Source organism: Sapajus apella, unplaced genomic scaffold, assembly GCF_009761245.1.
Source record: "Sapajus apella isolate SASKATOON/1434 unplaced genomic scaffold, GSC_monkey_1.0 scaffold52, whole genome shotgun sequence".
Taxonomy (NCBI): domain Eukaryota; kingdom Metazoa; phylum Chordata; class Mammalia; order Primates; family Cebidae; genus Sapajus; species Sapajus apella.
Genome location: NW_022436992.1, coordinates 4,774,675 through 4,918,853, shown reverse-complemented (window position 1 = coordinate 4,918,853; position 144,179 = coordinate 4,774,675). Strand labels below are relative to the sequence as shown.

At 38.4% G+C, this 144,179-nt stretch overlaps 4 protein-coding genes across 6 annotated transcripts; 2 read left to right on the top strand and 2 right to left on the bottom strand.

Annotated features, from left to right (window-relative positions):
* Positions 1-59,671: 59,671 nt before the first annotated feature.
* LOC116526844 (regenerating islet-derived protein 3-alpha-like) lies at positions 59,672-62,418 on the top strand. Its single transcript, XM_032243482.1, has 5 exons — positions 59,672-60,094; positions 60,638-60,756; positions 60,960-61,097; positions 61,722-61,848; positions 62,127-62,418. The coding sequence occupies exons 1-5, from the start codon at positions 60,019-60,021 to the stop codon at positions 62,192-62,194; spliced, it is 528 nt and encodes a 175-aa protein (XP_032099373.1). The 5' UTR covers positions 59,672-60,018; the 3' UTR covers positions 62,195-62,418.
* Positions 62,419-72,919: 10,501 nt separating this feature from the next.
* On the top strand, positions 72,920-133,812 carry LOC116526842 (lithostathine-1-beta). Of its 2 annotated transcripts, none has more exons than XM_032243478.1 (6): positions 72,920-75,204; positions 80,088-80,195; positions 131,939-132,057; positions 132,365-132,502; positions 133,233-133,344; positions 133,552-133,812. In XM_032243478.1, exons 2-6 carry the CDS (start codon positions 80,132-80,134, stop codon positions 133,617-133,619), a joined length of 501 nt encoding a protein of 166 aa, XP_032099369.1. In that variant the 5' UTR covers positions 72,920-75,204; positions 80,088-80,131; the 3' UTR covers positions 133,620-133,812. The 2 variants fall into 2 exon arrangements, with proteins under 2 accessions (XP_032099369.1, XP_032099370.1); XM_032243479.1 differs by lacking the exons at positions 72,920-75,204; positions 80,088-80,195 and adding exons at positions 130,783-130,920; positions 131,214-131,323.
* LOC116526841 (lithostathine-1-alpha) lies at positions 93,703-97,678 on the bottom strand. Of its 2 annotated transcripts, none has more exons than XM_032243476.1 (6): positions 96,590-97,678; positions 96,185-96,310; positions 95,409-95,527; positions 94,966-95,103; positions 94,150-94,261; positions 93,703-93,955 (listed from the first exon to the last, which is right to left on the bottom strand). In XM_032243476.1, the coding sequence occupies exons 2-6, from the start codon at positions 96,246-96,248 to the stop codon at positions 93,888-93,890; spliced, it is 501 nt and encodes a 166-aa protein (XP_032099367.1). In that variant the 5' UTR covers positions 96,249-96,310; positions 96,590-97,678; the 3' UTR covers positions 93,703-93,887. The 2 variants fall into 2 exon arrangements, with proteins under 2 accessions (XP_032099367.1, XP_032099368.1); XM_032243477.1 differs by having other exon boundaries at positions 96,185-96,254; positions 96,598-97,677.
* LOC116526843 (lithostathine-1-alpha-like) lies at positions 114,645-117,830 on the bottom strand. The gene is made up of 7 exons (XM_032243481.1): positions 117,717-117,830; positions 117,504-117,577; positions 117,092-117,201; positions 116,343-116,461; positions 115,909-116,046; positions 115,093-115,204; positions 114,645-114,883 (listed from the first exon to the last, which is right to left on the bottom strand). The coding sequence occupies exons 3-7, from the start codon at positions 117,153-117,155 to the stop codon at positions 114,816-114,818; spliced, it is 501 nt and encodes a 166-aa protein (XP_032099372.1). The 5' UTR covers positions 117,156-117,201; positions 117,504-117,577; positions 117,717-117,830; the 3' UTR covers positions 114,645-114,815.
* Positions 133,813-144,179: the final 10,367 nt, after the last annotated feature.

Below are 144,179 nucleotides of genomic sequence, written 5' to 3'. Positions count from 1 at the left end.
TCACCACCCACCACAGAGCACTATTGCCAACTGCATTAAAACTCAAAAGAGCCATGCAGCAGAGTAAGAGCCTATCTGCCAGCTAACATTGTTAAGCACCACCTACTGGTGCAGCCCAAAATATAACACTAAAGTATTTTGCCAGTATACAGTGCTGGTGAAAACTAAGGCATATATCCGCCCACAAATAAATATTTTGTATAGGATCCTGACCCTCTGAAAACACCCAGAAACAAAGCCAACTGAGTATAGTTAATCCACCTCACAGTTAGAAGATTGTCAGCTCTTCCATATGAGAAAGAATCAAAGCAAGAATTCTGGAAACTCCAAAAGCCAGTGTGCTCCTTTACCTGCAAACAGACATACTAGCCCCTCAGAAATGGTACTTAGCTAGATTGAGATGACTGAAGTGATGGATAGAGAATTTAGAATCTGGATGGAAAGGAAGTTCAATGGAATCAAGGAGAAAGTTTAAACACAATCCAAGGAATCCAGTAAAACAATCCAGGAGCTGAAAGATAAAATCGCCATTTTAAGAAATAAAGAACCAATCTGAACTTCTGGAGTTGAAAAATATAATTCAAGAATTCCACAATGCAATTGAAAGCATTAACAGAAGAATTAAGCTGAAGAAAGAATCTCAGATCTTAACGACTGGCTCTTCAAATAAGCTCTCTCACACAAAAATAAAGAAAAAAAGAGTCTAACAGAATGAACAAAACCTTCAATAAATATAGGATCATGGAAAAAAGTTAAATCTACAACTTATTGGCATTCCTGAAAGAGAAAGAGTAAGCAACTAGGAAACCGTATTAAAGATACTGTTCATGAAAATTTCCCTAAACTTGTTAGAGAGGAGAACATACAAATTCAAAAAATATAGAAAACCCCTGCAAGATACTACAAAAGATGAGAATCCCCAAGGCACATAGTCATCAAATTCACCAAGGTAAAGACAAAAGAAAAAAATCTTAAAGGCAGCTAGAGAGAAAGGTCGGGTAATCTACAAAGAATGCCCCCAAAACCAGCAGCAGATCTCTCAGGAGAAACTCTACGATTCAGAAGATAGTGGGGGCCCCTTTACAACATTCTTAGAGAATTTCAACCAATAATATCATGCCTCATCAAACCAAGCTTCATAAGTGAAAGAGAAATAAAATCCTTCTCAGAGAAGTAAGCAGTTAGGGATTTGTTATTACCAGACCACTCTTACAAGAGGTCCTGAAAGGAGCACTAACCAAAAACACTAAAACCTGCTACCTCAAAAATACACTCAAGTACATAGCCCGCCAACAATAAACAGCAACTACACAATCAAGACTACAAAACCAAGTTAGCTAATAACATGATGACAGGATCAAAACAGTGTATGTGAACACTAACCCTGAATGTAATCTAAGCACCCAACTTAAAAGACACAGAATGGCAAGCTAGATTAAAAAAGACACGATCCAACAGCCTACTGTTTTAATGAGATGCATCTCACATATAATGACACTCAGAGGCTCAAATAAAAGAATAGAGAATAATGTACCAAGCAAAAGGAAAACAAAAAAGGGCATTATTCTTATATCATAAAATAGTTTTTAAACCAACAACAATTAGAAGAATGGCTGTACCTAATGACAAAGGATTCATTTCAATAAGAAAATTTAACTATCTTAAACATGTATGTACTCAACAAAGGAGCAAACAGATTCATAAAACAAGGTTTTCTTGAGTTAAAAAGAGACTTAGAGAGACACACAATAATAATGGGGGACTTTGACACCACACTAATAGCATTAGACAGATTATTGAGGCAGGAAACTAAAAAAAAAAAAAAAAATTCTGGACTTAAACTCAATACTTGACCAATGTGACCTAATAGATATCTAAAGAGTAATTCACTCAACAAGTATGGTATATATATTTTTGCCATTCATACACAGAATATATTCTAAGATCTGTCATATGCTCAGACATGAAGCAAGTCTCAGGAAATTTTAATATGTTGAATGCATGTGAAGTGTGCTCTTGGAACACAGTGCAGTAAAGATAGAAATCACAATAAGAAAATCTCTCAAAACTACATAAAACATGGCAATTAAACAACTCGTTTCTGAATAACTTTTGGGTGATCAATGAAATTAAGACAGAACTTTTAAAAAATCATTTGAAATTAATGAATATAAAGACACACCTTACCAAAACATTTGGGAAGCAGCTAAAACAATCTTGAAAGGAAAGTTAATAGTGCTGAACACCTTTATCAAGAGGTTAGAAAGTTCTAAAATTAACTACCTAACAGCATAATTGGAGAAACTAAAAAACAAACTAACAAAAAACAATCCAACCTCAAAGCTAGTAGAAAATAAAAAACTAATATCAGAGAACAACTAAAAGAAATTGAGACCCAGAAGTCCACATGAATTATCAATGAAACCAAGAGTTGGTTATTAAAAGAATAAACAAGCTTGGTGAATGGTTAGCTGGATTAACAAAGAAAAAAAGAGAGAGAGAGAGAGAAGATCCAAATAAGTGCAATCAGAAATGACAAAGACAACATTACAACAAATTCCATGCAAATACAAAATATCCTCAGAGGTTATTTACGAATACCTCTATGCACAAAAATAAAAAATCTAGAGAAAATGTGTAAATTCCTAGAAACATACAACCTCCCAAGACTGAATCAGAAAGCAAGTGAAAACCTGAACAGATCCATAACAAGTCTGGAAATTGAATCAGTAATAAAAATCTTACCAACCAAAAATAACCCTAAAGTAGATGGATTTATAGTCAAATTCTACCAGATGTACAAAAAAGAACTGATACCAATCCTAGTGAAACTATTCCAAAAAGTTGAGAAGAAGGGGTTTCTCCCTAATTCATTCTGTGAAGCCAACATCATCCTGATAGCAAAACATGGCAGAGACACAATGAAAAAAGAAAATTCAGGCCAATATCCCTGATGAACATAGGTACTACACAGCCTGAAACCAGAAGCACATGAAAAGGTTAATTCACTGTGGTCAAATAGGCTTTGTTTCTGGAATACAAGGTTAGTTCAACACACACAAATAAATAAATGATATTCACCACATAAACAGAATCAGAGACAAACACCATATGATCACCTCGATAGATGCAAGGAAAACCTTACATAAAATCAATCACCCTTCATAATAAAAATCCTAAATACATTAGGCATTGAAGAAATATACCTCAAAATAATAAGAGCCACCTATGACAAACCCACTGCCAGCATCATACTGAGTAAGCAAAAACTGGAACCATTCCCTTTGAGAACTAGAACAAGACAAGGGTGTCTACTCTCACTACTCCTATTCAACACAGTACTGGAAGGCTTACCCAGGGCAATCAGTCAGGTAAAAGAAATAATAGGCATCCAACTAAGAGAATAAGAAGTTAGCATGTCTTTCTTTGCTGACAATATGATTCTATACCTAGAAAACTCTAAAGATACCACCCAAAGGCTCCTGAAACTAATAAGCAAATTTGATTAAGTTTTAGGATACAAAATCAATGTACAAAAAGCAGTAGAATTTCTATATACCAATAACATTCTAGCTGAGAATAAATCAAAGACACAATCTCATTTATAACAATCACAAAGGAAATGAAATACCTAGGAGTCCATCTAACCAAGAAGGTAAAAGACCTTTTCAAGGAGAACTACAAAACATTGCTGAAATAAACTAGAGATGACATAAATAAATGGAAAAATATTTCATGCTCATGGATTGGAAGGATTAATAGAGTTAAAATGGCCATACTGCCCAAAGCAATTTACATATTCAATGGTATTCTTTAAAAATACCAACACCTCACAGAACCAGAGAAATCTATTCTAGAATTTATTTGAACCGGAAAAAAAAATAGAAAAAGAAAAAGAAAAGCCTGTGTGTTAGTCTGTTTTCACACTGCTGAGAAAGACTTCCCCAAGACGGACTGGACAATTTGCAAAAGAAAGAGTTTTAATTGGACTTACAGTTCTAGGTGGCTGGGGAAGTTCCCATAATCATGGTGGAGGCAAAAGGCACTTCTTACATGGCAGTGGCAAGAGAGAATGAGGAAGAGGCAAAAGCAGAAAACGCAGATAAACCCATCAGATCTCATCAGACTTATTTGCTATCACAGGGTTAGCACAGGAAAGACCAGTCCCCATGATTCAATTACATCCCACTGGGTCCCTCCCACAGCAGTTGAGAATTCTGGGTGGTACAATTCAAGTTGAGATTTGAGTGGCGGCACAGCCAAACCATATCATTCCACCCTGGCCCCTCCCAAATCTCATGTTCTCACATTTCAAGACTAATCATGCCTTCCCAATAGTCTTAATTCATCTCCGCATTAATTCAAAAGTCCACAGTCCATCTCATCTGAGACAATACAAGTCCCTTCTGCCTATAAGCCTGTAAAATTGAAAGCCAGTTAGTTACTTCCTAGCTAGTATGGGGGTACAGGCATTGGGAAAATACAGCCATTCCAAATTGGAGAAATTAGTCAAAACGAAAGGGCTATAGGCCCCATGCAAGTCTAAAATCCAATAGAGCAGTCAAATCTTAAAGTTCCAAAATGATCTCCTTTGATTCCATGTCTTGCATCCAGGTCACATTGATGCAAGAGGTGGGTTCCCATAGTCTTGGGCAGCTCTGCCCCTGTGGCTTTGCAGGGCACAGCCTCCCTCCTGGCTGCTTTCATGGGCTGGGATTGAGTGTCTGTGGTTTTCTAGGCACACGGTGCAAGATGTCAGCAGATGTACCATTCTGGGATCTGGAGGATGGTGGCCCTCTTCTCATAGCTCCACTAGATGGTGCCCCAGTATGGACTCTGTGTGAGGGCTTCAACCCCACATTTCCCTTCAGCACTGCCCTAGCAGAGATTCTCCATGAGGGCTCCACCCCTGCAGCAAACTTCTGCCTGGGCAATCCAGGTGTTTCCATACATTTTTTGAAATCTAGGTGGAGGTTCCCAAACCTCAATTCTTGACTTCTGTGCACCCACATGCTCTACACCACATAGAAGCTTCCAAGGCTTGAGCTTCCATCCTCTGAAACCATGGTCCAAGTTGTATCTTGTCTTCTTTTAGTCATGACTGGAATGGCTAGGACATAAGACACCAAGTCCCTAGGCTACACACAACACTGAGACCCTAAGCCTGGCCTATGAAACAATTTCTTCCTCCTATGCCTCTGGGCCTATGATGAGAAGAGCTGCCATGGCGAAGATTTCTGACATTCCCAGGAGACATTTTCTCCCTTGCATTGGGAATTAACATTCAGCTCCTCATTACTTATGCAAATTTCTGCAGCCAGATTAAATTTCTCACGGTAAATGGGATTTTTATTTTTATTGCGTTTTTGGGCTACAAATTTTCGAAACTCATGCTCTGTTTCTCTTACAAAACTGAATGCCTTTAACAGCACACAAGTCACATCTTGAAGGCTTTCCTGCTTAGAAATTTGTTCTGCCAAATACCCTAGATCATCTCTTTGGAGTTTAAAATTCTACAGATCCCTAGGCGAGGGGCAAAATGCCACTAGTCTCTTTACTAAAACATAACAAGAGTCACCTTTGCTCCAGTTCCAAACAAGTTCCTCACCGCCATCTGACACCACCTAAGGCTGGACTTTATTGTCCATATTGCTATCAGCATTTTGGGCAAAGCCATTCAACAAGTCTCTAGGAAGTTCCAAACTTTCCCACATTTTCCTTTCTTATTCTGAGCCCTCTAAACTGTTACCAGTTCCAAAGTCACTTCTGCATTTTAGGGTATCTTTTCAGCAACTCCCCACTCTACTGGAACTAATTTACTGTATTAATTTGTTTACACGTTTTCATGACAAAGACATACTCAAGACTGGGCAATTTACAAAGAAAGAGGTTTAATTGAACTTACAGTTCCATGTGGCTGGAGAAGGTCTCACAATCATGGTAGAGGGTGAAAGGCACTTCTTACATGATGGCAGCAAGAGAGAATGAGGAGGAAGCAAAAGTGGAAACCCCTGATAATCCCATCAGATGTCATGAGACATATTCACTATCATGAGAATAGCATGAGAAAGACCTGCCTTCATGATTCAGTTAACTCCCACTGGGTCCCTTCCACAACATGTGGGATTTCTGGAAGATATAATCCAAGTTGAGATTTGGGTGGACTAGCCAAAGCAATTCCAAGCAAAAAGAAAAAAGCCAGAGGCATCACATTGCCCAACTTCAAATTATACTATAAGTTTACGGTACTCAAAAGAGTATGGTACAGGTACAAAAAAGGACACATAGACCAATGGAACAGAATAGAGAGCCCAGAAATAAACACACAACTACAAACATTTGACCTTTGAGAAAGTTAACAAAAATAAGCAATGGGAAAGGGATTCTTTATTCCACAAATAGTTCAAAGATAACTGGCTAGCCATATGCAGAAGAATAAAACTGGACTCTTACATGTTACCATGTATGAAAATTAACTCAAGATGGATGAAAAAATTTAAATGTAAGACCTTAAACTATAAAAAATACTAGAAGAAAACCTAGGAAAGACCCTTCTTTACATTTGTTTTGTCAAAGAATTTATGGCTAAGTCCTCAAAAGCAATTGTAACAAAAATAAAAATTGATAAGTGGGACTTAATTCAACTAAAGAGCTTCTGCCCTGCAAAAGAAACAATCAACAAAGAAAACAGACAGCATGCAGAATGGGAGAAAATATTTGTAAACTATGCATCTGACAAAAGTCTAATATCCAGAATCTACAACAAACTTAAGCAAAAATAAATAATCCAAATAAAATAATGAGCAAAAGGATATAAACTGACACTTTTCAAAAGAAGATACACAAGTGGCCAACAAACATATAAAAAAATGCTCAGCATCACTAGTCAACAGACAAATGCAAATAAAAACCACAATGTGATAGCATCTTACACCAGCCAGAAAGGCAATTATTAAAAAGTCAAAAACAATACATATTGGCAAGGCTGTGGAGAAAAGGGAATGTATTTACACTGTTGGTGGGAATACAAACTAGTTGAACCATTGTGGAAATCAGCTTGGAGATTTCTCAAAGAACTTAAAAGAGAACTACCATTCAATCCAGCAATTCCACTACTAGGATATACCAAAGGAAAACAATTCATCCTGTCATAAAGACCCATGCACCCATATGTTCACTGTGGTACTATTCACAATAGCAAGGACGTGGACTCAAACTAAGTGCCCATCAACAGTGGACTGAATAAATAAAATGTGGTTCATATAAACAATGGAATACAATGCAGCAATAAAAAAGAACAAAATCATGCCCTTTGCAGCATCATGGATGGAGTTGGAGGCCATTAGCCTAAACACTAACTCAAAAATAGAACACGAAATACTGCATGTTCTCACGTATAAGTGGGAGTTAAACATTGAATGTATGTGATTGTAATTATAGGAACAACAGATACTAGGGATCACTAGACAGGGGAGAGTTGGGGAGGGCTGTGGGTTGAAGAATCACTTGATGGGTACTTGCTTATGGCCTGGATGATGAGATCTTTGAGACCCCAAACCTCACTGTCATGTAATTCACCCATGTAGCAAATCTGTGTGTGTACCCTTTAATCTATATAAAAATTGAAATTAAAAAAAATGATTATGACTCACTGAAGACTCAGATGATTATTAGCATTTTTAGGAATAGAGTGTTTTTAATTAAAATATGTACTATTTTAGACATAAAAATGCTATTTCACACTTACTAAACTATGATATAGTGTAAACATATCTTTTATATGCACTGGGAAACCAAACATTGTGTGATTTACTGTGATATATGTTTTATTGTGGTTGTCTGGAACGAAACCCTAATATCTCTGAGGTATGCTTGTAACATTGTTTATTTTATTTTTTATCTGGAGGGCTTTCATGCATATTATCATTTAATTCTCACTAACATTGTAAGTACTAGTTAGAATAGAAATGAAAATCTCATTGCATAGATAATGGTACACATGTTCCAAAAATTTGAAGGCTTGCCAATTCTGCGCAGACATCAAATGATGGAATAAATGTAAATGTATTACTTCTGCCTTCTAGTCCTACCCCCAGTTTCCTTGCATACATTGCCCCATGATGTTTGTATGCCCAAATTAAAACTTGTTTGCCCTGTCTGGAGAAATCTGGAGAAGTTACCTTTCCTTTTATTCAATCCCTGTCAAGAGCATACACTTAGATTCAGGGAAAATGCAACTGATTATTATATTTACTCTGAGGTATGAAGGGCTCAAGGGACTGCTGAATGTATTAACCCTCCCAGGTATATTTTCATTTTTAACATAGAACTTTTCAGCAAGTCCAGGCAGGGCAGTGTGCTAAAAGCTGGAGGCTTGATATATTTTTTTTTTTTTGAAGAAATTTGTCCCAGAGTCCCTGAGAGCTCTCCATCTGAGCAGCTGAATGGTTTTGCAACTACTGTACTCAAACAAAGTTCACAGCAGTGCCTTGGGATACAAATTCATGTTACATGAGAGCTTGTTGCTAAGATGAAGTTACCTGTATCTCAGAAACATTCCCACGAGCTCTGACATTATAATCATATGGCCCTAGAATCCCCTTGTGCAATATTTCATATTTTCACATTCAATCTTCTTTCATGTGTGGATTTTGAACACATTTCAGCCTAATAATAGGGCAATTTAGATTTTTTCATTTACTTTATGGTAAGAGCCCAAAGAATAAGTGGGCTATTGTTTTTAGAAAGGGAAATAATAAAAAAAATATTGATTAAGCCACATTTAACGATATTTTAAAAATCAGCAAATTCTGGCACCTGAACACAATATCTGTCATGCTCACTGTATCTGCTCAAATATCTGATACTTTTAATACCTGTGATCTAGAAACAACAGAGCGAGACATCAGGTGAAATTGGCAAAAGAGGGTAACACAAATAACAGACATTAACTGAGCACTAATTATGAGCCAGGGACTGTGTTAAGCACTTTACATACATGACCTTGTGCACTACTCTCAAAATCTCTATGAGGTAGGTTCTATTGCTATTCAATTTTATAGATGTGAAAGTCAAGGTTTAGAGACTCTAATTAACTTGCTTAAGAGTCAGATCATGTAAATTCAGTTGTGACTGACTGACAGTGAAGTTTATTTTTCATGACTATATCTTGCAAACTTTCAAAGAAAAATAGCTTGCAAGTTGATGGAGATGAAGTTTCAGGCTCATTTCTAAAGAATAAAGGTGAAATTAGACTCTTCTGAGAATGCTGCCTCCACATGTGTACAGAGCTATCCAGAGTGCTTCCAAGTCCAAAATAAGAGAAAACATGTGTAAGACTTTGCCATTCAGTTGATTTCTCACGTGGGGCAAGTCCTCTACTAGTAGACAGAGATGTTGGTTTAAATTGTGTGGTATAAGATTAAAAGTGAAACATTAATTTTAAAGAGGTGGCAAAACAAAACAAAAAAACAGCCAAACAAACAAATGTTGGCAAGGGATCTAATGGTGTTTTTATATTCCATATTAAAGGTTTATTCAATAAAGTCTTACCAAATGTTCCAAAAATCTGCACATAGGTTTGCAGGAGCATGTTCATTGCTTGTTCATACTTCCTGCTTGTTCTGAGTTTAGTATCTCATTCTGGTTATTTTCCCAGTGGAAAACAATCTCATTCCTCACTTTGTTCTACAGCTCAAATATTACTTATTTACCAAACCCCAGCTTAAAGATGTCCCTAGTAAGTGACTTTGGTAATGGACAACTTTATTCAAATCTTTCAGTACCTTGAGTCAGGTTTAATCACATGGGCTTTATATTTAATTGTCTCCTATTGTAAATGTTAAGAACATAGACTCCTAAAAGACAGAGGCCATTTTTCTTTTTCTCTCACCTTTCATACATTTCCTAGTAATTCTACACATAAGAGTAAACACTCAAGCATATTTTTAGAAGTTATTTATGGATGGGTCTAAATGTAAAAACAGTGATAAGATTCATTCAAACAAGAGCTGACAATTAGGTTACTTAAAATCCCAGATACTACTGCATACACACCTTAGGCTAAAATTAAAATGACTGACAATACAAAAGGTTAGCAAGGATGTGGAGCAACTGAAACTAGAACATAGTGTCAGTGGAATTGCGAAATAGTTAAAATGATGCAAATGTTTTATAAAAATTTTTGACATTTTAAAACTAAAAATGCATCTACTTTGTGACCTAGCAGTTCCACTACTAGATATTTACTCAACGGAAATAAAAATATATTCCCACAAAAAGACTTGTGGCTGAATGCTTATAACAGTTTTATTCATAATAGTCAAAAACCAGAAACACGTTGGTTATTCACCACATATAATAGATAACAAACTAGAGTATATTTGTAGATTGCCCTGTTTAAACTATTTAAATACACAGCCACGTGGATGTGACTTGAAAACCTTATGTGACTGAATGGAGCCTTACACAAAAAGCTTAATATATGAGTCCATATATATAAAGCCTGAGAACAGGCAAACTTAATTTATGGTGAAAAAGTAATTACAATAATGACTGGCTCTGGGAGATGATGGTAGAGAGCTACTGAAAAAGTATATGAGGACACCTCTTGAATTGACAGTAATATTCTATATCTTGACAAGGATTCGGCTTGCACAGGTGTATATGTTTGTGTGAACTCACTGAATGATATTCAAACCATGCATGCATGCATGTCTTTGCATGTAAGTTTTACATAAAATAATAAACAAATATTGAACTTTAGTTAATAAGATGCATAGTAAAATATTTGTGTATAGGTCTCCAACTTACATTGAAATTTATCAAAAACTAAGATGGATTGATGAATAATAGAGTGATGCATAGATGTATAGATCATTGATGAGACAGAGTAAACTGTTAATTGTGGTGTCCGGGTGATTGAATGTTTATGGTAAAATTCTGTCTGTTTTCAATATGATTAAAATGTCAGTGATAAAGTGTTGAAAATAATGTTAATGCACACATATACAGACATCTCGGTGATTCATTGGTTTGGTAGAATTAGCAGAATCATTTTGATCTTACTCATTAATGGGAAAGGAATAACTAAATATTGGAGACTGTTCTGGCAATCAATAGACATAACTCTTTATGCACCAACAGATATATTCACACAAATACATATACATATATTTATGCTTCTACATCTTAAAAGCTATCAGAAATTTGAAGAGAAATTGATAGAAGCACAGTTATCATTGAATACTTTGGCAAAACTCTCAGATCAGAAGTACACAACCGAAGAACATTTTTATCTCAACTTATTCCTGATTTCAAAGTCAGTCCCCTTCTTCTGTCTTCACTTCAGAATTGTGCTCCTGTAATTCATGGGCCACTTAAATTGGAATCATTTGGAATATTAACTAAATCTGCAGATTGCAAGAAGCACTCTACTACTCTTTAAGGGGTCGAGTCCAGTAATCTGTTGTCCGAGCAATTCTGCTGTCTTGAAGCTTAGACATTTATTGTGGTAAATAAGGAGATATATTTTTCTATGCTTATGCATTAGGGATTTTGGTTGAGAAGCAGTGCCACCAACTGTCAGCTTAGGTCATTCACCAGACAATAATGTTGCATTCATATCTGTGCAGGTATGGGAAAATAGGGGATGGAAATAGAAAGGAGAGAAACAATTGGTGGATATAGGGGCAATTAGCAGAAAGATTTCTATCCTTGGAGTGCTGTCTTATTGGTGGTGACTGATAACGTGTGCCTACCGAATATAAACTGAGGAGAGAAACTGAACTATGCTCAGTAACTACTTGGTCTAACAAGGAAAACATGGCCTCTACGCTGCTAAAGATCAATTCTAGAGAAGGAAGGTTTCACAATGTACCCTAAGGTAATTCATAAACTGAACAGGGAAAAAGAACTATCTTAGTCCCTCCAGGATGTTATAACAAAGTAACATAGACTGGGTGGCTTATAAACAACAGAAATTTCTCACAGTTTCAGAGGCTAGAATTTTGAGATCAGGGTGACAGCATGGTTGGATTCTGGTAAGGACTCTTTTCTGGGTTGCATGTAGACTGCCAACTGCTTGTTGTGACTTAACATAGTAGATAGTGAGAGGGCTCTCTAGGGCCTCTTGTTCTATTTGTTTATTTATTTGTTTATTTATTTTAGAGATTGGATCTCACTCTGTTGGCCTGGCTGGAGTACAGTGGCACAAACATAGCTCACTGCGACCTCAAACTCCTGGGCTCAAGTTGTCCTCTTTCCTCAGACTCCTGAGTAGCTAGGACTATAGATGTGCTCGACCGCTTTCACCATACCTGGTTAATTTTTTTAAAAAACTTTGTACAGACAGGGTACCTCTATGTTTCCAAGGCTGGCTTCAAACCTTGGACTCAAGCAGTCCTTTCGCCTCATCCTTCCCAAGGCCTGGGATTACAGATGAGAGCCACTGTGTTTGGCCTGGGACCTCTTTCATAAGGGCACTAATGCTATTCATGAGAGCTCCACCCTTCTGACCTAATCACCTCCCCAAAGCCCCACCTCCTAATGCCATCACATTGGGAATTAAGATGTCAACCTATTAATTACAGGGGGAACGCAAATATTCAATCCATAAGAAGGGCAGAGAGAGAGAGAAAATAAAGGAAGACAGGAAGAAAAGAAAGCAGGAGGAGGAAGGAGGGAGGGAGAAAGGAACCCTTGAAACTGATGTGAATGCTCCAAGTAGAAGTATGTGCAAGCATTGCTCTATATAGTATTTTCCTGATTAAATTCTCAGGTCCCCACCTGAGCTATTAACAGAAGCTCCAGCAACTGTGGAAAGTTGGATGAGGTCATCTAGCTCCTGCTCCTCACTGCCACGTGGCACCACTGTTGATATCGACACTGACCCTGCCCCACACAGCAGCAGCCCGGAGTGCCCTGCTTAGAGTGCCTATCTGAACCAGATTTCTACACCGTCTTTGAAAAAGGATGAATTCAGTCTCTCAGACAAGGGTCCCAAACTGGCCACTTGTGTGCCAAATCTGACTCTCAGAAATGGTTTATTTGACAACACACATTTCACAGCTAACATTACTGTCTCTCTATTACACTCAGTCTCATAGAAGCCTTTCTATCGCCTGCCTGGTGGCTCCAGGCGTTTGTGTTATAATCCTGGTCCTGGTGCTGGGTATGATCAAAGAAGCAGCATGTTTGACTCCCAAATATGGGGCTCTCTGAACTTGGCATTTTCAGGTGACATACACAGGCAGCTCTGAGAACCCTCTTCTGGAATGGGGCACCATTTCCAACTCTTCCCAGGGATCCATGCCATGGGTGGGACAGATTTTCATTTAATCTCTTGACACAGAAGGGGACTGATTAAATCCTTTTTCTTTCTTGAATAATAGTACAAGTAGTACTGTTATTACACAGCCTATAGCCTCTACACTTCTAAGAGTAGTTATCTTCAATGAGCACAAGTGTCCTCAGGTACCCTCCTGGGCTGGTGGTAGAGAGATTCCCATGTTCAATGAATGACTCAAATCAAAGTGAATTTCCTGGCACCTTTTCTTACTGGAGAAGATTACCTGTGACTGAGTTGCCTGCAAGCCATTTAGATACAAACTTTTACCTCTAATACCAAGTCTTAGAGGTATACAGTAATAGATCTAATAAATTTATTCTTAGACTTACTGTTTCATGGGCTACTGAGTCTTTGCTACTGGAGACAATATAGACTTGTCAGGTTTTTTTTTTTTTTTTTTTTTTTTTTTTTAATTGCCAAACTAGCACATTAAAAAGATCTCCTAAGGCTATCATTTTATGAGGATGAATATAAACACTTATGGGATGAATATCACTGTAATAAACTGTTAAGTACAACTGCAAGTATACCCTTAGGGTGAATTCCGACAATTAGAAATCTGTATTTTTGCCAGCTGCAGTGGCTCATGCCTGTAATCCCAGGACTTTGGGAAGTCAAGGTGGGAGGATTGCTTGAGGCCAGAAGTTTGAGACAAGTCTCAGAAACATAGCAAGACCCCATCTCTACAAAACAAAACAAACAAAACAAAACAAAACAAAACAAAAATAATCTAGGAAGGCGTGGGGGTGCAGGTCTGTTTCAGCTACGCGGCTGAGGCAGGAAGATCACCAGAGCCCAGGAGCTCGAGGCCGCAGCAGTGGGCAATGATTGTGCCACTGCATTCCAGGCTGGACAACACAGTGAGACCTGTGTCTGAAAAAAAGTAAAAAAAGAAAAAGATAAAAGAAAACTTGAGATGTGACTATTACTGCCATAATACTGTTGTTGAATTTTTCCCTTTAGTTTGTAGCTAACTGGCTTTCTAACAATTTTACAAGATAGTGGTTTTTGAGCTAGAAGTCACTACTGAGTTAATAAAGTCTCTGAACACACTGAAGCAGCATTTTGAGAAACATCAGTTCAATCTCAATGTTTATTGCTTGTTTATTTCTCAGAATTTATTATTATCACCTAATCGATGGTCCCTTCCGATTGGGACAGATGAGTAATGTGTGCACAGTTGTACAAAGATAAATACATACCTGTTTACCTTTTTTACAGCTCTCAGGTGAAGCATATTTTGTGAAATAGCTAAAAATGTGGCTAAGGTCATGCTAGACTATAATGTATTGATTTCTATAAGTGTGAATACTTTTTCTCAGCCCCCCAGTTTCTATGAGGAGAGGTTTTCCCTAGACAATCTGGCCAGCCTTTCAGTTTTTCTACTGAAGTAGAATACCTTGTCATGTAGAGAATGTACAATGCCCACTTGCTCATTGTAAACAATCTTGTATCACCCTCCCTGCCTCCTCCATGTGCCCTTTCTCACTGGGGCCAGCTGCCCACAACATGTACCCCTGTGACCTCCCTCTGTGTCCTGTAATTCTGGAAAGCCTGAGGCTTTCCAGAGCTGCTTGTGAGGTGATAGAAAAGTCTACTTCTGGGATTTAATATTAGAATTTCTATCATTACTGCACCACAAAGCCACACTTGTAAACAGTTCTGCCGGTGATAAAGTGGGTGTTTTTGTCTTTATCTGCTTTCCACCATTACCAATCTCTTAATTAGTTCCAAACTTAGTTGCAATAAGAGATCTTAATTCTCCCACCCTTTAAATCACTCAGAACTCATATATTCAGTATATATTTACATGTATATATATATATTATATTATACATATTATACACACACACACACACACACACACACACACAGAGAGAGAGAGAGAGGAGAGAGAGAGAGAGAGAGAGAGAGAGAGAGAGAGAGAGAGAGAGAGAGCGGGCCAAATTTGAGAATTGTGGGTTAGATTTGAGGGAAGGGCTGATTAAGAGTTGAATGTTGAATCAGTCGGGGAAAATGCCAAATATACTCGAATTTACAACATTAACTCTAACAAAAATGCAGAGTGGATCTGCAGAATGGGCAATATGAATAGACGTGTGAAAATGAATAGGAAATCTCCCAGGAGGATACGAGGTTCAGCAGCACTTTAAAGCAAACAACACTTTCGAATAGAAGAACAAAGGAAGAAGGGGTGAATTTCAGGTGCCAAAAGGTCTTAGAGATTTTTACTATTCACGAAAGAGTCACCAAAAGGATGACTCTATCCCAAACGGCAAAGACAACGCACTTCTAGCGTTAGCTCAGGCACTCACTGTCCCTCCTCTGAAAATTCATTTGCCCTGTTCCCTGGGTGTGTTTTAGCAATTTCAATCTTTAAACTTCCAGATACTTTACATAAACTACCAATTGAGCTTTTACGATCCACGAACATCATGGTTTTACCATTTAGTATGCTTATAGTTGTAAATAACACTGGTTTCAATTTTCGAGGCCATATTCTAATAGGCCACAAGATGGCGGTATTCCTGCATACAAGCAGCTCCTTAAAGTGACCTGACCCCCGCAAGCTTACATTAACAAATAGTCATTAGCCACATATGGCTATTTAAATTTATTAAACTGAGGTAAAATAAAAAGAATTAATTCTTCATTTGCTCCAGCCACATATCAAGAACTCAATAGCCACAGGACGGCAGTGGCTGCTCTATAGGGCAGTGCAAAATAAAACATTTCCATCTTCACAGTTTTCTATTAAATTTTAAATTCGATTGTTTTCCCATTAAAAAGAGGAGGAAGCTTAAGAAATTGCTGATTCTTCCTATAATTTGTAACATTGAACAAATGGAAACATTTAAATGTTCAGCAACAGAATATTGGTCATGTAAATTGTGATATAAATGATACAATGAAATATTACATAGCCATTAAGAATAATGTTTTCTTAGAATGTGAAGGATGCTTATGGCACAATTTTAGGGACAAAATAAGAGGAAGTAAATGTGTTTACATAAATACATATATGAAATATATTATTCAAAATGTGGCAGTTTTGTACTATACATACATACACATACCCTTGCATAATCAGAAAGAAAGAGATCATAATATTGTCAAGGGTTAACTCTTGGTGGTGAAATTATGGAGGATTTTATTTTCCTTTTAGAACTTTCCTTTGTTTTCCATTTTTCTTCCAAGATCAGAAAAAATGTATCAATCAAAAATTGCCATTAAAAAGAGTATAAAAGTTTTTGAACTTCAGCAAAAGTTACATAAGCTCTGGAAGATTCTGGTAATACACTTCTTGAAAAACCTTAAAGCAGAACACTCAGAATTATGCATAATTATTCTCACCAACGCAGTTTCCAAGATCCATGATTTGTACCATGTTGCTCTGGCCTGCGAGGGTGGTCTCTGATCCCCGCTGTAGTTTAATACCTGAACCCAGTGCTCCATTCTCCATGCAAACAGTAGGAAGCAAATTGGCAACACATTTTATATTGTCAGAACCGTCCTAGATGAGAGTCCCTATTGCTACTCCTTAACTCACATTCTTTTTTCATTGGCACTTACAGAAATGAAGGAGGCTGTGTGTAGGGTCTCACACTTATAATCCCAGCACTTTGAGAGGCTGAGGCAGGAAGATTGCTTGAGTCCAGGAGTCCAATACCAGCCTGGGCAACATAGCAAGATCCTGCCTCTAAAAAAAAAAACCAAATACACACACACAAAAAAAGTTCGTGAAGAATCTGGTGCCTGGCTTAGGAAAGGAAGCTCAGTCTCTACTAGACCTCCATGCTTCTGTCTCTCCACTTCCTGCCTCTGGGCAGGGTGATGGAAGCCGTAGACACAGCAGGCGCCTGCTCTGTTGGAGCAGGTGGGCTTGGTTGAGATCTGAGCCTTACCAGTTTCTAGCCTTATGCTTTATGTTCTGTACGCGTCAGTTTTTTAAATCTCTAAAGTGGAGGAAGCATGGGAGGCTTTTGTAGGATGGCAATACTTTAAGTAAATTGCCTGAATCATGGAAGAAATCGGTTTTTATTTTATAATGTAGATGTTCATTCAATTAACAACCTCTTTTTTCCTCCTTTCATCAAATATTTTAAGCATGTGCTCCGTACCTTCTATCTGGTGCCACATGCTGGAGTTAAAGAAGTGAACAACAATGTGTGCCCTCAAGAAGTTTAGTGTCTAGACCTGGGAGAGAAAAAACAGGAACCGGGTAGATGGGATGTTAGAATGAGGCTTTGTGTTTATCTGGCTAAGAGTAGGCTATGTTTTCAATTTGTGTTGCTGCAGGTGTCATAGGCTTTGATTTCCTCTAGAATCATTGTTTTAGTTCCCCCTGTTGTTTTTGGAATACCCTCAAAACCCCTTCTTAAAGATAGTCTGTGTTTTTCAGCTCTCAGTTGTAATACATTCATAGTACAGTAGGCTGAAGAGGTTCACACCTAGAGGCAATGGTACAATTACTGGTGGGAAATAAATGGTTCTCTTTACTAAAATGACAGAGGTAAGATTTAAACATCCACTTAAAATCATGGATGCCTCCTCAAAAAGATCAACTCTGAAGAGTATTCAAAAGAAACGTAACACCTAGAAACTGATTAATATGCTCTTAGTTTTGAATTCCATCTTTGATTTTGTATTTGAGAAGTTTAAGGTAGACAGGAAGTGGAAGCGGAGCCTCTGATAATCGTAGGGAGAAGCGATTGAAGAGATGGAGCTACAGTACTTCATTTTTCCCCCCCTCAGGCAGGAGAAGGAGGACTTTAGAGACACTGGGATTTGTATTGGAGGGAAGAAAATTTGGGGCAAGTTGCATCATCTCTTGGGAATACAGGGTTGGGAGACACATGGGAATCTCTGGGAGCGTCTAGGAGAAACACCACATGTCTTCACTTGCTCCAGGTGATGGGAACGGGTGGTCAGCGGCAGTAGGAGGTGTCTGGAGGGGGAACTTGGTGAAGGGCTCCCGGCTACCAACTAACCAGCTATAGCAGACACTCTGCAAGAGAGATCAGAGGGGATGTGAAGGCCTTCCCCTACTGCTACAGAAACAAAGTATCCCCTCCTCCCATGCATGCAACACCAACACAAAACAAACTAAAGACGGGACTCAATTGATAAACCTAAACTAAGATGAATAGTGGGGCTAAATGTTTTTCTCCTCTTCTCCTCACCTCTCCCTTACACACTGTGTGTGAGTGTGTTTGTGTGTGTGCTGTGGGGCGGGTGAGGGGCCACTCAAGAGGAAACAGATCATTACAGGTAGAAATAAATAAATGAATTCTATTTCCTCTGTACATTTAAATGAAATGAATATCTTTGCAATTCTTATATGTACTTTTTTAAAATCATATAAGCTCTATCTAATTTTTTTTCATTTATTTAAGCTGTTCCCTCAAGTCTCTGTCTTTTTAAGAAAAGGATCTCTTACCATTTGGAAATACTTTTAAATATGATTTGGGCACCTAATGGATGTGCAACATTGTGCTAGATGTTGACAAACCCTGACGTGGGTTTCTAGCCTGGAGTGGAGGCTTGACTTAACTTCTGCTTAAGCACACACACACACACACACACACACACACACACACACACACACGAGATAGCTTTACTGTAATCTCAAATTGGGCACCTCGTGTGTGTTTTCTGGTAGAAACAGCGGAGGGTCATAATTTCTGTCATTAATTTCCAATACCCTCACCCCAGCCTCCCCTCCCTCCCTGCCCCTACCACAGACTAGCAAGAAAACTGTTGATCAGCATAAGAGAGATTTTAACCTTCTGTAGCTATGGAGGGCATTTTAATAGAATCATCAGTGTCCCAACAGGAGAGTGTAGGGAAGGATATTTACGGGATTTTTAGGCCTGAGCTGGGTGACTTTAAGTCAAGTCCAGCATGAAAGGAAACTGATGTAGTTGGGCAACTTGTGATATGAGTAGCTTTGGGTTGGTGAGCTGGTGAGACTCTTCAAGGACCCTTAAGGAGTAGTATTTCAGTCTGGATACATAAGCTCTTGTAATTGGCTCACAGTCTCATCTTCCAGGTGCATGCATTTTCTGGTGCATCCATTAACAACAAACACGGGAAAGTATTTCTGGTCCCAGTGTTGTTTAAGAGTGGATCATTGGTTTCTGTTCTCATTAGTGTTAAAAGACAGGTTTCAGAAAAATGTAAAATCATGACTCACACTGATATAAAAGTAAACACATGTTAAAAGATTGGTTTTTACTCATTTAGTGAGAGAACCAAGTAGATGTTATAACCAGTTCAAATGAGAAAAAGAAAAAGAACAAATATATATGGAGTAAAGAAAGTAAATTGTATGCGGAGATAAAAAAACTATTTTTTCCACCAGAGAGAGAGCAGTCAATCAAAACTCTACTGGACAGGACAAAATGTGCCTGTCTATCCAGAGCCCAAAAATAGCTTAAAGACAATAAAAAGCTAGAATCTTGTAACCGAAGGATGGGCCAAATATACACAATGTAAATTGTTCTATAGAAACAGAGATTTTCTATATTGGTATGCTTTTTTTAAAAAATTATTTTTTCTGTAGTTTTAATTTTGTTTTTTATTTGTGGAGACAGGGTTTGGCTCCTGTTGCCCAGGCTGGTCTTGAACTCCTGGACTCCCTTACACACTTACAAAATACCCGCTAACACAAAAAGCTATCTTCCTGCCTCTGCCTCCCAAAGTGCTGGGATTACAAGCGTGAGCCGCCAGGCCTAGCCTACATGAGTATCTTTTAAGGTTGCTCATGACCTACATTTATTATCATGGAGCCACTGCGTGTCCTTCACATCCATATGGGTATTCTTATGGAATATTTTGATGAAGATATTCTACCACATCTCTCTGATTTACCCAGCTAGTCTCTGTTGAAGAAGGAAATGAGAGTAATATAAAATTATTCATTCCTGATGAACCCGTACTTGCATTCTGTGCAGTCGTAAGTTAAATTTTAATTAATTTATAGTCACAACCTAGGTTTCAATGGCAAATCATGACAACTTAACGCCCAGCTGTACTGAGGAGGATAAATGAAGAGGGCCCTGAATGGGAACCAAAATACCCACTAACACAAAAAGCCTCAAAGAAGATGTGTAGCTTAACTGACAGCCAAGATTCAGCTCAAAGAATAAAAGAATTATCCACTTAGAAGAGTAATTACAACAAACTTACCTCAAGTCACACAGCCAGTTAGCCACAGAGCCTAGTATCCTAGCCCAATTCGAAGTACATATGCTTTCCAGTTATTTCTTACATTCTTTTTTCTCTCTTTTGTTTCCAGCCAGATATCCTCCATACTAACAGGAATATAGACTTAGCTGAAAGAAAAATTGTTCTACTGATTAGATCAGTCAGCTTCTGGCAAACATGTCCTTTCCCACCTAGGTGAGATGCACTTCATTCCCAGCCATGAGCCCATTGTTAGAGAATCTTAACATATGTTTCAAACATCTAAATATTACTCATTTGCATCAGTTGTAGAGCCATTTTCTTTACCCCTTATCAATACTAAATGCACAGGATAATTAAGGAAATGATCTTATTCAGGCTATTGCAATTGGAGAAACGCTCATTCGTGATGGACATTTTAAAGAAAAGGAAAGTGGCCTGGAGATTACAGAGGGAGGAGACCAACGGAGCCATCTGCATCATCTAAGTCTCTGGGAATCGGGAGGGAGGATGCAGACTGGTCTTATCTTGAAATATATGAGGGCAGAGTAGACCTTGGTGGCTAGCTGTTTCCCGGAACACAGAAGGCTGGCGGATTTTTAAACTATCCAACTGACTCTGAGCCCACATGGCTCGGGTAAATTTTGACACTATTACCACTCAAATCTTTCTCTCTACTACAAATTCCAAAGGAAAATCTTGCAAAACAAGGTAGTCCTTTGGTGTCCTGCTGGAGATACCACGGTCCTAATGTTTTCCTCAGCCTCTTCTGGTGGACTCTTCCATCATCAGTGAGTCATCAGAGTGGGAAAAAGCCAGCAAGTTTTACAAACAAAGAGAGATTTTTCTGTCTCAGATTGGATCCGTTTCTTGACTGACCATACCAGGTTTGCAGGGAGCCACTTCTCTCTAAAAAGCCCCAAAGCGCCACTTGCTCTTCATGGCCCATGACAGAAACTTTCTTCACACACATTCATACATAGTGCTCTGCCTTTTGTTCCATTTGATTCTAGAAATCTGTGATTTTTGTGTGTTAGGATGATAATCTAAGTAATGGTAATTTGGGCTGAAGAATTAAATGAGGGCCAGCTGTGGTTGCAACTTTTCAGAAACTCTCATATTCCCATTGTTTTCAATGTCATGAGAAATGTTCTTGTAATTTCTTGAAGGTAGAAGGTCATTAGGGGTTTACCTCTGGCTCTCCTTTACCTTAGGGGTAGCTTTTTGGGGTTAAAGAGGTGATGGTCTCCTATTGGACTACCTGGGTGAAACCTGGGCTTTGAATTGAGTGTTCTGCCTTCATGAATTCTATAGTCACATTCAAAGAAATGTCCAGAATTAATACTCAGTTTTGCCTGTGATGCAAATATTCTCAGGACAAAAGTGGCTGTAGTGCTCGGATTCTAGATTTCACTTAGATTTTGTCATAATAATTTCTTACCATTTTGTCATTGGTTTGATGCTTTAGAGATGTATTTTTAATAGACTATCTGGCAGTTTTAGTTGTTTTCCAGCAAACAGTTTGTCCAAACAATGTATTTTGCCACATTACCAGAAACAGAACCACCACTGGGCCTTCCAAGGGAGGAGATATGATACTGTCACCTACACTCAGGGTATTTTTGGTTACTAAGAAGAGAAAAACACAACTCATATTAGCTTACACAATAACTGACCAAGCAGCCAAAAGATACAGGGATTAGAGTGGCCTTCAGGAGTAGTTTGATCAGGGATCTACCTTTATCCTCTATGATTTTCTTGATTCTGCTCTTTTTAGTGTGTTGGCATCATTATCCAGTTGGCTTTATGAGATGAATTCTAAGAGACTGGTACTGTGTCTTCCTCACTCAGTTATGGGGAAAGAATGGCTGCTTCCAACAAACGTTGAAACTTATCACTATGTCTGAAGAATTAAATAATTATAGCTAGCTTAGTTCATTTAAGTTCCTCCTGAAGCTGGGGATGTATCATTGTCACTCGTATTGTAGTTGCTACACAAAGAAGATGAGTAAATGAAAATTCAGGAGACAATCAAAATGGTGAGAAAGGAGAGGAGAAGAATCAGAAGGCTTAGAAGATCCAAATGTGAGAGAAGAGAGTCAGATAATCAAAAAGGTGCATAAGAAGCAGCACACTGGGACTGACAAAGGTTGACCTTTCGATTTTGCTGAGGACTGGCCCTATTTGTCTTCATGTGAATATGAAAAAGTTATTACATTTAAATATATTGGTCCTATAGCTTCAAATCAGAGATTTCTGCTTCTTTGTATATTTAAAGCTACTGGTCAAGTTCTTTTATTCTTAAATTCAAACATTATATAAAGAAACTTTTTTTTTCCCTTAATTTCCAAACTCAGACTCAGAACTGGGCACTCTTTGTGTCCTAACACAGATCTAGGCACTTTCTGGGTGAGGAACCCAGTGGCTGAGTGCTTTGTTTTAGCAATGTCTATAAAGTACACAGTCATCTGGTAAATGAATGAACAGAGAAGCTAGAAAGCATTGACACAGCAGACTTGCCACTCTTATTGCTATTTTTACAATTTAATGACTTTTAAAGAGGAGACTTAAAACTTTCTACCAGTTTTTCAGCTTCTTAGGAAGGCAGGAACCTACAGCTTTGAAGCCTAGTGGGAAAAAACAAGAAAGAGCTAGACATTCAAAACCTGTGCAGAGAATATATTGAGTGATCTCAGACAAATTACTTCCTCTCCCTGAACCAGTTTCCATCTTCAAATGATTCATGTGTCTTTATTTCAAAAATTAGATCATTGGCTTTTCAGGTTGCATAGAATCGTATGAGGAAAAAGATGTTTATAGGTAAGTACGCCTCTTTCATTGACCCTTTCCCGCTAGAAGCTTCATGAAGCAATGAGGAAAATATGGTTTTACCATCAATGAAGATTGCCCGGGACAAAAGAGGACCTATGCTTTGTGAACACCTGGGTTTCATCATCACTTCAGACTCTCCTGTTGAAAAGTAAATTACTGTAATGAGCTCTTATACATACAGTGAAGCTGAAGAAATGGCAACAGCAGGCTAGTTAACTAGACAATCCTCTGTTCCTTAACAATCTTGTTTATGTCTATACTCTGAGGTTTTCAGGGCCCAAACATTTCATTGCCTCTCAAAGGGGATGCTCTAACTATCTATTGCTGAGTAAAAACTACTGCAAACTTAATAGCATAAAAGAACAGTAGCTGTTTACGATTGTTATCTTTCACAGTTTTGGGTGTTGACCATGCTTAGTTGGACAGTTCTTGCCACAGGTGTGAGTCATTTTGAAGCCTTTTCTCTCATGTCCTGGGAAGATTTAAATATCTGGAGGTTAGAACAGCTGGGATGGGATACCTAAAGAATCTCTCCATGTGGTCTCTCCAGCATGGTATCTTCAGGGTAGCTTATTTTTTGTCTGGAAGCTCCAGTCTGCCACAGTATGTGTCCCAAGAGAGTGCCACAGAAAAGCCATATACCCTTCTATGACCCAGCATCATACAATTCAGCAGTGCTGCTTCCATTGCATCCTATCATTTAGAAGAATTGAGCCACTGAATGCCATATTCAAGAGAGAAAAACTAAACTCCACGTTTTGATGTCTCTGCCTCTAATGTGAAATGTTTCTGCCATTCTGAAATTTATGTGCTGGACACCTAATCCTCAGTGCAGCAGGGTTGGGAGGCAGTGCCTGATGCAGGGTATTAAGGCAATGAGAGCTCTGCCCTTAACGGTCGACTAGCGCCATTACAAAAAGGGCATGTGGAGGTGGGTTTCCTCTCTTCTGCAGCATTTCTTTTCTCCAGAGGATGCCACAATCAAGGCACCATCTTGGAAGTAGGTTGTAACCCTCACCGAATAACTGAACCTGCTGGTGCCTTGATTTTGGACATCCCGGCCTCCAAAACTATGAGACATGCATTTCTATTTTTTTAAATAAATTACCTAGTTTCAGGCATTCTGTTATAGCAACACAAAGAGAACTAACACAACTGGAATGTCAAAGAATTGTGTACATATTTAAAAATCTCTACAAAGACTCATTTCATCATGGGAAATTCATTTCTTCAACTCTAGTGGGATTTTACAGAGTCTTACAGCCAAAGTAGAATACTTGCGAGTAGTATAAAGAGCTTCATTTATGATCAGTTCCTTAAATAACTAGAAATTGGCATACAAATCCATAAAAATTAAGGATTGAGAACATTAGGAGTAGAAAAAATATCTCTGCAAAGGGGGAGAGGACTTACCAGAGCATAACAAAGGAAATAAGTGTCTGGTTAAGAAACAGCTGCCCAAAGGCAAAATAAACCACAGGTCACCAAGGCATTTCTGAGCTGCAGCTTCTGTTGTGCCACCCACCAGCCTTCAATGTGACTTTGGTTGACAGGCCACTTTACCTCTGTGACCTTGGTGTCCTCATTGTAAAGTGTAACATTGAACTAAATAATTTCAAAGGCGCCTTATGGTTCTGATATTCTGCAATCTCAGTATTATTACTTTAAATGCTGAAACATTTTCTTAATAAGGAAGAAATTAAATGTTTTAACTCTTGGCTATTCATATCATCTGTTCCAACATTTATTGGGTTGAGATGAATCACTGAGGATGAAAGACATCATAGCTAAGGATGTCAGCAGAGGCGACAGCCACTTCTACCTTGGTTGACCATGGGAAGCGACAGCTGGCATATTTTATGCAATTCAGATGAGAAAGAAAAGAACAAATGACACCTTTGGGCCTTCATTGGAAAAAAGTAGTCTAAAAGCCTCAACTGCTCTCCTTGATGCTCAGATACTGCCTACCTGTTAATGAAGGCAAAAATGTCATTAAGAACAGTAGTTAGTGATTTGACTAAGAAAAGGAGGATTTCAAGACCTGTTAACCTTTTTTGTCCCTTAAGAATTTTTGGATATGTCGTATACAAAAAAAAAAAAAAAAAATTGCACTTTATTTAAAAACTATGCATTGTCTATCATACACCCTTCTGGGCCGTGGGTTCCAGGGGGCCTGTTTATTTTCTTTGAGCTATTTTGCACTTCTTTTTCAACTGCAGGTAACTGACGGATGTGCAGACTCTGTCTTGTCCGGCAGCATTTCCATTGGCTTCCCTCCCCACTGTGGAAAAAGTCTTTTTGCTTCCATTTGTAATTTGATTTCTTGACTCTACATGTTTGTGCTGTTTGACATTTACTTTCAACCAGTTCCCTTATACGAATTAAATAAAATCATTAACGTATGTTTCATTCATATGAGTCATGATTTTGCTATTTTCTGAACATTATTTTTAATGAAGGTGGATCTGAATTTAGTTTAAAATAATAATCGGAGAGAGATTTAAATATGTCTTTATTAGAAATGAACAGCATTTTGGAGATTTGGGGACTGTCAACTTTCAAAGAGGAGAAAACATCCAACCCCAGATCTGTGGGAAGCAGTAGGAGAGTCTAACCAATGCGGTTACCCGTGGGATGGGGGAGAAAGGAGAAGTCAGGGAGGTGGCAGGGAAGGCGAGAGAAGAGAGCAGTAGTGAGGAAGATGCCAGAGGAAAAAGACAAGATGTCAATTGAGAACCCTTATGTGGAAGAAAGGAGTTAAAGAACTTTAAATCCATTCAGATCTACTGCTAAACTACATTGATCTTTGTTTACTATGCTTCAGAACCCTCTTCTTTCATCTCAAAGCTTTGTTAAAAGCAACTGCACGCACAGCTTTGCATTTGTGACCCTTTGGGCCATGAAATATGGAGTCGTTATCTTTCAAGTCTAGAGCCATGTGGGAACAGTGGCTGGGCTGTGGCAGAGAGACGCAGATTGAAGTAAAGACAAAACAAACCAACACAGGACCATAAGCCCTCTCACCTCCAAAATTTATAAAACATTGAGGGAACTTCACCTAGTACAAGGGATGGATTATTGAGCTCTCTCTTCTCCCACACAATTAAAGAAAATGGTGACAGAAGGATTGAAGATGTGTTGATGTCAAGGGAGCTGAAATTTAGGTTACAGGGAAAAGGAAGTTAGTTTCTGATATGCTACACTCACACTGTTTTCCTTCTACCGACAATTAAAAAGTGCAGCTGCTTGTAGTTCTAGGTATTTGGGAGGCTGATGTGGGAGGATCCCTTGAACTCAAGAATCCAAGGAGGCTACAGTGAGCTGTGATCACACCACTTCACTTCAGCCTGGGTGACACAGTTAGACAGAGTTAGACCCTGTCTCAAAAAAAAAGCATGTGAAAATTATGTTTTTTTTGAAATCTGAGAATATTGTGAAAAGAAAATAAATCTTGAGACTCCAAAATCATCAAGCTAAAGAAGAAAATCAAGCTGGCAACCGTTTGAGGCAAACCTGCTTCCCATTCAGCCATCCCTCTGAGGCTCACCTGAGACAAATACATATCTTACTGCTCTGCTCTATCATTTATGCAAAAATGCAGATTCACTTAGCTGGACTAAATTGTGTATTCAGTGGAAAGTAAGAGCAATAGCCATTTCCCCATGCTGTAATTCCATAGCTAAGTTTCTGCCATCATTTTTTTTTTTTTTCTTTACCACACCAGCCTGGGTTTGGTTTCTAAGTCAAGCCCTTTCAGGTTTGATACTTATTACTTCTGAAATATCAGCAATTTGTCTTAGCTAAAATATGATAATGAGATTTAAAAAGATTTTCTTTCAAGGAGCTCAATGGATTAGCTTAATGCAAAGCTAACATCCAAGATGTGTGTGTGTGTGTGTGTGTGTGTGTGTGCGCGCCTGTGTGTGTTTGTATTAAAGGCCTTCATGTTTTGTTTTTGTTTTTGTTTTTCTTCTGGGACCTTGACTTTTTAAACAAAAGTTTGTTTTTTTGTTTTTTTTTCTCAGTTGAATGAATTCTGTTTCCTTCATTTACTTCTGATTTTCTCCTTTCTCTTGTCACCCTCTGCTGCATAACGGACCCTAAATAAGTTATAGTAGCCTGCATTTCCTTAAAGAAAATTGAGAAGGTGCCAGACTCCCTTTTGCTGAGAAAGCTCTGTTTTTCCTTATGGAACATCAAGAGTGTAAAGAGTCAATTTCGTTTCAGATCTTAAGCTGCTTGCTTTTGTATTGTGTTATCTGATGTTTTGGCCAAAATAGCAAAAGAAAGATATTTTCTTCATCTGATACATGGCATCTACAAAAACCAAACTATAACTCAAAAAACATAGCAAAATTATAATAAATGCTATAAGGTTGAATAAGTTATAAATTTAGTTATTTGCAGGTTAATCAATGGAGGTTTATTGGTCTTACAGAACAAAAATTCTGGGAGCCTTGATTCAGTGGCTCAGAAAAGTTAGGACTTGTGCTTCTGTGATTCTTGTAAAAGGATAAGATCACATAATAGTTAGATACACAGATTCTGCCATCAAACAACTTTAGTTTGAATCCTAACTTCACTATTTCTTAGCCATCTGACTTTGCACAAGCCACTTCACTCTGTCTTTCTGTTGGTAAAATAATGGAAATAGTACCTATCCTCACAAGGATTGCAATGACTGAAAGGGCCAATATATGAAAAGCACCTAGAGCAACATTTTACACATAGTGAATGTTGTATAAGCAGTAGCTGTTGCTAGGGGTTGACTGTGTTCCCCTTACATTCATATGTTGAACCTCTAACCCCCAATATGTGATCCTATTTGAAAATGAGGCCTTTGGAGGTAATTAGGTTTAGATAATGTCATGAGGGTAGGGCCTTCATGATGGGATTAGTGCTCTCATGAGAAGAGACCAGAGAGCAGGCTCAATCTCTCTCTCCCTCTCTCTCTCCCTCCCTCTCATTCTGTATGCCTCAATTGAGTTATTATCCCATTAAATTAAAGAAAGTGGTGACAGAAGCATTGAAGATGTGCGGATATCAAGGTAGCTGCAATTTAGGTTACAGGGAAAACGGAGTCAGGTTTCCAATGTGGTACATCACACCATCTTTCTTTTAAGAACAACTAAAACGTGTACAATCGCCTGTAGTCCCAGCTACTCAGGAGGCTGAGGAAGGAGGATCACTGGAACTCAGGAGTCCAAGTTCTATAAGCGAGGAACAGGACCCTCACCAAAAACTGAATCAGCTGGCACCTTGATGTCGGACTACCCAGACTCCAGAACTGTGAGAAGTAAATCTCTGTTGTTTAAGTCACCTAGTGGTATTTTGCTAGAGGAGTACAAAATGACTGACACAACTATTATTCATATATTTTTTTATGCTGTTCAGTCCAAGGTCACAAGATGACTGCTGAATTCTAGTAATTATACTATATTCCAGATACAAAAAGGGAGAAAAGAACCAAAAAAAAAAGGGTTATGTCAGTTGTTAATTACTGTTTTTTTAATAAGAAAAGCAAATGCTTTCCTAGAAGTTGCACATTAAAAAAACAAAACAAAACAAAAAACACTTCTTTAGATTTTTTTTGGGCAAAATTGAAGCTGATGCTAAAACAATTACTGGTTATGTGAATGTTGGTTATCATTTTACTTCTGTGGGGGCAAAAATAGAGAACTTTGCATTAACCTAAACAAGCAAAGGTTCTGTTAGCAGAGAGGGCTGGTGTAGGAAAAGAACACAGAGCATGCAGATAGCAATGTCTGCAACACATGTTGCAGTCTATCTTTACCCTGTAGGGAAAAATTTTTGCTTCACTGGAAAGCTTTGAACTCCCTTCCTAGTTATCTGCTTCTGATGCTGTGGGAGCTATTTTACAACTTTGTAAATTGCAGATAACTGATAATGATGCAGAATAACTCGTCTATAGAATTCTGTATATTGGCAGATTTTATTACTGAGAAAGTCAGTTTCCTTCTATTTGCATACTCACTGCAATGTTCATGAAACAAAAATGTGTCTGTTCTTTACATTCACCTCTGCACTGATTGTAACATCTTACCAGTTTCCTCATGAATGAGTTAAATGAAAACCTTTAACACATTAATCTTTTTATATCTCTGTAAGCCATTATTTTACTTTTTTCTTAAAATTTTATTGTAACAGCCAGAAAACTATAAATTTATCAAATGAATAGTTGGTTTGTTTACTTGTTTTTATTTTTACTTTCAGGTACCAACACTGTGCCTAAATATTAGTAGCTCAGCTAATATTTGATAAATGGATAAATGAGTAGCATCAGTTAGCCAAAAAGCAAAAGAGCTGTATGGCAGAATTACTGTTTATGAAAATCCTATATTTGATGAGAATATCTCTTAAGTATATACAATTCTTTTGCTCCTTTTGGTTTGTAACCTGCAATTAATATCCTACTGTGTAAACTTCTTCAGAGAAAGCCACTATTCAAATAACTAATGCAGGTTTATGATCTGGGATACATTTTCTTTGTGATTTTAGTTTATAAAATAACTTTTGAATTAGATTCCCAGAGGAAAGTTAATATAGTGTCTAGAGAAAATACAATTTCATGTTGAATATGTTATTTAGATTAACTTTCTTTTTATTGTAAAAGCAATACATGCTTATTTTAACCAAATATTCAAAAGCGTACAAAGGAAAATGTATTATTACTGTTATCAAGTTAGTAAGATTTAGGTTATCAGGGTTAAAAATTTGGTGTATATCCTTCTACATCTTTTTCTAGAAAATGGATCTAAGAATTGTATGAACATTTTTGCACCCTCATTTTCTTAGCTGCGTAGTTTACATCAGGTTTGTTAACAAACCGGAATCCCAATCTCCATGTGTATAAAAAGATGATAAAAATGTACCTGACAAGGATCATGTAAGTGAAACCCACAGCACAGAGTCTAGGTAATCATGGATGATCAATAAAAACAAATAGTAACATCAAACAGAGGATGAAACTCAAATTTCTCAAGGACTGTAAACAGCCCTTTCCTTTGAATCTCTTTAGATTTTTAGTTATCAATTAACATTATAAAAATATGCTAGGCAGATTGAATATACAAATGGATAATGTTCACACCACTCATTATGGTAGAACTCTGACCCACAACCTCAGCAGCAACAAGCATGAAAGCTAAATGACTACCTCTGCAGCAATTGGCCCAATGAAGTTAGGACTTGGTCAATGACTGACAGCTCCCCTTTATGTTGTCCCAGCTTCCAGTTGAGGACCAACTGGAGAAAGCCAAATACTCTTCAAACTAATCACATAAGATGCTACACCTTTTGTTAGCACCCTCCAGCTTCCCCTTACAACTGCTGTTCACTCTAAAGCTTTTCCTTCATGCCTTTGAGTCTCTGCCAAATATAAGTGATGGTGGCTGACTTTCTTGCTATAGCAAGCTCTGAATCTGTTTGTTCTAATTTGGGTGCTCTTTATTCCCACAGAGTGCATATCTCTGGATTTGAGAGCACAGGAAAAAGAGATAATATTGTAATTTTCACCACTTTGCATGTTTCAAGCTTTGAAGAAGTGATCACAAAAGTTTTTCCTAAGGGCTGCCTTCCATCACAGAGGAATAAGATAAACAGATCCAGAGAAAAGCAGGCGAGCTTTGCAAGGATATGAGAAAGAATCTGAAAAAAGAGGGATGCTGATGGCACCATTTCACTCTTTTGCTCTACAAATATAAATCAGAACCACGAGAGATGCTGAGAAGAGATAAAGAAGTATGCATCCTTAAACAATAATCCTGCAAAACAAAACAGCTGATCACACAAATTGTTGACCCTAAGCAACCTTAACAAGAAAACTTTTCAGGTCTTCCCTGAGGTAGTGGAATGTCAACCACCCCCCAGTGCAACAAATTTACTTTGCAGCAGAGTGAAGTAAGTTGGCATATACAGCAGAACATTTTGAAATATTTTAGAGAAACCTCAACAAAGCTCTTAATGTTTAGTGTTAGTCAGTGCTTTACTCATGGACTGAACTAGAATAGTTATTAAGTACTAGGCATTCCTGGGCAATTGTACAAAATAGATACTGTTCAAAGATAATTTTAAGAAAAAGGTAAAATAACACTGTCATATTGACTGAACACATAATAAAGATTTTATTTGATTCACATAATGAGAGGGCACTAGTCAGAAGTTATAGCTGGTTTGAACCAAAAGGTAAAACAACAATGATTTGTATGGGTAAAAGAGATCTCAACATGACTTGCAAATGGAGCAATACTGATTTTTTTCAATGGCAGGTTGAGGGTGAGTGAGGAAGTCAAAAGTCACTACTTGACAGGAGAATATTTGAGCACCACAAATTCTAACATATCAGTTAAAAGGGCCTAAGAGGAATGCATTTCAAACTCTAGATACTTAAAACTGAGTTGAGACTGGGCACAGTGGCTCAGGACTTTGGGAGGCCAAGCAGGGGGGAATCACAAGGTCAGGAGTTCATAACCAGCCTGGCCAACATGGTGAAACCCTGTCTCTACAAAAATTCAAAAACCCAGGCATAGGGGCTCATGCCTGTAATTCCAGCTACTCAGGAGGCTGTAATCCTAGCTACTCAGGAGGCTGAGACAGGAGAATTGCTTGAACCCTGGAGGTGGAGGTTTCATTGAGCTGAGATCGCACCATTGCACTCCAGCCTGGGTGACAGAGTGAGACTGTGTCTCAAAAAGAACCAAAAACCAAAACTGAGTTAATCCCCCTACTTTCCACCCTGCCTCTGCATTTCTGTCCCCAAGTTTATTATTTACTTTTATATTTCAGGGTCTAGAGCTTTCATTCAGTGATATGTATTGATTCAGCTACGTATGCTGGGCCTTGCTTTGTGACAGGAGGATTCTGAGATGACAAAACTTGCTCCTTTTTCAGATAATATGACACATCAGTCTGTCTGTCACTCGGGTATATGTGTCAAAAGCAGTAGATGGAAGGAATAAATGTATTAAGGTCCCCCGGCTGGGAAAGCACTGCAGAGTCCTGCTGGTATTATAATGTCTGGTTTTCAATTTTCTTCTGATTCAGTGAGTGTAACAGTGTTAGTGTCCTGGTCTGAAGCAAGCAGCAAATACAGTTCTTTTGGTTAGCAGGACAAAACTGAGGATGGTCAGGATGATCTGGTGGGAGGGTACGGTTGTAAAAGCATCCTTGCTGTTAAAGCTTAATCAGCTGAAGGTCACCAGAGACAAGCTGTAGGTTGGACAAAATCAGATTTAATGATTCAGTGCAGTGAGAAAGGACATCCCCCCGGAAGGATATGTTGCTGCTACCCAAAATAAAGAAGGGAATTATCTTTTATAAGGTTTGGGTTCCTGATAAAGTATTCTGAAGAGGGTCTCATTTCTGCATTAGGTGCTATTTCTGAGGTAGTAGAGGGAGCAATTAACTAAGGATTAATTGCTTCCATGATGTTAGAGAGCCTAGCAACTGGCTATCTCCAGAAATAGAAAGAGCAGAAGGTCTAGAGGCATATTGGTAAGCAAGCAGTAGTCACTCAAAAGTGGGGTCATTTTGGCATTAAAAACTTCTCAGAAGTACACTGTGAATGTTTCAAAGAAAGCACCTGAATGCTAATGCATGCCAACTCAGAGTTCCTTCTCAGTGGTGGCAATTCCAAATGGCTATGTTAGCTTTATTCCCCAGGCAGGGCTTGAAAAATCCAAAACTACAAAGAGAGCTTTCACAAAGTATTGCTTGAGGTTGTTGAGTTGCAGAAAAAGAACCATTTTGTCTGAGAAACTGTGAAAGAAAAAAGCAACATTTCAGATTTCACTGCCAAGCGTAATCCTCTGGTGTCTCTGAAATGATTGTGTTTTTATAAGTAAATTGGACATTTTTGTTAACCACTCAAATTTCTCTGAAGATGGAGAGTAGAGGCAGCCCGGGGATCCAGTGACAGCTGGAGGAGATGGAGGTCACATATACAAGGCAAAGAGTTTTACCTTTGCCACATCTTGAGATTTAGTGACCTGGAAGTTTGGACACCTGTCCTGGAGGTTAGCAATGGACTCAGAGATGCCACTAGCATCATATTACTGTGGCTACAAGTTGGCTCTGGGAACTAAAGGTTTACAATAAAGTGTCCTAAAACCTATTTGCTGACCTCCACTGCATGTAGGGAATTGGGTGTGTCTAACCAGAGAAAGACCAATAGCCTGGGACAGACCCTTTCGATCTGGGTCCTCAGGAACGAGCAAAACCCATATTAATCTAAGGTAGCCTGAAATGGAATGACATAAGATGACATTCTCAAGTCTCTTCCAGTCAACTGACTCCTTAAGAGATGAAGGCCTTGACCTAGAGGCACCTTCTTGCAGTCCCTTTGAAGACCCTGCTGGATACTCATATCTCACCTTTTTTAACCACCCTAGCTTACCCTCCATCAATAGTTTTATTCACAGCAGCTCAAAGACCCTCTCAGTATTCTTGCAGCTGTGCTTAGAAATATCAGCTAAATAAACACTAGATATGTCAAGCTATGTTTTGAAATTAGGATTGTGAAAGATGGAAATTTTCATAATAATTATGTTCATGTCTCAATATATAACATCCAAATCCAGCATGAAGAACAGTATATCTGATATATATATATATATATATATATATGCACACACACACACACACACACACATACACACACCAGGTATATATATTGTTATATACATAAAAACAATACCCATAAAGTTACTATAGTACGTATAAAAGTAGCAAAATATTTCCAATGAAGTTATCATGATGATAAAAATGGCAACAGCATGCACTATGTGAAAAGCATTGCCCTAAACAATTTGCATGTATTAACCCATTTAATCCTCAAAACTACTCTGTGAAGTAGGTACCATTATTATCCCTCATAGCAAATGAGGAAACTGAGGTATAGAATATAATTTCCATCAGTAAATAAAATGTCTTTTAATGAAGACAAAGATTTTTACCTATAGGCCATATCTCATGCTTAGTATAGTATAAAGCCCTATTGCTTTTAGAGTGAAATCTATTTGTTTCTTGAAGCTACCTTTGTCCAGTCACTTCCCTCAAAGGCTACTAGAGATGTCCTATTTGAAATGGGAATCCTAAAATGGAAGGTAAAGAACAATTTCAGTCATACATGACTTAATACTATACATTCTAAGACAAGTGTGGTTAGGTGATTTTATCATTGTTTGAACATCATAGAGTGTGGTCACACAATCCTAGATGGCACAGGTTACTACATGCCTAGGCTACATGATATAGCCTACTGTTCCTAGGGCACATGCTGTAGAATATGTTATTGTGCTGAATACTGTAGGTAACTGTTACATAATGATAAATATTTGTGTATCAGAATGCTGCTAAACACAGAAAAGGTACAGTAAAAAATACAGTAGTATAATCTTATAGGAACACAGTCATATATGTGGTCTGTTGTTGACCAAAACTTTATAAGGCACGTGACTGTATAAAAGCATAATTTAGCAAGAAACTGGAAAAAACACTAAAATTTCCCCCCAAATAGAATGAATAAATTATAGTAAAAAATTAAAATATTATACGTGTGGGTAAATCTCACAAAATGATGCTAAAAGAAAAATATCAAGTTACAGAAGAATATTTGATAACATTTACGTGTAGTATAAACTTTTACAAAGCAGTACTAAATGTTTCTAGGGATACATGTAACAGTAAAAGTATAAAGAAATGCATGGCAATAATAACTGTTAAATTTAGGACTATAGTCATTTGAAGGGAGGAGGAAATGAATGTGATTGGATAGGAGTAAACAAAATTCAAATGTACTGTTTCTATTTCTTTAATTGCACCATGACTCTTTTCAAATTATCATTCTTCATTTTCTTGTATATATATAATATTTTAAAAATATTTTGAAAATTAAAAACAATTACAATTTTAAAGAAAATCTATAATTCTTGGCCAGGCATAGTGGCTTACACCTGTAATCCCAGTACTTTGGAAGGCCAAAGCGGGTAGACAATGAGGTCAAGAGTTTGAGATCATCCTGGCTAACATGGTGAAACCCAATCTCTACTAAAAATACAAAAATTAGCAGGGAGTGGTGGCGGACGCCTGTAGTCCTAGCTACTCAGGATGCTGAGGCAAGAGAATCGCTTGAACCCAGGAGGCAAAGGTTGCAGTGAGCCAAGATCGCACCACTGCATTCCAGCCTGGGTGACAGAATGAGACTTTGTCTCAAAAAAAAGAAAATCTATAATTCTTAACACCTACTTTATTCAAGGGCAGGGAGGATGGGAAATAAGACTCGGGGGTCCACAGAACAAAGAAAAGGACAGCATCTCTCATTCATCAACTGATTTTTAAATGCTATTTGTTTCAGACAGAAAAAATTTCATCCATCATTTGATTATGTACATCAGCTTTTACATTTTTAATTAGATAATTTGCATGTCTTATATTTTGCTATCACAAAAATATTAAGCTCAGAAAAATGCCATCTGGAAATACAGACAACATATGCTTATGCACTTCAGAATTTTAACTGTGAGTGAAAAATTATTGGACTTTTCCAGGTTAGTTGATGTCTACCCAGATAATCATGGCCCGATGTAGTTTAATTGCTTAAAATGTGAGTCTCATGTATTGAAGTGAAGAACATCCAGGGTTAAGATGGCCATGTTCCAGGGCTACTTTGTGTTGAACACCAAAGCTAGGCCTAATTTGTAAGCACGCAATACGCAGCACAAAGCATTTTGTGAAATGTGAGCGAAATCTTAATTCCCCTGACCAAGTGAACAAACACCTTTTGGCTAAGGAGACCCCAGAGAAACCTTAACAACAAAGTTTTCTAGCCATAATGGAAGGGGCGGTCAGTCGCGCCTCATAACACCCCCTCCCTCTCTAACTGCCATTAGACTTTTTTTTTTTTTTCCTAAGAGTTAAACAGAAACCATCCCTGGAAAACAAGGAAACTCTCACTCCTCCGCTGACTTCAGCCAACAGCTTGGCACCTTGGCTGGATCCCCTCCCCTTTTGTCGTTTTGACACAATAACTGATCAACATTCCTTCCTGATAAGTGACCGTCAGCCATGAAAGGGTTCTGGCAGGTTCATGGAAGCTGTGTACCGAGCATATCCGTGTGCTTCATTTCACATTTTCGCATGTACAGCCTAATTTTATTGCATTTTCATGTTAAGTCTCTACCCCAAAATGAACATGGGACTATATAACGTACATGTTTGCTTACCACACATGCTTGTGACTTCCCCTCATGAACAGTCCTAGCCCTTCCTGCAACCTGATAAATATTTCTAATTTATCCACCAAGTATAAAACTTCTGTAACACCCTCCCTCCCTCAGAGTTTCTACTTGGAGTCTAGCCCATCATAAGAAATAAAGTTCCGTGTTCCAAATTTATAGATTTTGTGATAAGTTGACAATGTCCATCTCTCACTCACTACAGGTATTGATCGACTTACCACTTATGCCACTTACGACCACTCGACTTTACGACCACAATCGCTAGCCACGACTGCTCTGCGTCTGGCAGCACAAACATTGCCCAGCTGGGTGTACGACAGTGTGGACCAGCTTCCGGCAGCACTACCATCTCCGCGTGCACCATTTCAACTGTACATATAGCCTAGTCAACTTACGACTAAATCATGTTACGACTGGTCCGCGATCCCAACCGTGGTCGTAAGTCGAGCACTAGCTGTATATGGTTAGGTTTAGGGCACTTGTCTGTGGTAGGCATTACAAGTTTAGTCTGTGACCAAGGTTAGGGTGAGTCTTTTAACAGGGCTGGGGTCTGTATGACATACGATTAATAACAAGGGCTGAGGAGTAGAGCATTACAAGGTCAACACAACAGTTAATTGTCTCATTCCTGTTTCCCCTTAAAGAAGAGTCAGATGAAGACAGATAATACACCATTAAAGTGTATGGAGACACACGGTCTGTAAATTATTTGTTCAAAATGGAACTTAGCTGACATTGGAATGCTTCCCTGAGGGGAACTGGAGACTAACTTTGTTCTGATTATTTAAAGTGCTTAAACAAACTGTGAATCTGCAACAGCCCAGCTCATTTTCTGCAGAGTCCCACACTCTTCTTCCACACCCACCCTAGACCCTGGGCTCCAGCAGTCAAGCTTATATTTCTGGACTCTGGCAGTGTGTAATTGGACTAGAATTTGCCAGGCAGTCATCTTGGCAGGCTTTTGAACATGACTGTATTTGGTCTTACATATGAAAAGGTAGAAAAGCCGTCTGCAAAGGGTGAGAAAGCTGAACTAGCAAAGAGGGAGAGATCTATGATTACCGTTAGAGTGGGAAGACGACAGGGAGACTGGGACCACATCGGGCCAAGATGACTTCCCAGTTTCTGGACCAATAATCCTCCATTAAGCTCCCCCTGGCTTATTAAAATGTATTTCTCTTGCAACAAAAAGTCCTATTGAACACAACTGGGGTATATAACAGATAATTCAGGAAACTTACTACTTTCTAGTACAGGTATTCATTGGTAGCTCTCTGTGTCCTCTCACTGGTGTCCCATCTCACTTTGGTACACGGTTGGTGGCCCGTGAATGTTTGTTTCCTCTCCAGTGGGGCTACTAAGCCAAAAAGTAGACTTAGACATTCAACTGTGTTTGAAAGTCTTTCTAAACCACATGAGTCTACTTTCCAGCCTCAAAAAGGTCAAGCAAATGACAATTATTGAAAAGGAAGGAAAACATTTATTGGCCACCTATTGCGTCCAAGTATGGTGATTATAAATGTAACTAACAGAACAAAGGAATGAAATCCAAGTAGAAAGTGGTTATCACATGGTTATCAAATGACTTAAACAGAGGTTGAAATTTACGTTGCCCAAGCAGCCAAAAATGTGAGGAACAAAGTCTCAGAGAGAAGAAAACTAGAGGGAAGTAAACCTTAAAATCTGCCTACAATCTCCCCTCTAAGCATTTGACAACTTCTAAATTAAAAGCGTGATTAGTATAGATAGAACAAGCAGAAGATAGTTGGTAGAATGTAGAAGACTTGAACAATTTGGCTTAATTGACATATTCAGAACACCCCAATCAACAATTATTAGTATGATTATTGGTTTTAAATAATCCATGGGTTAGAGGAGTCATCATAATGGAAATTAGGAACATTCTGAACTAAAAAAAATTACATTAAAACTTATGATTTGCACCTAAAGCAGTGTTAGAGAAATACAAGTATAGTTTTAAAAACATTTGGTAGAAAAGCAGAAAATAAATTGTGCCTTAATTTTCCTCTCAGCTTGACTAAAGTTTACACTGGCTTCTTCTTGAGTCTAAGTCCCTGTCCTCCATCCTCTTAGAATAACTACTCCAGAAAACTCCTTATTGTAAAATATTTCTTTGCATCTTTGAGATTTAAATCTGTTAAAAAGTCTTGTCAGTTTCACAGCCCAGGACCCTTCTTCAAGTACGGGGAACTATCCTTTGAAATGTAATCATCATGAAGAAGTGGCCTCTAGATCCCAGTATCAGTTGGAGAGTAGGAGCTTAACTTCAGTGTCCTTTCTTACTGTCACAAAGATAAGAGAAAGTTTACTTTTCCTTTATGTAAAGCCAATTAGCAAACACAGATGGTCTGTAGTTTCACAGACCAGCTCCTGAAAACTCTTCTGCCTTTTCTTTCAGCTGTGCTGTCTCTCCTCTTGCAGCAATATTATCGGAATCATACCGTGGTGATATAATCAGAATCAACTTCTGTCCTCTTATCTTGTCAAATACAATCTTTTCTTTGTTTCCATTTTAAAAGAACACAGAGAGAAAAAACATAATCTTAAGAGATTATAGGTACTGCAAGTGACACTTCTGCCTCCCCCTACCATGAAGCCAGAAGATTAAAAGAATCAAAGCAAGTTTTAATGATTGGAGGTTGAAGCAGAGCAAGAATCTCAGCACAAACAGTTTAGGAGAAAGATTTTCTACATGGCCCAGCCCAGCAAGTAAAACTTCATCACTGAGTGAGGGACAAAATTTGCTTTTATACTCTATTTTATCTAGTCTGGAATGTCATGCATCATAAGATATACGACTGCTGTTATTTTGGTAAAAAATAATCCCTTTTTAATGAACATATTAGAATCCTAACAAAATAATACACATATATCCATAAAATTACATAATATTTTTCTCTTCAGTAAGCAGCTTTTCATTTAATCATCTTTAAAATCTCTTTTGGACTCAGAAATTATGATATCTGCATTTGCTTTTTGTTAACTGTGCTTATGATCTTAATCTATTGAGTCCTTTTAAGTCTGAGGCTTGTTGAATAACACAAAGTTTTAATATGTGTTTATTGTTTGGTCAAACTTATTTTGTATTTTTCTTTCTAACTCATGTATATAATATAACTCATGTATATCCTGATATTTAACCAATGGTTTTGACAGAAAAAGGGCCTATGTTTGAATGTTAGAATTTTATTAATCACTAACCAGTCACAAAAACCTGTCCTACTTGAAACTCTTGAAAATTATTGTAATCTGAGATATTTAGCAGTTCATACTACCTTTGATTATTAACAGGCAGCCTTCTGTTAAATCATGAATTTTTTGCTACAGTGATTCTAGTGTAAATCTTCAAACACATTTTAAGTAACAAAGATGCATAACAAATTAAAATGTGCTATCAATGCATATGACTCAATAGGATTGAATAGAAAATTTCTCATGTGCTAAAGTTTACACATGTGTGACCAATGATTTTTGGGTCACAGCTCTTCTGTCAAATTTCTTTTATTATTAGTTATACATTTAAAATTAATAAACTTAAAATAAGTGTCCTAGAATAAAGAGCATATGAAAACACAGTGTTAAGATTTTTTTCTTTGATTGATCCTGCTACTAGGGAATTTATGGATATATCAGACATAAATTCAGACATTTCTGGGTCCTCTCAATATAATACCACTCATAAACACCCCCTATTCCACCATTATTTTCAATACCCAGCTACGAATTATTTCAGAGAAAAGAACTTACAGGTAGGGATGTTTTATTCTTCCAAGATCTTTCAGTTTTCAAAAACTAGAAAGTTGCATTGTACAAAATAGGTAGTAATGTAGGAAAACTGTGATGAACACTTACTGAGTTTTCAACCTAGAACTTTGTTCCCATAAATTAGCTTCCTTTTCTAGCCACAAAGGAGAATGGTGACTTTCATGCACAATGAAAAGCCTTCCCTGGGAATTTGGAATACACAGTGGTGGAGGTTTTGTCTCTCTGATGGTCAGACTGTAATGTGAAGACTGAGAGCCACTGTATTTTAGGCTATGACAATGGGAGTAGTAGAAGAGACTGGCATACTATTTCCTCTTAAAAAGAAACTCCCAGAAAAGGGATTGAAGCAAGGAGAGGTGCAGAGATAATAGACAGGAATCAGTCTCCCAACTGTAGCCCTGGATACAGGTCCTTCATTGTACCCAACACTTTTCCTCATATTGCTTATGTGAGACAAGCTCTTATCTTTATGGTAAAATAATATATTTATTGCTTAAGCAAGTTGAGCTGCATTGATTGCTTCTAATAAAAGAGAACTCAGGATACAGCAGACCTTCTTGTATCCCATGAAAAGTACAGTGCTCAACTCTTACAAAGCACGAACTCTTATTTCTTATCCTTATTACCTCCTCTGTCCTTTGACATGGCTCAAGGAATGATTGTTTATAGAATAAATGAGTAGATGGATAAGTTTGTGCCTGTACTTTTTACTTCCTTTTGCCACTTCTCAAAATGTTGGTATTCAGATTTTCAAAGATGAAAATATCTTTGCCATGTTTAGACACCAGCAAGTGTAGAATGTGGGTTTTAAGCAGATGCCTCAATCCAGGTCACCTCATCACCAAGAAAATCCTAGGCACCTAGCCCTTGTCTAAACAGCTGCTGCCAGAGTAGTAAAATACTGTAGTATAAAGTATGGTACTCATAAATAATAATCTACCTGTAGCAGCTTTGCTCAGAAGGTGGCTGCATAATGGGCAGGCACTTTTAAGTTTCCTGACTTACCAAACACATGCAGCTGCTTGTGTGCTGTCTTAAAAAATATATATCTGACAATAGCTTGTTGATTTATACACGTATTTGTGAAAACACCACACATCTTCCCTTTTCCTTCACTAGCAGTCATTGCCAATTTCACCCTCCATTCCCCTGTTGCCAAATCACAAAAAAGAAACTCAAAAGAACACAGTCTAACATTCCCAAATGACTAGTTTTCTTGGTGAGAGCGACAATCACATAACTTTTATTAAATATTTTTCTGGATCAGATGTTGTGTCATTATAAGCATCTCTAGTATTTGGAATACCCATGAATTATAGAAGAATTATCTAGGTATTGAATTTCATGGACTAGATATGATAGGCTATAATATTTTTGCTAATTCTGTATTTTATTGAAAACAAGACAAAGCAAAACAAAATACTTACTATCATCATCATTTATAAATACAGGACATTCCAATGTCTCAAAATATTTGAAAAACATAACAACAGGTGAAATTAATTAAGTAAATTTAGCTTTATAAAATACTCACCAAATTCCTTATTTTTCTGTTCTTGGTGCAGCCAGTGATGATTTGAGAAGGACTAGCACAAAGTACATAGTACAAGCATTTCAAAGCTGCTGTTATATAACCCTCAAGATTTCCCGAGGTGGAAAAAAGACCTTCATTCATTTAAATCAGAACATCAGTAGACATTTCTTCCCGCTTGGATGATTGTGGTTTCCTTCATCATAAGAGGATGGAGTGTTAAAGACATGATATGACAGCTATTAGACTGAATTTCTCTTACCCTGAAAAAAAATCTGCCCATAATGAAGAAGTAGCAGTGGCACCTACAGGCTCTGTGTATTCACTTGCAGAGGAGACTCCAAATGTTTCAGACATAACAGATGCATATGATGTTCCCCCGAGACACTCACAAGTTTTCTTTGTATCAGGTTTTCCTCTCTCCTCTTGAAAACAGATCCCACTGTGTTAACCCCTAAGGCAGCCCCTGAAGTCAATGCTGTCCCATAGACCACTGTGTTTAGGTTGTCAATTCTTGGTTTTAGCACAACTGGCATCACTGACAGCCAGCCAAGGGTTGATAGAAACCATGATAGCATATCATGCTAAACAAAGGAGAAGGGAGTAGGGGGATATGATAATATCTACAACAGTATCGACCATTTCTCTGTGGAGTTGCTCATGTGGCCAAACAAGGGCATGAGACACAACATAAAACATGTCTAACTGTGAAAACTCACTAGCCAGGAGTGACTCTCCATGAATCTGAGCAGGATATACAAATACTTTTCTCAGTGCAGAGCAGTTAGAAAAATGGTGGTGAAAGATGCAAAATTGAGTTGGAGATACGAAATTTGCTCCAAGATAAAATGAAGAAGATTTAAACTCAAGACCTTGCTGAAAAACCAAGTTGACAGGAAAGCAGTGATAGAAGTAGCCAGAAACAGCCAGCTTCTGTAGAAAGCTTGGTATCCCGGTAAAATGGAGATGAAGGATGACAAGGAACCCCTACAAACCACAACTCAGAAAGAAATGGACAAGACTCAGGAAACCTGCTCTCCTACTTCCCACCTTGAAAAGGGCCACATAAACTAAGCTTGGACAAGTTGCAACCTGCTATGGCTGCTGGTACTTGTCATTCTATTTCAGGTTGCTCGGGCCTATGAAAACGGAAGACTTGCATGTTTCTGCCATTCTGACAAATGCATTTTTGTCATACTCTCACATTTCTAAAATCAAAAAGAATATTTTAATCACTATGTTCCCTTTTATGGAAATATCATTATTAATTCCACAGTGCATCATAGTTATTGCGTTTTATAATGACAGTACCATGGGACTGAGGGAATAATATCTCAAAACTTCATTTGTAATTTGGAAGGATGTTCTAATGGTTCTTTGGAATTCAGATTTCTTGTTTTCAGGATTAACTGCTACTGTAGCCTCAAGAAAGAACTGGAATAACTACAATAGAGGAGTTAAATCCATGCAAATCTGGAAAGTTTGTAACATTTCTTTGACCTTTTTTCTTGACAATAAAAATGTAATTGGCAGTGACTGGGGGAGAAGGAGGTGAATTATTTATACCAGTATAGTTTTGGGTTTAGTGCTTTATGGTTTTTAGAGCAATACTGACACCTCTGTTCAAATAAATTAAATGTCCTTTCCAACAGACTCTCTTGACATGAAAAACTGCATTTCTTTAACTCTGCTCTCCCAAAGCAACCCAGCTGAAGGAACAAAACCCTAAAAGTGTATAGTAAAATTCATCTTTAATTAACCTGCCACAGGTCTATATGACAAACTTTGTGAGATACATAAAATTTGGTCAAATCAAAGAGAAGCACAAAAGACCCTTCCCATGGTAAGCTCAGTGCAGAGATCTGAATGTAAGACAAAAGATAGAATAATGCCCTGAAAACAACTCTTTTTTGAAACAATAAAAGTAGGGAGAAATGCATAGAAATTTCCCCCACTGGAGTGATTTTATTTTACTTTTTGTGTTGAAAATTTCAAGCATATACAAAAGCAGATAAAATCATGTAATAAATCTCATGTCCATCACCCAGTTTAACAATATTCAACTATAAGTGAAGCAGGCAAAGCAGATATAGATATATACTAGGTCTTTGGTAGTGGATCAATCATTACCAAAAATTAGCCTAGTTTCTGTATTTTTATTTATATAAACAACACCCAAAACAAAACAAAAATTCTATGACTAAAGTCATTGAGTTTCTTAACTCACAAAGAATCCTAAATGATACAAGATAAGCAGGGCAAAGAATATTGGATAACAAGGAGCTGAGATCTAGGTTTGCAATTTCAGATGAAAGTCAATAGAGATAATTCCATAAGCATACAACAAAATGTTTGGGAGACTAGGTCACTGATTTTCCAACAAGGTAACTTGCTCTCCTCAAGCAAGGGAAAGGATGAGCTTTAAAGTAGCCACACACTTCTAATCAAGGGAGCACACGCAGCCCTGAGACAGATGGCATTTCAAATTTGGCAAGTGCTAAGAAAGAACTTACCCAAATTAGAGTTACCAGCTGACAGCTGCTCGTTTTGCCAGTTCTAGATTCCGCTGCCACCTCCCACGCCCAAGCAATACAAAATCTATCAGATATTACAAACCACCAATACATAACCTGCCAACAGGCGCTAAATAGAAAATGGAAAGTATCCAAGGAAACAGAGAGGAGTTGAGTAGAATCTTCTAATGTTTTTCTAGGACAAAAGTACTGATACAGATATAGCTTCTTCTAGTCAAAGGTGATTAAAAAGCACAGACAATTTAGCCTTGCATCTCTGTTAAGATGTGTCAAACAAAAAGAAAGACATAGATATTAGAAGTGAAAATTAAATGGAGAGTACGTGTTGTAATTCAAGAGACAGAAGAAAGCCATTGTAAAAGGTTTTTGTTTTTGTTTTTTTTTTTTTGTATTTTCAAAAAAAATTTAAAAAAGAAGTTACCAATGAAAGGAAAATAATACTAAAGGTAAAAGATGACAGACTAAAATGGGAAAAAAGTTTTGATAGTAATATCCATTTCTTATTCTTGAAGTTTTTCATCTAGCTTCTCTCTCTCTCTCTCTCTCTCTCTCTCTCTCCCCCCCTTTCTCTCCCTCTCTTTGTATCTCTATATGCTCTCGGGAACATAGTGAACCCAGAAGTCTTTGTATTCAGTTAGTTCTTTATTTTATTTTTATTATTCTATGACTAATTTTTACATTCTTTTGGTTCTGTTTTCTTTTTCAGTCAGATACATAAAGATTCAGTACAAACTGTATCTTCTAGTCTCTGTAGTCTGTATTATGTATGTACCATATTTTTACTAAGAAATAAAAGGAAAACAAAAGACAAAATTTATCATAGATTTGAAACTAAGGAACTGCTAAGGAGTATACCTGAAATGGGAAAAAACAAAATCACTGACTTTGAAGACAGTCTTGAGAAGTGTTCAAAATTCTATGGAGAATAATTTAAAAAGTAAATAATTTAGTAAGAAACATAAAGGAATTATCTGAATCCAGGTACAAAGATCAAATGTTCTACAAAAGAAGGAAAAAAAATTAAGTTGTCCTCACTCTTTTTCATAAAACATTAGATTCAAGAAAGTGATAGATCCATTTACATAAAAGGTTGAAGAAGTAAGTTGGTTCTCTCAGACTTTTATAACCAGCTAAGGTATTGTTTTGTATGAAAAATAATGGAAAGTAAAGATGTAATTCTTGTAGCACTCAAACTGCCACTGGTATCACACAGTTTTTCTCTGTATTCTGGGAGGCAAGAAAATATAAATGGTTTTACTGAAATTGTAATTCTAGTTAGTTAGGAGGAATTTGTTATTTCTACATAGAGTAAATACTGAAGAAGGATTGGAAATAAAGATTTTGACGTATGTCCAAAGTCAATTTAAAATTCTGCTCTAAACATAAGCAGAAATTGGTATCAGTACTAGTTACAAATTTATCCATGGTACATTTCTAGACCCACAGATCAACCCTTAGTCCCCCTTTGAAGATGAATTCCTAATTTTTTATTTCTTCTGACAATAGCTATAGTAGAAAATGAAACCTAACAATAATTTTTGTTAAAAATATAGTTATTCCTCAGTACCCTTGGGGAATTAGTTGTAGGAAATCCCTCAAAATATGAAAATCCATAGATGCTCAAGTCCCTTTTATAAAATAACATAGTGTTTGCATATAATTTACACAGTCAATTCTGGATTTCTTATAAGACCAAGTACTACAATACCTACACATCCTTTCATTTGTGTGAATTTAATGCAGTACCCAGCACATGACAACTTAAAAATAATTTCTATTCCTCTGTAGTTGATTGAATCCATAGATGTGGAACCCATGAATGCAGGGTTAACTGTACATGTCAGTAGAATTGGGGGGCAGGTAAGGGCTTGGTTGCATCAGTGTCACCTAGTCCCATCAGTAGGGTGCTACAACTCAGTAGCCACATCTAACTCTTTGTCATCAATTGGTTAAAGGTAGAGAAAACATCTCAGAAAACATCCAAGGAAACAATGAGAGGAGATATTTTTTCAAAATACCATCTGGAGTTCAGATGGTATTCATGGGAAAAAATATATTATCGACTCAATCAGCAAGTAATTTTTAAAAACCTTCTAGATGCCAGGCTTTGCATGAGCTACTATAAAATTTCAAAAGATGAGTAAGACACAGTTCTTGCCAAACAACTTTGAAACACATTGCTAAGGTCCAGATGATTATCTCCTCCAAGCCTCATGTTGAAATTCGATTCCTAATGTTGGAAGTGTGATCTAATAGGAGGTGATTAGGTCATAGGTATGGATCTTTTGTGAACTGATTAATGTCCTCCTTTACAGTGAGTGAGTTCTTATTCTCTTAAAGCCTATGACAGCTGATTGTTAAAAACAAGCCTGGCACCTCCCCATCTCTCTTGCTTCCTTTGTTGCCATGTCATCTCTGCACATGCTGGCTATCTCTCACTTTCTGTCATGAATGGAAGAGCCTCAGGCCCTCATCAGATGCAGCTGCTCAGTCTTGAACTTTCCAGCCATTAGAATCATGAGCCAAACAAACTTTATTAAAAATAAATTACCCAGTCTTGAGTATTATTATATAGCAACACAAAGTGGACTAAGACACACATTTATTCATGAGTGACAGAATCACAATAGTTCATCATGAAGAGAACATGGTTGTGTAGATAATGGAATAAGCCTGATGATGGTAAGGATATTGATGATTAAGCTGGTGGGACAGACACAAAAGTTTGTATGAGGCTTACACCGTATGTTACATAGAAATACTTGCTTCTTACATAAAAACTATTAAATGCTTGTATTAGTTTTCTATATCTCCTGTAACAAATAAGCATACATTTAGCAATATCCTTTTATTACCTCGCAGTTTTGTAGGTGAGAAATCCAGGCCTATTCTGAATTAGCTGTTTCTCTACTTCAGATGTCAAAAAGCTGAAACTGGCTGGGTGTGGTGGCTCATGCCTGTAATCCCAGCTCTTTGTGAGGCCAAGGCAGGTGGATCATGAGATCAATAAATCGAGACCATCCTGGCTAACATAGTGAGAACCCCTTTCTACTAAAAATACAAAAATTAGCTGGGCATACTTTTTGTATACAAAAATACAAAAAATATAAAATAAAAAAACAATAAGAGAAAAAGCAAAAACTAGCCTGCTTCTAGGGCTATATCCTTTTTTTAATTTTTTTTCAAATGGAGTCTCACTCTGTTGCTAGGTTGGAGTGCAGTGGAACAATTTCAGCTCACTGCGACCTCTGCCTCCCAGGTTCAAGTGATTCTCCTGTCTCAGCCTCCCAAGTGGCTGAAACTACAGGCACATGCCACCATGCCCAGATAATTTTTGTATTTTTAGTAGAGGTGGGCTTTCACCATGTTGGCCAAGGTGGTCTTGATCTCTTGACCTCATGATCCGCCAGCCTCAGCCTCCCAAAGTGCTGGGATTACAGGTGTGAGCTACTGTGTCTGGCCTATGTCCTTTTATGTAGGTTCTGGGGATGAATCTGCTGTCAAGCTAATTCAGGTTGTCAGCAGAATTAATTTAGGTCTTTGTGGCAGTGGGACTAAAGATTCTGCTGCTCTGTTGGCTATCAGATTGGGATTATTCTCAGCTGCTAGAGGATAACCACATTATTTAATGTATGCCCTTCTTCCTCCAGTTTCAAAGAAGACAGTAATAAGGGTCAAGTACTTCTCACAGTCAAAATCTCCCTGTCCTCCCCTTCTGTTTCAACTCACCTGCCTTTTTACTCCTGCCACATCTCACTGAATGACTTTTCGGTCTTCCTCTTCTGCTTTTAAAGGTGCTTTGTGACTACATTGGTCCTACTCATATAATCTCCCTATTTTAAGGTCAGCTGATTAGTAACCTTACTTACATCTACAAAGTTCTTTCACAGTAGTATCTACGTTCAGGTTTGATTTAATACTGGGGCAGGAATCTCAGGGTGGACATCTTTAGAATTTTTTTGACTAAGACATTCAACAGAACTTCTGAACTAAAGAAATGCTGATTTATTCCCTTCAATATGAAGGCTGTAAATCACAGAATCTCTCACAACTGGAAACTTGAAGAAAGTGGGGTGAAATAATGGGAATTGCTGATCACTTACAAATGTAAAGACTGAAATGATTTTGCTGTTTAAATATCAGTCCCATTTGGAGCCAGCAATCACAGATGTCGACTATGTGCTTAAAAAAAAATCAATACATTCCTAGAGTGATGATAAGTTAGAAGAGTCGTAAATTACACGCATGGCTTATGAGAAATGGATGGGGAGGTCTGCCCAATATATTAACTATTTTATCTTTGAAATATAGCCATCAATTATGAAGGCCTGTTGTGCAGAAGAAGCCAGATTTATGACTGTGACTGGAAAGGAGGAGTACAAGCTTTCACTGAGCTTTGACTTGGGGCCAGAAATTGGTAAGTCACTTTCACACTCATAATGTCTTTTGGCTTTATGTGTGAGTAGAGTAGGTGGCTCTATATCTCTGGACTCTTCAGCTCGACAAAGCCAAGAGAGATGGGGAGAGGTGGTATCGTGGGAAGTCCAGCAGCATCAGCTAGCTGAGCCTAGCCACAAGGCTGCTCTTCTCAGGAGGCCAGGCTGCCTTAGAAGCTGTATTATGAGAAAACAAAAGTGTTCATTATTTTGGCCTCCGGAGAGACGACTCTTGATTTCTCCGATTTGTATTGTTTCCTATTTGAATAATACACAGCAGGTCTTACAGATAACTTGCTAAGTTCCGTTTCATGAAATTTCAGCCTGGGAGCACATGCCATGGTTTTGAATCTGAAAAAACCGGATTCGGGATTTTTTCCTTTAGAATATTAAATAAAATAAGAGTATTTTAAAAGTATAATTATAGTTGTAAAAAGTGCTTCACTTCTGGTTTTTCATTTTCTTTCTTTCTTTCTTTTTATTTTTCTCTTGTTTTGAAGCAAAGCTATACTTCTAGCCACCTTTATTTCAGAGAGAGAACTGGAGCACTCCCCAGGGATGACGGTGGTTGCCCTGGATGGACTGCAACGCTAGAGCTGGGGATACCTCAGCATTCTGTGTCTCAGTTTTCTTACCATATTTTTCTAAATGATAGGGATGGGGTTATATATTTTTTTAAGTTAAAGTTGGTAACTACTATCTAGAAAATTGACTAGAAAGTGGGACATTTTCTCTGAATTTCTACAGCCAAATGTAAAATGTTTAAAAAGGGAATATCGCCTTCATAGAGGCTCAGGCCCTTAAGATTATTATTTTAACTTTTGAGTAGATAGTACATTCCCGTAGTTCAAAAAACTATGTACATATATATACACATACACTCTCATACACATATAAATATATATATATATATATATATATATATCTCCACATATATAAATATGTGTGTGTGTGTGTGTGTGTGTGTGTGTGTGTGTGTGTGTGTGTAGGTATGTGGATGAAAAAGTTTTCTTCTACTTCTGGCCCAATCTTCTTAGATTCCTACCATCACCCACATATTTGAATGTAGCAACATTTATTAGTGTCTTGTTTATTCTGCAAAGGTTTCTGAATAAATATAAAAGCAAATAATAATATACTTTCTTATCTCACTTTTACACAAAATATAATGTACCCTGTTTTGTACCTTTTTTCATTTAAATCATATTTTAAAATTTTTTCTCATCAATACCTGTGGATCTTCTACATTGTTTTATATAGTTACATAGTATAGGTCCTCAATTCCTTATCTGCATTTCACTAAAACACACTGAAATTTTAAATTGCTCAGTATTTCACTGCTACATATATATCCAAGAATAGTGTGTACAAGACATTGGCTACAAGACATATATTAGATGTTCTTAGCAGCAGTATCCATAAAGCCAAACACTGAAAATTACCCAGATGTCCCTCAATAGCAGAAAGGATAAATACATTTCTATATAACCATGTAATGCAATACCATGAAGCAATTAGAATGAACAATCTATAATTATACAAAACAATTTGGATATCTCTTACAGACACAAAGTTGATTGACAGAAACCAGACATAAGACAGTAGATATGTTGATTCCATTTATGTAGAGTACAGAAAGAGGCCAAATTTGTTTACATATGTGACGTCAAGTCACTGTGGAAGACAGCACAACAGGGATCTCCTGGGTTGCTGACGGTATACTATTGTCTGGTCTGGACTTTGGATGCACTAATGAATTCAGTTATTAAAAATTCATTAAGCACTTTGCATTTGCTATTTGTGGACTTCTCTGTATATATGTTATATTTTAACAGAAGTTTTTTTTAAATAGAAAAAAGTAAAAACACTGAAAGCAAAGTATTTTTATTGCTGTTTTGATAAATGTTGAGGTTTTTTTTTATTGCATCCTGAGCAAATTACAACGAATCAGACCCTTAAAACAGCACACATTTATTCTCATAGTTCTCTAGGTTAGATATTCAGGTACACTGTGGATCATGTGTTCTCTGCTTCAGGTCTCACTAGGCAAAATTCAGTGTCTCCTTTCCGGAGGCTGTAGGAGAGACTCTGTTTTCAAGCTTGTTCGGATTGTTGGCAGAATTCTACTCCTTAACAGTGGGGATGCTATCTCATTTTCCTAGTTAGTTGTCAGCTTCTCTCAGCTTCTCAAGGACACCTGCATTTCTCTCTACCCCCTTCACCCTTTAGTCAGCAAAGGTACATAAAGTCCTTCTGGGACTTTCCTTCTTCCACATCTCTCTTCCTCTCCTGTCTTCTTCTCCTTCCAGCCAGAGACAGCCGGTTACCTCCCAGTAAAGGCCTTCATATCCTCTAGGAATTAACATATTAAGAATTTCTAATCTGTATATTCATAAATCCTACAGCTAATGGATAGGGGTAGCTGAGGAAGCAGAGTCACCAACTATATATAGTACCAATATAGTAGGATTCATTAAGTATTAAAATCCTTAAACTAGATGATATTTGTTCACCTTATAGGGGTATACCTGTCACCATGATCTACTTCACTTAAAGGATGAGTCTTTGTCTAGATGCAGCAATCTTATTCAGACGAGATCCTTGTTCGAGGGCTGATTTTCAGTCCTGCGTAGAAAGACAGAAAGCATTGTTAAGAGCTTTTTTGATGTTATAAAACTTAAGAAAATACTGGAGAATCAGCATGTATCACAAGACAGGAGAAAGCAAAGAATGAGGGCTGAATATTGGCAAGAATTAGCTGGTGTCAAAGGAGGTGAATGAAAGAATTAATGATCTAGAAGGAGGAAAAATCCTAGGGAGTTAGCTTCTGTTAGATTGGGATGTAAAAAGAAAAAGAGGATACAATCTGGAAGAATTGACACATATCATAAAGAAGATATAATGAGAAAATAGGGAATAAAAACTCAGAACCTGAAATTATCTGGAATTTAGATCTGACATTAGACATAGATCTAGTCCTGGATGTTGGACAGGTGCCCCATTCATGAACCTGAAATGGACCTAGGGTATGTATATTGGATCTTGACTATGGACATGGACCATGAACCTATACTGCATGAGGACATTCGAATTGGACCTGGACCTTTTAAACTTACCTTGAACCAAGATTTCAAACTCAGACATGAGACCAAGACCTGGATCTCCGATCTTGATGTAAGCCTTGACTATGTACTTTAACTTTAACTTAGCACCTGAACTTGAACATTGGAACTGAATGCAGGGCCTAAAACTTAACACTGCATTCATCCAGAACCCCGAATCTGACCTTAATTGTGCTCCATGTTTGTGGACTTGGGCTTTAGTCATTGACATTAAACCTAGACAACTAATAAACTTGAATCTCAGATCTTGACCTGCATGTGACCTTAGACCTGAAGCTTCAACACAAACCTCAATCCTAGACATAGATGTGAACCTGAACCTTAAAACTATGGTTTTGACCCTGAATCTTTACCTTATCCTGGTCATTGAACCTTGAACATGGAAATAAATTTGACCTAAACCTTAGACCTGATATTAGGCCTGGTCCTTAATCTTGGACAAGCTCCAAATGTACCTTGGACTCTGACCTTGGACATAGTCTTTATCCTTAGATATAGACTTTGGGTCAGCCCTTAGAACTGGACCTAGGCTTCACTTTGTCATAGATATTGACTGTGGACCTCAGTTCTTCACATGAAATTTTAAAAACTATATTTTTAATTCTTATGGATACATACTAATTGCACATATTCATGGGGTACATGTGATAGTTTGATACAAGGTTACAGTGTGTAATTATCAAATCAGGGTAATTGGTGTATCTGTAACCTCAAACATTTACCATTTCTTTGTGTTAGGAACACTTCAGTTTTACTCTTTAAGTTATTTTAAAATAAACAATAAATTACTGTTAACTGTAGTCACCATAATGTACTAGCAAACACTAGATGCTATTCCTTCTACCAACCGTATTTTTGTATTTATCAACCATCTCTTCTTTATCCCACTTTCCTCAATATTCTTTCCAGTCTCTGGCTACCATCGTTCTACGGTCTATCTTTGTTGAATATTTTTTAGTTCCCACATATTGTCTTTCTATTCCTGGTTTATTTAACTCAACATAATGTCCTTCTGTTCTATCCATGTTGTTGCAAATGGCAGGATCACATTCCTTTTGATGCTTGAATCATAGTCTATTGTGTACATATACCAAATTTTGTTGTTTTGCTTTCATCCATTGACTAACACTTGGATTGATTATGTATCTTGACTATTGTGAATAGTTCTGCAATAAACATGGGAGTACAGATATTGCTTCAATATGCTAATTTCTTCTCTTTAGGATATATACCCAGTGGTGGGATCCCAGTAGCTGGATCATATGACAGTTTTATTTTTAGCTTTCTGAGGAATCTCCATATTGTTCTCCATAGTGGCTGTACTAGCTTACATTCCCACCACTAGCATTTGTTATCTTTTTGGATAAAACTATTCTAACTGGGCAAGATGATCTTTCATTGTAGTTTTGATTTGTATTTCTCTGATGACTAATGATGTTAGGCATTTTTTCCATATACCTATTGGCCACTTATATATTTCCTTTTGAGAAATGTCTGTTCATATCTTTTGCCCATTTTAAAATTGAATTATTTGGTTTTATTCCTATTTAGATCTTTGAGCTCCTCATTTATTCCAGATGTTAATCCCTTGTCAGATGGATAATTTGCAAATATTTTCTCCCATTCTATGGGTTGTCTCTGCAGCATGTTGATTGTTTCCTTTTCTGTGCAGAAGCTTTTTAGCTTGATTTAATTCCATTTTTGACCTGAACTTGGAATCTGGATTTTGGACCTCCATTTCTTCTATTCCTTAAACATACTTTCCATTAAAATTTGGATTTTATTTGAATAGGTGGTAAGAAGTTACTTTAAAGAAGTGTCTGAAACTGATCTTCTTTGTTTATATGCTGCTTATTTCCACAAATGCTGCTTTGATTCATTTTAAGTTGCTCCATTTGGAATAAAATAGATTTGATATGAATGTGTCTTTTTTGAACTATTTTGCGGATAGTTGCTTAGTCTGGGTTCATTCACTAAACACCTATTTTTCATTCCAAATGGAAAAAATGTTATCAAAATCAGTGTCCTTTAGAATCAGATCAACTCATTTTCTCACTGCTACCACAAGCTACATTCTCTTTTATGCTCTCAGAAATCCCTGTACATCTGTCCTTCAGAGCTCTTATCATTCAGTAGTTAATTGTGCTATTATTTCATTAATTTATTTCTCATTTTCCACATACCAGGTATTAGCAAACTATAGTCAGTTGGCCAAATTTGTCCCATTTTGTTGTTCCTATATGGCTGATGAACTTAGAATAAATTATTCTATTTGTAAATGGTTGGAAAATAATTAAAAGAAGAAAAAATGTGTTGTGACACATAAAATTACCTAAAATTTGAATTTCAATGTCCATAACTAATGCTTAACTAGAACACAAACATGTCTATGGACTTATTTATTGCCTTATGCTGCTTTTATGCTACACTGGCAGAGTTGAATAGGTATGACAAAAATGGCACAGCCCACAGAGCTGTTTCCTACCTGGCTCTTTATGAAAGTTTGCTGACCTTTGTTTTACAAAGTGAAGATAGAGAATATGTTTGTCATTGTTATCACTGAATTCAGATTCCAGAGACTGCAAAATGTGGCAAATTGCATATCCTGGAATCAACAAAATATACATTTCCCTCAGTAGAGGAATGCATACATAGTTTTGTAAAAAAATACTTAGATGAACCAACATTACATTGTAGTAAAAATCAATAAATTATAAATATTTATCTCAATGTAGATATATTTTAAAACCTATGATCAAACGAACAAAAACATTCCAGAATGTTACAGAGAATGTAAATGATACATTTATGTAAATATATAGATATAGAAGAAATCATACTACATATAGCTTGTTGATATATCTATATGAAGTAAATGATTAAAAATATAAATTGGAAAATAATCATAAAATTGATCATGGAGAAGCATAGAAATAAGTAGGACTGAGGAATAATATAAGTGGACTATTATTGCATTATTTTCTTATCACTAATATTAATATTATTGTATTATTTCTTTATTCATTCTTTTTGCTTCATTTCTCTAAATAATAAAGCTAAAAGAGATGGCGAGATACTATCACTGTAGATTCTAGATTGTCAGGCTATATCTGTTTGTTACGTGTTTTCTGTATGATAAAAATAATTTATTACAAAAAAGAAAAGCAACATGACTATGTAATTATTTATTTTTATTTTTATTTGCTACCATGAGAAATGTGAACTCTGACACATTTTGAACAGTTCAAATCTGCAAAGTTATTACCCACAAGCTGTTTAAGTACGATTTATGATAATTAATTGAATTATTATATTATCTTAATTTTTTCCAAGTGAACATTTTATATTATGACTACCTTATTCTAAAATAAAAATAAATAACAAGCACTAGCCTTTATAAAATACCCAAATAGATAAGGTTAGAAGAGCAAACATGATATGAACTGGGAGCTCTTCCAAGATCAATGTGAAAATTTGAAACCAAATAAAAATTAACACAGTTTTCTGATAAAAATTATTGATTCCAATATCTGTACCAGTCATATGATAGTTACTATTCATTGTATACATATAATTGACCAAATTTCAGTAACTATGTTATCAGCTTTCAATTCTTTGATGTTACTATCTTCCCTCATCAAATGATAGTTACTATTCATTGTATGCATATAATTGACCAAATTTCAGTAGCTATGTTATCAGCTTTCAATTCTTTGATGTTAATAGCTTCCCTCATCAACCTCAGGGACCTTAAAGGTTTGTCTTTTATCCTATTTTACAGATGCACAGCACCTCGTTTTATCCCTTTCCCACTTCTTCTGACAGGCTTTGGATAAGATGAAAGAACCGAAGTGCCATTCTGGACATCTGGTTTATATATCTCAAAATGGTACACTTTAGTGATAAATCTTCAGTGAGATACAGTTCAAAGCTTTTTTTGACTTCGGCCCTGCTGAGCCATCTTCCGGGAAATCCCTACATTTTACCATCATTGGAACAAATATACTAGACTCCTACAAATAGATCATTTTCTCCTTGTATAATTCTAAGAATGATTACTAAGTCTTATCTGCAAATATTTGATTCAGGAGAGAATGGGATAAAAATACAAATTGGACATCTTATCTTTTGGTAAAGGAAGCTCCTTAAAACTCAGCGTCAGTTACATCAAGAGTAAAGTTTCCTCTCTCATCACCAAGAAGTAGATTTTATATAACTCAAAACCAGCTTAATAAATATAATATGTAAACAAACTTCTTAGTGCCTGGTTAATAACCATTGTTATGAAGAATATTGACAAATAAAAACAATTCAACTTTAGTGAGTTTAGTGAGTGTCATAGCAAATAAAAGTTTCACATTGCAGTTAGGGATATTAGAACCTTAAGCCTTATTATAAATGTCACATTATTTCAGTTAAGAACAAAACAAAAGTGATTTTTAATAATAAACTGTCCTAGAAGGACCTGAATTTCACTGTCTTATACCTGGTATTGGGGCAGATTTGATGATATGGTAAACAAAGCACAGCTTGAAAAAGCTAAGAGGGGTTATGAAGAACCACCCATAACTCATCTCTGTCTTTGCAGATCCCAGGCTTTTTAAGGGCCTGAAGCTGACCGCCTTACAGATAAATGAACGACTCAAAGGCCATCCACCCTCAAACCCATTTAAACTCTGCTTTGAAAACTCAAGTCTGATGACTTGATCACTTTTCTTGATTCTGAGGACATATTTTTTTTCTGACTGGACACAGATTATCGATTACCCCATTGTGTTGTCTTGTTTTTATTTATTTGTTTACCCAGACATACATCAGGTGGCCCAAAGTGAAACATAACATATATTTTATTATTTATTTGTAATATTTATTTTATTTGGATATATAAAATGCATTTTTAATGTATATATGTATATATGATTCTACATAATAAATACTGCTCTATTGCACTATTTCTAGCTTATGGTAATGATGAGAAAACTACACATATGTTATCATTGAATGGAAACATGTAAGTTAAATTATAATTTTCTGTTCAGCAAATTATAAACACACAACAAAGTAAAAAGCAAGCATGAACACACTCGTATCTTCCATTTGGATTCAGTTAAGTGTTATCATTGTATAATATCTGCTTTATTTACCTTTCTCCAACTCACTCCTCTCTCTTTCTCTAAACACACACACAAACACGCACACACCTTTCCATGACTTATATGAAATTTATAGACATCTTGATATTTTATCTGAAAACAACTCATCGTAAATATCAAAAGCACAAAGAAGTTTTCTACTTAACCATAGTAACATTACTAGAAGAAAGAAAATTAAAATTCTGGCATAATCAAATAGTAGTTTAATTTCATATTTCTCCAGTTGACCCCCATATGAATGACTTTATTTACCAAGATCCAATTAAAGTTTACTCACTAGATTTTGTCGCTGTGTCTCTGGATTATTTACTCTAAAATCATGTTTTCCTCTGTGATACTGAGTTTTTCCAAAGTTCAAGACACACTCCATTCTGAATTTGTGATTGCTGTTATTAACTTCTTTCCAAATAACTTTTTAATCTAATGAGATTATTTTCCAAATCATCTTAACTATTAAATGTGTATGATGATATATTATTTTTTGAACCTAAAAATTTCCACTAAGCTCTCATTAAAGTAATGGCTTTGTGTTTACCTGTTCATTAAAAATTGTATGATACATAATAATATACATATTTATAAGGTACATGTGATATGTTGACACATGTATATAATATGTAATGATCAAATCAGGGTTTTTAGGATTTCCATCAACTTCAACATTATAATTTTTTGGCATTGGGAATATTTCAAATCTTCTCTCCTACTTATGTTGAAATATACAACATATTGTTGTGAACTGTAGTCACACTATGTGCCAGCAAAAGCTAGAACATATTCCGTCTATCGAACTGTACGTTTGTACGATGAACCAAACTCTGTTCCACTCCTCTCATCCTTCTCAGCCCCTGGTAACTATTCTACCCTCTAGTTACTTTCTGCCCTTTACCTCCATGTGTTTACATATTGTTGTATAAATTTTGTGGGAAAAAAATGACCCTTTTTCACAAAATAATCTGCTGGCTATATTTCTTCTCATGTTATTTGAGGAACTGCATTGAATTTTGGGTACATGAATTAATGATGAGCTACATTTCATGACCTCATCACAGACCCCTGCTATAAACATCTACATACAAGCTGGCGTACTACAACAATAGCGTGAGAGCCAGGTTCTGTAGAAATTCCCAGCCTAACTTTTTCCTGGACTGGTCAAACGGAACCTGAACCAGTGTATAAACAAGGCACTATGCTTGTCAGATGCACCAAACTGCCAGCTGAAAAATAAACCTGACTAAGAGAACTTTTCTCAATATACCCACATGAAGCTGGCCATTTTCCCAGTAAGAATGTAATGAAAAGGGCTTTTAATTTATAGCCAAATGGCAGTTCAGCAAAGGAGCTCAAGAGCAACCTACAAGTAGTGAGCATTTTAATGTAGTAGAGACTTACATGCAATTCAGGATTATGTTTACAACATCATAAGACGAAATTTAGAGATAGGGTCTTACTCTGTTGCCTAATCTGAAGTGCAGAGAGACGATCATAACTTGCTGCAGCCTTGAACTCCTGGGCTCAACTGAAGGTCCTCCTGCCTCAGTCAGCTGAGTAGCCGGGACCGCAGGCACACACCACCACAACTGGGTTACATTAAAATATAAATTGTAGAGATAGGGTCTCACTATGTTGCCCAGGCTGGCCTTGAACTCCTTGGCTCAGGTGATCCTCCCACCTCAGCCCCTCAAAGTGCTGGGATTATAAACATGAACCACTGCACCAGTCCAACTGAGCTATGGTTTTATGCAATGCCTGCCCTTCTCTTCTTTAATCACTATTTGTCCTTCTTTGATCCACATTATTTGACTATAGTCCTTCTTATGCCTTGTGTTTCTTTATTACCTCTTATTCTATCACATTGTCATTGTCATTCACCACTGGGGAAGCTCTTTCTTGCTGAAGACTGGAAAGACAAGTTCATTCATCTGATTTTCTGTAAGATTTTGGCTCATCTACTGACTTGTCTGATAATTCTAAAGTTTCATCAAAAGTAGCTACTGTGCTTACATAGTGGTCATGAACCCTCACTCCTACTCTTAGCTTCAGTTCCATCTATGCTCTTAACTGTCTATGATGCTCATAATTCCTATACACACCTCCACTTAACACAAAAAATTTATTTAATATTACTATACAAGGTAATAAGAAATATATAGGTTTGCCTCCATAAGTGAGTTCATGAGAAATCCGCAGAGGAACTCCTCTTTCAGATGTCCACGTTAGAAGATTTCATACCATGTCTGGTGCCACAGGCCTCTGACAAGGAAGATGCAGAGGAAAGAGCAAACTTCACCTCTTCTTGGGGAAAGGGTTGGCCTGCCAATAGGGAAGAGGCAACATCTGGGAAAATCCCCAGTCTTTGCCAGGAAGAGTCTCTTCCCCATGCCCAGCCACCCCATGACCCATGTCCTGTCTACTCATTGTCACTATTCACTCCAATGTCCCTCCCCCAGGTCCTCTTATAAAACCCAGTCATTCCTGACCAGACAAACCATACCAGATCCCACCAGAGAGGTAAGGCAGAGATGAAAGAAAATGAGACCCAGGGAGGGGCAACCTCACATGATACAGGAGAATCCCTGGGAGAGTCCTTTCCTTAGAGAGCACAGGAGTTTGAGACTCAGCAAGGCTGGCCTGGGAGGGCTCAGGGATGGGAGAATACACAGACTCATAACTCACTCAGAGCTGTAGAGGATGATGGATGTGACCAAGATGACTTTAGTCCTTGGAGACTAGAGAAGGAAAGAGTCATGAGGCAATAGGTTATCTGTGTGTCCTCTCACTGACCATGCTTCCTTTAGTGACCCCTGACTGCCTCCACAAGTCGCAGATACTATGCTGCCTCCCATGGCCCTGCCCAGCATATCCTGGATGCTGCTCTCCTGCCTCATGATCCTGTCTCAGGTCAAAGGTGAGATTGCGCTGCCTCTAGCACTGAGTTCTCCATGAATGCCTAGAGCCAAGAAGAGGTGGAAGGCTCCTGCATGTCACGTGAGGCGATGGTGTGGTGTTTAATAAGCCTGCCTGCAGTTCCTGCATCATCACTCCTTCCTTCAGGTTAACTTGCAGAAGGAGGCTCCACAGTGGTCCACTAACAATGGAATGAGATGGCTTCCATTTAGTCAGCGTGCTCTAATATACATTGGTGGGAAAGTGTGAAGGGTCAGTAATGAGATGAGGGGAGGGACAATAATTGGAGGACCCAATGTAGAGACAGCCCAGAGTGAAGAGAGTGTTAAATGGTTGAATAAGGGGAAAGGGTAATAAGAGACTAGATGGTGCCCCATTTATAGGGCTATTTTGAGATAAAGAACTTCTGAAAACACAAGGAAAAATGAAGAGGAGTCAGAAATGTGGTCTTCCTCCGCAAGGACAGGCCTAGGTATTCCCCAAGGTGCTCTCCCACCCCAATACCCACTCTTCGTTTTACCCTATCCCTCTTCTTCCACTGCAGGTGAAGATCCCCAGCAGGAACTGCCCTCACCGCGGATCAGCTGTCCCAAAGGCTCCAAGGCCTATGGCTCCCACTGCTATGCCTTGTTTACATCACCGAAATCCTGGATAGATGCAGATGTGAGTGGTTAGATGTGGGGTTGGAGGTGACAGGGGAAAGTCCATGCAGGTCTCAGGGGGAGGAGGGTCTCCATTCAGGAAAGTTCCCTGGAAATGAGGAGGAACACCCTTATCTTTCACACAGTCATCCTCCCACCTACCTTTGCCCTGCCGTCCCCCAGCAGGTCTGAAGCTCTCTCTCATTCTCTGTCTCCTCTTCAAAGCTGGCCTGTCAGAAGCGGCCCTCTGGAAACCTGGTGTCTGTGCTCAGCAGGGCGGAGGGATCATTTGTGTCCTCCCTGGTCCAGAGCATTAGTCACAACTACTCCTACATCTGGATTGGGCTCCATGACCCCACACAGGTGCGAATATATCCTCTCCTCTCTGTTACTTCTCAGGCCTAATCCCTGTCCCCTGTGCTTGCCTAGGAGGTGCTTCAGAGAGCACTGGAGCTCAGAATTCTGGGGAACTTTGGGGAAAAAGAAAGTCCGTGAGACAGCTGAAGATCTGAGATTTGTGGAGGTCTCTATATTTTGGATGAAATCCATCTGCCTCCTTCAGGCATATGACCTAATTCTCATATTAGGCTGGGCTAATCCATTCTTTGAGCTGCATGGGGTCTTTGCCTACTATTCTCAAGGAATCCTTAATGAAGATAGGATCAATTTTTGCCCCCATACAGATTTTCCATTACCTTTGAGGTTCACAGGCTAATCACAAATCACAAATGCTACACCAATTATTGTTCTGCAAATAACATATTACCTTGAGTGGTTCCAAAGGTCATGTGTTTATTGTCTGGGAATTTCCAATAGCAATGAGGATTTAAGAAAGAGGTTGCTAGTGAAGAGCTCACCAGCATCACCTGGAATAGCAGACCAAATTCCCTCATGCTGGGGCACAAATCAGGTGTTGCCACTGAGGGGCCATGGAAGAAGAGCTGCAATGGCCATTCCCTTCACCTGGCTGCCTCCCCTGCTCTATAGGGCACCAGGACCAATGGAGATCGATGGGAGTGGAGTAGCAATGATGTGATGAATTACCTTGCATGGGCAAAAAATCCCTCCTCCGCCTCAAACCCCGGTCACTGTGCGAGCCTGTCAAGAAATACGGGTAAGAAACAGAGCAATGGCCTCTTCCCAGTGTTTTCCATCTCATCCCCCATTCCTGGGACTGGCTTTCAGGAAATCTTCCTGAGCTAGAAAATACAATGCTAGAGTGTCTTCTCTCATCTCCTCTCTTCTCTGCTTTCTTTGAATCTCTCTCCTGGATTGGGACACTGATGAAGGTGAGGGAGAGGCTTTAACTTCTAGGCTCAAATCTGGGATGCCTCTTCATTGGGTTCACCAGCTTCCTCAGTCCTATTCTATTTATGTCTTCTGTCTCTCCAGCATTTCTGAAGTGGAAAGCTTATAACTGTAATGCCAGGTTACCCTATGTCTGCAAGTTCACTAACTAGAGCAGGAGCGAAGTCAGCAGCCTGCGTTTGGTGTGGAACTCATCACAGACATGAAGCCAGTGTGAAGACACCCCGGAAGAGAATATTCACTTAATTGCTCCCCCAAATATGACCACATGATTCTTATGTTCTGTTTCTTCCTTCCCACTTTCATTTCAGTCTCTTCATTTTGTCATATGGCCTAATGCTTTAAAGAGCAAAAATAAAATATTTAGTCTGCACTTGCTGTCTTGTATGTGCCAATGTCATAGCCATACCCTGAGAAGGACAAAGTATTCAGGAGGAGGAAACTTTGTGGGTCTTGGTTCTTCCCTATTTTACCCAGGCCTCTAGGGAAAATGATGAAATGTGCATCCCTACCAGTGTGTTATGATGAAGGTGTGGGTCTTGCTCATGTAGGATTTGTGTTGTGGGGAGATGAGGACATTTCTCCCCCGTGTACCTACTGCCCTCCCATTTCCATAGCCCAAACCTGATAATGTGACATGACAAGCTTTAGGAGGCTCTGGTGGTGTTTAGAATAGAACTTCTCAGAGAATGACATCAGCAGGATGGTAGATAGGACTTTCCAGCTCCTGAACCTTCACAGAAACATTCATTTGAACTACTATCCATTAAAATGGAAATACCTAATAAATCCAAGTGAGTTATTAAAGCATCTGCATGTTGCAAAAAATAAGAAAAGATGCATTGGAGAGGGTAGAAAGAACACTTTTATAGGATTCACATCACTCCTCCCTCAATCTCAGTAAGCACACATTCTCTCAACTTGGGGAAAGAGAGTGAAGTAAGCATTTGATTTTTCCATGGACTCAAACACTAGGTTTGTCTCAATTAGACCCAGTGGCCTCTGACTCCAGGCAGGTACCCTTGGACTTGGACTACAGCATGCCTTAAGGCCAGGCCAGGCTCTGTGGCCCCAGGTTCCCGATCAGCCACCACAACTGCAGCCTCCAGACTTGCCCAGAAGACACAGGCTCCAGACACACCCAGATTCATGTTTTTCCCCATAGCTCCAGACCACAGGCCAGCACTTATTGACAAAGACTCTAAGCCCACCTCAAGGATAAGCTAGCACTTGCAGCCACAGACTCCAGGGTGGCCCCTGAAATCTTAGACATCAAGCCTGCCCATGTGGACCCATCCTTCAGACCTACCACAGCACCAGGATGACTCCCATAGCCACAACTCCAGCCCAGCACTTGCAGACCCCAGCTCCAGACTGGCACTCACAGTCCCAGAATTTAGTCCTGTCAAACCCCAACCCCTCCTCAAGATTTTGGTTCGTCCAATCACAAACCTCTCTTGCTAGACCGGCCTCTGTGGCCTCCATCACTAGGCTAGGCCCCACAGACGCAAGCTCTGGATTTTCCCAGTTCCAGGCCAGCCTCTGTGGACGCAGTACTAATCTGGTCCCATATTCCAGCAGACCCAGGATCATGTCTCATTACAGTAGACCTAGCACCAGGCCAGCCCCCACTAACTCAGACTCTAGCCTTAGCCTCATGGATCCAGTCTCCAGGTCTATACTACAGGCAAGTTGACATTTATGATCCCAGGCTTCAGGCCATCCCCCCGCCCACTAACCCTGGCTGCATGCCAGCCCTTATAGTTCCAGGTACCAACCCAGTATGCACAGACTCAAACTCCAGACCTGTCCTAGAGACCCAGATAACACGTCTATCCTAGTGTCTGGCTAACCCATGAAGACATGGTTTCAAGGCCTTCCCTAGAGCCAGATTGGTCTCCATGGGACCAGGCGTTAGTCTGGCTCCTGTGATTACAGGCTTCAGGCTTGCCCTCATGAAGTGACTGCCTACCCAGGTATACCAAGTCAATAGGTGAACAAGAAATAGTTAACCCTGATGCCAGGTTGGTCCTCATTGGCCCAGGCTTTCTGAGGATGCCAGCAGCAAGCCAGCCCAAAGACCAAGCGAGATGGCCTGCCCAGAATCTCTGAATAGCTGACCGGTGAAGGGCTTTATCTGCTAAAGCCAGTCTATAAAGACTGGAATAAGTGACTACTTGTTGAAAAAAGTCAAACACCAAAAACACATGATCACAAATATCATAAATAATCAGGACAACATGACATCACCAACAGAACAAAGTAGAGGACCAGTAACTGACCTTAAAGGAATAGGATTTTCCAAACTGCTTAACAAATAATTTAAGGCACTTGTCTAAAAGAAATTCAGTGAGCTACAAGAGAATACAAATAGACAACTAAATGAAATCATAATAACAATATATGAACAAAATTAGAAGGTTAAGAAAGAAAATTTTTTAAAGTTAAAAAAATAGTGGCTGAGCTGAAGAACTGCTTGGAGAATTTCAACTATAGACTTGATCAAGCAGGAGAAAAAGTCAGTATGTTTGAGATAAGTCATTTGAAATTATCCAGTCAGAGAAACAAAAACAGAAAAGAAACAAAAAGAGTAAATAAAGCTGAAGGAAACTGGTAAGTAATCAACTGAGCCAATATATACATTACGGGCTTTCTAGCTGGAACAGAGGCAGAAAATGGGCAGAAAACACATATACAAAATAATGGGTCATGGGTTTTGGCATCCCATGCCTGTCAGTGCCTCACCCCAGCCAACGAGCATGCACCCAGCCTGCTGCCACTGCTGTAGCATGTGCAAATGAGCACAGATCCCACTGCGACCACACCAACAGAACATTGTGGCCACTGCCACTTACTGGAGTGTTCCTTACTGCTGGCCAGCAGTCCGGGAACACCATAGGCGCCCCAACACAGGAGGTTTCTAACCTTGAGGGCAGAAAGAACAAAGCCAGGGGCCTGATATTAGCATTCCAGAACTGAGGAATGCTGAGCTGAACCTTGGAATCCTGACACCTTCCAGAAATGAAGCCAGTCAACTGCACCTACCTTATACCATAATCAAACCCCCAAGGCCATGGAAAAAATAAACACACACACACACACACACACACACACACACACACACACACACTCCATTCAAAGAATAGCAACTTCAAAGATTAAAGGAACACCAGCCCACATAGATGAGAAAGAACCAATGCAAGAACTCTGGCAACTTAAAAAGCCAACATCTATTCTTACCTCCAAACAACTATACTAGTTACCCAGCAATGGTTCTTAACCAGGTTGAAATATTTGAAATGACAGAAGCAGATCTCAGAATATGGATAGGAACCAAGATCATTGAGATTCAGGCAAAAGTCACAACCCATTTCAAGGATTCTATACAATAAAATGATACAGAAAAATGAAAGATGAAATGGCCATTTTAAGAAAGAAGCAAACTGATCTGATAGAGCCTAAAAACTCATTTCAAAATTTCAGAATACAATCACAAGTATTAATAGCAGAACTGACCAAGCTGAGGAAAAAAAATCTCAGATCTCAAAGAATGGTTCTCTGCAATAACTTAGTCAGACACATATTAAAAATAAAAAAAAATTGAAGAAGAATAAACAAACCCTCTGAGAAATATGGTATTATGTAAAGAGACCAAATTTATAAGTAATTGAAAGCAAGAAATTTGGAAAACATATTTTAGCATATCATCCATGAAAACTTGCCCAACCTCCCTAGAGAACAATCTTTAAATTCAGGAAATGCGGAGAACATCTGTGAGAGACTACACAAAATAACCATCCCCAAGACACATAGTCATCAGACTTTCCAAGGTTGAAATGAAAGAAAAAATGTTAAAGGCAGCTAGAGAGAAGAGGCAGATCACTTACAAAGGGAACCTCATCAGGCTAACAGCAGTGTTGTCAGCAGAAATCCTATAAACCAGAGGAGATTGGGGTCCTATATACAGCATTCTTAAAGCAAAGAAATTCTAAACAAGAATTTCATGTCCAGGCAAACTAAGCTTCATAAGCGAAGGAGAAATAAGATCATTTTCAGATCATCTAAAGCTAAGGGAATTTATTACCTTCAGACCTGCCTTACAAGAGATCCTAAAGACAGTGTTAAATGCAGAAAGGAATAACCATTACTGCCTACTATAAAAACATACTTAAGTGCATAAACCAGTGACACAGTAAAGCAAGCATACAAACAAGTCTGCATAGTAACCAGCTAACAACATGATGACAAGATCAAATCTGCACATATCAATACTAACCTTGAATGTAAATGGGGTAAACGCCCCAATTAAAAGGTACATAGTGGCAAGTTGGAAAAAGAATTACCCAATGGTATGCCTCTCTCATATGCAATGACCCATCTGACATGCAATGACACTTCTAGACTCAAAGTAAAGGGATGGAAAAAAAATCTACCATGCAAACAAGAAACAGAAAAAAGCCAGGATTGCTATACCATTTTCAGACAAAAGAGACTTTAAACCAAAAGAGATTTTTGAAAGACAAAGAAGGGCATTACATAGTGGTAAAGGGCTCCATGCAGTTGAAGACCTAACTAGCCGAAATATATACATACCCAATACAGGAGCACCCAGATTTATAAAGCAAGTTCTTAGAGACCTACAAAGAAAATTAGATCACCACACAATAAGATTAGGAGACTTCAATACTCTACTGACAGTATTAGACAGATCATCGAGGCAGAAAACTAACAATGATATTCAGGACCTGAACTCAACACTTGGCCAAATAGACCTGGTAGACATCTGCAGAACTCTTCACTTTCAAACAACAGAATACATATTTTTTCTCAGGGGCACATAGCACATACTCTAAAATTGACCACACAATTGAGCATAAAACAATCCTCAGCAAATTAAAAAGAACAAAACAAACAAACAAACAAACAAAAAAACAGAAATCATACCAACCACACTCTTTGAGCAACCACAGTGCAATAATAATAGAAATCTTTACTAAAAAAAATCACCTGAAACCATACAATTACATGGAAATTAAACAGTCTGCTCCTGAATGATTTGGGGTAAATAATGAAATTAAGGTATACATAAAGAAATTCTTTGAAATGAATGAGAACAAAGATGCAACATATCAGAGCCTCCCACACACAGCTAAAGCAGTGTTAAGAGGGAAGTTTATTGCACTGAACACCCACATCAAGAAGTTAGACAGATCTCAAGTTAACAACCTAACATCAGACTCAGAGGAATTAGAGAAGTAAGAAAAAAACAACTCCAAAGCTAGCAGAATGCAGAAATAACCAAAATCAGATTTGAACTAAAGGAAATTGAGATGTGAGAACCACACAGAAGATCAACAAATCTATGAATGTGTTATTTGAAAGAATAAATAATGATTGATACAGCACTGGCTTGACTAATACAGAAAAAAAGAGATAAGATCCAAATAAACATAATCCAAAATGACAAAGAGGACTTAGAAGAAATGATTTAATTCCTGGAAGGATACACCTCCCACGATTGAGTCAGGAAGAAATTGAATTCCTGAACAGACCAATAATGTGTTCCAAAATTAAATCATTAATAAAATACCTACCAATCAGAGAAAGCCCTGGGTCAGATAGATTTTCTGTCAAATTCTATGAGATATATAAAGAAGAGCAGTTACCATTCCTACTAACGCTATTCCAAAAAATTGATAAGGAGGGACTTCTCCTAAGTCATTCTATAAGGCCAACATCCTCCTGGTATGAAAACCTGGTAAAGACACAACAACAACGACAAAAATAAAATTTCAGGCCAATATCTTGGATGAACATTGAAGCAAAAAATCTTTAACAAAATACTAGCCAGCTAAATTCAGCAGCACATCTAAAAGCCACAATCAACTAAGCTTCATAATGCAAGATTGGTTCAACATAATCAAATCAATAAATGTGATTTATCACATAAAAAGAACTAAAAAACCATGTGATCATATCAATATATGCAGAAAAGGCTTTAGATAAAAATTAAACATCTCTTTGTGTTTAAACTCTAAACAAACTAGGCATTGAAGGAATATATTTTACAACCATAACAGCCATCTATGACAAATGCATAGACAACATTGCACTCAATGGACAAAAGCTGGATGCATTCCCCTTGAAAACTAAAACAAGACAAATCTTCTATCTATTACTGAAAGTCCTGGGCAGAGCAATCAGGCAGTAGAGGGAAATAAATGGCATCCAGATAGCATGAGAGAAAGCCAAACTACCCCTGTTGGCATATGATTCAGTTCTATATCTAGAAAATCCCATTATCTCAGCCCCAAAGCTCCTTCAGCTGATGTACAACTTCGGCAAAGTTTCAGGAACAAAATCACAAGCATTCCTATAAACCAACAGTGTCCAAGCAGACAGCCAAGTGGAGAACACAATCCCATTCACAATAGTTATAAAAATAATAAAATGCCTAAGAATACAGCTAACCAAGGAGGTGAAAGACCTCTACAAGGAGAATTACCAAACACTGCTCAAAAAAATCAGAGATGACACAAACAAACAACATTCCATGTTCATGGACAGGAAAAATTAATATTGTTAAAATGGACATACTGCCCAAGGCAATTTATTGAATCTATAAATTCTGTTGTTGTTCATCAGAAACTCCCAAAAATATTCTTCACAGAATTAGAAAACTATTTTAAAATTTATATGGAACCAAAAAGCCTGAATAGCCAAGGCAATCCTGAGCAAAAGGAACAAAGCTGAAGGCATTACATTACCCAACTTCAAATTATACTACAAGTCTACAGTAGCCAAAACTACATGATACTAGTACAACATCAGACAGATAGACCAAAGGAATAGAATAGAGATCCCAGAAATAATGCTACATACCTATAAACATGTGATCTTCAACAAAGTGGACAAAAATACAGTGAGAAAAAAACTTTATATTCAATAAATGATGCTGGGATAACAGGAAAGTTACATGTGGAAGATTGTAACTGGACCCATTCTTTAAATCATTTAAAAAGGTAAACTCGATATGGATTAAAGAGTTAAATGTAAAACTATGTAAAAACCCTGAAACCTAGGAAATACTATTTTGGACGTAGGATCTTGCAAAGATTTCATGATGAGGATTCCAAAAGCTATTAATAGCAACAAAAACAAAAATTGGCATATGGGATCTAATTAAACAAAAGAAATTATCAACAGAGTAAACAGACATCCTACAGAATGGGAGAAAACATTTGCCAACTATGCATCTGACATAGTTTGGTCTGATACACAGAATCTACAAAAGTCTTAAACAAATTAGCAAGCAAAACCTGAACAACTGCATTAAAATGTATGCAAAGGACATAAATAGACATGTTTCAAAAGAAGGCCTACACACAGCCAAAAAGCATATAAAAATGCTCAAAATCATTAATCATCAGATATATGAAAATTAAAACCACAGTGAGATGCCATCTCACACCAGTCAGAATGGCTGTTATTAAAAAGCCAAAAAATAACAGATGCTAGCAAGGTGGCAGAGAAAAGGTTATGTTTATACACTACTAGCAGGAATGCAAATTAGTTCAGCCACTGTGGAAAGCAGTTTGAAGATTTATCAAATAACTTAAAACAGAACTACTATTTGACCCAGCACTTCCATTATGGGTCATATGCCAAAAGGAATATAAATCATTCTACCATAAAGATGCATGCATATGTATGTCCACTGCAGTGCTATTCACACAGCAAAGACATGGAATCAACCTAAATGCCCATCAACAGTAGACTAAATAAAGTAAATGTGGAAGTAAATGTGGTCATATACACAATGGAATACTACATGGCCATAAAAACAATAAAATCATGTTGCTTGCAACAACATGTATAGAGCTGGAGGCCATTATCCTAAGCAAACTAACACAGGAACAGAAAACCAATAAATGGTAAAATACTGCATGTTATCACTTGTAAGTGAGAGCTGAACTTTGAATACATATGGACACAAAGAAGAAAAAAAGAGACATTGTGAACTACTTGAGGATGAAGGGTAAAAAGAGAGAAAAGAATGAAAAAGTATCTATCAGATGCTATGCTTATCACCTGGAGGACAAAATAATCTATACACCAAATCACTGCGACATATAATTTGCTTATGTAACAAATCTGCACACGTACTCTTACCTATATAACAAACCTGCATATGTACCTTCACATGAACCTGAAATAAAAGTTTATTTTTAAAAAAAAAAAGAAAAAAAATCATGAAAAACTTCCCATAAGTGGTGAGAAAAAGGAACATCTAGATCCATGAAGTACAAAAAAAACTCTAAATAGATTAAATATAAAGACATTAACTGAAACACATTATAGTCAAATTCCCAAAAGTCAGAGACAAAAAATAATTTTGGAAGCAGTGAAAGAAAAATAACATGTCATGTGCAAGGGAATGTCTATAAGATTATCAGCTGATTTTTCAGAAGTTACCTTTCAGGGCAGGAGAGAGTGGGATATTCAATGAACTCAACGAAATCATTCAATGTACTCAATGAGAAAACAAAACAAAACAAAACCCTGCAAACAAAGAATACCATACCTGGCAATCCTATCCTTCAGACATTGAAAAGAGAGGAACTTTACCAGACAAACAAAAGCTGAGAGAGTTCATTAACACTAGACCTTCTTTATGAAGAAGGCTAAAATAATTTTTTCAGTACAAATGATAAAAATACTAGCTGATGTCATAAAAACACATGAAAGTACAAAGCATAGATAGACTATGTTAAGTACATAGTAAAATTTAGAATACTCTTAACATTGTAATCAGTGGTTGGCAAAATCACTTAAATCTTTATCATACAGGATAAAAGATAAAATTATTAAAAATAAAAATAACTACAATAATTGCTAAGGATTATGCAGTAAAGAAACATGTAAATTGTGACATCAATAACAAGAATGTGTGAACAAGAGCAAAAGTGTAAAATATTTTTATGTGATCAAAATTATCTGTTTAAAATAGTTTATTATAAATACGTTTTTTTGTAAGCTTTATGGTAACCACAAGGCAACAACCTGTAATAGATAAATAACAGATAAAAAGCAAGCAACCTAAGTATACCGCAAGAGATAATTACCTAGTCAAAAAGAAGAGAGCAAAAGAGGAAGAAAGGAACAAAGTCAGGTAGCATGATACCTCCAGCTTTGCTCTTTCTGCTTATGATTTTCTTGGCTATGTGGGCTCTCTTTTGGTTCCATATGAAGTTTAAGGTGTTTTCTTTTTCAGTTCTGTAAAGAAAGTCATAGGTATCTTGATGGGGATAAATTATTGAACTATAAATTACTTTGGGCAGTATGGCCATTTTTACAATATTGATTCTTCCTAACCATGAGCATGGAATGTTTTTTTCATCTATTTGTGTCCTCTCTTATTTCCTTGAGCAGTGGTTCATAGTTCTACTTGAAGGGGTCCTTTACATCCTTTGTTAGTTGTATTCCTAGGTGTTTTATTGTCTTTGAAGCAATTTGAATGGGAGTTCACTCTTGATTTGGCTCTCTGTTTCTCTGTTATTGATGTATAAGAATTCTTGTGATTTTTGCACATTGATTTTATATCCTGAGATTTTGCTGAAGTTGCTTATCAGTTTAAGGAGATTTTGGGTTCAGATGATGGGGTCTTCTAAATACACAATCACGTCATCTGCAAATAGAGACAATTTGACTTCCTCCTTTCCTAATTGAATACCCTTTATTTCTTTTTCTTGCCTGATTGCTCTGGCTAGAACATTCAGTAATGTATTGAATAGGAGTGGTGACAGAGGGCACCCTTGTCTAGTGCCAGATTTCAAAGGGAATGCTTCCAGTTTTTTCCCATTCAGAATGACGTTGGCTGTGGGTTTATCATAAATAGCTTTTATTATTTTGAGATATATTCCATTGATACCTAGTTTATTGAGAGTTTTTAGCATAAAGGACTGTTGCATTTTGTCGAAGGCCCTCTCTGCATCTATTGAGATAATCATGTGGCTTTTGTCTTTTATTCTGTTTATATGGTGGATTACGTTTATAGACTTGAGTATGTTGAACCAGTCTTGCACCCCTGGGTTGAAGTCTACTTGACTGTGATGGATAAGCTTTTCGATGTGCTGTTGCAATTGGTTTGCAGTATTTTATTGAAGAATTTTTCATCTACGTTCATCATGGATATTGGCCTGAAGTTTTCTTTTCTTGTTGAATCTGCCAGGTTTTGGTATCAGGATGATGTTGTTCTCATAAAATAATTTGGGAAGGATTCCCTATTTTTGTATTGTTTGGAATAGTTTCAGGAGGAGTGGTATCAGCTGGTAGAATTCAGCTGTGAACCCATCAGGACCTGGGCTTTTTTTAGTTGGTAGGCTATTAATAATTTCTACCTCAACTTCAGACCTTGTTATTGGTCTATTCAGGTTTTCAACTTCTTCCTGGTTTAGGCTTGGGTGGGCTTAAGCATCCAGAAATTTATCCATTTCTTTCAGGTTTACTGGTTTATGTGCATAGAGTTGTTTGTAGTAATCTCTGATGGTAGTTTGTTTTTCTGTGGAATCGGTGGTGATATCTCCTTTATCATTTTTATTGCATCTATTTGATTATTCTGTCTTTTCTTTTTTATTAATCTGGCTAGCAGTCTGTCTATTTTGTTGATCTTTTCAAAAAACAAGCTCCTCGATAAAGAATTTGTCTTTGGGTGATGTCGCAAGACTAGATGTTCTTCCTTGGATAAAATAATAAAATGGATTAGAAAATTCCACACCAGTTGTACTTGTGCAAGCTCTTATTTTTAAAATATTTAGTTGGCAAATACAGACTGTATATATATATATATATACATATATCTGTATATTTGATATATATATCACAATTTAATTAGCATGTCTATTACCACTGATGCTATAAGACATTGATGAAATAAATTTTAAAAGACCCAGATAAATTGAAAGTATTCCATGTTCGTGTATTGGAAAAATTAATATTGTTAAATGTCCATATTCCTCAAAATGATCTACAGAATTGATGCAATGCATATCAAAATTCCAATGGCATTTTTCACATAAATAGAAAAAAATTCTAAAATTGATATGAAACCACTAAATACATTGAATAGTCAAAGCAATTTCAAGAAAGAACAAAGCTTAAGGCATTGCTTCCTGGTTTCAAACTATATTGCAAAACTGTAGAAATCGAAACCTATGGTACTGGTATAAAAACCAGTTCATCTTAGTCTGTGTTCTCCCTTTAATGATGGGTGAGTTAACACAGTTGTGGAAATCATATCCTGTTCTTACAGTTGGAAAGCCCATTTGTGAAAGATAGGACATTTGTAATTGCAAACAAGAAAGATCCCTATATAATTTGGATTAAAAATGTAATGATGTTAATTTGAATACATAAACACCAAGAATTTAGGAGTCAGTAGTCTTTGGAAACTGTTCAATCAGAGCTCAAGTGCCATTTCTCTAGGATTTTCTTTTCTGTGCTCTCTTTCCTTTGTATGTCTTTTTTTTTTTTTGTCTCTCTATACAGATTTCCTTTTATAACTCAAGATACTTGCTATCAGCAACTGGTGTTACCAATTCTTTATCAGTTCTAGAAGGGGAAACATAGGCTATTTTCTAAATGTATTTTTTAAAAATCCTAAATGTCTCTCTTTTTGGACAAAACAGAAAATCGTCATGGCCAGGGCCAAGGGCTAGTTACTAAAGCCTAAATTATTGCACATCATTGAATCACTAATACAGGAAAGAGGATATATTACACTTGTTGAATTTTGCAAGTTATAAACAGCCCAGGATTTGGGGTGTGATCATTATCAAATGCCCTGTCAGGAGGATATAGGGATTGGATTTTCACAGAGGAACACACCTGGCTACTATTTAAAGAAAGCGTAAGTGAAGCAATGAAGCCAGATATGTACCCAGGGAATATCACTGTGCATACATTCAGGCGGAGAACTGGAATTGGGTAAGACTTGATATCATAATCTGTTAAGATTAAGAAACAGGAAAAATTGTACAAGCCTTCTTCGTTACTTAGTATTCCCCAAACACCACATTATGCCATAAGATAATCAAATTATACAAATGTACAGAAAGGGAAGACATCCCAAATTTGGCAGTCTTTAAATTAGAAACCAACCACTTTCTTATTGTCAGTTTACTGTTGACACCTGACAGCTAAGAAGTATCACTCTTTCAATTTTTCTTATGTCTTTTGTTGTTCCTTTTCAGTTATTTTTTTTTTTGACAATTTACATTGTGCAGGTTCTATCATAGTTTTCTTTTGCTTAAATGGTAGTATAAAAAAAGCCATGGTCATTTCAAGATTCTCTCTGAAAGTAACCAGCCTCATTTATACTGAAAGTTTAGGTAACATGATTTTTAAGCCAAAGGCTGGTGATATTTCATATTTTAGACAAGCTGATGGGTCATCTGATGAAGGTAAAATCAAAGTCCTGCCCTCTCCTCAGAAAAAAAAAGGAATTAGGTTAATGTAAAAAAATTTGTAAATGTTGCTTATTAAATATTTTGTAAACTCTTCTTTCTAAAAACAGGTTCCAAGTGAACATTACTGCTCTCTCAAGGATCTGTTCAACATTATGATAATTAATTTACCTATAACTCCAGTAAGACCACTTGACAACCATATTCTAGGTCTATAAACCAAGTGACTGCTTAGTAATTCCTTAACAATTTAGGGACTCTATAACCAGTTCTTTCCTGACAGACATTTTCTCAGAAACAAGTGCTTACATTTTCTATCTCTCTCTCTCAATCTCTCAGGAAACACCATTGCAAACAATCATTATAAAATGGAAATTAAAGATATAGGCGTCTAACAAACAGGGTATATTTAATAAATTGTGATACATTTATTGAACCGAATGTGATTGAACTATTAAAAATGACACTGTAGACATTTTTTATATTTGTTAAATTACAAAAAGCAGATATAGGGGAAAGAAGAGGTGGAGACAATAAATGATCTCCTTTTACGTTCTCTTACACAATTTCCTGCTGAAATGGGTTTGCCAGGGTAGATGAGGAAGATCTTTTATTAACAGCACCTGATGTGGGGAGGAGCAGAAATCAGAGCCAAGCAAGTGAGCAGAGCAACCCCAGGACACTGAGAAGAGGCACAGGTGAGTGGGCTCAGAGAGATTTCTGGCATGGTGAGATGCTCTTTCAGGCAGCAGGTGGGACATAAGGTATCCTCCCATAGTCAGAACAGACTTTCCTTCAGGTAAAGGTGGAGTTTTCTGTTCTCTGGGTGCTCCCAGGTGCCCAGTTCCCACGTCCCTGAGAGGCAGAGGGAGAAACAAGAGATCTTCCAGGAAAGACTGCAAGAGGTTACATGGGAGTAAGGTGGATCTTTGAGGAGAGATTCACAGAAGAAGAAAGCAGTAGATAAGAGTAGACTGAGGATTCCTCCTCTGGACAGCCCATCTTATCTCTTGATTTTACTCTTTGTCCCCAACTAATAAAAATGACCAGTACTTGTCAATGTAGAATATGATGGTCGCAGAGCAGGATGATAAAAATAATCATTCCAATTAAATCCAGCTCCAGTTATTCTCTGAAACTCTGACTTTAGTAAAAAAATTCTACCTGTAAGCTTGCATCTCATTATTTGTATTTAGAAATCTAATATGTTAGGTGTTCACCACAAACCCTCAACCAACTCTGTAACATATAAATATCTATATATAAATGGGAAAATATCATGCTAAGATAAAAAATTCTTTAAAAGTTAACTCCCTGATTGGTAGATGATTAATGTTTTTCCTAAAAACCAATTTTTTTGTATGAAATGCCATGGTCCAATGAGGCTTCTTTTGCACCAGCAACAAGTATGACCAATGACCAAGACCACTTTATTGACCTTCAGTATCGTTTTCAAAGTACACACGATTCTGTTTCTTCATTCATTGTGCTTGAAATGTAACTAGAGATTTAGCCCACTTATAATTGCATTAAAATATTTACACTGCTATTTGGAGATGCATATATAAAATGTTCTTATATAAACTTTGGCTGAAAAAAATGTTGCACCAAGGAACATAAACATTGTGTGGAGTTGAGGTATTTAGACACCAAGAGATATTCTCTCAAGAAAATGTTAGTTATGCTGCCTGTAGAATGTGCATGTAATGTCTTAGGTGCTACTTGGAATTTATCATAGGGATGAGAAAGTTTTCCAGTTGTATAATGCTTTTGGTGCATTCCTTCTTCAATTCCATCATTTTAAAGATTTTCAAAAGCTTATCATCTCTTTGCTACCAATTTCCCACAGACCATTCTTCAGACAGTTAAATCCATACAAATCATCTTTTTCTAAAAGTCATAGTCTACCCTAAGTGTAAAGAGCCCTCTTGTTTTATGGAGAGAGTAAATAATGTTCAGAGAAGAGTTGAGAGACAATTATCTATGTGTCTCTCATGTTTCTTCATTTCTTGCAAGCAGAGGCATTTACTGCCATTTTTTTTTAAGACTATCTTTCAAGAATGTTCGTGTAGTGAAAAATCTTTAAAAATAGAGACAGCATCTTCCTCCAGAGCAAAGAGTAGGTTTGCTTATAGTTTTGAAAGTTTCCATTCATAATGAAAACAGACATACTTACTCCCAGGTATAATAAAGTAGTCCCCCTCTGAAGTGAAGGGTAGGCTTGCCTGTTGCCCATTATAAGTGATTCAGGTTTCCTAAGCTCTTATAATGTAATTGCAGGGGATATTTCTCCCCTGTAACATAACCCACTCAATGTGAAGGCATCACATCTGTCTGCCCATCGATGTCACTTCTATGAAACTTGGAGTAAGGGAACCTAGAGTGAGTACGTTTCTGCTTGTGCTACTTATGGTACCATGAGTAATACAAAGTCCTTTGTCTTTTGCCAGTATCAATCAAACTGTGGAAGTCTACCTTACCTTGCAAGTAGGGTAAAATCTCAGAGCCTTTATAATTCTTGACATGAAATTAAATTATTTTTATTTGTAGCACATTGGAAGAAAAGAACATTAACTGAAAAGTATTGAGATGCATCTCTTTATTTCTACTGCTGTTTCCATTTCATTTTCCTTCTAGAAAAAGAAAAATGCAGATATTTTGTGGGGTTTTATTGTTGTTGTTCTTGTTTGTTGTTTGTTTGTTTTAACCTACATCTGTCAGCCGTGTTATCCTGGCCTGTTCTTCTGGTCACCCACCCCTCCATGCTTAGCCATGTCTGACAATGGCTCTCCTTTCCTTTTCCTTCATAGCGTCTGAAAGTGCTATGAACTTCACCCTAACACTGTATCTAGTACTGCATAGTACTAAGGATAGTCCCATTGTTCTTCCCTAAGAAACAGCTCAGCTTTCTAAGAATGTCTTCCCAAAGGAAACCTGAATGTTAAACAAATCTCTTTCCAAACTACTTCCAAATATCAAATACTGTGGAGTTCACAAGGGTCACAGATTAGGGAATCTTGTAAGAAAAAAAGTGTGGAAGAAAATAAACCAGAGCACTATTAAAATTTGGGACTATACAGTCTATGTTTTTATTATCCCATCCGCAACAATACTTGGGAAAATACATTTTAGGATTTTCCTTTTTTTAAAGAGTTTATATATCTAAAACCATCTTCATAATAACGTTTAAAATGCTGTCCATTAAACAGTTGGAATCTTTGAACATTTTGAGTATAAGGTACCACAGAATACAGTTATAGTTTGTTTAACAATGGGGATATGTTCTCAAAAATGCAGCCTTAGGTGATTTCATTTTCATGCAAACATCAAAGACTGTACTTACACAAACCTACATGATATAGCCTACCGAACACTGGAGGAAAATCGAGCAAAGCATCAGTAGCTTAAGACTTTATTTGAAAATGTTCTTGGCCTAAGAAGAGTCTCAAGGGCCACTCTGACTTGGAGCAGGAGGGCGAAATGTTTTATGGGGCTTTAGCAAGGGTACTTCAGCCACTATCAATAATAGAGGGACTGTTCTTGAGGATTGGCAGCCATAAATTGAGTAATTTGAATTTACTCAAAAGATGTGAAGATAAATTGTTAGGGACTGAAGCGTTACACAAATGGGGACTGGTTGGATGAGGGTGAGATTAGCTGAAAGGTCATGAACATGAAAGTCCAGAGGAAATGTCTTAGGCATCGAGTCTTTTGGTCCTTCCATGTGGGAAATAGAGTAATTCTTCTCCCCATACAAGTTTGAGGGAGGTTCATCTCAGGGGAGATTGAATTATTTGCCGTGGTGTGCTGTGCAGTGCAGAATTATGATCTCCATCTTGATCTTATATAATGTGTGCCGTATGAATGTGAGCAGAACCTGTAAATAGAAGGAGATCAAAAAAACCACAACTACGTTATATTATATGGCAAAAGGGATTCTTGAAGATACAATGATGGTCATTAATTCATTGACTTTACCTCAATAAGAAAGGAGGTTTGGGAGATTCCTGGAGGAGCCCAGTCTAATCACATGAGCCATTTGAAAGCAGAGAATTTTCTCTGACTGGCAGCATAAGGGGAAGTCAAGAAATTCGAAGGCTGAAAAGAATGCACTGTCCCCTTGCTAGCTTAGAAGATGGAGGGGCTCTTGTGCCAAGGAATCTAGCTAAGACTGACACTTAAGCTGATAGCCAGCAAGGAAATGGGGATGTTACTGCTACAACTCTACAACTACAAAGAACTGAATTCAGTCAATAACCTCAATGGAAGTGAAAATTTGTCACACAGCCAAGTTAAACTAAGAAACTTAGTTTACAGGGAGAAACCACATATGGGGATTAGCCTGGATTCCTCTTGTGAGTTATAATTACCTTCTCCAAAGACCAAAGACTTGGTACCGCCAAAATTTTAATTAGCAGATGTTAACCTATCTTCTGGTATATTCTAAGGATATTTTAATCTATGCTAAGGAGACACTATGAGGGAGAATTCTTAGGTCTGACCCTGTGGTGTTCTTTAATTAGCTAAATAGAGAAAATGCCAATATTGAAAATAAGCAATAGGAGATTCTACTGGATGGTAGGGTCAGAAGGCAAGGCAGCAAATCCAATAAGGGAGATTATCGGAAAGAACCTAGAGCTCCTTTGGCAAAAGATAGAGAGTGACCTTGATTGTCTTTAGGTGCATTCAACAGAGGAAGAAAAGTATGGGCTTTTCAGCTACTTGTGGGACAGTCAAAATTGAAATGCAGGAATGGTTTGAGAAGCACAGGGAAGTTATATCAGGGTGATGCAGGCAGTGGTCTTGCCAGGAAATGGGCAGCACAGAAGGACTGACCATACATGGACTGACAGAGCCTGAAAGTGGAGGGTGCTCATAGACAAAACAAACAAACAAAACAGTGTATTAGAATAAGAAGAAAGGAGGAAAAAAAAAAAGAAGAATTGAGTTTTAGCTCTACTTTCTTTCCTTGCTGGATCTTCAGGGCTACAAAATAGGACATCTGGTTTCTGCCAGGCAAGGGCAAGATCTGCTTTGAACTTGGAAAGTTTTCCAGTTTGGAGGAAGGGACCTTATTTGTGGCCTTTCCCAGGATATACCAGGAGAGCTCCTCTTGATGCCAGAATCTCTTACTGTCAATGCCCTCTGTAGGACCGCTGTCTCTCACTCCTTGCTCCACCCCTTGCTTAAACACTGCTTGCTTAAACAGGTCTTTCAGACCCTGTTATAAATCTCTACCACTACCTGGCCTGAAAAGTTACCTCAGATTTAGCTGAGAGGTAGGTGAGCATTCAGCAGGAGGACACCTTTACAGGAGAAGGACAAAGGCTGTAATCTAAAATCTTGGGGAAGATGCATCATATCTGTCCAAGAGACGTCAGCAGTAATGAAGCCTCAATGGGAGCCAAAGTTACTTTGGGTTACTGAGTCTGTATAGGTTCCAGATTCTCAAGAGAAATATTTGGGAATGTAGATATCTCAGAGGACCTTCCTGCTGTCAGGAATTCAGAGGAGGATCTAAGGAAGGTAATAGGTGCTCTGCTCTCATTCTCTCAAACCCTCTTCCTTGTGTTCTATAGAGAGTTCTGATTTGCCCCTTAAGCAAGAGATTCACTGCTGCTCAGCATGGCTCAGACCAATGCATGCTTCATGCTGATCTCCTGCCTGATGTTCCTGTCTCTGAGCCAAGGTGAGACTTTTTCCCCCACACCTCCAACAACCCCAGCCCTAAAGCCTTCACTCCATCCTAATGCATATGAGTTCACTTGGGAAAAAGCAGAGTCAACGTCAGGGGTTGTTTTGTGTTGTTCGGTGATATTTATTGCTGATCTCATGCCATTCAAAAACATCCTCACCTCATTAGGTAATTAGAAATGGAACTTGCTTTGACCCTTTATCAGTGACCATGGCAACTGGCACTGGTTTATCATATTAACTCTATTCATAATCAGGGGTATGGGGATGTCTGTATGTAGACAGTCATTAGTGGAATGGGGAATTGAGGGGATCTTTGTGAGTAGAGAAAACCAGACAGGCTTGAGAAAGGCAGAAGCCTGAGTCCTTCAAGGCAGAAAAAGCCTGAGCCCCGGAAGTAAAAGGGACAATGGGAACACATTTCATTAGCCTATTTATTTGTGTGCTCTTGTCTGGAGCAAAGACATCTTGAGAGACTATAAGTAAGATGCAGGAGAATGGAAGTGACCAATCACTTCATGGCGTCCAGCAACCTTCTATTCCTATAAAGAATCCTCAGAAGCTCCTACCTCACCTTTTAGCCTTTTTCCTTGCCCTGAGAGTCTTTCTTAAATGTCTCTTTTTTCCCAGGATAGGATGGCCAGACAGAGTTGCCCAAGTCCCAGGTCAGCTGCCCAGAAGGCACCAATGTTTATGGATCCTACTGCTACTACTTTAATGAAGACTTTGAGACCTGGATTGATGCAGATGTGGGTGAGGAGAGCAGTGTGGGAAGGGAAGCTCATGAAGGTAGAGGCAGCTGCCTCTCTCCAGTGTGTTCAGTGGCTGATATGAGATGAGACTAATCCCCTCCTCATCCAATCATCAGCCCAAAACTTTCCAATATACTTAATCCATCATTCAGCACAGAGATGCTGGTGGCCAGGGAAAGCATCATGTGCTGTCCTTTTACTATCACATCCTTTGGGAGGGCTCACTATGTCCCCCACAACTTCCTCCTTCACTGAGTGCTCCATTTTCCTCTCCAACAACTCTACCGCCAGAATACGAATTTGGGTAACCTGGTGTCTGTGCTCACCCAGGCCGAGGGTGCCTTCGTGGCTTTGCTGATTAAAGAGAGAGGCACCAAGGATTGCAATGTCTGGATTGATCTCCATGACTCCCACTGGGTCAGTCTGCTGCATCTTCTACCTCATTATCAGGTTCCGGAGGGAAGAAGGAGGTGTGACGCCTGGCACCGCAAACACCGGTTTTTACCATATTATGAAAAAAGCAACCTCTCTATAAATCCTATAATGTACAGGATATTAAGGTTCTCTATAGGTCCTTAGAGATAAGCTTAAAACTGAATTTCCTCTGTGTTTCAGACATTCACAGTAAACTCATTTTGTCTACTACTTCCAGGGTAGCATCTTTATATATTTGTTACACATCTCTTATCTATTGTGTTATCATCTTGTAAACCATATAGAGAAAGAGAATAGAGGAGGAGAATGTGCTGCTTGTATTTGGGAAACTCAAGGTGTACCAAATAATATATCAGCAACTAATGGCCATCCAGTGCTATGCTGGATATGAACTTTTGGGGCCTCAAGAAAGAAAAATCAGGAACCGGTTTCAATAATGATGTTTTATGGTTCTCTGCATCATATTTAGAACACTTACTGTTTGGCAGGACACAGAGAGGCAGGTGAAGATTCCAGGAAAGGAGAAGCTTAGAGAAAATGTGGAGGAAATGACATGACACTCAGAGATAAAGTGAGGTTTATCCTTGCCTTATGTCTTGACTGGTTTCTGAGTCAAGAAACACAAGTCAAACACAAACCAGGCATTTCTTTCTCTTTCTGTGTCTCGTCCGCCTCTGCTCTGGCCCTTCTCCATCTAGAGCTGCCACTGGCACTGGAGCAGTGGGTCCCTGATCTCCTACAAATCCTGGGACATTGGAGCCCCAAGCTGTGCCAGTATTGCCTGTTGTGCAAAGCTGACTTCAAGCTCGGGGAGAGGCACAGCATCCACACGCTTACTGCCATCCTATCCTACTTATCTCTGAGGATTGACCTGGGGACTGTGATAGAGGAAGGGTGAGCTCCTCATTCAGGAAATAGAGGAGTGTTTCCTCTTGAGTTTTCCTGAGTCCTGCAGCCTAGAGGGCAATGCATTCTGATCCCCTCAGTTTGAATCTTCTCATTGGCTTCCAGGATTCGAGAAATGGAAGGATGATTCTTGTAAAGAGAAGTTCTCTTTTGTTTGCAAGTTCAAAAACTAGAGGTAGCTGTAAAGTGGACATCTAGAATTAGTCTACCAGTTACTATGGAGTAAAAGAATTAAACTGGACCATTTCATCTCTCTCCAAATCAATGCAGACCATCTCTTCTCTTCTGAATTTGCATCACTGACCTGTAGTATCTTTACCTACCCCAATTGCGGGGGTCCTAAAGAATAAAAATAAACATGTTTCTCCCATGTCTGTATCTGCTATTTCCTGCTAATGCCTGCGGTGGTGTTGCCTACTTGTTAGATGCCCGTGGACCATTGTGTGAGTACAGGGATGCTCTGAAAATGCTAGAGGGTCTAGAATGCTTGTTAGTAGCAAGTCTTATGACTCACTGTTACAGGTTGTGGGAATGGCCACAGAAGCGTAGTTAGCAGCTGAGGTGAAGGTACTAACACTAGAGGAAGAACTACAGTTAGAAAAGTATATGAGGACCTCCACCTCCATGTTTGCATGTGGTCTGGCAGATAAGCTCAAAACTCAGGATACTCATCTGGAACCCCTAGCTTGTTTCTCTGTATGGTTAGGAGGGATGGAGCTGTGTTGGCCAAAAATGCAAGCTGTTCTTCCTAAACTGGACTGGAATGTTAAAACTTGTTGTCCTTAGGAACCAATTACTGAGTGAGATGAAGACACACCTCAAGAGGAGGAGGCTAATTATCCTTCCCTTTTGAGAGCGGCACCCCTCATGCAGTGGAAAACAAAAGCCCATCACTGCAGTTAGGCAGTGATGGACAGCCTTTAAACAGGAAGCTTTAAATGTCCAAAATTACACCTTGGCAGAATTGTTGAACTTAGCAAAATATTTTCAAACAGTAGCCAAGAGAAAGCTGAGCTACATGGATGATGCAGGTGTGAATAGCATTTCCTTAGCAGAAACTGAAGCTGATAAAATGAGCTCAATCCCCTTTAAGACAGCATTGCATAGTGCCGGAACTCCTGAGGTCAAGTATAGTCTTACAAATCAGATTATCCTGGCTGTGACAGAGGCTTGGCCAAATGAAGGGGATTTTCCAGGTCAGACTCTGGCAAGGTGGATGCGGGAGGAAACCAGGACCAGTTTAAAGGAGTTGGGCACACTCAGGCCAGCTATGCCTAGTAATTCACAGGACCAGATAAGACTGTGTTTACCATGGGAAAAAAGTTGTTGCAAGCTATCCTGTCTCCACCAACCATAGAATTGGTATGGTTCTTTCATATGCCTCTTAAGCCCTCTTGTGGGACAAGATATATATTACATGAGAAAGCTATAGCTAATCTTGGAGAAAATAAAAAGGAAAGAGATAAGGTCTGTCTGGTTACTAAAAAAAGATGGGGGTAGAGAAGGAGAAGCCAAGTCTGCCAGACTAAAAAAGGGAGAAATGAACAGCCTAGTTAGGTTTACCAGGAAACAGATATGGCATGATCTGATCTCAGCTGGAGAAGACAAAGAAAAAATAGATCAGAAACACAATGCCATATTAGCTGGCCTTTAGAAAAACCTGGCACCGGATCAACATGTTACACTTCTTCCTAGAGCCCCACCATAATAGGGAGATAAAGAAGGAACTTCACATAAAACAACTCCAATCTCTCCGCATTTCAGGGGCGACTATTCCCCAGTCTAGAGACTGTTGCCTCCACCTGCCAGCAATAGGGGGCAAACAGAGGCCCCATGTGGATCTCACGAACTATTAGATTCCAAAAAACAAGCAGAAAGCCTTAGCTTTAGTGGACATAGGTGAAAAATGCACCATAATTCATGGAAACCCAGAGAGACACCCTGGTAAGTGAGCTGCTGTGGATGTTTATTGGAGGTGAGCAACTCCAAGTGAAACAGATTCCTTTGCCCCTTTGTATTGGGCAGATAACCCCCACTTATTAGGTGTTTTTATCTCATTTATTCCAGAAAACATCTTCAGTATGAATGTCCATTTTGAATGCACTTTACAAATGTCTGTGAGGGAATTAACCCATAAGTTTGGGTGGTAAAAGCTATTTTAAAAGGAGAAGCAAAATGGAAACTGGTACACCTTCCTCTTCCACTGTGTATTATTCATGTGAATCAATATCCACTTACAGGTGGGATAAAAGAAATGGCAGGCACCATGCAGGAGCTGACCAAAGTTAATATTATGTGGCCATTCCAGAGTCCCTTCTAGAGTCCTGTACAGCCAGTAAGAATACCTGATGGCACTTGGAACATGAGAGTAGACTACCAGGAACAAAATAAGATGGTTCCAGAGATATGCATCACTATGCCTAATATAATCTAAGTGATAGAGCAAATAATACAAATGTAGCGCTTTGCACCCTGACTCACGGTACCGATATGCTTTTTCTTGGAATAGCAAACAATGGACGTTCCAAGTGCTGCCCGAGCGTTATCGCCACAGCCCAACTGTTTGTCATGGAATGATCGCTAGAGATTTAACTTTGTGTTCACTGCCACCTGCTGTTAAACAGTTTCATTCTAACAATGATACTATGCCAACTTCTGAAGACTCACTATTGCTGCAGCAGCACCTCCATGCATTGTGTACTTTTTTCCCATCCAGAGGATGGGCCATCAACTCACAAAAGATACGAGGACCAAGATTGGCTGAGAAGTTCCTAGCAGTCACTTGTTTGGGTAAGACATGCCTTATTCCAGGCACAGTCATTGACAAAATACAGTTTTCCATGTCTAAAGCAATTAAACAGTAAAAAAGTTTCCTAGGTCTTTTGGAATATCAGGCTTTCATTCCACTTTCAGCTCAATGTTTTCATGCCCTCTACTGACTAGTGAAGAAGGGATCTACTTGCTGGGATAAAGAACAAGAAGACACATTTGAGAAGGCTAAACTATTAGTGGCTCAGGCACAAGCCTTAGGTCTCCCTTTCCCAAGGTGCCAATGTCTTTGAATGCAAACACAAGCCCTGAGGGGATCAGTTGGGTAGAAGAGTTGTTTCCTAGGCCTATATCAACTATTGCCCAAGCCTCCACTTTACAAAAGGGGCGTGTATCCCTGCAACAACATACTGCCTTCTCCATGGGTTCCATGGGAATGAACTGCATGCTCTCTTAGAGCCAGTGCTATCTATGGAACCAGTGCTGCCCTTATTGTGAAGCCCCAACAAGAGATGCTTCCAATAGTGCACAAAGGCACAGTCTCCATTCCTGAAAATGCTTGGTGCTCCCATGCACAAGAACTAACCCTTGTATATGGATGGCAGTAGCTGTACCACCATGGACAGATACTGTCTGGTTTGAGTTAGGAATGCAGCCAAGCAGTCAGTGGTAAGAACTCTAAGGTGCATGTTTGGTTTGTATCCGTGAGCTATGGCCTATAGTTCTATGTACAGATAATTAGGCAGTTTTTAAAGGTCTTACAATTGGCTTGCCTAATGGGCCCCAGATGACTGATACGTGCTTTGCAACTCTTATGGGGAACTGCTATGTAGAAAGATATTTGGGAAAGGCTGCAAGAACTCATTGCAAGCTTAACTGTGTATCATGTTTCCACAACAGTCAGATTAACCTCCTGGAAACATGGAAGCTGACACTCTAGCAAAAATTAGAACTTTAGCTCACTTGTAATTATCTGAACTAGCTGATTGGTGCATAAACACAGTGGGCATCACAGTGCAGAAGTGTGCTGGCAAATAGGAAAGGGAACAAGATTGTCCCTCTACTATGCAGATTTAGTGGTGGCAGTTACCAACTGCCCCTATCATATCCCACAAACACCTGGACAGAAACAAGGTGAATATACAAACACACACATAAGACAGCTGCTCTTGTAAGAGATTGGCAGATAGGCTACATCGGACCCCTGCCAGGGATCTTGGAACAAAAGCATGCACTAACATGCGTAGATACTGCCAAGAGATTGTTGCAGGCCTTCCCTAGAAATACAGCAAACCAAACAGCCATCATTAAGGGCTTGGAAAAATTCAGTGTCATGTATGGATACCCTTCATGCATTGATAACAACGGAGGCCTGCGTTTTACTGGATATGATGGCCAAGATTGGATGCATGAAAAAGATATAGACTGGAGATATCACATGCCATATAATCCCCAAGTAGCAGGGTGGATGGAAAGGGAAAATGGCTGCTGGGCACGGGGACTCATGCCTGTAATCCCAACACTTTGGGAGGCCGAGACAGGTGTACCACAAATTCAAGAGATCAAGGCCATCCTGGGCAACATGGTGAAATTCCATCTCTACTAAAAAAAAAAAAATAAAAATAAAATACAAAAATTAACCAGGTGTGGTGGCACACCTGTTGTTCCAGCTATTTGGGAGGCTGAGGCAGGAGAATTGCTTGAACCTGGGAGGCGGAGATTGCAGTGAGCTGAGATCGGGCCACTGCACTCCAGCCTGGGCAACAGAGCAAGATACAGTCTCAAAAATAAAGAAAGAAAGAAAACAAAAATGAAAAAAAGAAAGGGAAAATGGCATTTTGAAGGAAGGCACAACCACAAGAACTCTCACATTCTAATACCTTATAATTTCCAGGGAGTTGATTCACTGAATGCATAAGAAAATGAAAACTAATAAGGAAGTAAAAGATTCAATCATTTGGTTATTGTAACATGTAATAGTTAACATGAAAGTAAAAAAGAGTGCTAGGTTGGAACTTAAGGCAGGAGCAAGTTTTGACGTGGGCCTGTCTGAGCCATGCCACTAACCTCAAAGCTACCCACGCAGGGAAGACTATTCCAGGACAGAAGAAAGTACCTCGGAGCAGTGGTTACCAAAAAGGTAGTCAATATGGAAGAAGAATAACCTTCTATTGAAACTATTGAAACAGGAGGATATAGTGTGAACGAATTGTCTCATGTTGCAGATTGGCATCATTAGCTTTTTGAGAAAACTTAAATAAATGGATTCTGAGAGTAACTAATTTAGTAGCAATATATTTGTTTTCAAATGCTGCAGTGAAATAGTATGTATGGGTTGATGCAGGATGCACAACTCACTATTGAACAATTACAAATGGGGATAAATGATCCAGACACACAAGAGGACTTTCCTGAGGGAACTGCCAGCCAGGTGGACTGGATGAAAGCCGTCGTAAGATCTGTTTATCCTGAGGAAAGGAACTGTCCACCTCTTCTTATAAATGCCAAGTAAAGCACCTCAGATGAAGGAGCTGATATGCTTCCTATGAAAACTGCGTGGGCCTGGTTCTATGATGACAGGGATATTCGCCACTGAGTATGCCCATTACTTAGGTCAGGGTAAATGCTGTGGTTAAGGTGACCCCTTCTACATGTGACTTTACTCCTGCAGAGCTAAATGCCAGTTCAAAAAGCCTTATCAAATTTGCTGTCTGAGCTTCCTCTCATGGTCTCACAGATGTTAATAAAAACATTAAGTTTATTAACAAGAGAATGCGGAAAGGCAGGAGGGAGAGTGAATGGATTCATCTCAGAAAGATACAAATTTTTAAACAAATATTAAGAAACAAGGTGAGTGAAGAAAACATTGATAGAGATGAAACTCAGAGGAAAAAGAAATGGGAGAGAAATGAGACTTACGCAGCAGGGTGAAAGTCTTTAGATGCTTATTAAAAAATGGAAAGAACAAAATGGAAATTAGTGGGATTAAAACAAAGATCTTCATACAACAGAATTGAAGGTTGAGTGGACCAAAGGGAGCCCCTCATAGCCCCCCAACATTAAGGAGCCCAAGTCCCTGAACCCAAATCCTTTTCCACAGAAAAATGTAAAATGATCTGGGGATGGAGAAAAGAAGATCCTGGGTCCTAGAATATAAAAACGTAAAGGTTAACAGGATTATGAAAGTTGAAATACATAAGCAGGCTTTATGTAAAGCAGTTGTGTCCGTTTCACCTAAATGTTTTATGAAATGGATATTATGTCTGACTGGGGAATGTTTCCTCTACCTTGTAGTATAAAATGGAAAGCATGTAAATTTGCTTTTCCAGCAATAACTGTCTTAATGGCTGCAGAAGGGGGGGATATGTGCTGTTACGAAGACTGAGTGTTGTATACATATTCTTAATAATTATAGCAATATAACTTCAGTCCTGTAGGACATGCATAAACAAATAGCTGCCTTTTCTTTCTGACTCTACCCTTTCTCCCAAAGGCTTTCTTTTCTTTTCTTTTCTTTTCAGCTCCTGGGAGCATGAAGGCAAAAGGCATTAATAATTCTGTTTCTTATACTTAGCATAGTAATAATCACCAGTTGTTCATTTTACTGCTGTAGCCTCTGCTTACATGCAGAAAACAAATTGATGCAACATGTTATCCACCCATCAAAATGACTGCAGTGCCCCCCATCCTACCCCCATCCCCAGCTCAGGGACAACTGTGGAACAAGTGAGTGTGTGAGATTATAAGATCCTGATTAGAGCCTTGGAGTGTGGAGACAAAAGTGACTCCATCTTGGATGTCAATCTGCTATGTTCTCTCCTGCTTAAACCCAGCCCCAGGAATACCTCCTGATTCTTTATTTACTGTCTTTGTTTTTTCTCTTTTTTTTGAGACAGGGCCTCACTCCTGTCACCCAGGCTGTAGTGCAGTGGCATGATCACAGACCACTGCAGCCTCTGCCTTCCTGGATTCAGGTGATCCTCCTGCCTCAGCCTCCCTAGTAGCTGGGATGACAGGTGTACCTCAGGTCACCACATCTGGCTAATTTTTGTATTTAGTAGAGACAGGGTTTCACCATATTGCCCAGGCTTGTCTCAAACTCCTGTCAAAAGCAATCTGCTTGCCTTGGCCTCCTAAAAGCTGGGATTACAGGTGTGAGCAACTGCCCCTGGCTTATTTACTGTCTTTGGTATAAGAATATATACTTACTCTAAATCTTGACTTTAGAGCAAAGCAACCTTGATGTTATCATACAAATTACAGGCTATGACACATACAACATTTTTCTTCCAAATTACAGGCTGTGACACATACAGCATTTTTCCTTGTTCTGGAAGGTTGCCTTTAATTGTCCCTAGAAAGCTTGCACCCTCTTTCCCCATTGTGTATGAGCACTGGGCCTGGGAAGTTATGGTTCAGAGATCTGCCTGTCTTGCTGTCACTAAGACCACATTTTTGTGTGTAAGTTCTCTATTAAATTACCCTTTACTGACAAACTGGATTTGTTTGCTTCGCTCTTTTGCTTCTCAACTCCTCCTTCATTTGCCAGTTGCTTTGCATATACGGCCCTTTTATGAAATAGATACAGTAGTTTGAAAGTAAAACATTGGGAAAAGATATGTCACACAAACAACAACCATAATAACACTAAAGTATCTGTTCTAATGACAGACATGCTAGATGTTAAAGCAAAAAATGTTACTAGAGGAAAGGAGGAGCATTTTGTAATGACAAAGTGGTTAGCCTTTCAGAAAGATGTAATAGTTGTAGACACCCGTACAAATAACAACAGTGTCCCAAAAATGATGAAGCAAAATCTGGAAGAAGTGAAGGGAGAACCAGGTAATCGAACAGTAGTAGTTGGAGCCTTCAACGCAGCACTTTTAGTGATGAACAGAAAACTTAGAAGATCGACAAGAAATTAGAACACTTTAAAAATATTCTAAATTCACTAGACCATATAAACATCTATAGAATGAGTTCTCCACCTAATGTCAGCAAAATACACATTCTTCTTGAGTACACAAGATATATTCTCTAGGAAAAACCATGTGGTTGGAATGAACAATTTAAAATGATATCAAGAAAACATTTTCATTACAATAATATCAGAATAAATAACAGTTTAAGAAAATGTTTAAAAAGAAGTGCAAATCTTGTACACTAGAAACTATAAAGCATTATTGAATGAAAGTAGAGAAGACCTAAAACAAATAGTGTTCATGAATAAGAGATTTGTCTCAATCCCCATCACAGTTCCGGCTGCCTCTTGCAGAAATTGTCAGGTTGATCCTAATATTCGTATGGAATTTCAGAACAGCCAAAACAATATTGGTCAAGAATAGACAAGCATTTTTGATAAGGAACACAAGTTCTTATGGTTACTGTTTCAGATTTTAGAACTTATTACAAAGCTAAAGTAATAAAAGATTATGTAGAATTGTCATATTGAAAAACAACATTATTAATGGCATAGAATGCAGACTCTAGAAATAAACTTTTACCCTTATAGTTAGTTGTTTGTTGCCAAGTGTATCATGGAAATTCAAGAGAGAAGAATACTCTTCAGCAAATAGTGCTGGAACAACTAGATAGCTATATGCTAAGGAATCCATCTGGTTCTATTTCTTACGCTGTATATAGCGATTGATCCAAATAGAATACAGATTTATATTTAAGAGATAAAACTATCAAATACTTGGAAGAAAACATTCAGTAACTCCGTAAATTTAAGCCAGAACTCCTATAGATACCGCATAATTGGATCTTGATTTTGCTACTGTGGTGGTTGTTTTAACGAGACAACGTGTTTTTTTATTGGATTGCTTCACCGAATCACATTTAATGATATTATTGATATGGATGGTATTGTGTTCTGAATTGGGCCTTCACAAAATTAATTTGTTAAACTTCTTAGACTCAGAACTTTAGAATTTGACTGTATCTGTTGATGTAATCTTCAAGGAGGTAACTAAGTATGCCTGGATATTTTAACTATTTATTGGTTGATTATGTATTCAGGGAGGGCCACGTAGCAACTGTTGCTGGATTCCAAGTCTCTAGGTCATTCCACTATGCATTCAGCACTCTAGATCTGCAAATTTCCCTTAAATTGCCATTTCCATCATGGCTTCAGTTTGTATATAGAGCAAAGACGAGACATCCTCAGACCATAGCTATGTAAAAATCTCATGAATATCTAACATTGCAGCCATCTGTAGACCATTAACAATCACGTGTAACTTGAGCTGGGTTTACGTGAATATAAGTATACCTCATTTTATTGTGCTTGATAGAAACTGCGTTGTTTTTTTTTCAATGGAAAGTTTGTGGCAACTCTATATTGAACAAGTCTATAAGCATAGACTTGAATATAAGCATAGTTCATTTTATTGAGCTTGATAGATACTGCATTACTTTTTTTTTCAATGGAAAGTTTGTGGCAACTCTACATTGAACAAGTCTATCAGTGCTGTTTTCCAATATCATCTGTTCACTTCAAGTCTTTGGGTCACACTTTGGTAATTTTGCGATATTTAAAACTTTATTATTATTATATCTGTTGTGGTGATATGCGATCAGTGATCTTTGATGTTACTTTTATCATTATTTTGGGCCTTGATGAAACATAGAAAAGTATATACTTAATCAATAAAAGTGTTTGTTCTGACTACTCACTGGCCACTTCCCCAGCTATCTCCCTTTTCTCAGGCCTCCCTATTCCCAGAGACACAATAATATTGCTATTAGGCCAATTAATAACCTTTTCATGGCCTTTAATTCTTCAAGTGAAAGGAAGAACTGCATGCCTTTTGAGTTAAATTAAGAACTAGAAATGATTAAGTTTAGTGAGGAAGGCATGTCCAAAGCTAAGATGGGCTAAAATTGAGGCCTCTTGTGCCAAAAAGCCAAATTGTGAATAAAAAGAAAAAGTTCTTGAAGATCGTTAAAAGTGTTGCTCCAGTGAACACAACACAAATGATTTAAAAGCACATTCTTATTGCCGACTTTGAGAAAGTCAGCAACATTCTATGAAGGCTGAGAGAGTTGAGGAAACTGCCTAAGAAAAGTCTGAAGCTAGCAGAGGTTGATTTATGAGGTTTCAGGAAAGAAGCTGTCTGCATAACATAAAAGTTCAAGGTAAGGCAGCAAGTGTTGATGAAGAAGCCGTAACAAGTTATCTGGAAGATCTAGCTCGGATAATAAAGGTAATGACACTAAAACCTGGATGACAGCATCTGTTTATAGCATTGTTCGTTGCATATTTTAATCCTATTTGTTGAGACCTGCATATCAGAAAAAAAACTTTCAAAAATATTACTGCTCATTGATGATGCACCTTGTCGCCTAGGCATACAGATATATGCAAGATTTATGACTTTTTTCATGCCTGCTTCTAACACAAAATCTGTTTTGTAGCCTAGGGATCAAAAAGTAATTTCACCTTTTAATTCTTGTTATTTAACAAATACATATCACAAAACTATAGCTGCCATACATAGTGATTCCTCTGATGGATCAGGGCAAAGGAAATTGAAACCCATCTGGAAAGGATACATCATTCGAGATGCCATTAAGAACATGTTTTTGATTTAAGGGGGAGCAAACTATATCATTATTCACAGGAGTTTAGAAGAAGTTGACTCCAACCTTCAAGGATAACTTTGAAAGGATCAAGACTTTGGTGGAGAAACTAACTGTGAATGTAATAGACACAACAAGAGAACTCAAATTAGAAATGCAGCGTGAAGAGGTTACTGAATTGCTGCAATCTTATGATGAAAGTTGAAAGGATGAGAAGTTGTTTCTTATGGATGAGCAAAGAAAGTGATGTCCTGATGTGGAATCTACTCTTGCCAAGGGTGCTGTGAACCTTTTTAAAATGACAACGTAGTGTTTAGAACAACACGTAAACTTAGCTGATAAATAAGTAGCAGGGTTTGGAAAGGGTGACTACAATTTTAGAAGTTCTACTGTGGGAAAAATGCTAGAAAACAATATTATATGCTATATAAAAATCACTCATGAAAGGAAGAATCAAATCAATGTGGCCAACTTCATTGTAGTCTTATTTTAAAAAACTGCCACAGCCACCCTAACGTTCAGCAACCACTGCCCTGATCAGACAGTAGCCATCAACATTGAGGCAAGACCATTCACCAGCAAAAGAATACTACTTGCTGAAGGCTCAGATGATTGTTAGCATTTTTTTTAGCAATAAAGTACTATTTTATTAAACAACATATATTTCTTTTGTAGACATAATGTTATTGTTCACATAGTAGACTACAGTATAGTATGAATAAAACATTTATGTGCATTGGGAAGCAAAATACAAAAAAAAAACCCCAAAACCTATGTAACTTGCTTTTCTGTGATATTAGCCTTATTTAAGAGGACTGGAACTGAATGCAAAATATCTTTGAGATATGCCAGCATGTGGGTTTTTGGTAACTCTCCCTCTTGTCAACCTTGTCATAAGCAAGGCCACATATGTTCTTAAATACTGAATTCTAATATGCATGACATGTGGATAGAGTTTTTAAAAGTGGATAGGCTAGAGCAAGCTTTGTTGTAATCACTCCCATCTCAACTACCCAGGCATCAGCTGTGGAAATAGCAGACACAGTAAGATAGCACTATGGTGAAAATGTGTTTATTTTCGTTATCTAGGGTTCCAAAGACTGGGGTGAGTAAAATACTAACATTAACAAAGCAAATTCAACAGAGAAGTGTGTGTCCATGTTGAGTTGGAGAGATGGTCTGCTTTAATTTTTGACTCCGTAGTAATTGCTGGATCAGTTCTAGACATTTTCCAGCTGCCTCTAGTTTTTGAACTTGCAGACAAAGGAGAACTTTTCTTCACAAGGCACATCCTTCCATCTCTTGAATCCTATAAGTCAATGAGAAGAGTTAGAGATGGGAGACCAGAAAGAGTGTGACCCTCCTGGCTTTAGGACTCAGGACAAAAAACAAACATCCATTTCCTGGATGAGGAGCTACCTTTCCTCTATCCCAGTCCCAGTCCCATCCTTAGAGCTAAGCAGGAGAGAACAGAAACAGGTGGATGGATCCTCTGACTCTTACCTGAGCTTGAGGACAGGCTTACACAGTAGCCAGGATTAGTGCTGCTTGGGGCTCCAATGTCCCAGGATTTGTAGGAGACCAGGGACCCACTGCTCCAGTGCCAGCGGCGGTTCTAGATGGGGAAGATCCAGAACAGAGGCAGTGGTCACTCAAAAATCAATAGAATCACTGGGCCTGTGTGTACACTCAGAAACATGCCAAGACATATGAGAAGAATAAGCATTGTTATCTTGCTGAATGTTGTTTCCTTTCCTTTGCTTTTGCTCTAAACTTCTTCTTTCCTGGACTATCCAACTCACTACCCCTGTTTCACCAAGAAATAAATGTTTCTAATTTGACATAGAGATCCAGAGTAGCTCACTTAAAAAGTGGTTCATGATTTTTTGTCTTTGAGGCCCAAGACCTTCATATCCAGCATAGCACTGGATGCCCATTAGTTGTTGTTATATTATTTAGTATACTACCAGGTTCCCAAATGCCAGCAGTAGATTCTTTACCATGAGTGTTGTTTTCTATATAGTCAGCAATCTAGTCTCTCTTATGACGCTGACTATAACAAAATAGGTAAGAAGCTGGTGCATAAAGATGTTTTGTTGACTGTAGACAGAATGAGTTTATTCATGAATGCCCAGGACACCTAGGAAATTCAGCCTTCCACCTGTAGTAAGTGCACCTTGCTACACAGAACATTACAGGATCTGTAAGCAGACTGATTTCTGAAAAGTGATAAAAGCTGGTACTTAAGAGACCAGAGCTTGAACCTCATTCTTACTTCTCAAATCTTATCATTAGGAGATAAAGAAGGCTGCAGCCTACCTTTTTGGGGTCATGGAGGCCAATCCAGACATTGAAGTCATCAGTGCCACTCTCCTTAATCAGTGAGGCCACAAAGGTGCCCTCAGACTGGGTGAGCACAGACACTAGGTTGCCCGAATTCATGTTCTGACAGTAGAGCTGTTGGGGAAGAAAATGGAGCACTCAGTGGAGGAGGAAGGTGTGAGGATATACTGAGTCCTTTAAGAGGGCAAGTCAGAAAAAGGACACACAGTAACGTCCCTGATGATGCCGCCATCGACCACCAGCATCTTTGTGCTGGGAATGTGCTGAATAATGGGATAAAGTAGATTGGAAAGTTTGGGGCTGATGATCGGGTCGTAAGGGGTTCAGTCTTATCTCATTGCAGCCACTGAATACACTGGAGAGAGGCAGCTTCCCCTCCCTTCATGAGCCTCCCTTCCCACACTGCTCTCCTCACTCACATCTGCATCAATCCAGGTCTCACGGTCTTCATTAAAGTAGTAGCAGTAGGAGCGATAGGCATTGGTGCCTTCTGGGCAGCTGATCCGGGCCTGGGGCAACCCTGTGTGGGTCTCTTGGCCTAAAAAAGAAGAGACAATTAAAAGAGGTTCTCAGGGTAAGGTAAAGGCTGGAAGATGAGGCGGAAGCTTCTGAGGTTTCTTTATAGGAACAGAATATAGTCTATTATGGGGTGACTGCTCACTTTTGCTCCTGCATCCTATATCTTCTCTTTGGTTTCTTTGATCAGAGCAAAAACACAGAATGGATAGGCTAAAGAAACATGTCTCCGGTTTCCCTTTTATGTCTGGGACTCAGGCTCTTCTGCCTTGAAGGACTTAGGCTTCTACTTTTCTCAAGCCTGCGTTGGTTTCCCTGAACAAAAGGCTCTCCTCAGTTCTCCACCTCGTTAGTGACTCTCTACACACAGGCATCCCCAAATCCACCATCACTTACAAAGTTAATCAGATAAGCTCATGCCAACTGTGGCAGTGGCTTATAAGGGGTTATTTTAAATTCTAGCTCAAACTCCTTAATGAGATGTGGATGTATATAAATGTGATGAGATCAGCAATAAAGATCACTAAGTACCACAAAACAATCCTTAATGGTGATTCTGTGCTCTCTCTCTCTCTCTCTCTCTCTCTCTCTCTCTTTTTTACATGTAGACCTATATGCTTGGGGATAGAGTGAAGGCTTCAGGGCTAGACAGGGTTGGTTGGTAGAAAAGAGATCTTACCTTGGCTCAGAGACAGGAACATCAGGCAGGAGATCAGCATGAAGTATGAACTGGTCTGAGCCATGCTGAGCTTCAATGAATCTCTTCCTTAAGAGGCAAATCAACAATCTCTATAGGAGAACACAGAGAAGGAGGTTCTGAGAGATGGAGAGCGAAGCATCTATTACCTTTCTTAAAACCTCCTCTCAGAATTTCTGAGACCAGGAAGGTCCTCTGAGACATCAATAGCTTCAAATGTTTCTCTTGAGAGCTTTGGGATTATCCAGACTCAGTAACTAAAAAACAGCCCTGGATCCCACTGAGGCTTCACTACTACTAAAATCTCCTGGACAGAAACTCATGCTGTATCTTCCCTAAGATTTTAGATTTACAGTGCATGTCAGAGGTGCCTTCTTCCTGTAGTGCCCACTTACCTGTTGGCTGAATCTGAGGTGGCTTCTCAGGCCAAGCAGCTGTAGGCTCTTTATATTAGGATCTGAAAGATAAGAACCACATCATTCAAGCAAAAGGGGTGGGGGTAAGGAGTGAGTTTCGGGGCATAGACAGGGCATTGACGGTAAATGAGTCTGGCACCAGTAGAAGCCTCTTCCTGGCACACACTGGGAGTGGTCACAAGTCAGGTCCCCTTCCAGCAAATAATTTGGCAAGCTATCTAAGTCCAAGATGGACTTTGCTTTTGCTCAGCAGAAAACAACTGAGGGTTCACATGTCCTCTAGCAACCCAGAGGGGAGCAGAGAAGAGTAGATTTCCTTCTACTACCTGTAAATTTGTAGGCTCCTCTTTAGTGTCAGGCATGGCAAAAAGTTGGGAAGGAATTAACTGATTCCAAATAATTTAAAACAATGTGCTGTGGCATTAAGTGGTTCCTCCACGTCTTTTTCGGCTCACAAACTTCTCAAGATGTACCTCAAGAAATAGGTTAAATTTATATTTCTAAATATTTAACGTGTCCAGCAAGGTTTGCGCTAACAAAATATGGATATTGTCAATGTGAGAATTGTAGAGAGCTGATGCCTAAGACAACTTAAAGTAGCTCGCCATGTGAAGTCAACTGCTTGTTAGTATGAAGTCAATGACGGTGTGATGAAATTGAATACTTACCAGAATCATCATGGAATAGTTATTTATAATTCAGGGAATAAGTGCGAATCAGAATGCAAAATTAGGAAGAAAAAACTAACCTGAATGTTCACAGAAAGAGAGATGAGTATATGAATTGGGACAAATGGATTAGCAAAATATAATAAAATACTAAACAGAATTTAAACAGATTAAGGTAGATATCTATATTTCAACTTGGACTGGTAGCAAAACCATAACATCGAATACAAAATTCAGCTGCAGGAAGTTACAAGCTTTTTCATAAACTTTATGTATGGTTTTAAAAGACAGATTAATATCAAATTTTGTTTATTAATCAATTCTCATATAGTTTAAAGAATAGAAATCTGACATATAAGAATATATATTACAATTTTTCATAGTATTTGCCTAAGAATTTCTAAGTTTTTTTTTTCTCTGTATAAAAACTAATGATGGGCCTGGTGTGATGGCTAAAGCCTGTAATATTAACACTTTGGAAGGCTAAGGTAAGAAGATCACTTAAGCCCAGGAATTTAAGGTCAGCCTGGGCAACATAGTGAGACCCCATCTCTCTCTCTCTCTCTCTCTATATATATATATATATATATATATATTTTTTTTTTTTTTTTTTTTTTTTTTTTTTTTTTTTTTTTTTTGCTGGGGAGGACAGAGGTTTGTGGAGGGGGTATGGGTCTGGAGCGAAGGTTTGAGTCCTGAGAGAAACGCCGTCAGGCGGAAATTCGGGGCTGGTGGAGTCAGGATGGGGGATGTGGGGGCCTCAGCGCTCTGGGAAAGAAGGCAATGGGTGGGGTTGTCGTCGGAGCGGAGTGAAGGGTGCTCTTTGGAAGGGCCAGCTCCAGGGACCCGGGCTTCTTACTTCCCGGCAGTCCCGCGATCAGGGCGGGCTAGGCTGTCTCCAGGCGGGGTTGGCCGGAGCGGAGTTGCAGGATAATGCTCACATGAGGTGATTGGGTTTCCAGCCTTTTGACTGGGACATACTGTACAGTTTAAATAATAGACACCTGTCTGGCTAGTGCCCGGGACACCTGAGAGAGAGAGAGAGAGAGAGAGAGACACACACACACACACACACACACACACACACACACACACACACATATATCTCCAGGTATACATATGCATGTGCCTGTAGTGTCCACTACTTAGGACGCTGAGGTGGGGTATTGTTTGAACTCAGGAGGTTGAGGTTGCAGTGAGTTGTGGTTGTGCCACTGCACTCCAGCCTGGGTGATAGAATGGGAAACTCTTTCAAAAAAACAAAAACAAAAACCAATGATGACAAATGTTAGCATTGTTTATTCTCACTGTCTGGTTCATATGTGTTTTTTAAATTAATCCAATTTATTTCTGCTTTTACAAAAAGTAGTTATGCCTTTTAAAATGATTACAACCAGAGAATGATTTCTATTTTTCTATAAGCATTCTTTTTTCTATAAATGTCCTTCAGTTACCAAAGGATATAGTAAGGTAAGAATCTAGTATACTTGATACCATGACATATTTATCTTGTAAAAATTAAACAAGCAATTAATTTTTTTTTTAATTTAAGACAAAGTATTAAAAAGTACTTCATGGCATAGGATTTTCTTCTCTTTTTTAACTTTTATTTTAAGTGATACAAATGCAAGTTTATTACATAGGTAAACTTGTATCATGAGGGTTTGCTGTACAGATCATTTCATCACCCAGGTACTAAGCATAGTACTCATTAGTTATGTTTACTTACACCCTTTCTCCTCCCACATTCCACCCTCCAAAAGACCTCATGTGTGTTGCTCCCCTTTATTTGTTCAATTGTGCTCATCACTTAGCTCCCACTTATAAATGGGAATATACAGCATTTGATTTTCTGTTCGTTTGCTAAGAGTAATGGCCTCCAGCACCATTCATGTCCCTGCAAAGGACATTATCTCATTCTTCTGTATGCATCACTGAATACTCAGAAACACCTACTCTATCAAGACCCCAGTTACTTAATGTATTTACTTGAGTGTATAGTTTTCAGAGAAGTTGTAAGTTCCTTAAATCCACAACAGATGCTATTTTCCTGTGGATCTCTCTTACTATAACGAGAGCTTTGATTTTGAATTCTAAGCAGTGGGTAAGGGTAGAAGCTCAGAGGCCCTGCAGATAGCTCTGACACAAGGAAATTCTGGTATTGGGTGGGGGGGCCTTCTTCCTGGCACACCCTGGGAGTGGTCACAGATAAGGTTCTTTTTCACAAACAGCTTGTGAAACTGTGCTCACCAAAGCAGCAACCAGGTGCCCAGTTCCCATGGCCCTCAGCAGCTCACGAAGAAGCAGGGGACCTTCCAGGAATGGTGATAATGGGTGTGTAGGGAGGAGCCTGGGAGGAGGGGCAGGGAGTGTGTGAACCTAGAGCAGCCCCATCTGTGGGACAAGTGACAACAGAGGCAGCAGGACAAGATGTGGAGCATCCTGCCTGGGGCAGTGGGAAAAGGGAGGGACACAGCTCATGGCATGCTAACGTCATTTACCGTGAAGTAATGACCAGGCATGTCCGGAAAGGAGCCTGTGGTAAGAGAAACTCCCGTGGAAGAAGCTCAAGGGTTCTGGGGACTGCACCTTACATCTCACTGCCCGGAAGTAATAAATCAAGTCTAATGCCTCTTCAGAACTGTTGCTAGAAACATTGAGGAGAAAGAGGAGGGAGAGAGTGATGATAGTGATGATGCTTTTAGCAAAGTCACTCTTAACTGTTTCTGCTAAGCACATAACGGTGATGATTAAAGCTTAAACTATAATTCTCTATGTACCTTAAAATATACCCCCTTTCATATAATAGTTTAGAATATTTATATTATTTCATTTGCAAAAACATGTATATTATAATTTTTATGCTCTGAGAAATATTTTTTACATGTGTTAAATATGTTAACTTTAAAAAAATATCCCTACATATTGGGAGGCTGAGGTGGGCAGATCACAAGATCAAGATATGGAGACCATCCTGGCCAACATGGTGAAAACATAATCTCTACTCAAAATGCAAAAATTAGCTGGGTATGGTGTTGCAAATCATGTAGTCCCAGCTACTAGGGAGGCTGAGGCAGGAGAATTGCTTGAACCTGGTAGGCAGAGGTTGCAGGGAGCCAAGATCACACCACTGCACTCCAGCCTGGCGACAGAGCAAGACACTGTCTCAAGGAAAAAAAAAATCCCTACATAGAAGAGAGATACCTTAGTCAAAAAACATGCTTATCCACAGAAAGTTGGATTAACTTGCCCAAGTTCACACATTAGCCACAACATGAGGCATAACCAGAATTCAGATCCAATGAACCTGACACCAGGGTCTGTGCTCTTTATTTCTCTGTTCTATTGCCCACTCTGCAGAAGTTCTAAAATTCTGACACAACTGGTAAGAATGAAAAGTTATTGGTAGATGGGATCACATATTGTTCCACTCCCTCTCATAAGGAGACAGGTATTCAGAGAATTTTATTGTCTAGTTTAGACAATAAAATTGGATCCCTCCTCTCTGAAGAGAACCACTATCCAACGGTGATCAAACAAAATCCTGAAACTCCAGTCCACTTCTCAGTCTGTGCTTCCTTCCACCACTTTGCCCCTCCTTTCCCCGCGGACTCCAGCAGCTATTTTACTTTGTGGTCATTTTGTAAATGCTTCCCATCCACGACCTCATCTCCACATGAAAGCTGGAGTTATACCATATCCTCCTCTGAGTGTCTGTAGTCTCTCAAGTTTCCTTAACCACCATCCCACTTCCTCCATTTATTATGCACTTCCCAGAGAAACAGAGTCAAACTCAGTATTGTGAATACATTGTCTCTACTTCCTAGTCTCTGGACCAGTTAACTAATCAACTGAGGTTGCTGATGGGGTTTGACTTATTTTTGTGAGACTTCCAAGGAGGAATCGCTCTGTCAAGGACTGTTACCAACTTCCTATTATAAGCCTATGGACTAGAGGGAAAATTGGTTTAGGGAAAGCTCCAACAACTCTGATCCTCAGCTTCAGAGTGAGTTATCTTTGGGAGGAGTAATGGATCCCTGAACCCTAAAACACAAGAAGCTAAACGTATAGCCATGATCAGAGCCATCATCTGTCAAACAACATTGGACTTTTAAAACACACATTGATATTAGCTACAGGACTAACACAAATACCCTAAAATCTGAGATTTAAGAATAGAAGTGGAGTTTGGAGCTCAGATTTTTATCCCCTCTCATGTGAAAAGATTGTTTCTTCAGAGGAACAATGGCCTGCCTCAAAGATGTGGTAAATCCACAAATCTAAACTGAACCCATAATGGATGTCTTGTTATGGAATTAGAGAAAATGTAAAAGTGGAAGCCAAATAACCCTTAAAAAAATACCAATATGTTAATTGAGATGACTATTAACCAGGGTCCAGATAAATCAAAAAGGAAAACAAAAGAAAGTTAGGTGTTCCCTCCAAAACTTTTGTTGAAATTTAATTGCTATTGCAATACTACTAAGTCATGTGACCTTAAAGAATTAATTGTGCTATGAGGCCTCTGTTCTCATGGGTGGGATTAATGCCAGTATAAAATGGCTCCCTTTATTTCCTTTTCCTTTTCTTGTCATTCAGTCTTTCACCTTGAGATGACACAGTAAGAAGGCCATTGCAAGGTGCAAGCACCAAGATATTGAACTTAGTCTCTAGAGCTGTGAGAAAATAAATTTCTGTCAATTATAAATTCCCCCATCTCAGGTATTTTGTTCTAGCAGCACAATAAAGACTAAGATAGAAATGGGTACCGGAAGTGGTATTCTTACCATAACAAATACCTAAAAATGTGTGTCAGCTTTGGAACTGGGTAATGAACAGAGGCTGGTTGGGTTTGAAAGAAGAGGCTACAAAAGTCTACACTGCCATTAAAGGAGAGTTAAGGGCTATTCTGATGACGGCTCAGAAGAAGGAGCGCTAACAGCCAAGCCTAAATCATCTCTGAGATTACTTAAGTAAATGTAAACAGAATGTTGTTAGCAACATAGACACTAGGAGTAATTCTGGTGTGGTCTTAGATGGAAACAAGGAGCATGGTAATGCACGATGGAGGAAGGGCCATCCTTTATATAAAGTGGTAAAGAACTTGGCTGAATTGTCTTTGTGTCCCAGCAATTTGTGAAGGCAGAATTTTAGAATCATGAACTAGGGTATTTGTTAAAAGAAATATCTAAGTAGTAACTTGTTGAGGATGCTGCATGGCTCTTTTGACCTAATAATAGAAAGAAGCAACTTAAAGTTTACAGATGTTGGGCTTAATACCTAGGTGATGAGTTGATCTGTGCAGCAAATCACAATGGCACATGTTTACCTATGTAACAAACCTGCATATCTTGCACATGTAGCCTGGAACTTAAAATAATAGTTGATGAAAAAAAGAAGACATAATTTATAAAAGATAAACAAAATGTAAATATTTTAAAAAATCTGAGTTGCTTTGTTTTTAAGAAACAAAAGGCAAGTCAACAAGAGTAAACTGAAAATATAGCCAAGTAACCATTTGATAAAGAGATTAGTATGTATATAAGAGGCCAGCTGCTTCTTCAGCAAGACAATTCATCAAGACAATGGAAGAATGAGTCCAATGGCACCTTGGAGATTACTGGTGCTGCTTCACCCTTCACAGGTCCAGACTGCTGATATCTAGGGGATAGAATTACACTGAAAGCTGGACCTTGGAAGCTTTTGAGACATTGATGCTCAATGCCTAGAGCTACTTCAAGTCCCTGATGCCTACATTCCTGAGCAGCAATTCTTATCATTTCATAAGTGGCTTAAAGGATCTAGATATGGCTCCAGCCACCACTCCAGAAGGTACGGGATATAAACATTGGCAGTGTCTACTGGGTGCTAATTTTGTAGACTTATTACAGATTTCAAAAGATGCCTCAGAGAGGCTGAGGGCTCAAACAGAATTGACACAAGGAAAGGGTCACCACAGAGTATATCCATGAGGGCAATTTCTAGTAGAACTTTGGAGGATGGGTTGTCACCAAAATGCTAACTGTAGATCCAGCAGTGTGAGATGCCACCTGTAGAGAGCTGCATACAAGAGACTCACCTGTGATAGCTACTTCCTGGGATGCACCCAGCAAAATCATGGGGGCACAACCCTCATCCCAATGTGTAGAGAAGATTTGATTTGAAGCCAGAGATGATTATTCTCAAACATCAAGTTTTAATGTTGCTTGCTTTGGTGAGATTTGGACTTACTGCAGACTTATTATTTTTTATTTTCTGTTTCTCCCTTTTGGAATGGGACTGTCCATCCTGTGCCTGTCCCGTCTCTGCATTGCAGAAACACACAACTTAATTGATTTCATAGCTGGAGAAGAACGTGCTTCAGAATGAATCGTACGTGAGTTTCATACATATCTGATTTTGATTATATTTAGATGAGAAGCTGGACCTCAGACATTTAAGAGGATACTATAACAAGTTAAGAATTTGGGGGCTTTTGGGATGAATTGAAACATTTTGTACCTGAGACATAGATGAGTTTTAGGTTGCTAGAATGCTATAGTTTGAACGTTTGTCTTCCCCAAAATTCATGTCAAAATTTAATTGCCCCTGGAACAGTGTTAAGAGGTAGATGTGGTGATGAGGCGATGAGAGTTCTAAAGAACAATTCCTCCTTTCTGGAACACATACACACACACACAGGTTTGGGGCACTAGTGTGTAAGTAAAAGACAAATTAAATTCCAGATTGAAAATTGGGTGCTTGATATCTTACATTTATTCACTTTCTAACCTGTTCTTGTGGGGCCTCTGTCCTTGGCCATAATCAATGGGTGGTTATGTGTTAAAATCAGTTGGCTGGGCACAGTGGCTCACACCTGTAATCCCAGCACTTTGGGAGGCCAAGGCAGGTGGATCACGGGGTGAAGAGATGGAGACCATCCTGGCCAACATGGTGAAACCCCGTCTCTACTAAAAATACAAAAATTAGCTGGACGTGGTGGTGTGCGCCTGTAATCCCAGCTACTCGGGAGGCTGAGGCAGAATTGCTTAAGCTGCATGTGTCTGAATCTAGTGCCAACACATAACAGCTGTTTGGGTTTTTAAAACTTGTGTTTTGGGTTCAGGGGTACACATGCAGGTTTGTTATATAGGCACATTGTGTGTTGCAAGGGTTTGGTGTACTGACTGCTTCATCACCCAGGTAATATGCATAGTACCTGACAGGGAGATTTTCAATCCTTACTTGCCTTCCATCTTCCACCCTTAAGTAGGTCCTGTGTCTTTGTTTCCATCTTTTGTGTCCATATATGGTTTATGTTTGGCTCACACTGATAAGAGAGATCATGTAATATTTGTTTTTCTATTCCTGTGTTAATAGCTGTTTTAATCTTGCAGAAGTTACCTAGTCTTTCTCTTGCCTTCAGTTTTTTTTTCTTATGTGTCAAATATGATTCCTAGCAGCACCTCCATTATTAGCTTTTCACGGGGATTAAATGGTTTCTAATTAGGCAAGCGTTTAAAATTGTGTCTGGCACGGAGAGCATGTGACAAAAATTAACATTTAAAAATCAGCGGTCTCTTGTGAAGCGGAAGAGGCTAAGTTATAAGTAGGTTTACTTACACCTGCAGAACACAGCAGGCCATGGAAAGTCCTTGGTGCATTTGGTACCTGTTCAGCTCCTTTTTTTCCAGTCTAAAGTTGCAGACACGCTATTTTTCATATGGATACTAAGGATTAAAACAAGTGGAAGATACTTTCTCTCTTATATGTCTAAAATCTCAATTACAAGGACAGAAAGCAAAGAATAGCTCTTGGAAAATGGTAAATAGCACCAGGAATCAGCCATAGCCTTGCAAATTCCTAAGCATTGTTGGAGAGGCTTATCAGAAAATTTCCCCACTTAAAGATATATCATCACTAGATTTTCAGGAGACTGCTTTCCATATACGAGAAGACTGCTAGAGGGAATCTGATGGGAAAGACCTGGAATGAGGTTCTTGGAGTCTTGTAAAACTATGTCACAGGAAACGGCCTTGTGAGCCAAAGGACAATGAGATAAACCTAGAAGGGATAGGAAATACAGTTTATTATAAAAAAGGCATCATTTTGGAACAAAGTAGCTACCAGGTAAATTTTATTACCTTGCAGGTGGAATTTGGTCAGTCACATGTGCAAGCAATAAAGTTAATGACGTCTCAATGTGTTTACAGATATTGATAGCAATAAAGATTTTTTATGGGAATACTGTGTCAATTGTTGACACAGTATTGAACTAAATCTCTGTTTTATATCATCCTAGTTACAGTATATTTCATTATGTATTTTAAACTATTAGATCTTTTGTATCTGGAATGTTACTGTTTGTTTGAAATCTTCCTAAAGTAAAGAAGAATTCTCATATTTAAAAAAAAATTACTCCGGTGGAGCGCAATGACTCATGCCTGTAATCCCAGCACTTTGGGAGGCTGAAGTGGGCAGATCACCTGAGGTCAGTAGTTTGAGATCAACCTGACCACCATGGAGAAACCTCGTCTCTGCTAAAAATACAAAATTAGCTGGGCATGGTGGTGCATGCCTGTAATTCCAGCTACTTGGGAGGCTGAGGCAGGAGAATCTCTTGAAGCTGGGAGGCAGAGGTGAGCCGAGATCGTGCCATTGCACTCTAGCTTGGTCAACAAGCGTGAAAACTGTGTCTCACAAAATAAAAATAAAAATAAAATATGCTACAATGAATTTTTTTGTTGTAACTTTTAAACAATTAATTACTTTTTTTTTTTTTTGCAAGATACATTTATTATGGTACCAAGTATACTGGACTCCTACCTATTGTATTCTTTAGTAAGCCTGAGGAATGTCATTGGCTCTCTTATTTATAAGAAAAAAGGTATCTTAACATGGCTATAAACTTTTAATATAGCATGACTATTTTTACTAAATGCCGAAATAAGTTAGATTAACTTGACAAATACCTATGAACCTGCCATGTAGAATAAATAATGTCAACCTTTGTTATCTTTGTTTAATATTATAGTTTTATTTAAAACATTATTTAAATAATTATAAATTCTCCAGGCAAATGCTGTGATACATTTTTCTGTATATTCTGTGTATATGCAACAATGTGGCAAAAATTATCTCGCCAGAATCTAATAACTTGATCTTGTAATTCCCAGTCTCAAAAAGATAGAAAAATAAATTTGTGCTCATTGAAAATTACACAGTCTCAGGTAATTCATTCTGGTATAACACCTAAAATGAATGAAGACTAGAAAAATTCCTACCTGGTACCTATCACCTCTTCCTGACATAACCAAGAATTTACATGATGTGTCAATGTATCACAATAAAGAATATTTTAAGGTCGTATGCACCAGAGTACTTAAATGTAATTACATTTTTATGAATGAGATATTTGCTTTGATGGAATAAAAACATTTCTTTTAAAAGATAGTTTGAAACTGTGATATAGGCCATGTTGTCCTTCTTCTATTCCTCTTGTCAGATGCCTGGATGGCTGAAGCACTGGCAGCCTTCTTAGAACATGAAAGAAGCCTGTAGGGATTATTAACATGCAAAAGACAATGGTTTAGAAGGGTAAAAAGACTAGGTTAGCTGATAATTGTGTAACTTTCATACCATGCCTGTACATCTTTTAACATGACATAAATACATCTCAGTCTTGTTTAGCCATTTTAAATTTTAATTTTGTAGTGTTTGTAGCTGAATCATATTCATCTGCAACGCTCTGTCTGTAGGGCTCTGCTCACTGGCAAGTCATTAGGGGGATTTCTTCAAGTTCTAAGAAGTCGAAAGTTGCCTTCTCCATCAGCAGTTTTTCTTAAGGGAATATTAAAAATCAAAATCAAAAACAAAAAAAAAACAAAACAAAAAACATGAAGCAAATACATTTTTAAAAACGTTGAATTCAGGGGCTATATGTGCAGATTTGTTACTTGGGTATATTGCATGATGCTGAGATTTGGGCTTCTATCCATCCCATCACCCAGATTGTAATCATAGTACCCAAAAGGTAGTTTTTCATTCCTTGTCCTCCTCCCTCCCTTTCCCCTTTTGGAGTTTCCAGTGTCTATTTCTCTCATGTTTATGTTTGTGTGTAACCAATGTTGAGCTCCCATTTATAAGTGAGAACATTTGGGATGTTTTTCTGTTTCTGTGTTAACTTAGGATAATTGCCTCCAGGTGGATTGGATAAAGAAAATGTGGTACAGGTACACAATAGAATACTACACAGTCATAAAAAAGAATGAAAAAAAAATTGTGAATAAATTATCATAATACATTTTGAAACTTAGAGAGGGTAGAATTTCCTAGAAAAGCTAACATACTCACTCAAAAAAATAGAAAGCTGAATAGATTCATAGCCATTAAACATAGCAGCATAGAATCTACAGAAATTAAGTCAAACTAAATAACCATGCCCATAATATTTTAAAGGGCATAAGACATGAGGTATTTAATAAGCTTATATAGATCAGATAATTCCAATTTTACACAAACCATCAGCAAAGGCTATAAATAAGGAAATTTCTATACTTCATTTCTTGAATATATTATAACGTTTATACCAGAATGAGATAAAAATATATAGGAAAACAGAGCTAGAAGTCTAGATCAATTACAAACTTGGAAGTGAGAGTCCCTCCAAAAATGTCAGGAATTCAAAACGAGCATACATATAGTGTGACAAGTGGATTCTTCATATTCAGGTTCAAAGTTATATTCCTTTAGTAATATAATCTCAGAAGTGACATCCATCACTTTTGCCATATTCTATTTGCATACACTAGTAGGGGGTGCTAAGGACAGGTTTGCCCAGTTCATGCCCACCGCTACATCCTCTCCAGGACACAAGTATACTGTCCATGGAATCTGAAAATTGCCTGTCCCAGTCCACCATAGATTGGCATGAGAACTCCTCCAGCGACTGATGTCAGACCTATCCAACCTGCTGCTATCACCACAGCTTGTGCCCACCTGCACATATCAGTGAAGATCTGGGGACTAGCCTGCCCAGCCCATTGCAGCCACTGCCAACACCAGTGCAAACTGTATGGATCTTAGAAGGTAGTCCCACCACTCTTACCTCCATCACCAATGGCACTCCCACAGCCCAGGGAATTGAAAACAAACCCATCTGCCTGGCCCATCACTACCATTTATAGCACCTCAGCAAGCCACCTGGAGGCCCAAGAATCAATCTGCCTGGACCTGCTAAAATCTGTGCCATCATATGCCAACCTGGGACCCAAGAACAGGTATGGTCAGCCCACTATTAACCACACTGGATTCCAAAGACCGGCTCACTTAACATCTCAATCCCAGAAAAACTTCACCACAGTCTTTGCCAACAACCATATCCTAAGCCATCAAGAAAATCAAACACCACTAACACAACCAAATATATCATACAAACTACATTACTAAATGGCCCTTGAATCAGTGTTAAAGTGTCCTACTGAAGCAACACCATAGATACATCATCAGAAAAAAGCTCTCCCCTATGAAGGCAAATTTGAAAAATTGGAAAAATGTGACTGTTATACCCGATGTATAGATAAGAATGTAAGGAAACAGAAAACATGAAAATACAAGGAAATATGATACCACCAAAGGAACACAATAATTCTCTAGCAATAGATCCCAATCAAAAAGAAATTTATAAAATCTAGAAAAAAATTCAAAATATTAATATTAAAGACATCAGTGAGATATGAGAATACTAAAAAGTAATATAAAGAAATAAAATTCAAGATTTAAATGAAAAATTTGCAAAAGAGATAGATATAAAAAGAAACCAAACAAAAATTTGGAACAGAATAACTCATTCAATTAAATAACAAACTCCTTGCAAAATTGTAATAGTAGACTGCTAGGTCAAGCAGAATAAAGAATTTCAGAACTTAAAGACAAATCTTTTCAAATCAAACCAAAACAAAGAAAAAGAAATATAAAAGAATGAGCAAAGCCTAGGTAATATATGGGATACCACAGAGTGATCAAATATTCAAAATTTTTATGTCTAAGAAGTTGAAGAGAAAATGAAAGAGTTGGAAAACCAATATACTGAAATAATAGATTAAAACTTCCAAAGTCTTACAAAATATTTAGACATCCAAATACAGGAAGCTCAGAGATCCCCAAATGGACACAGTTTATGGCACATTATAGTCCAACTGTCAAAAGGTACAGACAAAGAGAATTCTGAAAACAGCAAGAGAAAAGCATTTAGTCACTTATAAAGTCACCCTTTTTATACTGGTGGATTTCTTAGCAGAAACCTTTAGTCAGAAGAGAATGGGATGGTATATTCGGAGTACAGAAAGAAGAAACAAACTGCCTGCCAAGGATCCTATGCTTAGCAAAGTTACCCTGCATAAATGAAAGAAATAATGCCTTTCTCACACAGACCAAAGTTAAAGGGATTCACTACACTGGTCCTACAAGAAATGCCTTAGGAATTCCTGTACCCAAAAGTGAATGAACAATATATACCATCATGAAAACATAATAATATCAAAACCACTGGTAAGCAAACACACGGAAGAGAAAAGACTCCAAAGTTATCACTACAGAGAAACTCCAAACCACAATGATTAACAATGAAGAGGAAAGAAGAAACAAAAGATGTGCAAAACAATCAGAAATCAATTAATAAAATGAGAGGAATAAGTGTTCAAATATCAATACAAACTTTGAATGTAAATAGAGTATGCGTTCCACTTAAAAAACTGGCTGAATTGATTTTTAGAAAAATAACTCCACTGTATCCTAACTATAATAAATTCATATCACCTGTAAAAACACTGAAAGTAAAGAAATAGAAAAAGAAATTCCATGCAAATGTAAACCAAAAGCAAGCAGGAATAGCTACGCTTATATCAGATGAAACAGACTTTAAATCTAAAACAGTAAAAAGGGACAAAGATGTTAATTGTGTAATGATAAAAAGATTAATTCAGCAAGAGAATACAATAATTCTAAACATAAATGCACCCAGCATCAAAGTACCAAAATACATAAAGGAAATAATATTAGATTTAAAGGGACAGAGAGGGATTCCAACGGAAGAATAGTCAGGAACTTCCACATCACATTCCCACTCTCAGAATTAGATAGATAATCCAGAAAGAAAATTTACAAAGAAACATTGAATTTAAACTGCATGGTCAACCAAATGGACCTACCACATACAGAACATTTCATCTAACAGTTACAGAATTCACATTCTTCTCATAAACATATGGAACATTCTTTAGAATAGATCAAATGTTAGGATACAAAACTAGGTATCAACGAATGTTAAAAAATCAAAATTATATCAAACATTTTCTTAGACCACAATGAAATTCAACTAGAAGTCAATAATAACAAGATTTGAAAATTTTACTTTGGAAACTATACAAACGCATGGATATGAAAAAGCATGCTCTTGAATGACCACGGAGTTGAGGAATAAATTAATAAGAAAATCAAAAAATACCTTGAAACAAGTGAAAATGGAAACACAACATACCAAAACCTATGGAATACAACAAAAGCAGTGCTAAAAGGGAAGCTTGTAGCAATAAATGCCTACATCAATGAAATAGAACAATTGTAAATAAACAGTCTAATCATGCACCTTAAGGAACTAGAAAAATAAGAACAAATCAAACCGGAAATAAGTCAAAGAAAATATATACTAAAGATCAAGGCATAAGTAAATAAAATGGTGACTAAAAACATATAAAGAATCAGAAAAACGTAATGTTATTTTTAAAATGATAAAATTAATAAAATATTTTCTCTCTTTTATTCTTCGTTACTCTAAACTAACCAAGAATAAAAGAGAGAAAATAAAAATAAACAAAATCAGAATGAAAAAGGCATTACAATTGATACCACACAAGTTAAGAAAGGTCATCAGAGACTATTATGAACAAATATACCCTAACAAATTGTAATACCTAGCGGAGGTAGACAAATTCCACATACAACCCTAACAAAGTTGAAACAGGAAGAAATAGAAAACCTGAATAAACCAGTGATGAGTAATACAATTCAATCAGTAATAAATAGTCTCCCAACAAAGAAAAGTTTGGGAGCAGATTCTGAATTCTACCAAACATTCAGAAGAGAACACCAATTATCTTTAAAATATTCCCAAAAATTGAAGAGAAGAGAATTCTCCCTGACTCATTCTATGAGGCCAGCGGCGAAGACTCCTCCGAAGACTGAGAAGTGACTGCTATACACACCTACAGTGACCTCATTTTTGACAAAGGTGTCAAGAAAATACTCTGGGGAAAAGAAAGTCTCTTCAATAAATGGTGCTGGGAAAATTGGATATCCATATGCAAAAGAATGAAACTAAATCCCTCTCTCTGGCCACATACAAAAATTAAATGGATTAAAGACTTAAATTAAAGACCTCAAGCTATGAAACCACTACAAAAACAAACATTGGGAAGAATCTTCAGGACATAGGTCTGGACAAAAACTTTTTGAGTAATATCTCAAAAGCATAGGCAACCAAAGCAAAATGGACAAATGGAATCACACCAAGTTCAAAAGCCTTTGCACAGCAAAGGAAACAATTTACTTCAGTGTGGCAAGTTTTCCCAAGCCCTTGGTAGGTCCAGATGTGCTGTCCAGTAGCAGGGATGAGCATTAAAAATGTTAGAAGTCTATCTGATACTCTATTGTGCTGTGGCTAAGCTGGCACTCAAACCAAATGACACCATCTTTTACATTCTTCTCTACTCTTTCCAAAGGCAGAGGAGCAGATCCCTGTAGCCACTGCCGTCGCAGGCCACGGGGAGGGAGTATTGCATTCTATTCAATGTTCCCTTAAGGTCCAAGGACTCTTAAATCAGCTTATGGTGAATGTCGCCTGGCCTGGGACTCACCCTTCAGGGAAGTGGGCTACTCTTTGGCCCAGGGCAGGTTCAGACATGCTGTCAAAAGGTCAATTCCTGGAATGGATGGAATCAAGGATTCTAACAGCTCACTTGGTGCTCTACCCCCGTGTGGTTGTGCTGCTACCTAAGGTGCAAGACAAAGTCCACTTTAATTTTCCCTGTGCTCTTCTCATGCAAAAGGAATGTCACCTTATAGCCATCACAGCTGGTAATGTGCTGAGTCTCCCGTGAAGTGGGCAATTCTCAGAGGCTCACCCAACTCCCTTGACTTAGAACGTGGGCATCACTGCTGGTTATTCAGGTTCAAGGGCTCTTTGGTTAGCAGATGATGAATGCTTCCAGGACTGGGCCCTTCCCTTAAAGGCAGCAGGTTGTCTAGAAATGTGTGTGTGTGTGTGTGTTTAGAAATATAGGCAAGGAGGTAGGGCTTGGAACAGGAACCTCATGACTCTTGCCATTTTGCTATCCTACTGTTGCTGAGCTGGTATCCGAGATTCAAGACAAAGTCCTCCCACTCTTCAGTCTCTTCTCTTCAAGTAGAAAGAAGGGGTCTGTTTTGAAGCCACAAGCTTTGCAGCCTGGAGTTAGGGAGAGAGGTGATGCCAGCACTCCCTTAGCCACCACAGTTGGTGATTCTGTAGATCTCATTCTGCCACCCAACCACTGTCCACTAGGGCCAGTTCAGCACTAGGACTCGCCTTGCCTATGAGTTGCAGTCCTTGTGGCCTAGACTGCCTTGCAAGTTTATTTAAAGAACAGAGCACTTTAGCCTGCAGTGGTGAGGTGTGCAGAAATTCAAGTTCCAATTATTGGGATTGGAAATTCTCCTCTGACTGGAGCTGCTTTAAATCCTCCATATGTGGGCATATTTCAGCTGAGGATAAACCAAAAATAAAATTCTAAGCCTTCCAACCATCTGAATGGAATCCTCCTCTCAGCAACGACATTCCAAGGCTAACCGGAGGGACTGGTTCAGGCCATGATCGTGGGCAGGGGTCAGACATGCCTCATTGTACCCTATCCCTTTTGCAATTACTGATAGAACAGAGTCCTTAAGTTTGATGTGAAGCATTTACAATCTATTCTCTCTGAAGCCGGATGCCTGGAAGTTTCATCTGTATGGTAAAACTTTGTTTTCCACAACCTCTTTTCAATATAACCCAGACATTACTTTCTACTGATTCCAGGTCTTTAGATAATAACAACTTTTTCAACCAATTTCCATTAGAAAAATTTTAAATCAATCTATGACCTGGAAGCGCCATCCCCGTCACCCTCAGCTTCCAGTTGTCCTACCCTTCCAGACCAAACCAATGTTTCTACATCTTACATGTGTTTGATTGATGTCTCATGTCTCTCTAATATGTGTAAATTAAGCTGTACCCCAACCACCTTGGGCACATGTTCTGAGGATCTCCTAAGGGCTGTGCCACAGGCCATTAATCACTTATATTTGGCTCAGAATAAATCTTTTCAAATATTCTACAGAGTTTGACTCTTTTCACAGATGTGAGTTTGGTCTGGTTTTCCTTCAGGCTGCAATAGGACAGTGCTTAGTTTGATGCTTCACAATTCCTTTACTTTCCTTCTCATAGGCACTCAGAGATGCTCTCTGCACCACACTGCTGCTGCTGTAGGTGGGAGAGGGCTGGCGTCAGCAATTCAAGACTGTTCTATCTTTTCAGTGCCTCTTTCAGTGATTCGGAGTTAAATCCAGAAACTGTGAAGGCTCATCTGACTTTTGGTTCTTACAAAGGGTTTTTTCTGAGTAGATAGTTGTTAAATTGGTGTCCCTGCAGCAGGGGAACAATTGGTGGAGACTTCTATTCTTCCATCTTGCTCTGCCTCGCAGAAAATTCCCTACAAAATTAATCTGTGGAAGTTCTAAAACAGTACTTCAGAATTTGAATGTATTTGGAGATGGGATCTTTAATGAGGTAATTAATATGCCTGAAGATTTTTATTTATCTTATTTATCATTTATTTATTCATTTACTCAAGTAGCACCATTTAACAAACCTTCCTCGTCTTCCAACCTCTTGTTGTTGTACCACCAATGGAGGCGTCTTTCTATACGTGACAATTCTTCTTAAATTATCACGTCAATCATGAATTCAACTTGCATATTTGAGAATAGATGTGGACTCCTCAGACCCTAATTATGTAAATCCTTTCATAGTACCAAATATTCCAGCCATCTCTAGATCAACAACCCAGTTATTTCTTTAACTCAAACTAGGTCCATGGTAACATGTGAGATGTGGCTGAAATCTTTATCTTTTAACTTGTCATAAGCAAGGACATTACGTTTGGAAGTGCAAGAGGCATGATATACAAATGAGGCATTAAAAAGGAACCAGTAAAAAGCAAACTCTGAAATGTTATAATTACTCCAACCCCAACCATTCAGACATAGGCTGTGGAATGAACAAATGCAAAAGGCAGAACAGTGGGAAAAACATGTTTATTTTTATTATTTCAGGGTCCGGTGACTGAGAGATGGGTAAGGTATTGAAGGTTATCAATGCAAAGTCAACAGAGAAGAGAGGGTTTGAATTGAGTTGGCGAGATGGTCCAGTTTAATTTTTGACTCTGTAGTAAATTGCAGGACCATTTTCCAGTGCTTCTAGTTTTTGAACTTGCAGACAAAGGAAAGCTTTTCCTCACAAGACACATCCTTCCATCCCTTGAATCCTACAACACAATGAGAAGAGTCAGAATGAGGGGTTTGAAAAGAGTGTGGCCCGTCTCTGGATCTAGGACTCAGGAAAAGGAACAAGAAAAAACACTTCACCATTTCCTGGATGAAGATCTCACCTCATCTCTATCCTAGTTCCTATGTTCATCCCCAGAGCTAAGCAGGAGGGAATGGTAAACAGGTGGATGGCTTCTCTGCCTCTTACCTGAGCTTGAAGTCAGGCTCGCACAGTAGCCAGGACTGTTACTACTTGGGGATCCAGTGACCCAGGATTTGTAGGAGACGAGGGAACCATTGCTCCAGTGCCAGCGGCGGTTCTAGATGGAGAAAGGCCAGGGCAGGGAAAGAGGTGACTTGGAAAAAGAAACACCTGGCCTGGGCTATACTCAGTAACAGGCCAAACATAAAGCAAGAATAAACCTTTTTTTCCCCATGAATAGAACATCTTTTCCTCTGCTTTTGCTCTAAGTGTTTCCTTTCCTGGACTGTCCAATTCTCTCCCACAAAATAATAAATGTTCTGAAGTTGATACCAAAAAAATAAAAGCTCATCATAGAACATGGTTTCTTAATTTTCTCTCCTGAGACTCCTGACCCTCATATTCACCATATCATTGGTTGCCCATTAATTGTCAGTATATTGCTTAATATAACACCAGGCTCCCAAATGCTGTCAGTAGATTGTCCTCCGCTAGCCTCTTTTTACATACACTCTACAAAGAGATATTGTTCAAGACAGACAATAATAAGTAAGAGGTGGTGTATAAAGATGCTTTCCTAGAAGTAGTAGAATGAGCTTATGTGTAAATGAATGCCCAGAACACCTGGGATATCCAGGTTCCACTTATCTCTCCAACCACCTACACTGAATCTCACTGCCTCATACATCATAGAATCTACAAAGACATACCTTTTATTAAAAATAAGAAAGGATAAAAGCTGTTTCTAGAGTTCCCAAACCTTGGACTTCCTCTTTCTTCTCAAAATTGATAATCAAGAGATAAAATAGGCTGTAGACTGACCTTTTTGGGGTCATAGAGGCCAATCCAGACACTGCCGACGTCAGTGCTACTTTCCTTAATCAGGGAGGCCACGAAGGCACCCTCGGCCTGGGTGAGCACAGACACCAGGTTGCCTGAATTCATGTTCTGGCAGTAGAGCTGTTGGAGAGGAAAATGGAGCACTCAGTGGAGATGGAAAGTGTGAAGGACATACTGAGCCCTTATAGGAGGTGTGACAGCTAAAAGACAGCACAGAAATGTCCCTGATGATGCTGTCACTGACCACCAGCATCTCTGCACTGAATGATGGGATAAAGTAGATTGAAAAGTTTGGGGCTGATGATTGGATGAGGAGAGGATTAGTTTCACCTCTTATCAGCCACTGAACACACTGGAGAGAGGCAACTTCCCCTCCTTTCATGAGCCTCCTTTCCCACGCTGCTCTCCTCACTCACATCTGCATCAACCCAGGTCTCAAGGTCTTCATTAAAGTAGTAGCAGTAGGATCCATAGGCATTGGTGCCTTCTGGGCAGCTGATCCGGGCTTGGGGCAACTCTGTTTGGACCTCTTGGCCTTAAACAGAAAGAACAATTAAGAAAGACCCTCAGAGCAGGACAAAGGCTGGATGGTGAGGTATGAGCTTCTGAGGTTCCTATATAGGAACAGAAAGATGTAGTTAGTAGGTCATGGATGATTGGTCACTTCTGCCCTCCTGCACCCTACCTCTTCTCTCTCAAGATGTCTTTACTCAAGACAAGAGTGCAAAATTAATAGGCTAATGAAATGTATCCCCATTGTCCCTTTTACTTCTGAGGCTCAGGCTTTTTCTGCCTTAAAGGCGTCTGTCTTTCTCAAGCCTGTCTGATTTCTCTACACACAAAGTTCCTTCCAGTTGCCCATTCCACTAATGACTGTCTACATACAGACATCCCCAAACCCCTGATTATGAATAAAGTTAATATGATAAACCAGTGCCAATTGCAGTGGTCACTGATAAAGGCTCATGCTATGTTCCATCTCTAACTCCCCGCTGAGGTGAGGAAGTTTGTGAGTGGAATGAGATCAGCAATAAAGATCACTGAACAACACAAAACAACCCCTGATGTTGACTCTGCTTTTTCCCAAGTGAACCCATATGCATGAGGATGGAGTGAAGATTTCAGGGTTGGGGTTGTGGGAGGTGTGGGGGAAAAAAAATCTCACCTTGGCTCAGAGTCAGGAACATCAGGCAGGAGATGAGCATGAAGCATGCTTTGGCCTGAGCCATGCTGAGTAGCAGCGAATCTCTTGCTTAAGGGGCAAATCAGAAATCTCTATAGGTGAACACAGGGAAGAGAATTTGAGCAGTGAAGAGCAGTACATAGTTACCTTCTTTATAGCTTCCTGTCTCTGAACTCCTGATGGCAGCAAGGCCACCTGAGAAACCCACACCCTCAAAATTTCTCTGTACAGTTTGGAGATTATACAGACCCTATAACCCAGAAGCAGATTTGTCTCCTGCTTAGGCTCCATTACCGCTGAGATCTTTTGGTTAGAAAATTATCCTGACAGTTCCCCAAGATGAAAGAGGTGGAACCCATGTTAGAGTTGCCCTCCTCCTATAATACCCACTTACCTGTTTGCTGGGTCTGAAGTGGCTTGTTGGACCAGGCACTGGTCAGAAGTTTATTTCAAGGTCTGAGAAAAGAGCTGCATAAATTAAGCAAGAGGTGGGACGAGGACTGAGGATCAGAGGGTCTACTTAGGGCACTGAGATGGAGAGATTCTCGCACAGAAATAGTTTCTTCCTGGAACACACTGGGAGTGATTACAAATGACATAAATTTACCACAAACAGATTGGCAAACTGTCCAAGTGCAAGTCAGGCTTTGCCCTTCCTCAGCAGCTACCAGGTGCCCAGTTCCTATGACCTTTAGCAGTTCTAGAAAGAGCAGAGGAGTAGATTTCCTTATCCTCTCTGTAAATATGGAGTCCTTTCTTTGATATTAAGCACACGTAGAGGTGGAGAAGAACTGGCTGAGTCCATATGATTAAGCACAATTTGCTGGTTGTTTGGTTTGCTCCTCTATTTATTTTCCTTTTCTTTTCTCTTCTTTTGTTTTCCTTTTTTTTTTTTTTTTGAGACAGCGTCTCACTCTGTCACCCAGGCTGGAGGACAGTGGTGTAATCTCAGCTCACTGCAACCTCTGCCTCCCAGGTTCAAGCAATTCTCCTGCCTGAGCCTCTTGAGTAGCTGGGATTACAGGTGCATGCCACCATGCCCAACTAATTTTTTGTATTTTTTGTAGAGACAGGGTTTCACCATGTTGGCCAGGCTACTCTCAAACTCCTGACCTCAAGCAATCTGCCTGACTTCACCTCCCAAAGTGCTGGAATTACAGGCATGAGCCACCACGCCCTCCATTCCTGTTTCTTTTCAAGTTCAGGAACTGCACAAGACCTACTTCAGATGGCAAGCCTTCAGAGTTACATATATGTAAACCAGTATGTCCAGCCAGGTTTTAGTATAAGTAGTTAACCAGGTGGGAACTGTACCATGAGCTAATGCTTAAGAAAGCTCAAAGTAGCTGGATATGAGGTTAGGCTTCATTGAAGACTTTGATATTAAATTAATAATTTCTTAGAGTGAAGTCACAGATGATGTGATGAAATTGAACATTTAGCAGAATCATCTGAGTATTTAGTGAAATCACCAAAAAACCAATTCAGAATGGAATATTAGGAAATAAAAACTAACCTGAATGTTCACAGACAGGTGTATCAATTGGCATAAATAAATATATAGTGCATTATAAGGTACTAAACACATTAAAGCAAATAACCTAGATAATTATCAACATGGCTGTTTCAAAAACATAATGTCGAAGATAAAAATGTCAGTTCCAGGAAGTTATAAACTATTTAATACAATGCATAGATGCTTTAAAAAGATAGAGATTAATATTGTATGGTATTTATTGATCAATTCATATGTAGTTTAAAGAATAAAAATCTGAAATTCAAGAATACATATAACCACTTATTTTTAAATCTTTCCTTTGTTTTATAAAAGCTAAAAGTTTTAAACAAAGATGACAAACATTAATACTGTTTATTCCAAATGATAGCTTTATACATAGTTGTTAAATTAGTCCATTTAATTTCTGCATTTACGAAAATTAATTATGCTTTCTAAAAAGCTTATTACCAGGGAAAGATGTCTTTCTTGTTTCTATAAATAAGAGGTTAAGTAATACTCTATAGAGTCACGAAAGGATACAGTAGGCAGGAATTCAGTATATTAGGTACCATCACAGGTTGATATGGTAAAAAGCAAAGACACAACTAATTAAACAAAAATTAAAACAAGTAAAACATTTTGTGGCATTTCTTAAAAATATAAGAGTTCATCTACATTTCAAGAATACTCCAAACAAGGAATGACTTTCCAGGTATAGAAGATCTGATACTTTATAATGCCTACTAAAATATATTATTGCTAGCGTGATATAAAAGAGAGATATAAAACACATAATAATTGAGAGTACTCTCATAAAAACCTTTATTGCCCTAAATAGCTTTATACCTATTGAGATAGTTATCTTTATTGCTTGCATATATGACTGGCCAAATTCCACATCCAAGACCAAAAAAAATTTAGGTCATTTACTGGCAGCCACTTTGGTTCCAAAGTGATGCCTTTTTCAAGGAAGCCATGGTTCCTATTCCTTCAATGCTTGTCTTTTTTCCTCAGTAAGCCTGGATTCTTTGTTCTGACTGAGTTTTGTGACATTCCCATAAGCTCATTTAAGTCTTTTTTTTTTTTTTTTTTTTTTTTTTTTAGATGGAGTCTTGCTCTGTTGCCCAGGCTGGAGTGCAGTGGCACAATCTTGGTTCACTGCAACCTCCGCCTCCTAAGTTCAAGCAGTTCTCCTGCCTCAACCACCTGGGTAGCTGGGACTAAATGCGCATGCCACTTTGCCCGGCTAATTTTTGTATTTTTAGTAGTGACAGGGTTTCACCATGCTGACCGGGCTGGTCTCAAACTCCAGACCTCGTGATCCACCCACCTCGGCCTCCCAAAGTGCTAGGATTACAAGAGTGAGTCACTTCTCCTGGCCCATTTATGTCTTTTCTACCAAATGCACTTTTGAAAGTCTTGTCATAGATGGAAATCATTACCCTGCACATCTAGTGTTAATGTAGCCTCAAGTAGGGCAATGTCTTGATATGCCTTAATAAGGCTTAAGAAGTTGCAAGACTATGGCTGATTTTTGGTGTTTTTGGCCATTTCCTCATAGATATTCCCTGCTTTTCCACCCTTGAGGTAAAGATTTTACACTTATGATGGAGAGATAATCTCCCTCTTTTTTGGATCCTTGGCAGGCATGTGAATACTGCAAACATTAGACCTAAGAGGAAACTCGCTGAAGTAGTATCAGGTTCACTGAGGACTTCCATGGTCTGCTTGTGCTCTGCAATGTAAGAAATCCTTCTTACAACTTGGCTTTCTGTGCTTCACAAGAAAACTCTAGTTTATTTAACACAAGCTTTCACTGAATGTTCTTTATGCCAGGTACTATTCTAAACGTTTTACAAATAAGAACCCACTTAATCCCATGACATTCTGAAAATACAGGTGCTATTTGCAGCTATATTTAAGATATGAATAAATTGTAGATGAGAAATGGCTTAAGTAATTTACTTAGTATGAAGCAGCTACTAGGTATGGGAGCAAAATCCAAACTTCAGCGTTAAGTTTTCCTTTAAGGTCATTTAGTTATCTCAACTATCTTTCTGAATTCCCTTGATTTATCTCCACATTCAATCCATCCAGCTCTCCCAGAGTTTTGATTGATTTCACCAAATAACTAAATTAGAAAGAATAAGACATCGTATTTGTTAGCACAACAGGATGACTATAGTAAAAGATAATTTAATTGAATGTTTTGAAATAATGAAGAAAGCATACCCTGATGTGATTATTAGGCATTGAATGCTTGTAATAAAATATCTCATGTAACCCATAAATATATGCACCTACTATGTAAGCAGAAAATGAAAATAAATAAGTAAATAACCACTTAGTAATCATTGTCATACCACAAGCCCCAAAAGAAGAACTTCAAAGCTTAATAAATGTAAAATACCAAGCACCTGATCCTTAGCCTACAATTTAATTGGACTTTTATATATACTAGCATGACAATCATGTCTGTGTGTGTGTTTGGCACACAGGGAGCTGTTCTTCACCATCTTTAGCACAGATAAGAGCAAACCTCACCAGAAGTCACACAACAAAAGGGTCAGAAAATTTGAAGTTTTGATGGAACCTTAGAAAGTTAGTAAGTAAGTCGGGGTCTTTTTTCTCCTTTCCTCATGTCTCAGCATTTTTCCATGCAAATAGAAGCCACAAAAACACTAAGAAAAGACTAAATTCTTACAGAAAACCATCCATGATCTCTTAAAGTCTTGCATCCCTAAAGAGTTAGAAATCCACACCTTAACAAGCGTACACAAATTTACTTTATTTAATAGGACTATGGAGTCTCAGAAAAGTTTTAAATTTCTCAAAAGCAAAAAGAGAAGCTATTTTCCTTTAGATCCCTCCTCTATAAAATAAGCATTGAATTCAAATTCCAAGCTGAGGGCAAGGAGAGAAGTTCACAGGCATTGTAAAGGGCACTGACACAAGTTCAGCATTTGAGGGAGGGCCTCTTCCCGGTAAACCCAGGAATGGTCATCCATGAGGTCCTTTCTCATAACAGCTTGGTAAACTCTGCCAAGTCAAAGGCAGGCTTTGTCCTTCCACAGCAGTAACCAGATGCCCAGTTCCCATGGCCCTGAGCAGCCCAGGAAGAAGCAGAGACCTTCCAGGAATAGTGACAATGGGTGTGAAGGGAGGAACTTTGGGAGGAGGGGCAGTGAGTGTGTGAGCCTGGAGCAGGACCATCTGTGGGACAAGGGGGGCAGCAGGACAAGATGTGGAGCATCCTGCTTGGGGCAGTGGGGAAAGGGAGAGACACAGTTCATGGCATGCTAACATCATTCACCATGAAGGCTCCTCTCCTGACCAGGCATGTCCCGAAAGGAGCTTGTGGAAAGAGAAACAGCAATGGAAAAAGCTCAAGCGTTCTGGGGAGTGCACCTTACACCTCACTTCCCCAAATTAATAAATAAACTCTAATGCCCCAAATTAATGAATCAACTCTAAGGCCTCCTAAGAAATGTTGCCTGATACAATGAGAAGAAAGAGGAGGGGGGAGTGATGATGGTGATGATGCATTCAGCAAAAACACTGCTGACTTTCTGCTAAGCACATAGCAGTGATGATTAAAGCTTAAACTACAATTCCTCTCTATACTTGCACAATGCCTTCAAATACACTTTCCTAGTCTAGAATATTTATATTATATTTAATTTTAATTTGTATGTTCTGAGAAGTATTTTTACATGTGTTAAGTATGTTAACCTAAAAACAACTCTAAATTCAACATAAATAAATACCTTAATCACCAAAAGATGAGTTGACTTGCCCAAGGTCACACAGTAATTACAGAAAGCAGCACAGCCAGAATTTAGGTCCTGTGAATCGGACACCAGGCTCTGTACTCTCTGTGTGTTCTATTGCCCACCCTGCAAAAGCTGTAAAATTCTAAAACAACTGGAAAGAAGGGAATGTTATAAGTAGATAGGATCACATGTGATTAAACTGTCCCTCTCTAAGAGGACATTGTTCAGAGAGTTTAAGTATCTGAACCACTATCCAGCAGTGGTGAGAAAAACCAGTAACTTCAATCTGCTTCTCAGCTCTCTGTTTCTTCCACCACTTTGCTCTCTCCTTTTTCTGCAGACTCCAGCAGCGATTTTACTTATGATTATTTTGTAAAAGTTTCCCATCCACAACGTCATCTCCATAGGAAACTTGGAGTGATTGCCATATCCTCCTATGGGTGTCTACAGTCTCTCAAGTTTCCTGACCACTATCCCACTTCCTCTGTTTACATACCTCACAGAAAGGTGAAGTCAAACTCAGTTTTGTGAACACATTGTCTCCACTTCCTAGTCTTTGAGCCAGTTAAATAACCAACTGAGGTTGCTAACAAGGTTTGATTTCTTTTCATTTCTTCTTCTTTTTTTTTTTTTTATTTTTTTTTATTTTTATTTCCTAGGACAAATTATTCTGGCAAGGACTATTGTCAGCTGTCCACTGTAAGCCTATGGGCTGGAAGGCCGAAATTGGTTTGGGAAAAAATACAACAGTTTTGATCTTCAAGATATAAGTAAATTATCCTTTGTAATAAGAAGAGAAAAAAATAGTTCAGAGCTCTGACTTACGTGAGGTATGCAAAATTTATCAGGCCCAGAGAGTCATGAGTGTGGAGCTTTGGTCATGCCCCCTCACACCCATGCCTGGGGGCAACTGTTTAAGGGCATTTACTTCCTGACTAGCTGTCTCACTTCTTATCTTCACATTTGTGATTTCTTTTTACACAAACTACAATGTATAACCTGTCAAAAACCTTCCTTTGTTATTAATGTGTTGTATTTGACCGAATGTAGAAAGTTATCACAAGACAAAAGTATGCCAGATTGTAGGGTCATTTATTATGCCGGCGACCACAGAGGACTCACGTCTCTCCAACCTGTGGCGGCAACAGGAGGGTGCCGCGATTTTTTATACCCGAAAAACCACCTTGGGAGTGGGGGTGAGGGGCAGGGATGGGGATGAAAAGGCTTCAGACATTCCGAGGGCTAGTGGATTCTGTAAATTACCTCCTGGGCAGAGATGAGGGTGGGGGTCTCCGGACATTCCAAGGGATGGGGACTTTTGTCATTCCGTTTGTTACTTAAGTGGTTTACAGAAGCCAAAGATAAACATTTGTTTACACATTATCTGGTTAAGGTGGAAATCACAGACCTTAGTTACTTATTACAAGTCGCAGGAGCCAAGATGGCATGGGTTAGGACTGCTTGCCTGTCACATTAGGGCCACAGAGAGCAGTTACTGATAAGAAAAGGTAAGCAGCTTTACATAGTTTTGAAGAACAAACTGGCAGTTCTATTTACAGAGGCCAAGGACAGTAGTTATTGTGAGGAGAATGGGGCAACCATTTCAACTTATCTAAAAACAGTTTTGCATTTTATAAAATAGTTTTGCTCTGGTTCTGGCTCTAGGCCAGCACAATATCACAAATGTAAACTCTCGATAAAGAACTTAGAAACTGCCTCTTATTTTTCCCTTTAAAAACCTACTGACAACTGCTGCTAACTGGAGCATATATTCAGGGAAACTTGAATTTATGCTCTCAGGTTGTAGGCCTCAAACTTGGCCCATATAAATTCTCTATTTATATTAATTTTGTCTAATTTTTCCTCTGTAGTTTGACAGTAGGACTAAAGAATCCCTGAACTATAAAACATAAAAAGTGAAATCAATAGCTATGTTCAGAGAACACACCTGGTGGACAGTATTGTCCTTTTTAAATACACAAACCACAGAACTAACAGAAATATAAACTGCTGTAACATATGAGATTGAGGAATAGAAGTGAAATTTGAGAACCAAGACTGAATTTTCTCTCAACTGAAAGGACCTTTTCCTCAAAGGATGAATGACATGCCTCCAAGGCAAGGTAAATTCACGAATCTGAACTAAACCCATAATGTATTTCTGGCTATAAAATTATAAAAAGTATAAGACAGGTAACCATATAACCTTAAAACAAATGCCATTATGCCAATTGAGGATATGAATATTAACCAGGGTTCAGATAAATGGAGATATTAAAAGAATCAGAGAAAATTATCAAGTTTGTCCTCCCTAAACTCATGTTGAAATTAACTGAATATTGAAATCATATTTACATGGAGCTTTAAGAATTGATAGAGCCGGCCGGGCGCGGTGGCTCAAGCCTGTAATCCCAGCACTTTGGGAGGCCGAGGTGGTTGGATCACGAGGTCAAGAGATCAAGACCATCCTGGTCAACATGGTGAAACCCCGTCTCTACTAAAACTACAAAAAATTAGCTTGGCATGGTGGCGCGTGCCTGTAGTACCAGCTACTAAGGAGGCTGAGGCAGGAGAATTGCCTGAACCCAGGAGGCGGAGGTTGCGGTGAGCTGAGATCGCACCATCGCACTCCAGCCTGGGTAACAAGAGCGAAACTCCATCTCAAAAAAAAAAAAAAAAAAAAAAGAATTGATAGAGCCACGAAGGCTCTGTTCTCATAATTGAAATTAATATCATTATAAAATGGCTAATTCAATTCCCTTTTACTTCTTTGTCCTTCAGCCTTTTGCCATGTCCTGAAACAGCAAGAAGGCCCTTGAAAGATGCCAACATCTTGATAATGAACTCCAAGTCTCCAGAACTGTTAGAAAATAATTTTCTGCTTATTATAAATCACCCAGTCTCAAGTGTTTCATTCTATTTGCAGAAAATGGACTAAGATAGAAATTTGTACCAGAACTGGGGTTGTTACTATCAGAACCACCTAAAAATGTGTGTCAGATTTGGAACTCAGTAATGGACAGAGGGCAGAAGAGCTTAAAGGATCAGGCTAGAAAAAGCCTAGATTGCTATTAACAGAGTTCTAAGGGCTACTCTGGTGAGGGATCAAGGAGAGGAGAGCCATAGGCAAAAACTAAATCATCATGTAGTAGAATAAGCCACAGACGAAACCTCCCATACACCAGATTTAAAGAAGGAAGTGATGTCTCAAGAACCAAGCTCCCTGACAAAGAAAATCCTAGCCCTTTTAAAGGCTTACAGTTCTAGAAAGTATATGTGAGAGGGTCACGATTGATGAAGTAGGCATGGGGTATGTGACCAGGTGGGGGTTTGAGCAAGATTGAGGGAGAACATTGGAGGGTGTTTCCCATATTATGCCTGTGATCTATAGGTAGGAATGTGATTAAAGGTGGGGGATTAAGGGTGGGGGGGTTAATCTTTAACCTCCAGGCCTGATCAGCGGTGCCAGCCGACCCTATCACTGACCTCATGCCTGCTATGTCTCAACGTTTACTTACTCCTCCTCTGAAACAAGATGCAGGAAAGAGGGGTATCTTCCCTCATTCAGTGAGATTACTTAAGTGGTTTTGAAGAAAATAATAGCAATATGGATGATTGAGGTAATTCTGATGAGATTCCAGATGGAAATGCAGAGCATGATATTGCACAATGACACGAGGTTTATCCTTTTTACTGAGTGACAACAAACATGGCTGAATTGTCTCTGTGTCCCATCATTGTATGAAAGGCAGAATTTAAGAACCACAAGTTACAATATTTGGTGGAAGAAATATCTAAGTAGCAAATTGCTGAGGGTACTGCATGGCTTTTTAAAACTGTCAATAGTAAAATGAGAAAAAAAAAATTTAGATATGAAATGTATATTGAAAATGAAGCAGAAAGTAAAAATTGGAAAATTATTAGTCTGGCTATGTTTTAAAGAAAGAAAAGGCATATTCAGAAAAGAAAAACCTATGGTGTGGCCAATTTTGATAAGGAGATTAGCATGGCTAGAAGCAAGCCAGCTGCTATTCATCAAAACAATAGGAGGGTGAGCACAGAAACATACTGGAGATCACTGTTGTTGCCCCTCCCATCACAAGCCCAGAATGCCAATGCCTGGAGAACAGAATTAGATCAAAAGAGGAGTCTTGGGAGCCCTTGGGACCTTGTTGCTCACCACGCAGGCTTCCTTGAGTCTCTGATTCCTGCATTCTTGAGCAGCTCCTTCAAGCCATCTCAGAAATGGCCTAAAGAGGCTCAAGTGTGACTCTGTCCACCACTCCAGAAAGTACAGGGTATAAGTTTTGATGGTGTCCATAGAGTGCTAATTCTCCACGATTGCTGATTGTAAGAGCTAGATTTCAAAGGATCCATCAAGGAGCCTCAGGGCTCACAGAGAGAATTGACACAGGGGTAAGGCTACCACAGAGATTACCCACTAGCATAATTCCTAATGAAACATTAGGGGGTGGGTTGCTAGGCAAATAGCTAAATATAAGCAGGAGGGAAAAACTTCTGTGAAAAGGGAGGTTTGAAAAATTTTACACCCCAGAGATTAGCTAAAACAGGCATGCTAAATATAAGCAGAAAAGAGAAAATAAAATATCTATTCTCTATCTTCCTTCAATACATTCTCTTTTTTGGCTAAATCAATTGCTTGGCAAAATTCTTCCTCCAATTAAAACTAAAAATCAAAAATTCCTGCATTTTCCAGTAATGGTTTGAAACCCAGCTTCAGCAAGCTTTGGCCATAATATTCCAGCCTATGAGAGCTGCAGCATCGCTTGCTCCCAGAAAAGCCATGGGGGCCCAAACCCTGCCCCAGTCTGTGCCGATGGTGGGACTTGGAGCCAAAACAGAAAATTCTCAAACCTCAGGATTTAATATTATTTTTTTGGTAGGGATTTGGATTTAGTTGAACCTGTTAATTCTTTTTATTTTCTGCTCCTGTCCTTTGTTAGGGAGTTGTCTATCCTATGCTTGCTCCACTATATATTTAAGAAACAAATAATTTGTTTGATTTCACAGCTGGAGGGGAATCTTCCTCAGAATGAATCATAACCTGAGCCTTACATATATCCAATTTTGATATTTAGATGAGAATCTAGACCATAGACTTTTAAGATTATGCTACAATGAGTTAAGACTGGGAACTATTGTGTTAAAATGAAATTACTTTGTATGTGAGAAGTACATGAGTTTTAGGGGTGCCAGAGGCAGGATGCTATAATTTGAATGTTTGCCCCTTCAAAATTAAATTTCATGTTGAAATTTAATTCCCACTGTAACAGTGTCAAGAGATGAGACCTTTAAGAGGCAGTTAGGCCATGAGGGCTCTAAAGAACAACTCCCATTTCCTTAAACACACACACACGCGCGCGCGTGCGCGCACACACACACACACACACACACACACACAGCTATGATGATAACATGTGTAAAGGAAAATTTAACTTGTAGAATAAGGACTGGGTGCTTAATATCTTAAATTATATTTTCTTTTGAACTCTTCTTATGGTGCCTCTGGCCATGGCCATGATCAGTGGGTGGTTATATATTGAAATTAGGCCTCAGAGAGCTAGATAGGTTGAATAGTGCCTGGCATAAAGAGCACGTGATGACAGTTCGTGTTAAATAAACTGAAGCTTTCCTGTGAAGCAGAAGAGGCTAATTTGTAAGGAGGTTTCTTTACATCTGCATGACACAGCAGACCATGGAAAGTTCTTGTTGCATCAGGTACTTCTTCAGCTCCTTTCCTTTCCAGGCTAAAGTCTGCAGACAGGCTATTATTCACATGCCTGCCAAGAGATTTAAACAAGAGAGAGATTCTCTGTCCGTAATAAAAATCTGTTAAAAGGTGGAAAACAGGGAACAGTTGATAGCAGATGGCCAATAGCAACAAAAATAAGCCACAGTTTTGAAACTTTCTAAGTCTTATTGAGGCTTATCAAGAGATAGCCCCCACTTGGGGACATACTAACACTAGATGTCCAGTTTACCCCTTTCTACCCCTGTGAAGAGTAACAGAGGAAATAGATAGGAAAGGGCTAAAAGGAGCTTTTTAGGACCTTGTAAAACTAGTTCAGAGGACAGGACCTCCAGAATCCTGAGGACAAGGAGATAAACTTGGCTTACTTGACAAAGGCATCACTTTGGAACCAAAGTGGTTGCCAGTAAATGTCCTCAATTTTACTACCTGGGTGTGGAATTTGGCAAGTCATGTATGTGAACAATAGGGTTAGTTACCTAAATGGTCAAATAGCAATAAACATTTTATGAGAGAGTTGTGTAAATTCTTATTTGTTTTAAAAGGCTTTTATGTCAGGCTCACCACAATATTTTTTATTATGTATTTGAAAGTATTAGATCTTTTGTACCTGAAAAGTCATTGTCTATTTGAAGTCTTCTTAATGCAAAGAAAAACTCTCATTTAAAAAATATAGCAAATAATTTTTTTGTGTTACTTTTAAAATATCGGCCCAACACAGTGGCTCCTCCCTGTAAACCCAACATTTTGGGAGGCTGAGGCAGGCAGATTGCTTGAACCCAGGAGTTTGAGACCAGCCTGGGCAACATAGTAAAACCGTGTCTCTACTGAAAATACAAAAATTTGCCTGGCATGGAGGTGTGAGCCTATACTTCCAGCTACTCAGGATGCTGAAGTGGGAGAATGCTTGAGCCCAGGGGCTTAAGACTGAAGTGAACCATGATTGAGCCACTGCACTCTAGCCTCAGTGACAAAGAGAGATCCTATCTCAAAAATGATAATAATAATAATTGCTTGTTTCATTTTGGCAAGATATACTTGTGGTAACAAGCATACTAGACTTCTCTCTTCTTTAACCCTTTGTAACTCTGCATAATATTATTGAAATTCTTATTTACAGAAAAAAAAACACATCTTTCTCTGGTTATAAGCTTTTAAGAAAACATTATTTTTAGAAAATGCTGAAATAAATTGGAATAATTTGATGAACACTTTTGAACCTATTAGATTAAACAATATTGACCTCTGTCATCTATGTTTAAAATGACTATTGTAAAGAAAAAAATTACATAATTTCCAGAAAAATAGTATGAAATTTTTTGTATAGCATTTTATTGTGGATTTATTTTACTTGAAACTACATGTGAGTAGATTATCAATATAAATAATTAGCCTTTTAAAAAGCATATTTAATATTATTAGTTTAAATTTTTGCAATTGACTTTGTAAATTCAGCACTATGTGTTTGAAATGAGTTCATGTTTAAGCTTATTTAATTTAACTGCTGTTAGTATTTCAAAATATATTATTTAGACATTTATCCCAATTGATATAACCATCTTTATTTCTGTGAACATTTTGGTTAGTTTTTCAACTGAATTTTTAATTCCAGATTTGCTCTTATTCCCTGAATCTGAATGGATATTTAATGGGAATTTCAGAAAGCATTTAATTCTACATCACCTGCTGTAGCTTCACAACAACAGAGAGCTGACTTCAAACCAATAACTTTATATTCCACTACTTTGAACTTACTTAGGTATCAGCTCCCTGCAGTTCCCACCTGCTTGGACTTTGAGAATATTGGTATCATGTTAGCTACTCATGCTCAAACCTTGCTGGAAATGCTGGTTTAAATTTATGTAACTACTAACCCATGTGATATGGTGTGGCTCTGTGATCCCAACCAAATCTCATTTCAAATTATAATCCTTATAATCCCCATGTGTTGAGGAAGGAACCTAGTGGGAGGCTATTGGATCACGGGGGCAGTTTCCCCCATGCTGTTCTCATGCTAGTGAGTGCATTCTCACAAGATCTGATAGTTTTATAAAGGGCTCTTCCGTATTCAATCTCTCTTGCTCGCCTGCTGCCATGTAAGACATGCTTTCCTTCCCTTTCACCTCCATGATTGTAAGTCTCCTGAGGCCTCCCAAACCTCAGGAAAATCTGTGAGTCAATTAAACCTCTCTTCTTTTTAAGTTACCCAGTCTCTGATAGTATCTTTATAGCAGTGTGAAAATGGACTAATACACTTTGCCTTCTGAAGTAGGTCGTGAGAGGTTCCTGAACCTGAAAAGGAATGAAGAAATGACTTAAAGCCACCAGATAATTGGGCTTGATCATTTGGACTCAGTTGACCCTTCCCCTACCCCTACCCATGTCTAACACCAAAAAAAAGGATCCCATACTTACACAGCACAAAGAAATCTACTCTTCTGCTCTTTCTAGGACTGCTAAAGGCCATGGGAACTGGACACCTGGATGCTATGGAGGAAGGGCAAACAAAGCCTGACATCAACCTGGACACTTTGCCAACCTGTTTATGGTAAGTTGATGTCACTTGTGACTACTCCTAGTGTGTGCCAGGAATAAGCTATTCCTGATGCCAGAATCTCTTGCCATCAGTGCCTTCTGTAGGCCTTCTGACCCTTACTCCTTGCTCCACCCATAGTTAATATCATGGGGTTCTCTCTCAGATCCTGATATAAAGGTCCTACACTGCCTGGGCTGACAAGCCACCTCAAGTAGACAAGACACTTACCAATAGGTAAGGGGTCATTAGAGGAGAAGGGCATGTCTAACATGGGATTTTCTGTTTTCATTTTGAGGTAGATACAGGGTGATTTTCTGTATCCCAGTATTAATGAAGATTAAGCAAGACCAAAGCTGATTTTGGGTAATTTGGCCTGTATAATCCCCAAACCAAAAGGGAAATATCTGCAACTATAACTATTTCAGAGGACCTTCCTGCTCTCAGGAATTCAGAGAGGAAAGGATGTTAGAAAGATAATAGGTGCTCTGCTTTCTTCTTCAAACCCTCTTCCCTGTGTTCTGCTATAGAGATTGCTGATTTGCTCCTCAAGCAAGAGATTCACTGCTGCTCAGCATGGTTCAGACTAATGCATGCTTCATGCTGATCTCCTGCCTGATGTTCCCATCTCTGAGCCAAGGTGAGATTTTCCCTTACACCTCTCACACCAGCCCTGGAGTCTTCCCTCCATCTTCATGCATGTGGGTTCACTGGAAAAACAGCAGAGCCAACATCAGGGGTTGTTTTCTGTCGTCCAGTGATCATTATCGCTGATCTCATCCCATTCAAAAACATCCTCATTTCGTTCATGTGTCTGAAACAGAATTTGATAGGATCACTTATAGGTGACCATTGTGGTTGAGTTCATCTGATTGAATATATATGTGATGGCAGTTTGGGGGATGTTTTTATGTAGATATTGATAGGATGGAGAGCTAAGGTAAATATTGCATGCAGGGAAACCAAGAGAAACTTGAGAGAGGTGAAAACCTGAGTCTAAAGGCAGACGCCTGAGCCTCAGAAATAAAAAAGAAAACAAGGACATATTTCTTTAACCTATTTATTGTGTGCTCTTGTGTTGAGCAAAGGAAACCAGAGCGAAAAGAGATAAGATGCGGGAGGGCAGAAGTGAGCAGTCACCCCAGTATACACTGTATCAGTATATTCTTATAAATGAACTTCAGAAGCTCTTAATTCACCTTCCAGCCTTTCCTTGCGCTGAGAGTCTTTCTTAATTGACACTTTTTTCCCCCAGGCCAGGAGGCCCAGACAGAGCTGCCTAAAGCCCGGATCAGCTGCCCAGAAGGCACCAATGCCTATGGATCCTACTGCTACTACTTTAATGAAGACCTTGAGACCTGGGTTGATGCAGATGTGAGTGAGGAGAGCAGCGTGGGAAGGGAGGCTCATGAAGGTAGTGGCAGCTGCTAGTTTACAGTGTGTTCAGTGGCTGCAATGAGATAAGACGGATCCCTTCCCTATTCCACCACTGGTCCAAAACTTCCCCAATGTACTTTATCCCATCATTTGACACATTTCCAGCACAGAGATGTTGGTGGTCAATGACAGCATCATCAGGGACATTTCTGTGATGTCCTTTTTTGTTACATCCTCTGGGAGGTCTCCGTATATCCTTCACACCTTCCTCCTCCACTGAGTGCTACATTTTCTTCTCTAATAGCTCTACTGCCAGAACATGCACTCAGGCAACCTGGTGTCTGTGCTCACCGAGTCGGAAGGTGCCTTCGTGGCCTCACTGATTAAGGAGAGTAGCACTGATGACAACAGTGTCTGGATTGGCCTTCATGACCCCAAAAAGGTCAGTCTGCAGTCTCCTCTATTTCCCTATAAACATATTTGAGAGGTAAGAGGGACGTTTAAGGTCTGGCACCTCGAGCACCAACTTGTATCTTTTTTTGTTTGTTTGTTTAAATAAAAGGAACCTCTTATAGATCTTATAATGTGTGAGTTGTGAGGTTCAGTGTAGGTAGTTAGAGACATGAGTTGAAGGTTGAATTTTCTGGGCTTGTGGGAATTCATGCACAAACTCATTCTGTCTACTTCTTTATGGCTACTTCTGCATCTTTATGTAAAACTTTTTCCCTACTTTGCTATTGTCTGTCTTGGAAGAGATCACTCTGTAAACTACATAGAGAAAGAGTAGAGGAGCAGAATCTATTGCTATTTGGAACTATATTGTTAAAGTAAATAATATATCAACAACTACTGTATAGCCAATTTTATGCTGGATATGAGAGTTCCGAGCTTCAGGAAAAAAAGTCAGGAACTACTCTCTGTAAGGGACTTTTATCAGTCTGTGTATCAAACTCTGGACACTTATTGTTTGCTAGAAGAGGAGGAGGAATTTGGACATTCCAGAGAAGGAGAAACTTAGAACAAAAGCAAATGAAATGATATGATATTCATAGTGACAACGATGTTCATTCTTTCCCCTATAGTTTGGCCTGTCTCTGCGTGTGCAGAAAGGCTTGGTTGTTCTATCGATTTTTCAGTGATCACAGTCCCTTTTCTGGCCTTTCCCCACCTAGAATCGCCGCTGGCACTGGAGCAGTGGGTCCCTGGTCTCCTACAAATCCTGGGAAACTGGAGCCCCAAGCAGCGCTAATGCTGGCTACTGTGCAAGCCTGACTTCATGCTCAGGTAAAAGGCAGAGAATCTAACCCCTTGTTGCAATTTCCCTCCCACTTATCTCTGCGGTTGAACATGAGGACTGGGATAGAGGAAAGGAGTATTTTCATCCAGAAAATAAGAGAATGTTTCCTCTTGTTTCTTGTTCTGAGTCCTAGGTTGAGGGGGGGCTACCCTCTTTCTGATCTTCTCATTCTGACTCTTCTAATTGTACTGTAGGATTCAAGAAATGGAAGGATGAATCTTGTGAGAAGAAGTTCTCCTTTGTTTGCAAGTTCAAAAACTAGAGACATCTAAAAAATGGACATCTAGAACTGGTGGTCCTGCAATTACTATGAAGTCAAAAATTAAACAAGACTATTTCTCCAACTCAGTTCAGGCTGTCTCCTCCCTACTGCGTTTGCATCTCTGATCTTCAGCACCTTCACCTGTCCCAGTCTCTAGAGCCCTGAACAATAAAAACTAACATATTTTTCTCCATTGTCTGTCTTCTGCATTTGCTCTTTCTACAGCCCATGCCTGGGTGGTTGGGGTGGGAATGATTGTCACACTCCAGAGCTTGCCCTGGCCCATCCACTTTTTAAAACCCCACTCACATTTTATGTATGCCGGACTTATGAACATGTGGTGGCCTTGCTATGACAAGATAAAGATTAAGATTTCATCCACAATACATGTTACACGGACCTAGTGAGTTACATAAATAATTAAATTGTTGATCCAAACTGACTATAGTATTTGATAATCTAGAGGAATTCACATAGTTGGGGTCTGAGGGGGATACATCTGTTCTCGGTTATGCAATTTGAAGTCATGACTGAAGTGATAATTCAAGAATTATTAGATCTACAGTGCGGAGTGCATTGGTGGTACATTTTTAGAGGCCAGCAAGCAAAGTTCATTAAATGCTACTTCTTGGATGAATGAATAATTAATTGATAAATTATGTAAATTAAATATACAGGAGTACTTGTCTCTTTAAATGTCTTAACTCCCAATAAAGTCAAATTCTGAAATATTGCTTTTAGAACTTTCACAAATTAATTCTTGAAGGACACAATTCATCTCATAACATCAATTGTATCAATAATAGTATTAAATATGATTTAATACTATTTTAATAGTATTAAATGTGATAATAGTATAAATAGTATTAAATGCTCGCTTGCTCTTTGGGGCTGCAACATAAGAATGGAGGAAAAGATAAAAAATGATCAGTTCAGTACCTTTGGGTTGAGAAAGACAGAAAAGAAAAGAAGAACTGCCTCTATTAAGTGGATGCTGTAATCATATATATACTGGGGTAACAAAGGAAACAAATTGTCAGCCTGGATTAAAGTAACAACAATGAAAACAAGATTCAACTATGTGCTATGTATAAGAGACATGAGTTTGATTAAGACACAAATAGCTTGGAAGTAAAAGAATGGAAATAGATATATCTTGCAAACAGAAACAATAAGAATACTGGTTTCTGTACTGTTGCCCAGTATAATGCCTATGTGACATTGCTGAATTTCAACCCCGTCCTAACTCCGCTTATCTTTAAGAAACAGTATGCCTGCAGTAAAATGTTTCCTTTGTAACTAGATCAGCCGAGGCTAGTTAGAATCAAGATTGCCACCAAAGGACCTCAAAAGGCATCTGGTTCATTATGGTCTCATTTCCATGCTAAATGACACTCCCACTGACAACACGACAGTTGACAATCACCATGACAACAGCCAGAAGAAGCAATAAAAGGACAAAAAGGAAGGCATACTCTGGTTCCAGGAAGTTCACAACCTATTTTCAGAAAAGACATGAATGTTCTTCCCTTTGTTTTTAATGTTCAGTCCTTTCATTAGAGAAACACTATATTTTAACCCCTTCACCCCTCACTAGTGGAGAAGTTGATTTGTGAGTCATGCTCTGGCTTCTCAATTCCATGGCCATCAAATAAAGCCTGCAGTGCTTGACATTCACTTTCTGTTTCATGTATTGGCTTTGTGACACTGAATAGGGAAAGACTCCATTTTTGGGGGGACCAGCTTTGTCTGCAATGATACTAATATCAGACATATTTTACTTTAAAGCAAAAAACTTTACTTGAGAAGAAAAGGAACATTTTATAATAATAAAGTAGTTAATCCTTCAAGAAGATGTCTCAAAATACATGAAACAGACAGAACCCACTGCAGTGTGACAAAGCCACTGTAACCAGACTGCATCTCTGGATTCCTCCTCTCTAGTCAGGGCATATCTGAAAGAAGGGCAGCAGCCCCAGTCAGGGGCTTATAGATAAAACTCCCATCTCCCTGGAACAGAGCACCTGGGGGGACGGGCAGCTGTGGACACTGCTGCAGCAGACTTAACATTCCTGCTTGCCAGCTCTGAAGGGAGCAGCAGATCGCCCAGCACAGCACTCGAGCTCTGCTAAGGGACAGACTGCCTCCTCAAGTGGGTCCCTCACCCCCATTCCCCCTGACTGGGAAATGCTTCCCAGCAGGGGTCGACAAACATCTCATACATGAGAGCTCCAGCTGGCACCTGGAGAGTGCCTCTCTAGGACAAAGCTTCCAGAGGAACGAGCAGGCAGCAAACTTTGCTGTTCTGCAGCCTCTTCTGGTAATACCCAGGCAAACAGGGTCTGGAGTGTGCCTCTAGCAAACTCCAGCAGACCTGCAGAAGGGGCCTGACTCTTAGAAGGAAAACTATCAAACAGAAAGCAACAGCATCAACATCAACAAAAAGAATGCCCACACAAAAACTCCATCCAAAGGTCACCAGCATCAAAAACCAAAGGTAGATAAATTCATAAAGATTAGGAAAAACCAGACCAAAAAAGCTGAAAATCCCAAAAGCCAGAATGCCTCTTCTCCTCCAAAGGATCATAACTCCTCACTAGCAAAGGGACAAAATTGGATAAAGAATGAGTTTGATGAATTGACAGAAGTGGGCTTCAGAAAGTGGGTAATAACAAACTCCTCTGAGCTAAACAAATGTGTTCTAACCCAATTCAAGGAAACTAAGGACCTTGATAAAAGGTTATAGGAATTGCTAACTAGAATAACCGGTTTAGCTAAAAAATATAGCACAGGAACTTTGAGAAACATACACAACTGTCAATAGCTGAATTGATCAAGAGAAGAAAGGATACCAGAAATTGAAGATGAACTTAATGAAATAAAGCATGAAGACAAGATTAGAGGAAAAAGAATTAAAAGGAATGAACAAGCCTCAGAGAAATATGGGACTATGTGAAAAGATCAAACCTATGTTTGATTGGTGCACCTGAAAGTGATGGGGAGATGGAACCAAGTTGGAAAACATACTTCAGGATAATATCCAGGAGAACTTCCCCAACCTAGCAAGAGAGGACAATATTCAAATTCAGTAAATCCAGAGAACACCACAAAGGTACTCCTCAAGAAGAGCACCCCAAGACACAAAATCTTCAGGTTCACCAAGGTTGAAATTAAGAAAAAAATGTTAAGGGCAACCAGAGAGAAAGGTCAGGTTACCCACAAAGGGAAGCCCATCAGACTAACAGCAGATCTCTCTGCAGAAACCCTGCAAGCCAGAAGAGAATGGGGGTCAATATTTAACATTCTTAAAGAAAAGAGTTTTCAACCAAGAATTTCATATCCAGCCAAACTAAACTTCATACGTGAAGGAGAAAGAAAATCCTTTACAGACAAGCAATTGCTGAAATATTTCATCACCACCAGGCCTGCCTTACAAGAGCTCCAGAAGGAAGCACTAAATGTGGAAAGGAACAACCAGGACTAACCACTGCAAAAACCTACCAAATGGTAAAGACCATTGACACTATGAAGTAACTGCGCCAACTAACAGGCAAAACAACCAACTAGTATAAAAATGGCAGGATCAAATCCACACGTAACAATATTAACCTTAAATGCAAATGGGCTAAATGCCCCAGTCAAAGGAAACAGACTGGCAATTGGATAAGAAGTCAAGACCCATTGGTGTGCTGTATTCAGGAGACCCATGTCACGTGCAAAGACACACATAGACTCAAATAAAGGGATGGAGGAAGATTTATCAAGCAAACAGAGAGCAAAAATAAGCAGGGGTTGCAATCCTAATCTCTGATAACATGGACTTTAAACCAACAAAGGTCAAAAGAGACAAAGAAGGGTACTATACATTGGTACAGCGATCAATGTAACAAGAAGAGCTAACTATCCTAAATATATATGTACCCAATACAGGAGTACCCAGATACATGCAAGTTCTTAACAACTTACAGAGAGACTTAGACTCCCACACAATAATAGTGAGAGACTTTAACTCTCTACTTTCAATATGAGACAGATCAATGAGTCAAAAAATTAACAAGGATATCCAGGACTAGAACTCAGATCTGGACCAAGCAGACCTAATAGACATCTACAGAACTCTCCACTTAAAAGCCACAAAATATACATTCTTCTCACCACCACATCACACTTACTTTAAAATTGACCATATAATTGGAAGTAAATCACTCTTCAGCAAATGCAAAAGAATGGAAATCCTAACAACCAGCTTCTCAGACCACAGCACAATCAAATTAGAACTCAGAATTAAGAAACTCACTCAAAACCACATGACTACATGGAAACTGAACAACCGGCTCCTTAATGACTACTGGAAAAATAATAAAATGAAGGCAGAAATAAAGATGTTCTTCAAAACCAATGAGAATGAAGACATAATATACCAGAATCTCTGGGAAACATTTAAAGCAGAGCCTAGAGGAAATTTATAGCACTAAACGCCCACATGAGAAGCCAGGAAAGATCTAAAATCGGCACTCTATGGTCCAAATTAAAAGAACTAGAGGAGCAAGATCAAACAAATTCAAAAGCTAACAGAAGACAAGAAATAACTAAGATCAGAGCAGAACTGAAGGAGATAGAGACACAAAAAAAACTTTAAAAATAATTAAATCAAGGAGCTGTTTTTTTTTTTTTTTTTAAGGTTAACAAAATAGATAGACGGCTAGCCAGGCTAATAATAAAGAAAAGACAGGAGAATCAAATAGATACCATAAAAAGTGATAAAGGGGATATCACCACCAATTCCACAGAAATACAAACTACCATCAGATTACTACAAACAACTCTATGCACATAAAGCAGTAAATCTAGAAGAAATGGATAAATTCCCAGACACTTAAGCCCTTCCAAGACTAAAGCAGGAAGAAGTTGAATCCCTGAATAGACAAATAACAAGGTCTGAAGTTGAGGCAGCAATTAATAGCCTACCAACCAAAAAACATCCAAGTCTAGACGGGTTCACAGCTGAATTCTACCAGACATACAAAGAGGAGCTGGTACCATTCCTTCTGTAACTATTCCAAACAATAACAAAGAGAGGGAATACTCCCTCACTCATTTTATGAGACCAACATCATCCTGATACAAAAATCTGGCAGAGACAAAACTAAAAAAGAAAATTTCAGGCCAATATCCATGATGAGAATCAATGCAAAAAATCTTCAATAAAATACTGGCAAACTGAATGCAACAGCATATCCAAAAGCTTATCCATCACGATCAAGTAGGCTTCATCCCGAGGATGCAAGGCTAGTTCAACATATGCAAATCTACAAATGAAATCAATCACATAAACAGAACCAAAGACAAAAACCACATGATTATCTCAATGGATGCAGAGAAGGCCTTCAACAAAATTCAACAACCCTTTATGCTAAAAACTCTCAGTAAACTAGGTATTGATGGAATATATCTCAAAATAATAAAAGCTATTTATGACAAACCCACAGCCAACATCATACTGAATGGGCAAAAACTGGAAGCATGCCCTTTGAAAGCTGACCCTAGACAAGGGTGTCCTCTCTCACCACTCCTATTCAACACAGTATTGGAAGTTCTAGCCAGGGCAATTAGGCAAGAAAAGGAAATAAAGGGTATTCAGTTAAGAAAAGAGGAAGTCAAATTGTCTCTATTTGCAGATGGCATGATTGTATATTTAGAAGACCCCATCATCTCAGCCCAAACTCTCCTTAAACTGATAAGCAACTTCAGCAAAGTCTCAGGATACAAAATCAATGTGCAAAAATCACAAACATTCCTACACACCAATAATAGACAAACAGAGAGACAAATCATGAGTGAACTCCCATTCACAATTGCTACAAAGATAATAAAATACCTAGGGATACAACTAACAAAGGATGTAAAGGACCTCTTCAAGGAGAACTACAAACCACTGCTTAAGGAAATAAGAGAGGACACAAACAGATGGAAAAACATTCCATGCTCATGGTTAGGAAAAATCAATATCGTGAAAATGGCCATATTGCCCAAAGTAATGTACAGACTCAATGCTATCCCCAACAACATACTGCTGACCTTCTTTACAGAACTGCAAAAAAACTCACCTTAAATTTCATATGGAACCAAAAAAAGAGCCCACATAGCCAAGACAATCCTAAGCAAAAAGAACGAAGCTGGAGGCATCAAACTACCTGACTTCAAACTATACTACAAAGCTACAGTAATCAAAACAGCATGGTACTCGTACCAAAACAGAGATATAGACCAATGGAACCGAACAGAGGCTTCAGAAGTAATGCCACACCTCTACAACCATCTGATCTTTGACAAACCTGACCAAAAAAAAAAAAAAAAAGCAATGAGGAAAGGATTCCCCATTTAATAAACGGTGTTGGGAAAACTGATTAGCCATGCTCAGAAATCTGAAACTGAAGCCCCTTCTTATACATTATACAAAAATTAACTCCAGATGGATTAAAGATTTAAACATAAGACCTAACATCATAAAAATCCTAGAAGAAAACATAGGTAATACCTTTCAGGACATAGGCATAAGCAAGGACTTCAAAACTAATACACCAAAAGCAATGGCAACAAAAGCCAAAATAGACAAATGGGATCTAATGGAACCTAAGAGCTTCTGTGCAGCAGAAGAAACAATCATTAGAGTGAACCAGAAACAAACAGAATGAAAAAAATTTTTGCAACCCACCCGTCTGACAAAGGGCTAATATCCAGAATCTACAAAGAACTAAAACAAATTTACAAGAAAAAAACAAACAACTGCATCAAAAAATGGGTGAAGAACATGAACAGACACTTTTCAAAAGAAGACATTTATGTGGACAATAAACATATGAAAAAATGCTCATTATCACTGGTCATTAGAGAAATGCAAATCAAAACCACATTGAGATACAATCTCACCCCAGTTAGAATGGTGATCATTAAAAAATCTGGAGACAACAGATGCTGGAGAGGATGTGGAGAAATAGAAATGCTTTACACTGTTGATGGGAGTGTAAATTAGTTCAACCATTGGGGAAGACAGTATGGCAATTCCTCAAGGATCTAGAAATAGAAATTCCATTTGACCCAGCAATCCCATTACTGGGTATATACTCAAAGGATTATAAATTGTTCTATTATAAAGACACATACACATGCATGTTCATTGAGACATTGTTTACAATACAAAGACTTGGAACCAGTTCAAATGCCCATCAATGACAGGCTGGAAAAATAAAATGTGGCACATATACACCATGGAATACTATGTAGCCATAAAAATAATGAGTTCATGTCCCTTGCAGGGACATGGATGAATCTGGAACCCATCCTCAGCAAGCTGACACAAGAACAGAAAACCAAACACCACATATTATCACTTATAAGTGGGTGTTCCACAGTGAGAACACATGGACACATGGAGGGGAACATCACACACTGGGATCTGCTCTGGGGTGGGGGGTTAGGGGAGGCATAGCAAGGGTTGGGGAGATTGCGAAGGGATAACATTAGGAAAAACACCTAATGTAGGTGAAGGGGGATGGAGGCAGCAAACTGCCATTGCATGTGTATACCTATGTAACAATCCTGCAAGATCTGCACATGTATCCAGAACTTAAAGAATAATAATAATAATAAAGAGTTAAGACTAATCAGTGTGCTGTATTCAGGAGACTCATCTCATGTGCAAGGACACACATAGCCTCAAAATAAAGGGATGGAGGAATATTCACCAAGCAAATGGAAAGCACACACACAAAATAGCAGGAGTTGCAATCCAACTCTCTGATAAAACAGACTTTAAACCAGAAAATATATAAAAAGACAAAGAAGGGCATTACATAATGGCAAAGGGATCAATGCAACAAGAAGAGCTAACTATCCTAAATATATATGCACCCAATACAGGAGCATCCAGATTCATAAAGCAAGTTCTTAGAGACCTACAAAGAGATTTAGACTCACGCATCATTAATAGTGGGAGACTTTAACACCTCAGTGTCAATATTAGACAGATCACTGAAACAGAAAATTAACAGGGATACCCAGAACTTGATCTCAACTCTGGACCAAGCAGTCCTAACCGGCATCTACAGAACTTTCCACCACAAATCGAGAGAATATACATTCTTCTCAGCAGCACATCATGCTTACTCTAAAATTGACCACATAATTGGAAGTAAAACATTCCACAGCAAATGCAAAAGAATGGAAATCATAAAAAACAGTCCTTATACTTGATACAAAAATTAACTTAATATGAATTAAAGAGTTAAATGTAAGACCTAAAACCATAAAACACCTAGAAGAAAACCTAGGTAATACCATTCAGGACATAGGCATGGGCAAAGGCTTCATGAGTAAAACACCAAAAGCAATTGCAACAAAAGTCAAAATTGACAATTGGGATATAATTAAACTAAAAAGCTTTTGCACAGCAAAATAAACTATCATTAGAGTAAACAGGCAACCCATAGAATGGGAGAAAATTTTTGCAATCTATGTATCTGACATAGGGCTAATATCCAGAATCTACAAGGAACTTAAACAAATTTACAAGAAAAAACAAACAACCCCATCAGAAAGTGGGTGAAGGATATGAACAGACACTTGTCAAAAGAAGACATTCATTCAGCCAACAAACATATGACAACAAGCTCATCACCTCTGGTCATTAGAGAAATGCAACTCAAAACCAAAATGAGATAACATCTATGCCAATTAGAATGGCAATTATTAAAAAGTTAGGAAACAACAGATGCTGGAGAAGATGTGGAGAAATAGGAATGTTTTCACATTGTTGATTGGAATGTAAGTTAATTCAACCATTGTGGTGATTCCTCAAGACTCTAGAACCAGAAATACCATTTGACCCAGCAATCTCATAGGATTATAAATCATTCTATAAAGACACATGCACACTTATGTTTATTGCAGCACTCTTTACAATAGCAAAGGCTTGGGACTAACCCAAATGCCCATCAGTGATAGACTGGATAAAGCAAATGTGATACATATTCACCATAGAATACTATGCAGCCATAAAAAGTATGACTTCATGTCCTTTTCAGGGACATGGATGAAGCCGGAAACTATCATTCTCAGCAAACTAACACATGAACAGAAAACCAAACACCTACTGTTCTCACTTATAAGTGGGAATTGAACAATGAGAACATATGGGCATAGGGAGGGAACATCACACACAGGGGCCTGTTGGGGGATGGGGGCAAGGGGAGGGATAGCATTAGGAGAAATACATAATGTGGATGACAGGTTTATGGATGCAGCAAACCACTGTGGCACATGTATACCTATGTAACAAACCTGCACGTTCTGCACACGTATCTCAGAACTTAAGGTATAAAAATAATAAAAAGAGGTAAAACAAAATACATGAAACAAAAACTGACAGAATTAAAGGGAGAAGTAGATAATTTAATAATAATACACCTCAATTCACCACTTTGAATAGTGAGTAGAGCACTTAAAAGATCAATAAGGAAGTAGGACACTTGAAAATGTTCTAAACCAACTGGATCATACAGACATCTATAAAATGATTCACCCAACACCAGCAAAACATCAGTTCTCAAACATACAAGAAATATTTTGTAGGATAAACCATATGCTAGCAGTGAACAATTCAAAATCATGTCAAGAAACAATTTCATTGAATTAACATAGAAAAGAATTAAACTTTTAGAAATTCACTTTTTAAAACGTTTAAGTTTTGTACACTAAAAATGACACCTTAAACAAAATTTAACTCAAGATGCATTAAAGACTACGTAAGACCTAAAACCATAACAACCCTAGAAAAAACCTAGGTAATACCATTCAGGGCATAGACATTGGCAAAGACTCCATGACTAAAACCAAAAGTAATTGCAACAAAAGCCAAAATTGACAAATGGGATCTAATTAAACTAAAGAGATTCTGTACAGCAATATAAACTATCATTGGTAAATGAAAACATTGGTAAATGAAATCAGCAAACTAAATAAAATATATCTTTTGTTCAGTAACCTTAATATATAATATTAAGGTGGAAATACTCCCCAAATTGATCTACAGACTTATCACAATCCCTATCAGTGTCCCAGCTGGCTTTTTTCGCAGAAACTGACAGGATGATCCTAACATTCATCTGGAAATTTAGAAGAGCCAAAGCAATCTGAATAAAGAAAAACAACATTGAAGGACTTATGCTTCTAGATTTCAAAATTTACTACAACGCTACAATAATCAAGATTGTGTGGAATTGGCATAATGATAAACACAGATTTCAGTGGTAGAGAATTCAGAATCCAGGAATACTCTTTTTCATTTACAGTTAGTTTTTTTGATAAGTTTGTCATAGAAATTCAATGGAGAAGAAAATTTTTTGGAAAATGGTGCTGGGACAACCGTATAACTATATGCTAAAGAATTAATTTGTTCTTATTTTTAAGCTACACATAGAAATTAATTCAAAATGGATCACAGACAAATTTAAAAGATAAAACTGTCAAACACACAGAAGAAATCATATAAGCAACCCTCTG

What these genes read in the sequence shown, in the direction of transcription:
- LOC116526841 (XM_032243476.1), bottom strand. Translation starts at nt 96,248, where the DNA reads ATGGCTCAGACCAGTTCATACTTCATGCTGATCTCCTGCCTGATGTTC. An exon ending in AGACCTGGATTGATGCAGAT is followed by an intron (nt 95,104 to 95,408) that starts GTGAGTGAGGAG and finishes CTTCCCCAACAG; the next exon opens with CTCTACTGTCAGAACATGAA. An exon ending in AAGCCTGTCCTCAAGCTCAG is followed by an intron (nt 93,956 to 94,149) that starts GTAAGAGTCAGA and finishes ATTGACTTATAG; the next exon opens with GATTCAAGAGATGGAAGGAT.
- LOC116526842 (XM_032243478.1), top strand. Translation starts at nt 80,132, where the DNA reads ATGGCTCAGACCAATGCATGCTTCATGCTGATCTCCTGCCTGATGTTC. An exon ending in GTTCCTGTCTCTGAGCCAAG is followed by an intron (nt 80,196 to 131,938) that starts GTGAGACTTTTT and finishes TTTTTCCCCCAG; the next exon opens with GCCAGGAGGCCCAGACAGAG. An exon ending in GCCTTCATGACCCCAAAAAG is followed by an intron (nt 132,503 to 133,232) that starts GTCAGTCTGCAG and finishes TTCCCCACCTAG; the next exon opens with AATCGCCGCTGGCACTGGAG.
- LOC116526844 (XM_032243482.1), top strand. Translation starts at nt 60,019, where the DNA reads ATGCTGCCTCCCATGGCCCTGCCCAGCATATCCTGGATGCTGCTCTCC. An exon ending in GATCCTGTCTCAGGTCAAAG is followed by an intron (nt 60,095 to 60,637) that starts GTGAGATTGCGC and finishes CTTCCACTGCAG; the next exon opens with GTGAAGATCCCCAGCAGGAA. An exon ending in GAGCCTGTCAAGAAATACGG is followed by an intron (nt 61,849 to 62,126) that starts GTAAGAAACAGA and finishes CTGTCTCTCCAG; the next exon opens with CATTTCTGAAGTGGAAAGCT.
- LOC116526843 (XM_032243481.1), bottom strand. Translation starts at nt 117,155, where the DNA reads ATGGCTCAGGCCAAAGCATGCTTCATGCTCATCTCCTGCCTGATGTTC. An exon ending in GTTCCTGACTCTGAGCCAAG is followed by an intron (nt 116,462 to 117,091) that starts GTGAGATTTTTT and finishes TTTCTGTTTAAG; the next exon opens with GCCAAGAGGTCCAAACAGAG. An exon ending in GCCTCTATGACCCCAAAAAG is followed by an intron (nt 115,205 to 115,908) that starts GTCAGTCTACAG and finishes TTCTCCATCTAG; the next exon opens with AACCGCCGCTGGCACTGGAG.